This window comes from Patella vulgata, chromosome 6 (genome assembly GCF_932274485.2).
Source record: "Patella vulgata chromosome 6, xgPatVulg1.2, whole genome shotgun sequence".
Classification (NCBI taxonomy): domain Eukaryota; kingdom Metazoa; phylum Mollusca; class Gastropoda; family Patellidae; genus Patella; species Patella vulgata.
Genome location: NC_065884.2, coordinates 61,723,164 through 61,852,994, shown reverse-complemented (window position 1 = coordinate 61,852,994; position 129,831 = coordinate 61,723,164). Strand labels below are relative to the sequence as shown.

At 34.3% G+C, this 129,831-nt stretch overlaps 5 protein-coding genes across 10 annotated transcripts; 3 read left to right on the top strand and 2 right to left on the bottom strand.

Annotated features, from left to right (window-relative positions):
* Positions 1-10,847: 10,847 nt before the first annotated feature.
* Positions 10,848-37,390, bottom strand: LOC126825628 (transmembrane protein 117). 3 transcript variants are annotated; one of them, XM_050555344.2, is made up of 6 exons: positions 37,268-37,390; positions 18,135-18,719; positions 15,743-15,978; positions 14,654-14,911; positions 13,596-13,725; positions 10,848-12,300 (listed from the first exon to the last, which is right to left on the bottom strand). In XM_050555344.2, the coding sequence occupies exons 2-6, from the start codon at positions 18,679-18,681 to the stop codon at positions 11,711-11,713; spliced, it is 1,761 nt and encodes a 586-aa protein (XP_050411301.1). In that variant the 5' UTR covers positions 18,682-18,719; positions 37,268-37,390; the 3' UTR covers positions 10,848-11,710. The 3 variants fall into 3 exon arrangements, with proteins under 3 accessions (XP_050411301.1, XP_050411303.1, XP_050411302.2); XM_050555346.2 differs by lacking the exon at positions 37,268-37,390 and adding an exon at positions 20,850-20,967; XM_050555345.2 differs by lacking the exon at positions 37,268-37,390 and having other exon boundaries at positions 18,135-18,769.
* Positions 37,391-37,812: 422 nt separating this feature from the next.
* On the top strand, positions 37,813-56,908 carry LOC126825639 (endoplasmic reticulum-Golgi intermediate compartment protein 2). 2 transcript variants are annotated; one of them, XM_050555368.2, is made up of 11 exons: positions 37,813-37,921; positions 38,822-38,939; positions 39,500-39,608; positions 40,576-40,622; positions 43,504-43,720; positions 44,522-44,617; positions 46,720-46,781; positions 48,409-48,507; positions 50,065-50,162; positions 51,537-51,699; positions 52,877-56,908. In XM_050555368.2, exons 2-11 carry the CDS (start codon positions 38,825-38,827, stop codon positions 53,065-53,067), a joined length of 1,197 nt encoding a protein of 398 aa, XP_050411325.1. In that variant the 5' UTR covers positions 37,813-37,921; positions 38,822-38,824; the 3' UTR covers positions 53,068-56,908. The 2 variants fall into 2 exon arrangements, with proteins under 2 accessions (XP_050411325.1, XP_050411326.1); XM_050555369.2 differs by lacking the exon at positions 46,720-46,781 and adding an exon at positions 46,030-46,088.
* A 170-nt stretch (positions 56,909-57,078) lies between these two features.
* Positions 57,079-64,326, bottom strand: LOC126825633 (probable methyltransferase-like protein 15 homolog). Of its 3 annotated transcripts, none has more exons than XM_050555359.2 (6): positions 63,950-64,326; positions 62,057-62,652; positions 61,297-61,433; positions 60,033-60,227; positions 58,805-58,999; positions 57,079-57,998 (listed from the first exon to the last, which is right to left on the bottom strand). In XM_050555359.2, the coding sequence occupies exons 2-6, from the start codon at positions 62,390-62,392 to the stop codon at positions 57,572-57,574; spliced, it is 1,290 nt and encodes a 429-aa protein (XP_050411316.1). In that variant the 5' UTR covers positions 62,393-62,652; positions 63,950-64,326; the 3' UTR covers positions 57,079-57,571. The 3 variants fall into 3 exon arrangements, with proteins under 3 accessions (XP_050411316.1, XP_050411317.1, XP_050411315.1); XM_050555360.2 differs by having other exon boundaries at positions 64,078-64,326; XM_050555358.2 differs by lacking the exon at positions 63,950-64,326 and adding an exon at positions 63,245-63,346.
* A 128-nt stretch (positions 64,327-64,454) lies between these two features.
* Positions 64,455-95,830, top strand: LOC126825646 (tetraspanin-18). The gene is made up of 7 exons (XM_050555392.2): positions 64,455-64,609; positions 82,693-82,893; positions 83,772-83,846; positions 84,584-84,682; positions 85,246-85,458; positions 86,643-86,726; positions 88,284-95,830. The coding sequence occupies exons 1-7, from the start codon at positions 64,544-64,546 to the stop codon at positions 88,440-88,442; spliced, it is 897 nt and encodes a 298-aa protein (XP_050411349.1). The 5' UTR covers positions 64,455-64,543; the 3' UTR covers positions 88,443-95,830.
* Positions 95,831-100,330: 4,500 nt separating this feature from the next.
* LOC126824431 (tyrosine-protein phosphatase non-receptor type 5) lies at positions 100,331-119,275 on the top strand. The gene is made up of 13 exons (XM_056101767.1): positions 100,331-100,596; positions 108,244-108,366; positions 109,185-109,352; positions 110,256-110,363; positions 112,720-112,925; positions 114,379-114,465; positions 115,892-115,991; positions 116,385-116,463; positions 117,232-117,314; positions 117,690-117,827; positions 118,185-118,298; positions 118,520-118,686; positions 119,200-119,275. Exons 4-13 carry the CDS (start codon positions 110,334-110,336, stop codon positions 119,273-119,275), a joined length of 1,080 nt encoding a protein of 359 aa, XP_055957742.1. The 5' UTR covers positions 100,331-100,596; positions 108,244-108,366; positions 109,185-109,352; positions 110,256-110,333.
* The last annotated feature ends 10,556 nt before the right edge of the window (positions 119,276-129,831 follow it).

The window sequence follows — 129,831 nt, the reverse complement described above, 5'->3', positions numbered from 1 at the left end:
GGTAAGTGAAAGTCGCGATTATGAATTTATCTAAATTATTAATCAGACATTAATTAACTTATCGTGACCATAATCTACTCTCGATGCCATCGTTAGCCTGTGATATATAGTGGATTTGAATGCGTTTTGTGAAATGTGATGGATGATTTAACGTAAAAATGGATAATCGATACTTTGTTTATCATCGTACCAACGGTAGTAATGACGATCGAGGCTAGCCAAAAATTGAATCGCTAATATCTCGGTTCTTTATCTAATCTCCCATAATGCCCCTTTAATGTTTTCATTTATTTACCGTTTTGAAAATTTAAATGGGGAATTCAACTTTAAATACTAGGACCGCTTGTTCATCTTTTATATGACCACGTCATGCTTTGTTTTCAAATTTGGTATGAACCATTGCTCGCCCATTTTAATTAATGATTCATTGTATTGTTTTACAGTTAAATGAAATGAAGTTATTGATATTTCGTCAACGTTTACTACTAGAAGAAGTGGAAGAGAAGAATTTTCTACTTCTACAAGAATTAGACGACAGAAGCATGAGTAAACATTAATTAAAGTTATACTGCCTTGGTTCTGGGGAAGAAATAACAAAAGTGCAATTTTATTTAACTTCAATGTTAAAAAAAAATGAAATGGAGTCTAACCGGTCTAATGAAGACGGACACGCGTTATGCAGTGTGCTTTGGGGGCACTTTTGCCCAAATAGCGGTGCTACATATTGTTATATCGATTTTCAACCACCAGGGGATCTTTAGCGTTCTGACAGTATAGAGTCGTTGTTTATTATCCCAACCGAACAACCAGACACGTTAGTTTCCAGACCCTCCGTCCTGCAAAGTAAACCAGGTTCGAAGATCCCGCGGGGAACTTTCTTGTCACTGTAAAATCTCAAAATATATATTTTGTCGCTAAAAACCCTAATTACAAGAAATCCTAAGTCACCGGATGGATACCCATTAAAATGTATATTATTGCTATAATACCTCATGTTTTCAGAGCGCATGCCTCAAGAAACAGTGACAACTGCAGACATCAATAATCATAATACATCAAGTATTTGTGACGTCATGTATTGTGATCGTCAACTCTATCTTCCTCGTCATTCGACCCAACCAGAGTTGGCCTCATTACAAGTGTTTAATGTCGGAGGTATGTATATGGTACTGTGTTCTATTTAAAGTAGCGTTGGTGGAATGGTGTGTATTCTGACAAATACAAAAAGAAATAATAATTTCTATCCGATAAGCTATTTATTCCCACTTGTAGGAATGGTATGGATGGAACGAAATTATTTAGGTCCCGTGTCCCTTGACATTTTGAATAAGGGGGAACTTAATGCCGCAATCTAAGCAGGGCGTATGGCCGTCTTCATTAACCAAGTCCGAGCAGAACAGTAGGGCGTTAAAGCCCATTTCATTTCCGATAAGCTATATTTTCGTCTAGCGATAGCGCACCCAATCCCACCCAACTACCTTTACCTTCACCATCCCCAGGAGGGTGAACGATTCTATGGCCGACAAGTTCGGATTTAATGGAATTGCAATCGAATCAAGTGACACGGAACTGAACCCTGTAACACGTCTGTCAATCCCGATAACAGATGTGATGTGCGCAGAATCATAATTTAACGTTTCGGATAGTACCTAATATTCTGTCGGAAGAAGCCATGTCGCCCAAACTTCTCGTGTTTACTGGATTGGCACTAATATGGAATTGCGAAAATTCATTTGTGGAAAGTTTAATCTAGCATTCCGATAATGTCCAGCGTAAGCCCCCCCCCCCCTTGTCTACATTGTCATGATAGTACATTCTGGCACTGTCGGTTGCTTCGGCAGGCGGGATAAACTTAGCCTGCAATCATCCGTATATTAGCATTTATTGCGGTGTTTTATATTCATTGATACACAAAACCTTTAATAAATTGTGAGGACATTATTATCAAAGGCGGATCCAGAGACCATGGAAATGGGAGGCGAACGGGCGGCTAAGCTGCACATTGCGAGCGACGTTGGCGGAACGAAGCGCGCAACGGGGATTTCAGGTGGCCTCCCCCGGAAAATTTTGAAAACTAAAATCCCGGAAACGCCATTTCCAGTGATCTGAGACAAGAATCCGGCTCTGAAATAATATATTATAATTTGACTTTTACAGTCAGAAATCCAGCTTTGTGGGGTGGGAGGCGTGCGCCGGATGCGCAACCACTAGATCCGCCCATGATTATCTATATTATGTATTATATATACAGGTAGGCATCCCTGTGTGAGATCAGCAGTAGAGGAAATATTCCAACCAGACTGTCTTCCACACAGCTTGAAAGAAAAACGGGAAACAGTTGCCGATGATGGACTGGCGGAAGATATGTTAAGAGAACTGACTGTGAACGGCCCGGGGAGTCCCGGTTTTACATTAGACGATTAGACAAGACAAAACGGAGAGTTATCTTATATCAGACAATTTTAGGGTTGTATTTCTCATCACTGATGAGGTCTAAATCAGTAATTAAAATAATCGCCCTTTAAAATAAAATGTATATTCAGCAAGGGTGTTTAAAGGAGTCCGGCAGATTATGGAAGCTCATGCGGCTGCAGCCACAATTTGGTCTGTCAAAAAATCGATGGTGTTTGAAATTGTTGATCGTAGTCGAATATTGACTCTCTGGTTGCAGGGGGTTGGATAAAGTGGTGGTCGACCAGCCAATTAATACGTCGATCACGATCAAAAGTTGCCAATCTTGAAATAACGCGGACCGATCCGTCTTATCATCTGTGTGCACAGTTCTGACGTAGCTCCAGTATAGCGTATACCGACCGTCAAATTTTGAACATTTCTTGGGGGAGGACCGACAGACCCTGCTTCACGCCTGTGGGGAAAAGGAACATCTTGGGCAGTGCCCCCATCCGAAATCTCCAGAAATTGGTTCGGTTGAGTTCAGATCATTGGCATTTCGAGGTACTATTATGTTTGGGGAGCTGAAGGATTAATATGCCTAGTCTAGTCTACACTAAGATTCTACAAGACTCCACAGTTCCGCTGTATAAATAAAACAACTATAGTATCCACAAGATTTTTCAAAGTGTTTAAGGGTTATAACTATACTTATCAGTAATCGTTGCAAATCTATAATGTTCTTTGATTCATGACCGTAAATTTTACTTTAGCCTCTAGAGCGCCCACAAGCAATATGTGGACGACGGATGGACGGACGGAGATGTCGGTCCACCGGCAGGGGTGACGATATACGACCACACATCAGCGTGGGCCTATAAAAAAGGATGAATTATTATGTTGTAAACAGCAGTTTATTGGATTTGTTTAATAACTGATCATAAAATGATATAATTTATACATTTAGCAAAAATATACCTGGACTATTTAAGAATATTAATTTTCTTTCTTATAGCCTAATATCTATTAACAACAAATACAATATTACAGTTTCTTTCAACCAGATGCATGTTTCAAAAATAGAAATTGAACGTGGGCGATCAGTTTGGTCCGGAAGTATCTATTCCTAACATGACACTTTTTCATCACTGATTTTCTGTTCTTTAGGAACGGAACACCTGTTAAAGTACATTGCTGCGCTGTTCAAAAGCTTTTAGTTCCAATTTTTTAAGTTTTAAAATTTTAAAATAGACATCTGTGATTCAAGTGGCCATATATTTATCAAGAACTCGAAGAACTCAAAATAACATTGGTTTGGCCTTTAATATGTGTTTTTAAATCTATGGATTGAACATGTATTTACCCTGTTTTTCCGTTAAATTCTTTGAAATATCTAATTTCTAGTGAACGCACCTGTAGGTAGACCCAATGGATTTATTCTTTCCACATACCTTGAACACCCAGTTTCAAAACCAAAGAGTCACAACTACTCGTCGTGTATTATAATTATTTCCTAGCATCTACGTCTGGTGTTGTCAACATATGGCAGAATGGACTATTTCACGCGGCAAATGGCACCTAATAATTCTCTAATATTAAAAATACCAGCAGGGTGATTTTCTTTCATTGTGGATATCAAATTTGACTCAACAGATCGTGAAAATAAATAATTTAATTTTTGAAGCTATATGCCACATCTAAAAGGTTGGCCACTCTTCAAGCATGTGTCGTCTAGCTATCATAATATTCCTACTCCCTTGATATAAGAATATATGGCTAACCTATGCATATTATAAATCATTAAAGCTAAAGTCGGCTTTGGACAGCTTTTAAAAAAGATAAGATTTTTCATATCAGTCCGATACATGAGGCGGAAATGGCGAGTTGCGTTTTTGTTTTTGAGGTACAAAGTATTCTGCATGTTGAGGTTAGCTCCCCTTCCTCACATTCCCCCCCCATCCCCATCTCAACTTTCACCCAAGGTGGGAATTTTATAGAAATTTTGCGGACAATTACCAGGCTATACAGCGTATATTCTCTTCCAAATGGCCATGACTGCGCAATATCGCAAGCTGTATGCTCTTCGGAAAATATTTTAGCATCAATCTGTTGAAAGAGACTGTAATAACAGTTCTTAATTTTAACAATATCAACTATATAACACTTTAACAAATACAATACCTAACATACTATTATAAATATATCTTCAGTAACAATATCTACATGTACCAATCAAGAATATTGTGAAATTTTATATCTAGACAGCCACTAGAGTAACAATTTTACAAAATATAATCTTACTTCAATAACAAATTTAAAATTTATTATGTGAAACTAACAATAAATTATACATTTATAGGTATAATATTACACTAATCTGAGATGATAACAATAACACTTTTTTTTTTTTTTTTCATATAAACATTATTTTATTGAATTTTGGGATTTGGAAAACAGCCAAAGCCTATAAAATCCCACTCCTTGATGCTTAAATTAGGCTCCAATGCTTATTGAAGACTGAATTATCTGAATTGTACAATATTAAAGTTTTCAAACAAGGGTATTATTGACACACATATACATATAGATAAAAATATACATCAACAATATCTTATACCAATGCTAAAGCTATGTTTACACTGTACAATATTAGAATAATCCACAACTGAACATCTATGAATAAGAATTGTATTATCATGATTGTATATGTTTGGACTCCATTTTATAAACACTAAATAAACTATCCAAAGTGGGATAACTTTCTCTTGAGGCTGTTGTCCTCTTAAATGCTTTCGAGTAGACCTAACATAAAGTGTTTGCTATGGTGGATGTACATTAAAGGAGCATTATACAAGAGCTAAAGCTGCCTATGACAATCGAGGCTTCAGTGTTTTTGAAATGAGGTTTTCTCAGGCACAAAGTGAAGTAATTTGACCGACACTTTCGGCATATTCCCTTTACATTATCCATTTTTTAACTATTATAGCGAGAACTGTCAGATTTTTATCTAATCTTCCATAATGTCTCTTTAAGTTAGTTAGATGCAGTTAGGCTCAATGGAAATTAAAGGGAAATGTTTGGGTGTAGGAATCATCCTAATTTGCAACAGTAAATATTTTGCCTTCAATATTTAACCATCCAGCCATAGCAACAGAAAATCTGATTTTTGATAATTTCCTGTTTGCAAGTTTAAAAGTTTGCAAAATGGAGTCGAAAATAACACAGTGGCGTAATCACAGAAGCAAACACAGAAAAAACGAAATAACACATATTAATTTATTTCTACAGGGAGGTTAATGGAATAAAGTATTGAGTCCAGAAAGTTATTACAAGGCCATTTAATTTGAGTTGTATGCACAAGTGTTCCAAATAGTTAAACCATTGTTGAAAAGGGGCCTTGTTGTTCCCCTGTCTACGCCACTGAAATAACATTACTTTATAAACTATATGTGAAATAGAAATATATGTAATATTCCTAGTATATAACGATAAAAAAAACGGTGGGCTTATCTGATAATATTTGGCCATACTGAATAAGACACACAGTGGTTATAGAATATTTAGCAAGATCAGTGCTGGAGGGATAGGATGAGAATATATTGTGAGGAGGGATAGGATGAGAATATATTGTGACGAAGGATAGGATGGGAACATATTGTGAGGAATGACAGGATGAGAATATATTGTGAGGAGGGATAGGATGAGAATATATTGTGAGGAGGGACAGGATGAGAATATATTGTGAGGAGGGATAGGATGAGAATATATTGTGAGGAGGGACAGGATGAGAATATATTGTGAGGGGGGACAGGATGTGAATATATTGTGAGGAGGGACATGATGAGAATATATTGTGAGGAGGGATAGGATGTGAATATATTGTGAGGAGGAACAGGATGTGAATATATTGTGAGGAGGACATATATCAGGTATAAAAAGCATTAAAAAAATGTTGAGCAGCTTGGGATAACAGAAGTGATGAGTAGAATAACAAATAATGTGGTTGCCAATGATACATAATGAGAGTAAGAATGGTTGTAAAATATAAATACCACAAATGGTGAAAAATATATACAAGTTAAGTGGTTGTCAAGACAACATAAAAGCAAATTTGGTCAAAGCTCAAGGATTTTTCAAGGAGACAAAGTGACTAGCAATACTAGATAACAACTGGGAAATATAGTTAGATTTTAAATGATTTGTGCAGAGGTATAGCAAATATCAAGTTGTTGTCATAGAGATAAAACAACAAATAATCAGAATGTCAAGGATATATAAGTAACATGGTTGTCAAGGAGATATCATGGTCGTCAAGGAGATATTATAAGTAACATGGTTGTCAAGGAGATATAGTAAGTCACACTGTTGTCAAGGAAGAATAACAATTCAATTGTTCTCAAGAATATTTGACATATCAAGTTGTCATCAGACAGATTTAACATATCATCAAGTTGTCAAGGAGATGCTAAAAGTCAAGCTGCTGTCAAGGAGATATGAAGTTGTCAGGGAGATGTTACAACAAAGTCAAGCTGTTGTCAAGGAGAAACAATACAAGGATCATCAGGTTTCAAATTGACTAGTACTAACAAGGATAAAGAAAGAGTAACCACAACATCAGATCCATGGAATAAACTGCATGGGTTTAGGAAATGCAATAGAAATGAATAAATATTATGCGTTCAAAAAAAAAAAAAAAAAATGGGTAGAAATAAAGGATTACTTTTAATTCAAGTAAGATGAACCTAAATTTTATTTAAATAATGATAAATAATACTTTAAAACAATAGTCTATGACAAAATATAATATTAATTCTTTCTATCATAATAATTTAAAAATCACTGTCTTCACTTTTTAAAAAAAAAATCTTTACTAAATTCTATCCTTGAGCAGAAGAAAACCCAAAACAAATCAAGAAATTTAATGAGTGGTCTTTTAAATGGTACTGTATACACTATATATTATATATTTCAGACTACCTTATACATCAACTATATACAAATAACATTTCTAAATATACATCATATTCTGGAACACAGTCTTCAGCCAAAATATATATAAAATTACAACTGAATAAATAATCCAGTAACATATATCCATTTTGTAAACTATAAGACCGAAAATTAAAAACCTTAATATAAATACTATAATAATCATGGCACATTTTCTTTTAAATCTGTAGTAAATCTTATAAACGAGAATTCAAATTTTTTTTTATAAAATATACTGGCATTTCTAAGAATCACGTCACATGTAGACTACATTATAATAATCATGGCACAATTTCTTTTCAATCTGTAGAAAATTTTATAAATGAGAATTGGAATTTTTTTTATAAAATATACCGGCATATCCAAGAATCACATCACATGTAGGCTACTACTGAATAAAACAACTTAAAATAACATCTATATATTAGATATCTATTTCCTAACATTACATTAATTTTACAAACATCAACTATAAATGATCATGGATGTTCTAAAAGATATCCCTTCAATGCTAGTACTGTATTCTTCAGTGGATTAGGTGCACTTTATTTACCAAATATATAAAGCTTGATAGATAAACATCTGTAAGAAGTATTATAACAATAAAAGTTTGAGCTTGACCCAGTTACAGGAGCTGGTAGGTGGATTTAAGATAAACATTGGGGTTTGACCTGGTTACTGGAGAGATAAGACTTGTATGACATGTTTCACAAGGTGCTGTAGAAAGGTGCCCCTAAGTCCTAAACCATGCAATTTTTATTTTTCTTGGAACACCTCTACCAACCTGAGCATGTGCCTTATCTATCTATGCGCCTAATCCACCGACAAATACAGTAACTCAATTCTGAGAATTACTAAATCATAGCCACCCAACTAAACAGCCTACCAGTATATAAATTGAAAACCTGGTGAATCATGTCTTTTAGGGAATAGTTAATTTCTGGTAGTCAAACGACAGTTCTCATAGTTATCGCTATGCAAAGGATACCAAAATAGAAATCAGACTAAACTGTCTTCAATACGCAGCAGATCATTTGACAGACTTTGAATCTTTTGCAAACTACATTGTTGCGAAAGTTGAATATCTAAAAAACAATGTTGAATTTATAATAGGAATATTAGTCCAAAAATGGTTCAAATCCTTTCAGATATCTGATGTATAGAACATTTTGCAACATTCGTTATTGTTGTTTTCTTTTGTTAATCAAAATTTCAACACAAAAAAATTGTTTATGGCATCAAACTGATGGACCGGGTACATTTGAGCAAAAATAATAATGTACAAATCTCTTACCAAAAATAACTTTAAAAAGAATGAAAAAAAAAAATATATAATCATTTTGCTTACCGGTACTTAAATCTACATGTATTTACAAATATACCAAAAATAAGGTTTGACAGAAAAAAAATAATATTCATTTATAATATATAGGAAATTATTGCGTCTTAAATATTTGATTCTTACGCTGCAAGACTATGAATATACACCGCCAGCAGCTTTGCAAAGCTGGGTAAATGTCGTTCCAATATATCAAATATAGGTTTCAATGGCACAGGCAAATACTTTAAGAAAAATTATTTATCCTTCTGTATTTAACAAACAAATTATCCAAGTAAATCCATAAGAATATATGTGAAAGGGGCAATAACCCTGTTTAAAAGGCTCCCCTTCATGACCATCTGAAAAAATCCCATAAAATACCAAAAAATAAAATCTCAAAAACTTTGACCTGTAGATTGTTTACATAATGCAGGTTCTAGACAGACGGACTGGGAGGATAACAATAAACACCCAGATAAATTGTTGGCATATAAAAATGTTTCTTTACTAAACTTCATAACCTCTTTTAATGGGAACAGTTTTCTACCAATATCTGGAACTTGGTAAATGGTTTACAAGAATATAGATCTATTATTTACCAATCTCCATTTCTTGGTTTGTGTAACATCACAACATACCTACAATCTTTAAATTTTGAATCAACCTTCTTTTTCATCATTTATTCTTCTTGACCCATGTCTTGCCAAGACTGAAGGTAAGGATTCTGATTAAAGCCAATACAAGTAGAGGAAATTTTAATCGATTTCTTTTTTTTTTACATTCATTTCTCTCGAGTCTTGCCCCACGTCTTGCCTAGATTGAATGTGTGGATTCCGACTAAAGCCAATACAAGGCAAAGTAAAGATCTGCTATTTTAGTAAAATCTTGAGCGTAATCCACAGGTTAAATATATCACAAATGTCATATCAAAATAATATAACCTAATTCTATTTAAAATATAAAATATCACCACAGAAATATACATGAAAATTTTTTTTTTATTTGTTTTTCACTTGTAATAGATCTTAAAGAAAAAACACGCTAAAAAATAAAATATCACCATGGAAATATACACCCCAAAAAAAAAATATTTGTTTTTTACTTGTAATAGATCTTACAGAAAACAAACACGCTAAAAAATAAAAAGCCACCATGGAAATCTACACCGAATAAAAAATACAAGAAAAGAAATATCAGGTAGAAATTAATGGCTTAAATGAAATATAGTACCTTAGGTTGATATGTAAATCTACTATGCTCTCAGATCAATAATTAGATAGTAAAAAGACTAAATTCTTTTCATGCGTATTGTCTTCTTATTTGGTTGAGTTTGAAAATATCAAATTGAATTGCAATCTAATTAAAATATAGATCTATATTTCGTTTCGTTTTTTATACTTTCGATGACCTACTTACAAGTAGATGTAACAAGTTATAGTGGGAGTTCACGTTCTATGACATCAGGTACCAAGCAAGCGACATTTGACCCGATTATGTCAGTCATTCGATTAACCAATTAGCGACCGCCATGTATTTTTTTATCTACTTTTGCTTTGTTTTGATTTCTATTGCCACTAATGTCTACCCACAGTTCCGTGCAAAAAAGGTCAAACGCTCGATTTGACAGACCATTTGATTGGCTGACACCTCATTTCAAGCAGAACACGAGTTAAATAACAACACTTCCAGATCCAAGTGTAGTAAAGACAACACTGTAACCCAGGTATCGTTTAATCTTGTGTATCTAGCACTAATTTCTTTCACATACGTTTAATATTCAATCTTTGTTTAAAAATTTGTAAAAACTGTTTAAAATCACCATAAATCGTTTAATTTGTACTTCTGTTCAGTTAAAAGATGACCATTCAATTTTGTTAATAAGTGTCCAATTTACAAGTGTTTAATTTCTCAATCATTGTTAAAAAATAAATGATCCAATTGATTAATGATGTATAATGATTAATTTTTCAACAGTGATCAGGAAATTAAATGCTTGTAAATTGGACACTCATTATCAAAATTAATCAGTCAGCTTTAAACTGGACACATGTACAAATTAGATGATTTTTGCTGATTTTAAACAATTTTTACGAATTTTTAAACAAAGATTTGATATTAAACGAATGTGAAAGAAATAGGTGCTAGATACACAAGATTAAACGATACTTGGGTTACAGTGCAAGTAAAATCAAAATTTTGAACTATAAAAACGAAACGAAATTGGATCTGTGTTTTAACCAGATTGATTAAATTGTATACATGTATATCATATATAGAAGGACTTCAACAAATATTGTTGGTAGCCATGATGACTAATCACTTTATTCTGAAATCTGCCTTAAAGTCAAAGTAAAGTCATAGAGTTTCTCAACAACTCTTTAGTTTAATTTGCTATCCAGTGCTTTATAAATAGATTAATATTAGTGCAGGTGACCAACCTACATGTTAGTGCTGGGTATTATCACTGCAGTCACGATAGGATACATATTGCGATACAGGTGCTACAATATGATTCACATCACGATTTCATAACCAGGTCAATATTTACCAAGAAAACAACAGGATAAATGAATAATTGATGAATATCTTTAGTCCTGTTGATGTCGAAGAAATTAAACTATTTTATATCGCGATATAGATGTGGATCATTTCAACGATATAATTATCGTGCCATCACTACTACATGTAGGCACAGATTGTACCAAAAATGGCACAATGGACCATTCCAAGTGACAATATACACCTTATCATAATACTGATCTAATATAACTGAACAAAGCGATAAGTACATTTCGGCCGTAGAGGTTATATTATATGGAATGGAAAAGTTTGGCCACCCCTGTCCTAGTGTATTTCCCATTTTCTTCAATAGCAATTACAGAGAATAATTTGTTCTAGTTAATTACGAATTAGCTTTGGCCTCAACTAATCTCAACGAATGTAAGAGTATTACATACATGTATAGTTGTCATGGTTACCAGAAGCAGCAGATCACTTCGTCTGTCTGATTTATGGTTGTATTTCAGTATTTGTTGGAGTTGGTTCTTGTGGCGGAGGGAGTTCATTATTTTCAGAAGATTTAGTAATTGACTCATTGGCTTGTGTTCGTTTAAAATATGTCAGAATTGGTGGTGCTGCTCGGATTCGATTTCTGAAGCGAGTCCAGGTTTTACTGGCACTGAATCTTCTCCATCCCTTTTTGCGTTTCTTCAGACGCCCAGCATACGGATCTTCTTTGGTCGGCTTTTCACGTCCATAAATCATGATGAGGACACCCAAGGTGACGAAAGCAGCTAAACCAGGAATAAAGGCAGTGCCCTTGGCCGCTAATGGGAAATTCTTAAAGTTCGAAAACATGAAGCTGTCTCCCATTATAAATGTTAGGTTCGTATTCGGGTTGATTGTTGTATTACGGAAATCATACGTTATCTGTGACTCATTGTAGATATCGAGACTATATTGATCAAGAACAGTGTAGATGTTGTCATCAGGACCGACGTACTGTCCATAGGCATAGGGTTCATAAAATATTTGGTTCTTCCACATGTTCAAATCGAGTAGAATGACGATAAACAGTATACCATAATTAAACCATTTACCTGTCAAATAAACCAATTACATGTAGAGAGAGAGAAATAGGGTTTAATGTCCTCTCGACACAAACTAGGTTATTTTGGGACTGATACATAGTTCAATTTTATTTCAATAATTTGCTTGTGCAGTCGGAGAACACAGAGAAAACCCATGAGGTTGGACAGCCGACCCTTCTCCCTGTCACATACAAGCAGGGAATCGAAACCATGCCACTTGATTCAATGACAGACCTTCTGATCTAACACCACCCTGCCCCCACTCATTACATGTAGTGTAGGGGTATCACGTGGCTAAGTGGGTAAGACGCTGGCTCGCTAGCCTGGAGGTCGGGTGTTCGATCCCTGCATTGGCAGAGAAAGTTCATCCAGTGATGCAGGACGGAGGGCCTGACAAGGACAGCTGTCTAGTCGTTCTGATGGGACCGAAAACCGAGGTCCCGTGTACATATTGGCGTGCACGTAAATTATCCCTTGGCAGTTGGAATTCGGTAGGCCATAGTGCCGCTGCCCGGGCAAAATTTCCCTCATAGCACACTGTATGGCGTTGCCCGTCTTCATTAGCCCAGTTTAGAAACAGAACAGTAGGACGTTAAACCCCATTTCATTTCATTTCATTTCACTCATTACATTTATACTCTCATGCAAGCCGGGACATAAAGCACCAGACTTAAAGCACCTGGCGTCACAGACATTGTAAGACCAAACTTATCATACAACTTACAATATATACATTGTGTGGTAATTTGCCTCCGACAAAGTCTGCGACAGGTGCTCTATGTCCAGAAATGTATATATACATTGTGTAATAACTTGCCTCAGACAGTCTATGACTGGTGCCTTATATCCACGCCTGTATACATTATGGAATAATTTGTACTTGACAAAGTCTGTGACAGGTTCCCTATGTCTAGGCTTGCTCTCATTTTACAATAAATAGGAGTTGTAAGGAGTAAAGGTGGCACGGTAAGTATGACGATGACTCAGTCACAGACTCGACAGTACATTGAGATCTTCCAGCCTGGTTTTTCCACCTTGCAAGATGGAAGGCCTGAGAGACCGTGCTCCCATTGTATACCATTGCCATGCAAGATAAAGATCCTCTGACCGTAGCCTCGCTGTCTGGGTATGCCTGTCTTCATTAGACCAATTTTTGTAAAAATGTAAGACGCTATACTTCACTTTTAAGCAGGGAATCGAAACCATGCCATTTGACTCAATGACAGACCTTGTAATTTCATGCACATGCTTTAAACCACTAGAACACCTAACTCCCCCTTATAAATATAAACAATTTTACTAACCTGTGATATGTACGAGAACGATCTCTTTCCTGAGGAATTCTGGTATAGGTATTTGAAACTTGATATGAGGTGTGTTTAAACCGGGTAGTTTGATATCTAATACACTCATGAAATGGGGGAAATCCCAATCCTAAAATACAATATATATAATCACTCAGTCTAATTACATAAAACTATATGATTACAACAATCACTGGTTTATTATACACAGGCACTTGAATACCAGAAGCCATCAATTTTCCCCAATTAAATTGCATTTCACATGCATTTTGTCTTCGTGATGCTGGTGCTGTGTTCAAATTATTGTTTAACTTTCGGAGGAATTTTCTTTCGACTATGCCGCCCCATGTCCAGTAGTATTACGCTGGGTGAAGTTAAGATCAAAAAACCACCTGCATCTTTATCGATCAAAAGAGTGGGACCATTTCGGTTTCTCGTTACCAATAAACAATATAATTTTGAAACATTGTGTATTCTTTTCATTATTTCTAGCAAAATTTGGTTAATATCACAGTAAAACATGTTTATCGTGATGCACAGTGCACACGTATCGTTGGGCTAGGATATGATACTGTATCATATCATGGCACAGCGTATCGTTTCAGCCCTACCGAAGACAGCTGTAAAAGGAGAAAAGGAGCAATACCAAATAAACAAGCATCGATGCCAGATATAAAAGAAGCAATGCCAGATGTAAAAGGAGCAATGCCAGGTGTAAAAGGAACTATGACTGTTAAAAAAGAAGCAATACCAGATGTATTAGGAGAAATGCCATATTTAAAAGGAGAAATGCCAGATATATTATAAACTAATGCTAGGTTCCCACTGTCGTGCGATACGTTACGATAGGATTGTCCCTATTGAGTCCACGATCTGTTACGTGCAGATACGTTTCAATACTATCAACATGAAAGCTACAACTGACCTAAATATATAAGACTTGATAGGATCACCACGATTACTCCAAGATTAAAACTACGATTTCAATCGCAGCATGAATCATGATAGTGGGAACCTAGCATCAGTAAATTTAACTAGACGGTTATAACTTTACATACCTGCATGACAATAATTATGTCGAAAACAAGAATAAACGAGGCAAGAAAAGCTCTTGACAATTCATTCGTCGGCAAGAACCCTCGATTTAACTTGTCCCATTCAATATAATCTGTTGTTATAACAAAAATCACAATAAAAGACATCAATAGCACAATTATCCAGAACGCAATAACTCTTCGATATCCAGTTTTCCACCATTTTCTAAATCCCACTGCCCAATTTGGATATAGCTTTTCTTGTAACATCATATCTGTTACCTGAAAATAAACAAAATGTTGTTTGAATGCCTCTGATCTTCATTTGGAGCCACAGTGGCTAAGTGGATAAGCCGCTGGCTCGCAAGTCTGGAGGTTGCGTGTTCGAACCCTGCATTGGCCGAGAAAGTTCATTGAGATTTTCCCACATGGTTTCCCCTTGTCAGCATATCCTATAAATGTTGGGTAAAGTCTTTTGATGGTCCTCTTTTAATATGAATGAATCTATGCCAAGAGATTATCTACTGCCAATAGTTGGGTTTGGTTTATTTAAATAATGAACTTAGTACGTTATAGCATGGATTAACGCACTAGCATTAACTATTTTACGAAAAATACATAATTTGGCTTGGCGATCTTAAACCTTTTGTCATCCAGCCACTGTCTTTGAAGTAGACTACAGTAATTGTTGGCAATATTCACTGACACAATACTAACAGAACACAGTTTTTATGGGGTACAATCACTCATTTATTCTAAAAGCACAACGTTTCGACAAGTATCCTCTTATCGTTATCAATTTTATTTCAATAATTCGCTTGCGCGTAGGGCTTTTTAGCAGTTGGAGGAAACCGGAGAATCCGAAGAAAACCCACGAGGTTGGACAGATGACCCTACTCCTTGTCACGTACAACCGAGGAATTGAAAACCATGTCAGCTGACTCAATGACAGACCTTAAGATACAACGTGCATGCACTAAGCATTCAGCCATCCACCCCCCCACCCCATCATGAAATACAACAAAGCAGAGTAGTCCCTGCAGAACAGAACTACACATACATGTAGACTTATATAGAATAAAGTGTTATACAATATAAAATGTAATTTGTTACCATCCAGGCTGTGAAGAAATCACCACACCATGTTCCACAAGCAGCCGCTTTCATAAAGAAAGAATTGGACACGCCCATGAGATCACTGATATGAAACGGTACGGTATAATCTCCACCAATCAGAAGGAAGGCATTATACAGGAAGGAGAGGATAAATACGCATAAAACAACACACAGGAACATCACCATCCATGATCCCTGATCCTGTTGAAACATTTTTATACGGAATACTCGATCTGAAATATAAAATAACTAGTAATTACAATAATTCAGATGGGAGTTATACATACAGGCTAAGGATGAGAGTTATACATATTGTACATGTAGGCTAAGATAGGAGTTATATACATGTAGGCTAAGATGGGAGTTATACATAGGATAAGACGGGAGTTTATATAGGCTAAGGATGGGAGTTATACATACATGTCATCTCTGGTATCCCCGGTGTTTTCATTCCGTTCTACTCCACTATACCCTGGGTTAATCCATAGGGTTTCCACGATTTTAATTATCTGCCCTGGCCTTGATTGTAGATAAGGTCTACGAACCAATCAAAGAACAGTTTACAAACCAGTCGTTTCGCCTTTGATTTTATAAGGATAATTAACCAAATTCATGTCCATTTACTGAATGATTTATGTAAATAATGTATATATGTCTAATTCATTTATAATTAATTGTATTATCAAAATATGTACATGTAGTATGTTTCGCTGATTTCAAATGAAATATGTATAACATCTATATGTTTGACTTTTGTTATTATTATTACTATTCATTCTTTATCTGAAATGTTTCATTCTTTTATGTTTATTATTATTAAACTTATACTTGGCAATTTCGTCCGGTCTTCATTAATTTCATATTATATAATTTGTTGTTAGTAAGTATGCATTTAGAAAAATTTGAACTTTTCTCATTTAGGCTAACTCCTAAACTTGTCCGATGAGAGTTACTTCCCTTTGCCAACTTCCTTTTCAATTAACGATGCATGGGATTGGTCGATAAAAATAGCACAATCATCAAGGGTGAATAATTTGAAAACGTGTCTCCCCCGTAGATTAACCCAGGGGTTAGTGGAGTAGAACGGAATGAAACCACTGGGGATACCGAGGATGACATACATGTAGGCGAAGATAGTCGCTAGGTTAAGATGGGAGTTATACATAGGCTAAGACGGGAGTTATATATAGGCTAAGCATGGGAGTTATACATAGGCTAAGGATGGGAGTTATATATGCTACGGATGGGAGTTATACATAAGCTAAGATGTGTTATACATAGGCTAAGGATGGGAGTTATACATAGATTAAGAGGGGTTTTACATAGGCTAAGAAGGGTTATACATAACATAGGCTAAGGATTGGAGTTATACATAGTGTAAAGATGGGGGTTATACATAGGCTAAGGATGGGAGTTATACATAGGCTAAGAGGGGTTTTACATAGGCTAAGCCTGTTCTCCAATCATATTCTGACATCCTGAATAAAGATAGGTTGCCAGGCAACAAAACATACGCCTGGGGAGTCAACAAGAGTTGTCACATATTTTTACTTTTTTCGGTAATTAAACTTTAGCCTCTAGAGCGTCACAAGATTTTTCAAAGTGATCAAGGACCATAACTTGGGCAGTAATTATCGGAAATCGTTGAAAATCAATATGATTCTTCATCTCATGACCTCAAACACTGTGTATAAATTTAACTGTAGCCTCTAGAGCATTTACAAGATTTTTTGAAGTGATCAAGGGCCATAACTCTGGCAGTAATTATCGAAAATCGTTGAAAATCAATATAATTCTTCGTCTCATGACCTCAAACACTGTGTAGAAATTTAAAGTAAATCGGATATTAACTTTAGCCTCTAGAGCGTCCACAAATTTTTTGAAGTGATCAAGGGCCATAACTCTGGCAGTAATTATCGGAAATTGCTGAAAATCAATAGGCTTCTTCGTCTCATGACCTTAAACACTGTGTATAAATTTAAAGTCAATCGGATATTTACTTTAGCCTCTAGAGCTGTGGACGCCGGACGGACGGCTGGACGGACGGACGGGGGTGACGACAATATACGACCACATTTCAATGTGGGCGTATCAAAATATTGTTTTTGACAGAATAGCGATGTTTATCCTATAACTTTTCTGCACTGGTTTTTCGTCCCATAGGGACAACTAGACAATGTTCCATGTACCATGCCAGAAAATCCTGAGGAACTTTCTCAGTCAACACTGGTACTAAACTGGGAGCGAAATTATAGTAGGCTGTACCACATTGCTTGGTGTATGTCCAAATAAAGTTGAGCATACATGTACGTCATACAGTATGTGCGTGCTACGAGGGGAATTTTCAGAATAAATCTCTTGAATATAAAAGAAAGAAAACAAAACTTACTAAAGAGCAGGCTATGAAACACTATCTTTCCAATCAACATTCCGATAATTATTCCAACCAACCACAGAAATACTTTTAATAAACTCCAAGCATCAGGTGGATAGCGGGTACAAACAAATGCAAAATCATTCCCAATAACCGGTATTGTACATTCCTTAAGACTGTGTGCCACTGGATCTTCCGCGTAGATTAAAAAATTACAAAAGGTAACAAAATAAGCAACGAATATTCGAAACCATGGATGTTGAAAATAATATCTGAAGTCTTTTTCCATGAAAAGCGAAAACACACTAGCGGCATCAACATCGTCCTTCTTGGGTTCAAGATCTGGGCCGTCAATACTTGCTTGAGGTGCCAAAGAGTTATTGGCCTTGTTTTTCGGTGTTTCAGGAATATCAACTTTCACAATTCCATCTGCATCATCTATATAAGGAAAGGCCTCTGGAACAGTGTCCGTGTCATCCAAGTCTTTTGCCTTGGCACTTCCATTTGTCGAAGCGTCTGCACTTTTATCTCTTTCAGGATCCTCTCTGCCTTTGTCCTCCATTTTTTGGTTTCCAGTCAATGGTTCACTTTGCTCCCGATCTTGAATGGAAATATCATTAATAGAAGCCATAGGGGAATGAAATATATAATTTTTGAGGAGTATTAAAAAAGTTAAAAGATCAAAAATGGTTGTAAAATATAGTTGTGATGTAATGGCAAAAGATGACTGACGCGTTGAGATTCAAGCTGTTAGTTAAGCGTTAAAAAAACAGATCACTGAGTTCGATAAACCAAACACATGCCATGATCCGTATTCGTGGATTAAAATTCATGCTGAGTCTTGCAAACAAGAACAAAGGTAAAACCAGAAAACTATTTCTATATCTGAAAAAACAAAGAGATAGAAAAAAAAATCTATAATCTATAATCTATGGTGCTAGTGTAAATAAAATGTAATTATAAAAACTACTAAAACATCATTCATAGTTCTTCTAGTTTATTTATTAATTAATTTGGCCTTGTGATTAAAATCTATATTCTATAATGGTACTAGAATAATAAAATGAAAATAGAAAAACTATTACAAACAGTAAAAGATGCATTATGTAAGAGCTAAATCTGTTTATTAGAGATCTTTCTTTTGGGCTCAAGTATTATATAAATTATTAATTAGACATGTATTAACAAGACAAGACCATAATTCTCTAGATCACTGTATGGTTATGATTTTGAATGGATTGAAACTATTACATGTAATTAGACATGTATAAACAAGAAAAGTCTATAATTCTCTAGACCATCGGATGGTTTTGATTTTGAATGGATTGAAACACTATTTCACCATGTAATAATTTAATTAAAAAATGGATTATCGAAACATTGTTTATTATCGTAACAATGGTAGCAATGAAATAGTCATTTCACTGAAAGTTTCCTATATATTCCTTTTTCATTATCTTTGTTAACAGCTCTTTATCTAAATCTTACATAATGCATCTTTAACAACAAAATATTATTCATTCTACAGCCTTACTCCATTTATTAAATTTTAACTCCTGAACAAAGTCTTAGTCCATTCTAATTGTGTTATATGATATATATTATAAAATAAAATGAAATGAAATGGTGTTTAACATCCTACTGTTCTGCTCCGACTGGGCTCATGAAAACGGGCAGTGTGCTTTGAGGGAAATTTTGCACTGACAGTGGAGCTACAGCCTACCCTTATATCAAATTCCAATTGTCAAGGGATCTTTAACATGCACATCAATGTGTTTCATCCCCTCCGAACAACTTTACGTTGTCCCTTGCCAGGCCCTTGGTCCTGCACCACTGACAAGGAGAATCCACACTGAAAATTCCTGATAAACTTTCTCAGCCAATGCAGGGATCAAACACAGGACCTCTAGGTAAGCGAGCAAACGTCTTACCCACTGAGTCACCATGGCTCCATATATATTATGTATATGCTTTCAAAAGAAACCAAAGAAAAAGGAAGAAAGTTATATTATCAAAATAACAAAACAAAAAACAGACTGTACACAGAAAACAATTTTTATGGGAAACAATCACTGGTTTTATTCTAAAGGCAAGATGTTTCGATACAGTATCCTCTTATCATTTCCCAAAAACATTGATTCTGTTAATGTGTTATACATTCACTATAAATGCCACATAAAGATCATTATATAGTTGATTAGCAAAAAAAGCATGCAATTAATCTTGGAATTGGACTCCGAAAAAAAAAGAACAACATAAAACATATCTAACTTTAGCTTTTAAATGAAATATATAATGCGTAGCCACAGCCCTACCTGCTAATATCTACCATTAAACTCTACAGAAATAATTTCTCCTACACAGCAGTATATCAAATACAAATAGTAACAATATATTATTGTCGGAATTCTGTACTATACAAAAATGTCTCTACTCTATTAAGGATAGAACTCCTGAGGGAAAAAGAATGCGTTTAATAGCTGTTAGCTTGAAACATTGAAACTTGTCCAAAGGGAGATCCTATTTCACTCACTTGAGTATTAGTATAATTGATGATACATCTCCAGTTTAAACATCCTGACACAAACTGATGACACGCAACACAATAATATCTGTCATATATATATAAAGTCTTATAGATAACGGAACTTGCTAAAAAAAACAGCTAATGTACTGCTGTACACACACATATATATACATATATATATATAACTGCATTGATGCAATTACCTGATTAGGCCTACTAATAATGATCCTTTGATATTTGCTAACTAATCGTATTAACCAATAATAAATTGATGACTATGTTATCCAGTAACTACCACGTGTATATAAACACAGTAATAATTGAGTCTATTTACTTCACTTAGCTACATGTACCTACATGTGATGATGTGGGTGTGACAGTTAAAGCTACATGTACTGGTTATGCTTGACTACATTCACAATTACTTTCTATGCCCTTAATGGATAAATAAGTCATCATGATTTATGTACATGGCGGTCACAATTAGGTCAACATATAATTAAAGGGGGTTAAACCTCTAACTCAATATTTTCCATGAAATTTAAAAAAAGAAATAAAATTCAATATTGGTCTATTTCATTCAATATTGATGTTAATTATCTTGCTTTGAAAATAAGAGATCCTAATATCTAATATTTAAGACATAGTGAACATTTTAAAATCAGTACACGAGTCGTGTATTTCTAAGGTTTCGGCATCATTTGTAATGAACAAAGAAATAACAAGCCTACAAGACAATGCAGAAGTAATAAATAATGGCTGTTTCACAACCAAGAAAGTTATAATAAAAAATGTGTACAACAATGGACTCAGCAGCCGTAAACGAGTGTCGTTCAATTTGGACTGTTCACATATTTCACTGAATATAACTGATTAGAAATTACAATAAAAAGTTTAAAAATTAAATATTATATCACTTATATATTAATATGTGCTTTTAGAACGGTTTTCATCTATTTTAAAGTTCCAAAAATAAAAATCAAATACAATTAAAAATTGTAAATGGCCCCCTTATCAACAGTATTATAAGTTTTAATTGTATTTGATTGTTATTTTTGTTGCATATTCTGTATATATTTGTCTACTCTATTCATATATTTGTATCATTTGTTTGATAAAGACGAGAGTATCATCATTGACATGTCACATATATAGTATTAAACTCAGTAATTAGTGTTATGAAGAGACAATAAACTAAATTCCATTGTTGTATAATGTTTGTTAAACAAAAGTAGACTGCAGACTTAGAAAAGCTTAATACTTTTTTAATATAATATACAATCACATTTCAATGTGAGGCATTTCAAAATTAAACTAACTTTAGCTACACGAAAGATAGATCTTCCAAATTCCAATAAATAATGAAAATCCACTTACAAAGCGTGCTGCAGTGTTTATTAGCTACTCCAGTGTGCACTGTTTATAAATCCACTAAGTTTAAAACACCAAACAAGATGGTTTAAAAGGCAATTTTTACACTTAGCTCAACTATTATTACTACTGATAGCAGATATAGAAGCATGCTCTTATTATTTTACTTCTGGATAAAGTAGGAGATTATTACGTCCACACCTATAATCCCAAGATAATAGCTGACAATGATCAAAACTTGCTTCAAACTTTCAGTCAGGTTAAGTAATTTAATAACTAGAGAGGTGTGGGTGTGACAGAAATTACAAAACTGACTATAGCTCACATCTATTTATTTAAATGAATCATCACGGATGTATTTCGACAAAATTTATTATTATGCCATAAATAACACCTGTCTTTCCATTCCTCAGAACAAACAAAATGGAAAACAGAGAGAGAAATGGGATTTAACAGCCACTCAACACAAACTAGGTCATTTCGGGACTAACATATGGTTCAATTTTATTTCAATAATTACCTGGCTCAAGGGGGTCTTAAAGATACATTATGTAAGATTTAGATAAAAAGCTGGTCATTGTTGCTACAATAGCTCAAAAATAGATAATGTAAAATGAAAATGTTTAAAATTTTATTCAAATTATTTCACTCTGAGCCAAGTTATCACATGTTGGTAGTTTTGACAAGATGTGTGCACAGTGGTAACCAGGGCACTGGTATATTCGAGACTTAGCCAAGAGTTGATTACAGTATGGTCTTGTTTTGTTAATAAATGTCTAATTGGTAGTTTATATAACATTTCAGGCCTAAAGAAAGACCTGCAATAGACAGATGTAGCTCTTGCATAATATATGTTTAAGTATTGATAGGAAACCCGAGGACCTGCAAAAAAAAAAATCCACATACAAGCCAGGTCCAGGAATCGTAACCATGTCACTTGACTCAATGATAGACCATTCGACCACCCAATCCCCTAAATAAAAGAAAGAATGATGTACAATATGTCATTTATTAATGACTATAGGCAGATGAAATATGATCATAACAATATACCAAAGAATTTAACATTATATTAATTATATACATCTAGGAATGGAATGGAATGGAGTTTTATTGCATATCAGCTCCAATCGGGCTATATTGTGTCAAACATATGCTGAATATACATCTAAGAATAAAGTCATAAACTATTAGACATACTTATGGAAGAACAATTACTGATTTATTTAGGCGAAATTTCGAAGAGTATTCTCTCAATGTTTTCAAGCAATTACAGTAACAAATGTATAGGGCAATTATATATAGACAAGCAATAACAACAAATCATAAACCACGCATGACAACAACAAGATCAAAGGCAAGACCGTGTATTTATAAAGTCATATTTCAGTCTTAAATCTGTGGTTGGGCTTCACAATATAATAAATAAATAGCCAAACACATCACTTTTTGTTATGTTGTGTCCCTGTTTATATTCTTTTTTTAAAACAAAACTCTAATTGAGCAATTAAATATAAATTCCTTGGAGCAACTGGATCATTCATATTATTTGATGGTATGATATTTTTAATGCACAAGAAAAGGCAAATAATTGCCTAATAAACTCACAATACACTAAACAAGTTTATTATCAAAGAATGTCAACCATTGCATCTAATGTTGTCATCCTAGTGTGTATGTGCATCAAAAGGCATGCCAACACTTGTCCATTTGTAATATTGCATGCCCAGCAATCTGATTAAAACCCAGATCCTATTTGGTTACGTTTTTTATAGTTCAAAATTTCATTTTACTTGTCTGGAAGAGAGAGAGAGAGAGAGAGAAATGGGGTTTACTGTCCACACGACACAAAACTAGGTCATTTCGGGACTAACACATGGTTCAATTTTATTTCAATAATTTGCATGCATGTAGGGGTCTTTAGCAGTGGGAGGAAACCGGAGGACCCGGAGAAAACCCACGAGGTTGGACAGGCGAGTGGGTTTTCTCAGGGTCCTCCGGATCTGGAAGAGTTGTTATCATTGATGTGTTCTGTATGATGTGATGGATTAGCCATTGAAACCGTCTGTTACGGTGCACAGAACTGTGGGTATTCCAGTAGAAACATCAATGCTGATTAGTAAATCAAAAGCCTGACGTCATAGGGTCTAAAACAGCTCGTATGACCCCTGACACGACCTCCCACTACAAGTCGTCAGATCTTCATGTAGTTGAGCCTATCGAAAGTACATGTATAAAAACCTATTTTTCTCTATTCAAATCAAAGAGTAAAGATTGTGTACTGATAAGACAAGTTTCCCTCAGCAAACCCACAGAAGCTTGGGTGGCCGGATGCTTTGTCACTGAGTCAAGAAGCGTGGTTTTGATTCCCCGCTTGTACATGATTAGTAGTAGGGTAGCCAGTCCAACCTTGTGGGTTTTCTCTGTGTACTCCGGTATCCTTCCACTACTAAAGACCCTTGCGCGTCAGTGAATAATTGAAGTAAAATGGTACCAATGTTAGTCCCAAAATGACATTGTTTGTGTTGAGTGGACATGAAACCCCATTTCTTTCTCTGCAAATCCAATAAAAAAAAAACATCTGAAGATAGTGGTGGTCTGTCCTGCAATGTGTATAAATAAAATGGTACCATTGAAATAAAATGGTGCCATATGTTAGTCCCAAAATGACCTTGTTTGTGTTGAGTGGACATGAAACCCCATTTCTCTCTCTACAAATCTGACAAAAAACAAAGTGGTGGTCCTGCAATCTGTCTAAAAGACCAATTAATTTAATTTATACATGAATATTCTGATGATGAGAAGTCAGACAGATAATTATAAGTCTCAAGTTGTCATGCACTGTAACCATAGCCTATTGTGTCTCCATTTGACATTTACTACCTGATCTGACCAAGCTTTTTTCTATTTATAAATAAACAGTATAAGAAATCAATAAGAAGACTTTATGTGTTGTGTTTAATTCTGACAGCTGCGAGTGAAGATATGACAGAGAAAGTAAAGGAGATGGATAAATGCCCTTTTAACATTTATTCAGGTCTATAAAAAGCTAAGAGAAGCTTGCCAAGTATACTTAATATAGTTCTGACAATCCAAACATCATCTAATTCTAACCTAAAACCACATCAGAAGTCAAGAAGCTCTGCGGAAGTAGCAAAATTGTATATTAAATCATAAAGCTTTAACATTTCTGATAAATTTGTAATCTATAGAAGTAAAACAGGCCTATGAAAGCATCAAAATGTTATATTATTTCATAAAGCTTTATCATTTCTGATAAATTTGTAATCTATAGAAGTGAAGCAGCTCTGCTGAAGTATCAAAAATATATATTAATTCATAAAGCTTTAACATTTCTATAAATCTGTAATGTATAGAAGTGAAGCAGCCCTACGGAAATGTCAAAATTTTATATTAATTCATAAAGTTCGTCACTGTGCCTCTCCCCCACATATGTGGTCTCAAATTAACCAGCATGACCCCCTGAATCATTTAAGCCATCAAATTTGGGCTCCGGTCAAAATTGATCCTTGGGCAAATTTGGACCCGAGGCGAAACCACGCCACTTGACTCAATGACATTGACAGACCTTCTGATACAACACGCATGCATTAACCATTCACTCCCCCCCTCTCAACCCCCACACAAAATACACTGGACAATGTTCTATGGAATACAATTATTGTAATATTACTTGGGGACTCATCATTATTTATATCAACAACTAGAGAAGCCATAGTCGAAACATGGCTCAGTAATAAGCAGCAATCAATTGTATACCATAGAAATCTACACTAGAAATGACCAAATCCAAATCTTACCTTCTCAACAAACATTACAGCACACTTCTTGGATTTTTTCAATTTCACGCAAAACATGTCCAAGATTGGTCACACAGCATCTGTGACAATATACTGCTTTAAAATATGTCTAAGACTGTTCACACAGCATCTGTGACAACAAACTGCCTTAGAATCAAGATTTCTATTAAACCATACCAAAATAAGTACAAGAGGTTCGGCTTAAAGACAAGAACATCCAAATAACTTGATAATTCTTGGTAAAGACACAGAGAATCAAGGTCGTTTGAGTCTTAGAGCATATTATCGGTATTACATTATAAGACTAGATCAAGTCATTATGTAGAACACTGTCTGTGATCAAAGGGACAAGATGGCCAATAGCAATAATTTATTGAACTTATATAGCGCCAAAATCCAGCTTGTTAAAGCTGTTCTGTGGCGCTTGTACAAAAGGAAACTATATGATTATACGTATAGAATGTAAAATAGCTGGTAAATATTTGGTAAAACAAGATCAAAATTTTTTAAAAAGTGAAATAAATATAGCAGGGTACAGGCTACCGAAAAGAGGTACTGGGCAAGGATTGTTTTATATTTTGGTATTTCAGATGAGATGATTATTAGGAAGATCTTTGAAATTATAATATACTAGCAATTCAGGATAATTCATTGATAGATATGTAATAGGCACAAATTTTTAAAATTGATTTGAGAAAAAAAAAAAGATGGTCAGAAATATTTGACTCACAAGATCATTTCACAGAACTGAATGTGTGGGATAGTGCATCTGTATTTTAACTTATTTTAATATCTCGAGCAGGAAGCCCTCATGCAGTATCAATACATTACTTAATGGCTCACTCTCTACTTTTTAACCACACATATATCTGCCTTACATTAAAAGGGAGTCGCAGTGGCCAGTGAAGACGCTGGATCATTAAAGGACGATATTGGTGTCAGTCATTATCACATATGTGATAGAACTAATTAAACACGTTCCAAATATAATTTTAACACAGAGATCATTGCTACAATAGCTGAGTAATACAGGTTTCCTGAATCGGACAGTCCCGTATAACAACTTTTGGTCTTCGAAGGAATTATTAGCGAGCAGAAATTCGTCTGTGTATCTGTTATCACTCGTCACATCAGTCAGTTATATAGAGGCATGACTTGTGTTTTCCTTTGGTGTTCGTCACTACCGATTCAGGAAACCTGTATTACTCAGCTATCGTAGCAATGATCTCTGTGTTAAAATTATATTTGGAATGTGTTTAACCAGCTCTATCACATATGTGATAATGACTGGCACCAATATTGTCCTTTAAGCAGGAGGTCTCAGAATTGCTGGCCAAGAACATTCCTCCGAATTTTCTTGTGTCGTTTCCCCTTGTCAGTGGTACAAGACAGGGGGCCTTACAAGTCATTCGGATTGGACAAAAAACTGAGGTCCATTTTGCACATTGGCGTGCACATTACAGTTGGAATTCAAAATAAGAGTAGACCATAGTGCTGCTGTATGTTCGGACAAAATTTCCGTCATAGCACACTGTATAGCGTATACCCTTCTTCATGAGCCCAGTCATTGCAAAAAAGTAAGACTTTACACCCTATTTCCTTTTATTCTGTCTTCATGTCCCTTTAAGTTGAAAAAGTCCTTTGAAATGGACAAAAAAATGAGGTCCATTGTGCACATTGGCATGCACGTGAAAGAACCTTTGACAGTTGGAATTCAACATAAGAGTTGGCCATAGTGCTGCTGTCCCGGTAAAATTTTCATCATAGCACGTACACGGTGGTGTATATCCTCTTTTATATTAACCCAGTCTGTGCAGACAAGTAAGACTTTATTATTATTACTACTACCATTATTCATTGCTATAGCGCTTCATTATATCCGGTGATAGTTTTATGCACTTAACAAATGTTACATCACAGTTTGTAATAATATTTAAACAAGTGTGTTTTTAACTCCGATTTAAATTTAACAAAAGTTGAACTTTCTCTAATTGTTTTCGGTAGCTTATTCCACGAAATATGGCCACCATAAGAAAAGTTAATTTTCATCTAAGTCTCTTGTAAGCAGGCACAGATAATAGAGTTGTATCTGTGAATGAACGAAGATTTGGTCTTTCCTGTTTGAGTATGTGAATAATTGTTTCATGTAGGAGGGAGCAGTATCCGAAAACAAAGTTTTATACACATTTGATAGCACTATATAAAGTCGATCCGGGATTTAAACCCCATTTCTTTCTATTCTGTCTTCATGTCCCTTTAAGATGTTGCAATGTTACTGTCATGTTATTATATAATGATAAAAACAGTGATGATGTGAAGAGATTATTAGTTTAATGAAGTAGAAGAAAAATATAATGAAGTCTAAGAAGAAGTACGAAACTGAGATAATAAGACTATAACATGTATAATGGCCTTTATGTTCAAGCACCACATGGAACTATTTCTGACATTTTTTTTTTCATCTGGCTACAAAATGAAAATTGACTGGGGTTCATCTAATGTGCATGGCAAACTCTGTATGTATTTAGACCTGCTAATGACAGCATTTATCAAATTTTTCAGAAATGGGGTTTAACGTCCTACTGTTCTGCTCTGAACTGGGCTAATGAAGACTGGTGTACGCCATACAGTATGCTATAAGGCCTACTCTTATATCAACTTCCAACTGCCAAGGGATCTTTTATGTGCACGCCAATATGTACATGGGACCTCTGTTTTTCGTACCATCCAAATAACTAGACAGCTGTCCTTGTCAGACCCTCCGTCCTGCATCATTGACAAGGGGAAAGCACCCCGGAAAATCTGGATGAACTTTCTCGGTCAATGCAGGGATCGAACACCCGGCAAGGGACAACGTGCAGTATAGTCATTTGGATGGGATAATATCAGAGTAGGTCGTAGTGCCGCTGTCCGGGCAAATTTTCTTCATAGCACACTGTATGGTGTATGCAAGTCTTCATTAGCCCAGTCAGAGCAGAACAGTAGAATTTAAAACCCCATTTCATTTCTCTAAAACATATTCAAATTGATTATAAAACATCTTATTTAGAAAAGAATGCAAAAAAGTTGGTTTACCCACAGGGGGGGGGGGGGGGTAGCCAAATTGTTAAAGCATGTGCGTTGGATCCTAAGGTCTGTCATTGAGTCAAGTGGAATGGTTTTGATTCCCGGGTTGGACGTGACAAGGACGAATAGGATCGCCTGTCCAATCTCATGAGTTTTCTTCCGGTTCTCCGGTTTCCTCCCACTGCTAAAGCAAGTGAATTATTAAAATAAAACTGACCCATACATGTATGTTAATCCCAAAATGACCTAGTTTGTGTCAGTGGATGTCTCTCTCTCTGTGACTTGTGTATTTAAGTTCTATTATAACGAAATGCCATTGACACACCTCATCCTAGTGGTAACATATATTATAAGCTTACAGTATAAGAACACATGAAAATTACATTCTGACATTGTCAATTAACTATTAGAACAGAATGATATATCCTTATATGTTATACATGTATTTCCCTCCAACAATCTAACTGATTATACTCTAATATATCCCTATATGTTATACATGTATTTCCCTCTAACAATCTAAACTGATTATACTCTAATATATCCCTATATGTTATACATGTATTTCCCTCCAACAATCTCAACTAATAATACTCTTATATATCCCTATATGTTATACATGTATTTCCCTCTAACAATCTCAACTGATTTTACTCTGATTATACTCTACTAAGACTTAGACTTGTGGAGATAAATAGAAACACTACCATCTACATGACATGATTACGTTATATTGATCTAAGATCTAGATTGGCATCAATAACTAAGTTAACACCTGTAATTTATACAAGTGAGGCTTACTGAGCTTATATTAAATCACATCTTAAGACAAACTGACATTATAGCACTGACCAGACTTGAGATCTGTCATGGTGACTAAATCTGATGTGAGCTGTCAATACATGTACTCTGTATATATAGCACGTTGAAGAATGGTATTTCTAGGTTTATCAACTTTATTTCTACCAACACAATTAGCACATTCTTTGTTAGGCCCAGTGACTGGTTAACTGAGGTAACTTTACTAACTCTATAAAATACCATAAACTGTACAGAATAGCCCAATATTTCAACTTTCAAGAAACCTTTAAAAATATAATATTTTTGATTTAATTAGCAAAACTAATAAATTTATGTTATATTTTCTGTATGAAACGCGTCAAGTTTGTGTATATCTGATAATTTTGTTTTACTTGTGCTTGTTGTCTATGTTATATTTCTTTGTAAACTGACTGAATGTTCAGCGCTCTAGAAAATGATCATTATTATTATACATATAGAGCTTATTATCCAGGTAATATTACTTTTCAAAAATGGCTGCCAGACAGAGTTAGTGTCAAGTTTTCACTAACTGATTCTTTTGAGGATAAGTTTTCCTACTGGTAATAATTTTAAATAAACAAAACAGTTCTATGGAAACATAACGATGAATTAGGGATAGCCATTATCACAAGTTTTTCTCTTATTCTATCGTTGACATGTAGTAGAATTCAGAATATTACCATGTCTCAATTATTTTCATTTGATAGTTCCCCGTGTTGTCATGATAAATTTGCTATACAACATGTAAATAAAAGGTACCCGAGGTTAGTAAGATATAATATAACAAAGTGACAGCACAATCACTATATTCAAATTTTTCTGGATTATCATATACTGAATATTGTTTTTTTTTTTTTCAAAAGAGATATTTTATTCAAGTATTATAGATGAATGGGAGATTGGTGATGAGGCAAATTGCCTACATAAATGTCAAACCCCTATCCCTGAATATCTATTCATGGACATACATCAAGATGCAAACTTATAACAGGTAGAAATTTACTGCAAAACAAGAATTTAGTGCGAGCTAGAAATGAATGCATTAAACACAACCAGTTTCATTAACTTTAGTAAGCTAGCACATTTTCATTTACTAAAATAAAATAAGATACAGAGTATATAATACCCAGTAAATCAGTGGTATAATCAAACACACCCACTCTTCCTAAAAACAATAATCAACAATGATCAGATAATAGCGTAATACAATACCAGGATATGGTGATTAATGACATGTATCTGTAGATAACAGCTTATAATAAGCTATATGCGATAATCAACACAGATCAATTAGGTAATAGGCTAGCCAATAATCAAAGATGATCAATAGAATGATAGACTATAGTATAGAACACAGATATGTAATCAGTCGTGAATAATCATACTAGGCATACCATTGTAACCGGCTTAGGGTGTTAATCTTATTGCTGTTGACAGTTTATCATACTGGTTTCTTCTTATTCACAATTCATAAACACTTGATTTAGCTAATTATAGAACTTTATGTAGATACAGGAAAAGACAATTATAACAGACAATATCCAGAATCTATATATAAATAATACAGAATTATGATCAACTAAAAAAGTATAAAATCAAGAGTTGGCATAAGTATAAGTGTAGCCTCTTATGTGTGTCTAGCTAACTTGTTTTCCTCATGGGTCCACCTTCATATTTATACTCTTGAAGGTGTTAACCCTTAGATAGAGAGAGAGAAATGGGGTTTAACGGCCACTCGACACAAACTAGGTCATTTTGGGACTAACATATGGTTTGATTTTATTTCAATAATTCGCTTGCGTGTAGGGGTCTTTAGCCGTGGGAGGAAACCTGAGAAAACCCACGAGGTTGGACGGGCGACCCTAATCCTTGTCACGTACAACCAGGCATAAGAAACCACGCCAGTTGACTCAATAACAGGCCTTATGATATAACCCTTAGATACATGTACATACATTACAATAAACACAACAATTTAGAGATCGATCAAAAATATTAAAAGCATACAAAGAAGATTATAGACATAGAAAATAGGCTTATAATATTACAAACTATATACATGGATTAAAATATTACAATTACGTAACACACACTATCCCCTTCTTATTAGACTTCTTATTTAGAGGACTTCAAGATGTCATATCAATAATATAACCCATAATTAATTAAACCATGGAAAGTTAATTATAAGGTCTTGACAGACCATGGTGACACCATCATCAACATGGTAATTAGATAATTGGCCAATCTATGTCATTGATAACAGTATTTCGTCGATCATAACTTAAAGGTCTTTATTAAATATTGAATCTTATTAATTGAAGCAGATTTCATATCTCGAGTATTAGACGATGAGGATCCAAAAATTCTCAACAATTCTGGGCATTAAAAGGAGAAGTATATGTGACTTCTGTCCGGACTTGCTTTAAATTTTATACGGATGTGTTTGAAATCAACTTCCGTTAAATAAAATCAATTGTATAATTAAATATTCCAGCGAATAAAAAAAGTTATCTCTTGAAAAATTGAACGCCTTACAAACTTTGACATCGACAAATACCAAAATGGAAGCTAAATATGTGACTTATCGGGTTACGGTAGATCATTTCATACAAGGGGGTGGCAGCAAGATGTGTCTATCGAAAGGGTGTGTGACTCTTTTAAGACAATTGAAATTTTGTGTAGGAATAAGCTATTATTTTCGGCCCCAGTAATGAGTTTGGTCATTTACACAAATAAATATATGCCCGTAGTACTTTATTTTGTTTCCGTCTTTTTTTCATTATTTGATTAGAGAGTTGGGTGGGATGATTTTCTTTTGAACACAGTTGCAGAACAAAAATATCTGTAATATTAATTTCTTGATGAACTACATGTAAAGCAGTCCTGTTAATTAGTTTAAACATATTTTATTGACAAATATCAAAAGGATTGAGCACAAGTTTCAAAAACTTAGAAAAGCCCTTTCCATACATAGAAATGATAGACATTATTTAATACTAACAAGATTTCGAAATAGTATATACAATAATAAATAATTTATAAGTAATATAAGTAAAGTCAGATGAATTATATCTCAAAGCTCTATATAAAATAAGTGAAGAGGTGATAAAGAGAATGTAAAATTATATTTAAAACATTGAAAAATAAAGTTTAATAAATGGGATATAAATGAACTGATGCATGTATAAAATGATAAAAAGAAATAATAAAAAAAAAAAATAAAAAAAATGGGGGGTGGGGGGTGCGGGGAAAAAAAAAAAAAAAAAAAAAAAAAAAAAAAAGTTATCCACCAAAAAAGCTAAAGCTAATAATTTATTCTAAGATGTAACTACTAACAATAACTTTTATTTAAATTTAAATCGTTTTGAAAGTTTGATATATTTGTGAACTTCAAGGAAAAGGTTTGTATTCATCTCAATTGACAATTCTGAATTGCCGCACAATAGGATATCTATATTTATCACAGAATAACTTGACAATGTATTTAATAGTTCAGCACGAATTACATCATATAAGTGACATTGCAGGAAATAGTGTTCGGCATTTTCTATAAATTTGCCACAAGAACATGTGGGATCATTCACAACGTTTATTTCATACAAATCATTTTGCAACGAACTACACCCATGCCGTATTCTAGTGTGAATAATATTTTCATGTCTATTACCTTTACAGTAGTAGATTGGCGCTTTATGTATTAAGGAACGTAATTTTTGTTTGTATAGATATTTGAAGGATTTAAGAGTGGTTGATTGCTTTATGGGGTCCTCTAATAATTCCCAATCTCGAATTGTTGTGGGGAAGTACGAAGTTTGGTGTAATGCTGTTCTACAATAAGGATATCTATATTCGCTAATGTTTCTTAAATTGTATTTTTGTGGTGTTTGTTGATAATATTCTAGAATGTCATATAAGTATGCTGGGTTTCTCTGATTTTTAATTTGAAAAAATGTGGTTAGTCGCTTTTGTGTACGTCTGTCTGACAATTTATTCCATCCGGTTTCAAAATAAAGCGCTTCACGAGAACAAGTTTTAGTTAGTCCAGTCACAATCCTGGCAGCTTCTAGCTGTACCTTTTCAAGTTTTTCGGTATTGGAAACGTTACACCCATCCCACACTTCACATGCGTATTCCAATTTTGGCCTTATGAATATCAAATATACGTTATTTAGAGTTTGTCTATTAAAGGTGAATTTTAGTTTACGCAAAATATTTAATAATTTTGAGGTGGACGAGATAATAGTTTCTATATGGATGGTCCATTTGGCGTCATTTGAAAGAGTAATGCCCAAGTGTTTGTGACATTTAACCACTTCAAGTGCTTGATTATCGAATATCAGACTCGGATAATTTTCTGTTTTTTTGGAGCTAAATAAAATAGCTTTTGTTTTGTTTGGATTAAAGTTTATAAGCCAATTATTCGCCCAAATGTTGAGATTTGTCAGATCGTAGTTTAGGGACTGTTCTATCTCTGAAACTGACTGTTTGCTACACCCAAGTGCCGTGTCGTCTGCAAATAATCTAGCCACATTATGGAGTACATCTTGTACATCATTGATGTAAGTCAAAAACAAAAAGGGGCCCAAAACTGATCCCTGGGGAACTCCTGATTGAAGAGTAATTTCTGATGACACAGAGCCATTTACGAATACCCGTTGAGTCCGGTCTTGGACATAACTAGACAACCACGTAATTAGCATGCCTGAAACCCCATATTGACTTAATTTGTGTATCAAACCAGGTAAATATACGCGGTCAAACGCTTTAGATATATCGCAAAAAACATAGCAGGAATATAGTTGCTTATCTATTGCAGATGAGATATCATGATACACTTCTAAAAGTTGATGAACAGTAGAGTAGTTCGGTCGAAACCCTGATTGGTATTTGTACAAGAGATTGTTTTCATGAAAATAGTTAAACAGGTGTTTGAAAACTACCTTTTCTAATAATTTGCTCAAAGAACTTAATAGGCTTATAGGTCGGTAGTTTGAAACTAGAGAGCTGTCTCCTTTTTTATAGAAAGGTAGGACATTTGCTTTTTTCCAAATTGTTGGAAAAACGCCTGATTCTAGTGATTTGTTAAATATATATTTTAATGGTACACATATTGAGGTTTTGGTATATTTTAGTAACTTGTTACTAATATTATCAAATCCATTGGCTTTTTTCAATTTCAGTGTACTTATAAGATCTGCGATTTCCTTTTCTTCGACTAAAGGAATATCAAGTTGACAATTTGTTCGCTTATTGAATTTTGGTAATTCTCCTTGCTGAGTGTTATTTGAAATTGATCCGAAATAGTTGTTAAGTAATTCAGCTTTATCAAAATTTGAATGAGCAATTCTTCCATTGGGGTCTAAAAGTGGAGGAATATCATTTGATACATTTTGGCCTAATACTTTCCTTAAATTATTCCAGTAATTCTGGCTATTTGTATCGTTAGAATTCAAGAAATTTGTGATTTCTTCTTTGTATTTTGTTTTTAACGCTTTTTTAAAATTATTTACTTTATTTCTTTGAACTTTGTATTTTCTTAAATCGCATTCATGTTGTGTTTTCAAAGCTTTTTTGTGTAACCTGTTTCTGATTCTTATCGCTCTACGTATTTCTGTATTGAACCACGGTTTGTCAGTTAGTCTTATAGTTATTGATTTCTTTGGTATGCACAATGTAATATAGCTATTTAAAATTTCATAAAATTTTGAACATACTAAGTTAATATCAGAATTTGCAAAGGTACTCTCCCAATCGTGTTCTTTGATAAGAGTATTTAACCTATTATAATTACCATCCTTATATACAAATATCTCCCGTTTAAAATTCCTGGGACTTGAAACTGGAAAATCTAATAATGCATAAACACCCTTATGATCGGATATGTCAGGAGTGACATTAATCGTTTCACTGGAACTAATCTGAATTTCATCATTTACTAAAATTACGTCTAATAAGGTTGATGACGTCCCAGTAACGCGTGTAGGTTCATCAATAACATTTCTGAGATTATTTAAAGATAAAATATCCCGTAGCTTGCAGCGTTGTGCTAGCAAGTCATCATTTAGATCACCTAAAATTACAACCTTAAGCGTGGTTTGATAGGCTAGTTCAATGGATCTTTCGAACAATGACCAGAATTCAATTGTGCTGTTTGGCGGGCGGTAAAATAAGGCAACAAGTAATACGGTGTTTGGAAATTTGCATTCCACCCAAATACTCTCTATACCTGTAACCTCAAGATCATCCTGTTAATTAACCTCGCCATTCTTCTATAGCCAAGGTAAATGCCGATGTATTTTACATTTTCCTCTGCAAAAAAAGCTGTGACCACTGGATACATATATACCATTCTTTAGAGTCTATTTTGTTTTTAGAAATTCATTCATTGATAAATACCAAAATATATCAACCAATCAGATACCTCCACCACCCATCGGTTTATTATCGACTGATGGTTTAATTTCTATTCTCTTGGTATATTTCCATTGTGCAAGAACTGTTTAGAATTTTATAATCGGTGTCTCCATAACAAGTACGGAGGGGGGGGGGGGGGATGGCCGAATGGTTAGCACACACGCGCTGTATCATACGGTCTGTCATTGAGTCAACTGGCGGGGTTTCGAATCCCCGGTTGTACATGACAAGGAGTAGGGTCGCCTGGTCCAACCTTGTGGGTTTTCTCCGGGTCCTCCGGTTTCCTCCCACTGCTAAAGACCCCTACGCGCAAGCGAATGATTGAAATAAAATTAAACCATGTGTTAGTCCCGAAATGACCTAGTTTGTGTCGAGTGGACGTTAAACCCCATTTCTCTCTCTCTCTCTCCATAACAAGTACAAAAATCCTGGTTTTGTTTTGAAATCCACAGGGCAATATATCCTTACAATTGCACTCTCAATTATTAACTATTAATCACTCGCTAAGTTAACTTTCCATACTTGACTTTTGCCATGAGTACGACTCCATTTTTATGAGTATCCGTTTTTAATTGGTTATGATTAAAAAAATTTAGTAGTCTGGCAATGAATTGCTTCAAAATTCAAAATCAAAGTTGATATTTTTTGTTGCCCAAACGCCAACGATCAAAAGGATCGCATTTTTTTTTGACTGTCAACCTTTATCCCCCTTCAACATCTTACGATGGTTTCGCTCATCACATGACATGTGCAATGTTCTGATGAACTGTCGAAAATACAAGCAAAAATATAGACATTTCAAGAGATAACCTTTTTATTGGTTGGAATATCTAATTGTACAAGGTAATTTCAAACACACAGGTAAGTTTATAATAACTATAATTATATATATAATTATCCGTTTAAAATTCAGGCCAGTTCAAGCAGTAAATATCATTTAACTATCATATTTAGATCTAGTTACCATCATAACATTCAGAATACAATTCATTCGTTTTGTTGACATTTTTTTTTTTTTTTTACTCAAGCAAAATCAAAATGTCCAACCTGTCCATTGCCATTGGCAGTACGGCAATTGCATTGACAGTCACGATGTAAAATCTTAAATATAGTGACATACCAACCTCTGGAATCTAAACCTGTTATAATCAATTGGCTCCTGACATATCTAGGGTAGTTCTATAATCTCTGATCCAAGCCGACAGGCAAAACAATTATCGGTAAACTCTGTTGACATTTCATTCTTTCATGTCAATTGGCCATGTGTAGTTTCAAATTCATTTCTTCACGAAACGAAAGATAAAGCAAAAATGTAAATTATTATTATCATAACAAGTACATATAACGAAAACATATGATAGCATCACATTTTGATATTTTCAATACATTTGGTCATATCTGTACAAATACACAATATAAATTATTAATGATATTCCGTTTTATATTTGCAATCAAAATTTGGATTAATCGAATTACGAAACCTTATTGATAAAATTATGCTAGCAATGGTATCTTTATTTTTCTCGGAAATGAAAGAAAACTATTGTTTTCGTCTATATCATACAGGAAACGTAATCAAAAGAATAATTTCGAGAAAATATGTATTTCTAAAATGTAGATTCGAAATCAAACATGGTAACTTTACTTGACAGCCTGTTTCCGGTAGATCTACCGGTTGATTTGTTTTCATCTTCAGTGACTTCAGTGATGTGGTGACTTTTCATTACAGTCGAGTTACATGTACACTGTACATAGGTTTATTTCGAGGAAATTGACAGGTGTGCATCACTCTTTTCCCATCGCTTTTTTTGCTAATTTGATGGTTGACGCCTAGGGGACAAAATGAGACATAAGCCATTGCATTAGGCCATCTGTGCTTTTTATTGTCAGTTTTTTTTTCTGAGTCGAAAGTTAACAAAACAACAGTCGACTCTATCCTGGCTGCGACATAACCATATTTTGCCATTTAAATCTTCCTACCAAAATACTGTACAGGACAAAGCTCTTGTCTTGATGACACTTTGCAAAACTTAATCTGTCCTGTTCTTTGTTAGTAGGATTGGATTAATCTGTGGGAATAAACAGGTGATTTTTAATCTAGCCCTAATAGACATAGTTATAGATATCTAATTACATTTTATAATATGTAACAGGCATTGCCTGAGTAGAGCGAAGCTGATTATTGTCAAATATAAAACCTTCATAATTAATTTTCTCAAGTGATACAAAAAATGTTAAATAATTTTGTTTTTCAAAAGTGATTTTTATTTAGATCTAAATTTTATACATTAATTTTGTTTTTAAAAAAAGAACAAAGAGGTGTGAGAATTATTTTCATTGACGTAAAAAATATATGACGTCATTGATTAGACGCGTCATAGAAATAGTTCTATGAGGCGCGTAATCTCGCTTGGGCGAGATTTGGTGTGTAGAATTATTTTTGTTAGTTACTTAATCTCGCTTGGGCGAGATTTGGTAAGTTGACATGCGCATTGCCTGTTTTGCCCAGTGTATCCGGTTCCTGTCTGAATTTTTTTTTAATCAACAGTCTGTGGGTGACTTTTTCAATTACGCTCCTGTGTTACCGGAAAAGAGCTTTGCTCAAGCACCGCGCTTCGCGCGGTGCTTTAGAGCTTCGCTCTATATTAATGATATTCCATTTGTAATATTTTTTTTAGAAAATGAGACGATTAAATGTTGCAAATAGTAACAAGGCCTTAAAGGTGGTAAAAGAGTTTGATGCCTTTCCTAAAGTACCAGACGATTATAAGAAAACGACAGTCTCGGGTGGAGGGTGTAAGTTAAATTGAAATGTTTAGTGCACAAGCTCCAAAACCATGGATTAACCTTTCTTTTAATTTGCACAATAACCAATTATAGCTTTTTTCTTGAAGAAAAATAAAAAAGTATTAGCTTAGCCCATTTATTTTCATAGGCTTTCTAAATTTCTATCGATATTCATGTTGTGTACAATGTACATATTAATATTATACGGTATGTATTTTATATAATTTGTATTTATAATTCATCTTTAAAAATTATATGTTTAATTGATTTTATCATTCATCTTGTATATAAAATGCTCTGAAGCACAACGCCAACAGTGAAGACACTATTTATAGAAGTGTTATATGATAATGATTAATATATCTGATTTTTTTTTCGTTTTGCTTTGAATTTTCCTTTTTCTGCAGTCTTTTTTGTATAACTTTTTCGTTCAAGATACCAGTCGTCTCTTTTCAATTTTAATTTGTAAACTGCAGTTAAGGTACCAGTATTTAGAGAGTTGTTAGATTATATGAGAGTTGTTATATTATATGTGACATTTGTGTCTATCTACTGTTTTTGTTTTCCAGTATCTATTTTAACATTTGTTATAATTGGTTTATTGGTGATATCAGAGTATCAGTATTACAGTTCTACAGAGCTCAAGTTTGATTATCAAGTTGATACACAGTATTCGGGGTATGTTAAATTGTTACATGCTTTCCTACTGCAGGAATAAATGTTGTTATGCTTATTAAATACTATCGATTGACCTGGCGTAGCACAGGTATAGTCATGAACTGGAAGTAGCATAACTCTGGAAGTGGTAGGCCTATTTTACTTCGGGGGCTGGGGGGTGGCCGAAGGGTATCATAAGGTCTGTCATTGAGTCAGCTGGCGTGGGTTTAATTCCCCGGTTATATGTGACAAGGAGTAGGGTCGCCTGTCCAACCTCGTGGGTTTCTTCAGGTTCTCTGGTTTCCTCCTACTGTGAAATACCCCGGCATGCAAGCAAATTATTGAAATAAAATTGAACCGTGTCCAGAAATGGCCTAGTTTGTCTTGAGTGGACGTAAACCCCATTTCTCTCTCTTTCTCCCTATATTACTCCCTGGTCCGAGGTACCCAAGTTGGATCCCAGTGTTGGTTGAAAAGGTTTCTTGAGATTTCCACCTGCTTTCCACTTGTCAAGGGTTGTATGATAGAAGACTTGGCATGGTAAAACACCTAGTCATTCGAATGGTACAAAAAACCAAGGTTTTGTGTTATATACCATTAGCAGCATATTAAAGATTCCTGGTAGTTGTAAATCAAAATACGTATGTACATGCAGTGCAACTGTCCGGGTTAAATGTCCCTCATGGTACACTGGAATTAAAGTGTATACAGGCCAGAATGAGTTGTCATCATTAATCAGCCTTTAACCATACTAATTGTTCAAAATGCACATTAAAATTGAGCAATTCTAACAGTTTAAACTACGGTTCTTGCGATATTTTTGAATTATTGTTACATCATTAAGTTGAGAAGAATGTGTATTGTTCAATGAGAATTTGTGTTTTGCATAATTACACATAATTTTCAATCATATGATTTATACTTTTTATCAGCTGATTTCATTACGTCCATATTATATTGGATCACATTTTTTTTTTTTTAATTACAGGAAATTACAAGTTAATGTAGACATGACGGTAGCCATGAAATGTGATTGTAAGTAGATTGTTTTCAAATAATGGGGATTGTGGGTAGGGGCCAGTGCTTCCACTTCAAAATTTTTACTGTCGCACAAAAACTTTGCAAATTAAATTCAGATTTCATGTTTTTAATTTATGGTAGGGTATCATGAATTCACGTGTCTTTACCATTTTGTCAGCATAGTGTACACAAAAATTTATATATTGTCTATTGAAATATTAGTAGGGCTTTAGTGATAATTTATTAAAGATACATTATGGGAGATTAGATAAAGAAATGAAATGAAAATGAAATGGGGTTTAACGTCCTACTGTTCTGCTCTGAACTGGGCTAATGAAGATGGGGATTAGATAAAGAGCTGACAGTTCTCGCTATAATAGTTAGAAATAGATAACATAAAGAGAATATGCTGAAAATTTCAGTCAAATTGATCCACTCTAAACCGGGATAGTAGCGATTGAATTTTAGGCCTAGCCTCGATCAGCATTACTATAGTCGGTACGATAAAAACAACGTCTCGATTATCCATTTTGACATTAAATCATCCATTGCAAAATGTACTCAAATCCAGTAAATATCACAGGCTAGCGATGACATCGAGAGTTGATTATGGTCTGGATAAGTTATAGTTAATTAATGTCTAATTAATAATTTAGATAACATTTCACTCCTCTAGAAAGACCTGCAATAGGCAGATGTAGCTCTTGCATAATGTATGTTTTATGAAATTTTCTCTTTTGGCTATTTAAATAGCTTTTATTATCAAAATTTCTTACTTGGTTAAAGACAAATAAAGAGCTGAATTGGCCATGGAAAAATCATTCCAGTAGCTCAGTAGCTCATTACAGGTTGCAGAATTGTGACATAAGTTCAAATAATGAATAGCTAATACATGTATCAGACTAATTTCACAGCGCCTCCTAGAAGTAGAATATCATCGTGCATAATAAGAGTAAAATATGCACAATATTTTAGTGACATGTGAATTATCAAAATAATTATAAAATAGCACTGGAATACATAATTTCCTTAATTTTTCGGTAAGCAAGTTTACTAATCTTTAGCTTTTATATCTACAATGTCAATAGCCACCAGAATAATAATGATGTAAAAAAATTTGAATGCACTTTGGAAATTGGCTTTTTTAAAAAAATACGCTATGGGTCATATCATTTTTCATAGCCCTCGGTCTCAACCGGCATATACAGCTGACATGGAACCCATGGTGTGGGACCATATGAGAGTCAAATGAGTGGGATGGGGGTAAATTTACATCATATGACAGGGCGTACGTAACTAACGTACGAAAATTAATTGGTGGCTAGCTTTTTTTTCGCACATATACAGTGAATGGCCATTTTGCTCAGTAATCCCAGCCAGAATTTGGCTATTTTCTAAATTTGGGTTAAAGTTTAAAATATTTGTTTTAGAACTGAAACACATTAACTATTAGTCAATCCCAACGCTAAAAACATCAACAGAATTGATTGTGTATATCTGAAATAGACCCGACCGACGCACAAAATAGTGCAATATGGCGGCCTCTATGAACAACCCTCGCAGACGCTGTCATTGAAGACAACGTCAATTCTATGAGTTGTAGATGTTATTTTTGTGAAAAATCATTGGAAGAAGAGAGAACATGTTGGGACTGTACGAATTATATAGTCTTTATGGGTGCAACGGACACAATGCTGAAGATAAACCTATTGTTTACAATGTTGACCTCATGACCCATTGACGCCAATGTCATGACCTGTGATGTGTCGATCACGTGATATGGATATCATGGCTACTGACTGTGTCTGAGATACTTCTCCGCAGGTAGCGTGTCTCAGATGTTCAGAATGATTACAGGGAAATGGAATGAAATGGAGTTTAACGTCCTACTGTTTTGCTTCTAAACTGGGCTAATGAAGACGGGCATACGCCATACAGTGTGCTATGAGGGAAAGTTTGCCCGGCTAGCGGCGCTATGGCCTACTCTTACATCGAATTCCAACTGCCAAGGGATCTTTTACGTGCACGCCAATTTGTATACGGGACCTCGGTTTTTCATCCCATCCGAATGACTAGACAGCTGTTCTTGTCAGGCCCTCCGTTCTGCATCACTGACAAGGCAAAACCACGCCGGAAAATCTGGATGAACTTTCTCGGTCAATGCAGGGATCGAACACCCTACCTCCAGGCTAGCGAGCCAGCGTCTTACCCACTTAGCCACATGATCCCCTAATGGGAAACAGAAGCTTATCTATACATCAACTGGGTGGGAGGAGGTTACATGTATATCAAATTGTTTTTAGTGGTTCTTCACTGTATTGTTTTTCACTGTATTGTTTTCAATTCATGGCCGGTTGTACGTGACAAGGAGTAGGGTCGCCTGTCCAACCATGTGGGTTTTCTCCGGGTCCTCCAGTTTCCTCCCACTGCTAAAGACCCCTACGCGTAAGCGAATTATTGAAAAAAAAAAATTAAACCATATGTTAGTCCTGAAATGACCTAGTTTGTGTCAAGTGGTCTAAAAGTTAAACCCCATTTCTCTCTCTCTCTCTCTCTCTCTCTCTCTCTCTCTCTCTCTCTTTCTCTCTTTCAATTCATTGGAGCCACAGTCTAAAATGTTGACTCACTAACATGTGGGGGTCTTACATGGGACGATTACATGAAAAACTGAGGTCCAGTATACACATTGACGTGCACAGTTAGAATTCGATAAAAGAGAAGGCTGTAGTGCCGCTGTCATAGAACACAGTATGCCCGTCATCATTAAGTCAGTTGGAGCAGAACAGTAAGACGTTAAACCCCCATTTTATTTCATTTTTCAATTCATATTTCAAAGTGACCTGTGAATATGTTGTATAGCCCGTTATTTAATTTTTGTGTTTTAATATTATTTTAGTTATAGGAGCTGACATCCTGGATGTAACAGGTCAAGATACACACAGTTTTGGTCAATTAACTCTTGATCCAGCTTACTTTGACCTTTCACCTAAACAGAAAAAATATCAAAACTTTATTCAGGAAGTGAACAGATATTTACAAACAGAATACCACGCAGTACAGGAATTACTGTGGAAAACGGGAGGACCTAATTTCCGTGGTGGCATGCCTCCGAGGTAGGATTTTAATAATGTGCGCATCAAAATTACATGAATGAAGCAATGTGAATAACAGGGTTGGAATAATGACATGCTGATAGATTCTCATTTAGAAACTTTCTCTGTTTATGTTGGGTGGTAAACGCGTGCATGTTAGATCATAAGGTCTGTATTTCAGTCAAGTGGCATGGTTTTAATTCCCTGCATGTACGTGAGAAGAAGTGGTGTCACTTGTTTAACCTCATTGTTTTTCTCCGGGTACTTCGGTTTCCTCCCGCTGCTAAAAGCCACTACACGCAAGCACATTATTGAAATAAAATTAAAACATATGTTAGTCCCGAAATGATCTTGTTAAAGCCTCCTCTCTCCAACTGGCCTGATCTCCTTGACTCAGTACTCTAATAATTTCGAGTCTGTCAATGCTTTTTTTATGTGCACAACCATGTGTACACAGATAGATGTCTGTTTTTTGTCTTATCTAAACTGCTAGGTACAGACCATGATTGAAAATAGCTAGTTCTTATTTTGATAATTCACTTGCGTAGAGGCGTCTTTGACAGTGAGAGGAAACCAGAAGAACCTGAGAAACCATCAAGGCTTGGCAATAAACCCTTCTTGTAGTATCCAAGTTTGGAGTTGAAACCATGCCAATGACAGACCTTTTGATCTAAAGTGCATTCATTAGCTGCCCCGGCCACCCAACCCCTGATCAAACTAAAGCTTCCAAAACACAAGACATGAATATTATAAACCAACCTGTCAAGCCAAGAGAATAAATTGTAAAAGTATGTTTGGTTTTTTTTTTATATGTTTTATCAGAGAAGATAAACCAGATCATGAACCGGATTCTTGTCGAGTTCATGGTACATTAGAGGTCAACAAGGTCGCTGGTAATTTTCATATTACAGCCGGGAAGTAAGTAGAAATTTTCATGTAAAGATAGTTCGTTTGGGACGAAAAACCGAGGTTCTGTGTACACATTGGCGTACACTTAAAAGATTCCTTGGCATTTGGTATTCGATATAAGAGTAGGCCATAGTGCCGCTGTCCAGGCAAATTTTCACTTAAAGCACACTGAATGGCATATGCCTGTCTTCATTAGCCCAATTGGAGCAGAATAGTAGGACGTTAAACCCATTTCATTCCATTCATATAAAGAAACAACAATCCATGTATATAATATATGTGACCTGTGATAGCAAAATGACTCAAATGTTAAAATAGACTAAAATATCTATTTATTATTAACGATGTAACACGAAAGGTAGAAGTTTAGATTTAAAAAATAAAGCAAACTAAACTTATTTTATATTTTTAGACTATTTTTACATATAATTACTTTTAATTGTGTATATTTAAACTCTATTCTGGTGTAGTTGGGTGTGAAAATATTATTTACTTTTATTAAAGTCAGTGATTGTCATTAACATTTTTCACACAATATCTCATTTTTTTTTTTAATAGTCCACCCTAAAATGTACTCAGATTGATTGATTTAACATTTAATTAAGAAAAAAAAAATATCAAGCTTTGATTATCTCCTGGATTGGATTTTATGAGATAAAAAAGAGGCCCATCCAAAGAATTTTAACCAATATTTTAGTTGGTGCTAGCTGGTTTTGACCCAGATGCCATTTATTTAACTTGCATCAAATGCTGAATGTTTTCAAATTTTCAATTCATCATATCTTTGTAAATACTGAATAGGATGGAACCACATTTGGACTGATATTGATCGATTTGAATAATCGATTGGAGTAAAATGTTTTGTAATAAAAGTATTCTTGATGGTGTATAATCTTAAACTCTATATTTAATGTCTCGGATCATTATATAACGTCCCGGACAACTGCCACTGTGTGTAGGGCATAATATAACGCCTTGGAGGTATTTTCCCCAACCTATTCTTAGAACATAGTACATAGTTCTTTGTTACTTCGTCAAATTAATTACACAATAGGAGGTAGTTAACGTTTTAAAAACGTCACGCTTAACGGGTTAATCACTTGCAAATTACAATATTGGGAAAAGTGAATATCAGTCCAGATATGTTTACAAAGATATGTTGAATTTCACTAAATCAATAGGGTCAAAACCAGCTAGGCCGACCATATTTTGATGAACCGTTTTTAAATTCCAGCCAGAGATTATGGATTGTTGATATTTTGATTTGTTTTCTTGATGTTAAACAATCAATTTGAGTACATTATATCTTGGCTCAAGCCTTCAAAAATCAAAATATTGTTCGAAAAATGCAAATGACGATCAACTATTTTAACATATATATGTCATTGTTGGGGCTTTAAAAGAAAATAATTTTTATTTAGATCTATACCAGTAATACCTCGTGGTCACGCCCATTTATCAATGATGTTAAGTGACAGTGGTGAGATATAGTAATATTAGCATGTTAGCTTGTATAAATGTTTAACATGAGTATAACCATGCATGTAGCTAATATATAGGATACTAATAAGCTGGCTTGTTTTATATTGTCAGTGGCGACACCAGAGAACTTATCTCAATGGACTTAAAAAATTCAGAAATGAATGTACCTGTGTGTATCTTTCCATCGAAGCCTTTCCGTATCCAAGCTCCATAGGCCATTTTCCCCTTTCTGAACGATGCTAAGAAACAGTTTATCCTGTTGATTGAGTATCTTATCCTGGTCATACTCTTACTTCATTGGGAGTTTTGAAAATTTCAGTCCAAAGCCCCCGACCCCCCTGGAAATTCCTGGTACCGCTACTGATTATGTATTATGTATACTTTATTTACTAATTTTTATTGACTAACCCTTCCCATTATTAGACTTATTCACAGTTATTCACTTTAACAGATTTTCATACGAAGAAAGGAAGCCAGTGTGCTTTGTCATGCAACACAGTCACGTATTTTAAAATTGCTCAGTTTGGAATCCCTAAATAAAACCTAGGTCCACCTAGATTAACAGTTACAATCCACGTCAATTACTGTCATAATCCAAATATTTATGTGTAGTTTTGTTTCCTTATCAGAGTTTTCCGTCATGCTGGAATGCGAGGGCACAAACATATGACACCTATGTTACCGCCCTCTGGTGAGTTATGCCTTCAAACCCTAAATAATTTGCCTACACTTCTTATTGCCGATCTGTAGTTTGTACCCAGATAAAGCAATGCCTTTAACTATTACACAATTTGCCTACTTCTTACTGCCACTCTGTAGCCAGGTAAAACAATACCTTCAAATCCTTCTTACTCTCACCTGACACCCAGCTAAAGCAACCCTTAGTAGAATGATGATATTTTAAAATTTGTTTGTTTACTATTTCGGATTTTTACACATCATTATTCTAACCCTCCTATTGTAAATCAACCAGTCATACTACTGTTTAACCCAAAACCCACCAAATCACTATTTATGTATATTTGGGTTTTAAAATTCCCTGTAGTCATAAATAGATTTTTGCTTTGTTCTTATTAGATTAGTGTCTTTCTTGCACATCAGAAAACATGAGTTTATTTCCAAACTGCAATAAATATAAAATTTAGATTTAAGTTTGTTTGTTTACTATTTCGGATTTTTACACATCATTATTCTAACCCTCCTATTGTAAATCAACCAGTCATACTACTGTTTAACCCAAAACCCACCAAATCACTATTTATGTATATTTGGGTTTTAAAATTCCCTGTAGTCATAAATAGATTTTTGCTTTGTTCTTATTAGATTAGTGTCTTTCTTGCACATCAGAAAACATGAGTTTATTTCCAAACTGCAATAAATATAAAATTTAGATTTAAGTTTTTATATGTCCATATTGAAAGGTGATTGTGTAATGTTCTCATCCCTGTCAGTCTGTTTGACATAGACACTCTAGATGTAATAAATATCAAATTTGGATTAAAGCATTTGGAAATAAAGTCATATTTAATTCTAAGTTTTTATACATCCATATTGAAAGGTGATTGTATAATGTTCTCACCCCTGTCTGTCTGTTCGATGTAGTCACTCTAGAGGCTAAAGCTATGATCCGATTGACTGAAATTTACTTCACAGTATGTATGTATGTTCATGTGAAGATTACGGAGGAGCAGGGCCCTCACATAGGGGTGGGGCATGTGCCAAGGGGTGATATAAAAGATATACAATTCTATTTCCATATCAGTTTATATACAGATATAAAAGGTATACAATTCTATTTCCATATCAGTTTATACAGTAATATATACAAGAGTACATTTTCTAGTTGGGGGTTAAGATTTCATGTGATATTCTATAGATCGGACAACTGACAATTTATATAGAAGAAATTTGTTAATCAAACATTAATGTCTTCAGATTGTCCCACAAAAATGACCAATCTTTCTGATTAATAACGTTTCAAGATTTGATCCTGGACAATATCTTGTTTAACAACCCTATGGTCTCTCCCTTTGTTTATTGGTCACCTGTCCAGCCTCTTGGGTTTTCTCTGGGTCCTCCATTTTCCTCCCATAGCTAAAGACCCCTACACGAAAGCAAAGGATTGAAATAAAATTGAACCATGTTAGTCCCGAAATGACCTATTTTGTGCCAAATGGAAGTTAAACCCCATTTCTTTCTCTTCCCGCATTGTTTATTGAAAATAATCCTAATCTACATGTATATTTAGTTAACCTCTTTCATTTTGTAGAATTGTTCATTTTCCATTTTATGCAAATCAATTACTCTTCCTTTTGCAGATTATAATTTTAGTCATAGAATTGATCACCTTTCATTCGGTGAGCCGATAGCTGGTGTTGTTTATCCTTTAGATGGAGAGGAACTTGTTACTATTAATAGTAAGTTTAAACTTTTATACTTATAGGCGCCACTGTGGCTCAATGAGTAAGACATTGGTTCACTGACCTGGAGGTCCTGTGTTCAATCCTTGTGTTGACCGAGATAGTTCATCAAGATTTTCCAGCGTGGTTCTCCCTTGTCAGTGGTGTCGGACGAAGGGCCTGGCAAGGGAAAATGCATAGTCGTTCCGAGGAGCCACTGTGGCTCAATGGTGTAGGACCGAGGATCTGACAAGGGACAATGTATAGTCAGTTGGATGGGATGAAAACAGAGGTCCCGTGTACACATTGATGTGTCTGAAAAAGAACCCTTGACAGTTGGAATTTGATATAAGAGTAGGCTGTAGTGCCGCTGTCCAGGCAAAATGTCCCTCATATAACACTGAATGGCGTATGCTCATCTTCATTAGCCCAATCGGTCACAAGAATACCAATCATAATAGCATTATCTTTGGAATTTTTGAGCTTACACAATCAACATCAAATCAAGATCAGGCCTTTCTGGGGCACAATCTATTTAATGCATGTAAATCCACTTGCTTGTTTCGGACAATAACTCATCTTTCACAGTTTGATACACACTAAAATATACTCCAATTAATTTTTAATGTTTAGTTAAGAAAACAAAACAATCAACGGTACATAATTGCCCAGCTTTGATGCAATCAGATTAAACCTAAGACTATGACGAATGCTGCAAACTTTTTGGTTCGTTATATGTTTGTACTATATACTGAACAAAACTGTACAATATTTGGATTGATAATTTAGGAATCCAACTTTCACAATATTGTTGGTTTCAAGGGATTCAAAATCCCCAAAATGACAAAAAGCAGTTTAAGGAAGGGAATAAGTTAACGAAAGGAAAATTGATAGGAAGATTTTTTATTTTTTATTCATACTAGCAGGATACCCTACATTGCCCAGGGCCCAAAATGCCCGGGGCGATACCACATAATTTGATACCACATATTATGTGGGGATGGATCGTCGCAACGAAGCATGATGGGCGAACACACACCCATTCACACAGACATTTTTGATTTTATTTTATTTGTATAGAAGATAGGTAACAAAAAGGGTACAGGTACTTCCTTTAGTATTCCTAGATTCAGATATGTTTTCATGTTTAAACATACATTATGCAAGAGCTAAATCTACCTATTGCAGGTCTTTCTTTAGGCCTGAAATCTTATCTAAATTATTAATTACACATTAATTAACTTATCCAGACCATAATCAACTCTCGATGTCAAGGCTAGCCTTCAATATCGACTGGATTAGAATCCTATATGCTGCTAAAGCTCATTGATAATTAAATCAAAACAATGGATAATCGCGACTATACTTTTTAACGTACTAACTTTACTAATGATGAATGAGGCTAGGTGGATCTTGGTTCATAGTGGATCAATTTGACTGAAATTTTCAACAAATTACCTTTACATTATCTAGTTTTTAACTATTATAGCGAGAACTGTCAGCTCTTTATCTAATCTCCCATAATGTATCTTTAAGTAACTTTTAAATTTCTCCTATTTATTTTTGTATTTTCAGATTATCACATGTTTCAGTATTTTATGAAAGTCGTTCCTACAGCTGTGAGAACGTATTCTGCAAACGTTGACACATATCAGTTTGCTGTCACAGAAAGGGTAAATACATGTATAGATTTTGTCAATGTTTATCATACAGGGGGATGGGGGGGGCTGGGAAGAATCTGTCATTGAGTCAAGTGCCGTGGTTTTGATTCCCTGTTTTTATGTAACAAGGAGTAGGGTTGCCTGTCAAACCTCCGTCGTGGGTTTTCTCCAGGTCCTCCCATAGCTAAAGATCCCTACGTGCAAGCAAATTATTGAAATAGAACCGAACCAATGTTAATCCCAAAATGAACTATTTTATGTTCAAGTGGAGATTAAACTCTCTCTCTCTCTCTTTTCATTGATCAGCTTAGAACTGATATGCATTGTTAAATTAGTGTAAAGTTATTGCCTTTATCACTGAAGCCCTATCGTTTAAATTTTGTGGGAATTTGTGATGCATATATACATTAGAACTCTAATTTATAGATTGCAACCCTACCTGCCTTTATCACTGAAGCCTTAGCGTTTATATTTTGAGGGAATTTGTTTTGCATATATACGGTAGAACTCTTAATTTATAGGTTGTAACCCTACCTGCCTTTATCGCTGAAGCCTTAACGTTTTTCAATTTTATGAGAATTTGTGTTACATTTATATACGGAAGAACTCTAATTTATAGGTTGCAACCATATCTGCCTTTATCGCTGAAGCCTTATCGTTTAAATTTTTGGGAATTTGTGTTACATATATATACAGTAGAACTCTAATTTATAGGTTGCAACCCTACCTGCCTTTATCGCTGAAGCCTTATCGTTTAAATTTTTTTTGAATTTGGTTTGCATATATATGCAGCTACGGCAGAATGCTAATTTGTAACTTACAACCCTACCTCATTTCTGAAAGCTACTGATTGATGAGTTTATATTCGGTTGTCTGTCATAATGCTATATGTTATGGGGGAGCCACGATGGTTCAGTGAGTAAGACATCGGCCTGGAACTTTGTATTGTCTTTCGGAGGGGACGAAAAACCAGTAAGCCAGGAGGTCCTGTGTTTGAGAAAGTTCATCGGGATATTCCGACCCTTTGTCAGTGGTGCAGGACATATAGTCGTTTGGATGGTACAAAAACCTAGGTGCCATGTACACATTGGTGTGCACATTAAAGATCCAATGACAGATGGAATTTGATATAAGAGGAGGCTGTAGTGCCGCTGTCCATGCAAAATTTCCACCATGGCACACTGTATGACATATGCCCGTCTTCATAAGCCCAGTCGGAGCAAAACCGAAGTATGTTGAGTTAAACCCCATTTCATTCATTCTGTTTTTTTAAATAGTATAGTTTATTTACAAATACATACGTATAAGTATATGCGTACATACAAACGGGATCAGAAAAAATTATACATATTATATATTATGGATATACATTAAATACATTTACAGAATCGTAGTATTAATCACCATGAAGGTAGCCATGGAGTACCTGGTATATTTGTTAAATATGATCTGAATTCTTTAAAAATACAAGTACGTGAAGAACATCAACCATTCTGGCAGTTTATTGTCAGGATGTGTGGTATTGTAGGCGGTATATTTTCAGTCTCAGGTGAGTACTCACTCTAAACTCATATAAAATGAATAAACTTGAATGTTCATGTATTAAGGACAGATATTTGGAATAAATTTCCAGTGCAGAAGGTTGCGATAGAATCTAGCAATTTATTTTATTTTGTCAATATTCAGAGACTAAATTAATGGATTTCAATTTCTGATGATGTGTTACCATCTGTTTTAGGGGGGTTGGATGGCCGAATGGTAAGCATGTGCGCGATGTATCATAAAGCCTGTCACTGAGTCAACTGGCGTGGTTTTGAATCCCCGGTTGTACGTGACAAGGAGTAGGGTCGCCTGTCCAACCTCGTGGGTTTTCTCCGGGTCCTCCCGTTTCCTCCCACTGCTAAAGACCCCTACGCTCAAGCGAATTATTGAAATAAAATTAAACCATATGTTAGTCCAGAAATGACCTAGTTTGTGTCAAATGTTAAACCCCATTTCTCTCTCTCTCTCTCCATCTGTTTTAATTGTGTCATCGGAAATACACAATTTTATGAAATACAATTATTATGGGATTTTCCTGTCCATAGTATTATGTCCAGCATATTTCCAGTAGATTTACTTGTATATGCAGATATAAGTGTGTGGATTAATGGTACTATTATGGTAATTGGAACCACTGGACTGTCTGTCACCAAGAAATTATCCATTTTTATTCCCAGCTTCATCTTTATTAGAGAAAATTCTGTTTATTACTAATTAGTGGGAGCCACAGTTGCTACGGTGGCGTGTTCGGTCCTTGCATTGGTCGAGAAAGTTCTTCGGGATTTTCCGACGTGGTTTCCGCATGTTAGTGATCCAGGACAGTTGACAAGGACAGCTGTTTAGTCATTCTGATGGGACAAAAAATCAAGGTCCCCTGTACACATTGGCATTCACATAAAAGATCCCTTGGCAGTTGGAATTCAATATAAGAGTAGGCCAGAATGCCCCTCATAGCGTATGCCCGTCAGCATTAGACCAGTCGGAGCAGACCAGTTGGACGTTAAACCCCTCTTCATTTCATTTCTTTTAATTAGTGAGTGATGTATCATGGCTAGAGTATCTTAGTTGAAACGTTGCTCAATAATAGACAGTAATTGTTTCCTGTGTATTTTGAAATATATATAGATAGTATTGTTATGTATTCTTACCCACCATATATTAAAATTGTAATGTATATTTTTCAGGGATGCTACATGATATCTGTGGATTTATAGTTGATATTATATGTTGTCGATTTAAAATCGCAGAAGAAAAAAATAGGAAAAATACAGATTTAGTTAATTCTGTTTCACAACCTCTCAATTCTTTAGTTGATCAGTTTCCATCTCATAATATAGAAAATAATCCATTACTTTCTACACAGGTTCAAACATAGTAGAAAATTAGAAAATAGACCTTAGTTTATTTATTAATGTGCGGGGTGCCCCACACTGAAATGGGATCTGATAAAGATAACTTACTTCATTGAATGTTCAGCCACAATTTTTACAAAACAGCTTCAATGTATATATACATTGTCAGCAGTAGCTTGTATTCACCTTTTAATATCCATCACACATGATAAACTATAACACGTACTTATGGAAGAACAATTACTTATTTATTTAGGTGACGTTTCGAAGAGTATTCTCTCAACATTTTCAAGCAAGTACAGTAACAAATGTTACCACACATCTTTCATAAGTATGTGTTATAGTTTATTGCTCTATCCAGTTACTCAATGCCTCTAAAAGATCACCACATATGATATTCTTTAAATATGCCTATCAAATAATAAAGAACCATCAAAAATTTATGTTAATGAGTCTGAATTACAGTAATATTTAAATTGTCAGTTAGGTTTATTTATCAATTTGTTATTTTATTAATTATGTCATTTAGAGCTCATAGTAGAATGTTAGTCATACTTTTCTTGAAATCTTCACAGACTTTCTGAATTCAGATTCTTTTCCTAGCTGTTTATATTTCTATATAAAATATTCTTGATATTCCAGGCCCGTTAATCAGCCAGGTATTGGCTAATAATAGACTGGTTTAGTGAGATTAATATAACTTATTAAACATATGTAAGAGTTAAATCCGCCTATTTGCAGGTCTTTCTTTAGGTCTTTAATGTTATATAAACTAATTAGACATTTATTAACAAAACTAGACCATAATCAACTATTGATGGCATCGGATACTCAAGATTTTAACTAGATTAGATACGGTTTGCTATTTAAAAATTTAGTTTAAAAATGGGAAAGTGAGGTTAAGTCTTGACTATACCTGTACACTGGTTACCATAATGCAAACATCTTGTCAAAACTACAAACAGTGATAACTTGGCTCAGAATGAAGAAATTTGAATGAAATTTTCAAAATTTTCATTTTACATTTTTGAGCCATTGTATAGCAACAATGGTCAGCTCTTTATCTAAATCTTACATAATGTATCTTTAAATACAACATGACTGTGTGTTTAGAGATGATAAATGGAGGAAACGTAGGTAAGGCTTGTTATATATATGAATATAGAGGCATACTTGTGGATACATTTGGAGATATTTTATATATCACGGGGCACCCTATAATTGGTTGTAACATGTCCCGCCTCAATCGGGGCTATCTTTTATAATGATGAACTTACAACAAACCAGTTAGTTGTGTACTGTCTAAAAAATGGTATTCCTGTAAAGTTCATAATCTATAACATTCTGTTGTTTTTATTGAAAGTTTTTCTAGTAAAACAATTATTTGTATCGATTTGGGGTAAATTTGACTTGCAGAACTCCATCTATAATATTGTATGTGCTATTTGAACACTTCAATTTCCAATATTATTTACCAACCTCGTGGGTTTTCTCCAGGTCCTCCGGTTTCCTCCCACTGCTAAAGACCCCTACGCGCAAGCAAATTATTAAAATAAAATTAAACCATATGTTAGTCGAGATGTTAAACCCCATTTCTCTCTCTCTCTCTCCAATATTATTTTATTATTCCTTTCACTTATCTTAGGTAAATTAATTACTGATTTAATGATGTGCCAATATTAAGATAACTTGATGAGTTAAAATTTGTTTAAAAGTACACCAAAATGACTTACAATGGTTCTTATCCAAAAAAGATCTATTGAAAGCCCCCCAAAAAAGAAGAAATAAAACAGATCCCTTCGGGTCGTGAGGCGCAAAGCAGTAGCATGTTTAGTTGTGCCTAAATTTATTTATTTTGCATTTGGTGTTTTAATGGAAAACTTATAATTCTTTTTCCGAAAAAATCATTTTGGTATAAAGAACTCTTAATATTCAGATACATAGACTAATAAGACAAACTTATTTCTTACTAAAATAATATTATAACTTATTGTTTTGTAATACCAACATAACGTGCATAAAATCATGGACACTGTAAGAGCTATAAAAAAAAATTAGTGATGAGATTTGTAGATTTTCATTGGGAGAACTACTGCTATCTTGTTCGCATATATGTGGTATATATACATGAATGTTTTTACTTTTTAATCTGAAGAATAGATTGTCTATTCACTTGTTTTTATTTGCCCACATTTTATATGGAGTATATTCGAACTGCCATGGTTCATCCATCTATTCACATGTAAATTCTGAACAAGTTAGTTTTTTTTTTACATTTTTTCAAACTTACTGGAACTGCTTGCAGAAAGAAATCCTATCGAAATTCAGTGTCGTACATTGATTTTGTTTAATCTTGTTCTATCCAATATACTGTCTCATATCACTTTCACCCATTACACATCAATTACTGTCCACATTCTTCTTCGTATCAATGAACAACCGACAGCTCGCGCCTCTAGCAGGGGGGTTGGATGGCCGAACGGTTAGCATGAGCGCTGTATCATAAGGTCTGTCATTGAGTCAACTGGTGTGGTTTCGATTCTCAGGTTGAACGTGATAAGGAGTAGAGTTGCCTGTCCAACATTGTGGGTTTTCTCCGGGTCCTCCTATTGCTAAAAACCCCTACGCGCAAGCAAATTATTGAAATAAAATTGAACCATGTTAGTCCCGAAATGACATAGTTTGTGTCAAGTGGAAGTTAAACCATATTTCTCTCTCTCCCTCTGTAATGACTCTGACTAGTCAAAGTTTTAATTAAGCATGTGCAAGATTTTTTTGGCTAGTCATTAGAAGGAAAGAGTATGCTTTGATTTTATGTGCATATATAGTTCCTCTCACCGTGTGCACATTCCAAATTGCAGTTTTTAAAACCCATTTATTGCTTCTTTCACTGACCAACATCCTGTAGGGTATGTCCATACTACCTTTTACAATGAAGTTGCTTCCAGATTTTCATCAATGCACATGTTTCGACATAATTTTCTATTGTGTTCTCATTGTTGTTTTTATGTTTCAATATACTTGATACAAAACTGCCGACTTCCATGCAAGCCTGTATATAACGGTTTTAGTTGTACTCGACAAAATGTCAGACACTCTTAATGAACTAGTTCGTGATATATTCAACTTAGTGCTGGTCTGCCGGATATGTATTAAACATACATTATGCAAGAGCTAAATTTGCCTATTGCAGGTCTTTCTTTAGGCCTGAAATTTTTTTCTCAATTGTTAATTAGACATTAATTAACTTCTCCAGGCCATAATCAGCTCTTGATGGCATGTGATTTCTCCAATATTAAATAGATTAGAACAGTTCAGCCATATTTTGATTTGAGCTAAAAATGGAGGAGCGATACTTAGCTTCACACAACCAGTACGGTGGTTGAAATTATTGCACACTTTCTTGTCAAACCCTCAAAGGCTAATATCTTCGCTCACAATAGAGTAATTTGAATGAAATTTTCAAATTATTCATTTTACATTTTCTATTTTTGGACTATTATAACCAGAATGGCTGTCTCTTTATCTAAATCTTACATAATGTATCTTTAATAATATCGATAAAAACACAAATTTGTGCCGGTAAATTGACAGGCCCCGGAGGGATTGTGTCTGACAATGTCTGTTATATCTAGGCTTGCTTTCATCTAGGTTAAACTGCTGATTTGTTTGGTTGCAGTATTTCATTTACAGATGTTCTGAAATTACATGTAGCTACTACATACGAAAATTATTATTATGTAAATCAATTTAGATTTTCTACTACATGTATAATATTATTTCTGTTATAATTACTGTTTAAAAACAGCAATTAATTGACGTTAAATTTATGAAATTAGGGGTAAATAAAAATTGATTGGTTTTGTTATTTGTGTTGTATTATTCTCAGCTATGATCATCGTGTGATCCCTCATGCTAAATGTCAAAAACAGTCGTTCTACACACATGTACACCTGGTAGTGTGGGGTATACTACATGAGAACGAAAGATTCAGAAACATTTAGATTCACAATAACACCAGTGTCGAGCAGCTGTATTCAGTTTATAGATTTGCAAACTTCTTAATAAATTTAAAATCAGTGGTAAATGCCATTTGAGAGATTGAGGAATCCCTTGCAAGCTACACCATTGTGAAAATTTGTCAACCTTTGGCATCCCCTACAGATCCTTGAGTGGCATTTAACGATAGAGTACAATAAAAAAACACAATTTATATGAAAAACAATCACTGATTTATACACATATAGAACGTTTTGTACTTAAAAACGATAAGAGAATACTTGTCAAAACATTGTGCTATATGTGTACAAACTATTAACTGTTTTCCATATAAATTGCGTTGTGTGGTTTTTTTTTTAAAGACAAATGTAGTTGATTTACATGCATGTCTACAACAAATGACTACATGTTTAAAACTAGATCAGAAACTATACTCTTTTAATTCTGAAAACATCCCCACCACTATAATATACCACAAACATTTGGATCACAACACCCCTGCTAATCAAGTCTACAATAGAACACACATCAAGTCTCTTTCTTATCATCTAATTTAAAGGCTGCACGTAATTTGGCTGATCTTGCCCTTGGATTCTCTAGACAATCAATATACCTCGGTGCCATCAATTTCTTTGATAATGGCTGCCAACGTTTCTGCATAACCTTTTCCACTTCCTCTTTTGAATGAATGTAATGAGAGTTACGGAAATGGTCTTTTATGGACATATTTGGTTTGTCGTCCAATGAAATTCCGTGAAAATGTCTTTTGACTATTCGATCCTCCAATGAATGGAAAGTTAAAACAACACACACGCCACCTGGTTTGAGAAATTTGTGAACTATTTCTATCCCATTGTTTAATTCATTTAATTCGTTGTTAACGAATATTCGTAGAGCTTGAAATGTTTTTGTGGCAACGTGGGAATGCCGCATCAGTTTATCTTTTCTGTGATCTCTGAAAAGATATTTATTTGACAAGAATTAGTTTTACTTACAATCAAACAATTTTCAGACAACAGATACATTTAAGAAATGATATCCCACAAGGAAAACGTGCTACTGGCTAACCCATATTATGGTTGGGCGATAATGAAAAAATAATATTGTGATAATTTATTAAATATCACGATAAAGATATTATCGTGATAATTTATACATGAGTTTTAAGTAATAAAATTTTAAATATTTGGGCCGAAAATCGTCGCTTGATGTCAAATTATTGTTGCTAACGTCGTCGGTAGATGCCATGATGAAGATTTACCCTAGACAAGCTGGTACTTAATAATGCTATTTCTACTGATGAATTTAATTCTATCAATAGAATGTCATAGGTGATCATGTTGGGACACGATAATTGTCATATCGTGATAATTTTGGTTTTCACGATACACTGTTTTTTCGATATATTTTAAAAAGTTTGATATGATAAAATTGCTAATGATTTTATCATGATATACCGAAAAACCGGGTATATCGCCCAACCCTAACCCATGTGTATACTGACTACCTCAGTCCCATGAAAACTGAGAGAAAAGTGATGTTCGGTTTTGCATTTTTTTAAACCAACTGAAACTACATACACCTTCCTAAACCCCTTCGAACCACCTAAGCCTCAGAACTAACAGTGCTGGCATAATGTCTTTTCATTAAATTTGTGTGCGGCACGCTAGAATAACAAATACTTGGCATTTTTGGTTTTATAAATTTGGTCTGTTTTTGTAGGTACCTAGTACAGTGTAGATGTAAAGGGGGATAACTCACCCAGTAAAGACACTGCTGATAATATTGGCCAACTGTTTGGTTGTCGTAATTTTACCAAAAGCATAGCGAGACTCCACAATAATATTAGCTATTTTCCTGGCCAGACGTTCTTCACCGTATTTTTTTATTATATGGTATAACTCTGGTTCACTCATCATATTGATGACATCGGATGCTGATGGCTGATCTGGTAATCTGCAATATGAGGGAAATATTGATAACTGTAGAGTAAAAATGAAATGGGGTTTAACATCCTACTTTTCTGCACTGACTGGGCTAATGAAGATGGGCTATAGCCCATACAGTGTACTAAGAGGGGAATTTTGCCAGGACAGATAACTACACAGGGGTGGATCCAGGAATTTTTGCAGGAGGGCGTTTGCCAGGTTCCTGTTAAGGAAATTTGACAGTAGTTGGCTATGCATGATGCCATCATTGTCACCACATTACGTAGGGATACATACATACACGGTGAGCTTTTTAAATAGAGAAATCCAACAAATCAATTTTTATTATGAATTAATAGGACCACATTGTGATTCAATTTCATTGAAGCAAAGCATTAATTGAGATACGGTCATATCATGTATGTCTATATCATTATCACGCGCTTTGAATGCCCATCCCATCCCATCATTTGATGATAAAGGATAAAGCACATGACCATGACACTCTTTTCATAAAAGTGTTGTTTTACAAATTTTTTTCATATAGCTGAGCAGGGAGGGGTTTGGTTGGACACTCCAAACTGCCTCTCTGGTTCTGCCCCTGCTACAGTAAATATAGGTATTGTGATTCATGTTTGCTTAAACAGCAGATGTTACTGTCTTATCGGACCGTGTCAACAAGCATGTCCGCGAGACAAATCTCATCGCCTATAATTCAGTTGCATTGGCTGAGAAAGTTCATTGAGATTTTCCAACGAGGTTGCCCCATGTCAGTGGTGCAAGATGGAGGGCCTGACTAGGACAGCTGTCTAGTCGTTTGGATGGGACAGAAAACCAAGGTCCCATGTATACATTGGCGTGCACATAAAAGATCCCTTGGCATTTGGAATTTGATATAAGAGTAGGTTGTAGTGTCGCTGCCTGGGCAAAATTTCTCTCATAGCACATTATATGGCATATGCCAGTCTTCATTAGCTCAGCCGGAGCAAAACAGTAGGACGTTAAACCCCATTTCATTTCATTTCTATAATTAAGTTTAACATGATGTGCCTATAACTAACCTGTTTCCATCCATTCTCATGTCTAATGGTCCATCTTTACTGAGAGCAAATCCTCTATCAGGTCTATCAAACTGCATAGATGAGACACCGACATCAAACAAAACACTATCTAAACTACCTGCTTTAATACCTTTCCTTGTCAACAGCCATTCAAGCTCAGAAAAACGTCCTAACAATGGTATCAGTTGATCATTGCTAAAATACGAAACATAATTTAAAGGAGCTAAATCTCTATTCTCTGGCACCCAGAAATGAACACAAATGGGTCACTACATGTAATATGAATGTATATAAACTGATTTACATTAAATCGTTTCTGTTTTTACTGTAATTTCTAATTGGTTATGTTCAGCGAAATACATGAATGGCAGTCTTTGGTGTCCGTTTTTTCCAGTCTACACCGGTGGTATTCTTCTGAGGGTATGTTTAGCCTCATTCATCGAGTTGCTTCACTACAAATGGCGCTTGAAAGCATTCTGGCATGCGCTTTATGTGTCAATTTTAAATTTTGTATTTAGTCTTAAATATTGGATATCAGAAGCCCATCTTTTCATGGTAAGATTACAACATCAATGTTGATTTAAATTGACCAATAAGTCGTGTTTGCAATGTCAAAGACTGTGGATGATATTGAGTTAAAGACTTGCCTCCTTTAAAACAGTTAAAATAACATATACCTCATTTTTAATGAGAGCATGACTGAATGAAGAATGGATAAGCCATCTAACATCGACCTAATAAACACGGACATACGCCATATGCAGTGTAGCAGCGTACGGTATGAGGTAAATTTTGCATGAACACTGGACAACCAAGCTACAGCCTATTCTTATTTCTACTTCCAAGTTTCAGGGGATATTTAATGTACTACCAATGGTATACACAGGACCACAGCTCTTCGTGCCATCCTAATAACTAGACATTTTTCCTTCCCAGACTCTCCCGTCTGCGAGTATTTAAAACACACAACTTGCAAGTCCACAAGATTTGTTTATATAGATCAAAGGTTGAAATCGTCAAAAATCAATAGGATTCTTCATCCCATGAAGATAAACAGTGTGTATAAATTTCAAAACAATCAGATGATAACTTTAATAGCCTCTAGACTCTTCATAAGCAAAAGTGGACGCCAGACAGATCGGCGGGGGAGATGACAATAAATTCACTGTCAAAATTAAGATGGCTTGCTACCTCCCCAAATAGTGGCTGCGACAACTATATATACATGTATATACAACAACAGTATTGGCCCATTCATGTTTACCTGTATTTTTCTTGTAACTCCAAGGCATAATGGTAAGCAGTTGGATCTCTATCAAGGGCAAGAACTCTTGTATTTGGGGAGACGGCTAAAACTTCACTTGAATGACCTCCAGCACCAAATGTCATATCAAGAAAAGTCTGGAATAAAAGACATTCTATAAGTATAAGCTGCATTCACCACTTTCACCAAGAAAATATGTAATTAATATCAGACAATATCATTTATATAATTGTTCCTTGGCCTCATCTAATTAGGATAAATTTACACAATTGACAGTAAAAAAGGTCTATGTCTACAAGTACGTTTCAACTTACAACAGTCATGGGGGGGTGGATGGCTGAATGGTTAGCATGTGCGCGCTGTATCATAAGGCCTGTCATTGAGTCAACTGGCGTGATTTCGAATCACCGGTTGTACGTAACAAGGTTTAGGGTCGCCTGTCCAACCTCGTGGGTTTTCTCCAGGCCCTCCCACTGCCCTGTCGCACAAGCGAATTATTGAAATAAAATTAAAACCATATGTTAGTCCCAAAATTACCTAGTTTGTGTCATGTGGATGTTACACCCCATTTCTCTCTCTACAACAGTCCTAACTTCGCTCAGAATAAAATAGCCTACATGTATTTGTAATTTAAATGAAATTTTCAATATGTTCATTTTTCATTTTCTATTTTGGAACTAATATAGCAAAAATGGCCAGCTGAGCTCTTTATCTAAATGTTACATAATGCATCTTTAAATATAAGAAGATGTTACCATACCTGTCCAGGTAATGGATTTAGTAACTTCAAAACCTGATCCAACATAACAGGTGTGTGGGGTAAATTTCGCTTTGTGTAATTAGTAGATTTTGGCTTTTCATCATGAACACTTCTTACTGGTGATGATGCAAATACTTTACAATCTTGTACACTGGTACAGTTATTATAACTAAGAAAGGCAAGATCTCTTATATTACTGGCACGGTCTATCTCTGTCCTAAATATATTGAAAGCTCTCCTCTGAGTAATATTTCCACAGATCCCTGGCAGTAATGTTATTAATGTATTACTAAGTTTTTTATGGAAGTTACAGCATGGTATTCTTAAAGTAGCCATTTCTGGAGACAATTATATTCAGTTTAGAAATAATTTCATTCACTTTGTCCTGAAACAGAATAACACTACTCTACTATACAATGAAGACGGTTGAAGTTTGCTTGTTTTAAATATGGGTACCGGTTACTATATATTCAGTTTATTGTATGGTGTAACAAGAATAAAATAGACCCAATCTTTGGGGCACTGCTTGGTTAAGAATATGTCCCCTCTTCATTTGTATACTATTTCTACATTTCTACGTCTATTTCCTACCACACCTGTAAAAAGAAAACAATTTATTAAAGTCTTAACATCATGTCAGAATTACCATTACAAAATGAAATGAAATGATGTTTAACGTCCTACATTTCTGTACCAATTGGGCTAATTAAGCAGGGTATATCCAGCCATGCAGTATGCTATACTGTACATGTAGAACTATAGTGTTTCCACCTACACTTCAACAAATCCAAACTGTCAAGGATCCTTTTAGCAAATATTTCATGCAATCTGATTAAAACACAGATCCTATTTTGTTTCGTTATTTATAGTTCAAAATTTTGTTTTATTTCTCTGTACTACACTAGGATCTGGAAGAGTTGTTATATAATGTTTTGAATGAAGTGAGGGATTTGCCAATGAAACCATCTGTTACGGCGACTTCTTTGCGCGATGCACGGAACTGTGGGTAAACCACTAGAAATGTCTACGCTGATTGATTAATCAATGTCTGACGTCATGCATATGTTCAAAAACCGCTCATACAACTTGTCAGATCCTCATGTAGTGTAGGCCATCGAAAGTATAAAAAAACGAAACGAAATATAGATTTATATTATTATCAGATTGATGTTCATGCCATGTTTTTACCTACATGAACCAAGACGTGACTTCCCACACTAACTGATCAGATCTACATGTACGCATGTATGGAGTTGAAGACATCCAACATATAAGTTTTACTAAAGAAACAAAACACAATCCATCAGATTGGGTGTTACTAGTAAAACAACTTGTAATATCAAATTAGGTTAGAAGTATTATTTGTATGTTTTTTGTTAGTACTGTTGATTGGAATCCTGCAAATTGACTGGCATCAGAGGGATTGAGCTTTTTTCTGACTATTTCCAGGCTTGAAACTAGAGATGATTCATCTCTGCCCTACACATGTATTAAAATGATAACACTAACAGAGAGGGTAGTGATATGAATCTATTTCAAGACACTGGCATAGCCGATGTGAATCGCTCCAGGTGTAAAATGCTTCGGAAAAACTTCAAAGTATCAGTCACATGATCCAAAAAGTTGAAATCTGACTTATTCAATGGACATGATTTGAGATATTGCTGAAGATTTAAAACTTTTTAAGTGAGTTAAGTTTAATTTATTGGTAATGTATTGTACAGTCTCAATTTCCAAGAAGCTGAATGTTTGGGACGCTTACAGCTAGCCTCTGAATCCATTCACTTAATCACTTAATCTGAAATGTGTGTTTGTTTGTGATTTCTGCATATTGTGTCTTGTCCGTAGATTTGTTTTGTTTAATTATGTGTGGTGCAGTCCCCATGCACTTACTATAACGCTATATTACTAATAATAGTATTAGTAACTCATGGTAAATGAAATGCTGAATGAAATGATATTGAAATAGCAAACAACAAATCCATCCTGTTTTGGCAAGCTCTCCTAACCAAAACATTTACCATTCATAATTAAGAGTATACCGGTACAATTTATTTCCTTGTTTAACACACATGGTAAGGGTGAAGCTATTATTGTCGTGTCAACAAACGTCGTCTGCTCTCACGATGTGTGTTATTACTAATCTCTACTTTCAATTTCTATTCATTTTTTAGGGTCGACTTTCCAAATACGCAATTCAATAATTCCTAGTTCAATCAGGAACCCGTATCAGTGTTTCATAAACTACAAAATAATGCCAGGAATCATGGTTTCCAATTGGTAACTAAGTAGTAGTCATATAATGAGAAAAAACTTAACTTTTACAGTAGTTTTTTTAACCGGTAACAATTTTGTGACTCACAGGAAATAAAAGCCCGCCACCTACCGGCAGATTTAGGTCAGCCGGAAGTCGTCAAAACACAAAAAGTGTCAAATGAAATAAAATCCACTAAATGAAACATTAGATTGTGCTGGTAGCTAGCCAAAATGCGGACGGATCAAAAATTATTTTGCTTGAAGCTGTCGCTGGTTTTATTTATTGTGCTATTATTGGTAAGTAATTATTTCTTTGTGGAAATTTATTTACAGCCACTTGGCAGATTGCTGCCATCGCCGACGACTGTTCACAACAAGGCAGTGCCATTCAGAACAGTGTCATTTTCTTCAGACATCACATTCTGAAGACGTCTAGGTTTGACTGTCCTGTTTCCTTTTCTGAAAGCCATTACAAAAGAGACTGTAAAGTTGTTAAAGTATAATATCAGGCTAAAAGTTATTGTTTATAATAATCCAGACTGTTAGTGTTGTTAATGTTAAAAATATTGCCCCCACTAACTTAGTCACTATAGTCAGTATAGATTTAGTTCTAGTAGGGAGTGTAAATGGATTATGTTTATAATGAAATTTATAAAGGACTAATCTGTATTTACAAATGATTATCTGTCAGTTTTTATTTTCGTTTCATCGTGTCTTGACCTACATGACATGTACCTAACATTAAATCATTTTATTTGTACCGGACCGATATGTTTTTTTAATGTACGTACATGTTGGCCAAACAAATGTATAGAAATTGAGAAATAGAAATAAATAATCCTTCAGGAAATTGAGATCTATTATTAATTATGTGTCATGTTTTGCACTTTTCAATATTTGTAAAATTGACAAAATGTGAGTGTTTATGAATTAAATAATATGAATAGGCTAGCATGCCTAACAATAAACTATAACATAATAAACAAACTATAGAAATATCTTACAGAATAAATAGAAGTTAAAGATCATTTGGCTCTATTGTTATGAACCTTAAAATAGAATAAAATGTGCTAAAAACACATATGTGTATTAACGTGATATGAATATAATACCGATATGATTATATTTAATTTTTGAATTTTGTATTGTAATTTCTAATTAATTGTGAATCGGTCATTCCTAATTACTTTTGTGAGATAGGGTGGTTGAGTGCCCGAATGGTTAACATGTGCACGTGGGATCAGGTCTGCCCAACCTCTGATTTCCTCCGACTGCCAAAGACCCCCTATACGCAATTGAATTTTTGAAATAGAATTAAACCATATATTATGAGTCCCAAAATGACTGTGTTTGTGTCGAGTGAACATTAAACCCCATTTCTCTCTCTCTTTCCGATTTTTCGACGTGGTTTCCCCTTGTCAGTGGTGCAGAACGGAGGGCCTGACAAGGACAGCTGTCTAGTCCTTCGGATGATACAAAAAATCGAGGTCCCGTGTATACATTAGAATGCAATTAAAAGATCCCTTGTCAGTTGGAATTCGATATAAGAGTAGGCGATAGTGCCGCTGCCCGTCTTCATTAGCCCAGTATAGGAGCAGAACAGTAGGACGTTAAACTCCATTTCATTTCTTTCTTTCGTAGGATATATTTTTCTTTGTTCATTACAAATGTCTCCCAAAACCATAGAAATACCCAACTACCCACTCCACTGATTATAAAATTTCATTACTGTATGTCTTAAATATTGGATGTTAGGATCTCATATTTTCACGGCAAGATAACAAGATCAACATACATGTATTGAATTTTAATTTGTGTTTAACTTCGAGTGTTACAGAAAATATTGAGTTAGAGGATAAGCTCCTTTACCACATTTCATTTTTTTTAGCCTTTTATGTAATGTACATTTATGGTAAATGTGTAGATTACCGGTATATATTGTACTTTGTAGTACATACTTGTACATGGGTCTTTTGGGAGGAGATTAATAAAGAAATTGCTTGTAATAATAGGCAAGTTATTCAACATACCCAAGACAGTGTCTGTGAAGCTTATCTAATTAGCAAGAATCCTGTATTATATTTTCTTGATCGTTTTGATAAAACAGTAAACAAGTTTTATTAATGAGAGGAAGACCCACTTAAGTTTAATTTGTTTTCTTTTGTCATTTACCGGAACTTAGAATGTTTCATTTTGACACTTGACTTCATTATGATTGTTCTTTTTAAGAATTTTATTGTAATTTCAACTAGAGTAAGCTAATACAATGAAGAACAGTTAGATTGTTAAGTGGATACTACTTAGATTATTCGGATAGGCTCACTTTTATAACATTTAGCTTCCATTCCTCTAGTGGCCGAGTCTAAAGCTAAAAGCTACATGCTGTATGTAGTGTTCAACATCATGTAGTAGTACATGTCATTTCTTTGCTAGTGGAAAATATTAGCCAAATTAAATAATGTATACAAATGTATAACACAAAAATACCATATCCCAATTTATTTAAGTGGTGAAAACACAATTGTACCGTATCAGTCTACATATGTGGATTCTATTTGATGCAAAGATATAAAAAGAATATATTATACAAATTAAAGAATATATACAAAAATATCATAAAAATAATGGATGTTGGTACTTGTATAATAAGTGATGAAACACAATGGATTTTAAGCCAATATAGATTGATTCCTATGGAAATTTTGTAAAAAGCAGAATATGGTGTGGACCTCATGTTGGTACAAATGATGGTGATTACTTAATTACCCGTTGATTAATTGATAGTTAATGTGTATTACACGTAGATTTATATAGCTTAAGTAGTAAATTACACAAACATAAATCACACGCTTAATTAACAACATAACATCCACTATTATAAGCTTACATGCTTGATCGGATTATTCCACTAACGAAATTTCAAAATCATTTAATTGTTTAGTCATTCACATCAAACCAAATTGAATATCCCATGTGCATTTTCTTGGTTGGTGCACAAAAGTAAGTTGTTGAATCTCTCAGGTTGGTTAGAACAAATTAGAACTTTTATTATTTAAAGACAGTTTGGTTAGAACAGATTATATATAGAATTTTTTTATTAAAGACAGTTTGAACCTCAATAAACTTTAGTAATACTAATTGCTCCTTTGTCCTAGACTGAGATAAACATGTACCGGTTGCTCACTTAAACAAACAGAGGGACGTGGGGGGAGGGAGTTAACATCCTCTCAACACAGAAACAACACTGTAGGTCATTTGGTGACTATTAGGGTAGATTTTTATTTAAATAACTGTAGGACCCAGAGAAAACCAACCAGGTTAGGTAGTCCACTCAACTCCTTGTTTCACAAACTTGTGATAGAAACCATATATAACTTGACGAAAGAAAAAAAAACTTAAAAAATCCTAAATCTAGTGCAATCGACCATTTGCTAACCAAACTCCCCTCTTGAAACATTATGCCTGTTGCAGTTTATTTGGGTGACTTGTCATAATCCTTATCAATCAATTTTACTCCAACTTTATTTAGAATCCATAAAATCACACGGTACAGTATTGAATTATTTTCTGTACAAATTTATTCTTGAATTTAAATTTCTTTATTGATTGCTTTTTCGGAACAAACATAATGCCTTCGTTATTTGAATAAAAAGATTTCCTAGTGAATCCAACAACACACTTTATGTAGGCTGACATGGTGTGTCCGCAAGTATTTTGTTGACATATTGAGAAAGACCAAAAGAATTCGACGGTGGGTAGTAAATTTGTCACAATAGTGTGGGATCTAATCTTTGTTTATATTAGTGATTAAGGAATGGGTTAGGATGTGTGACTTTAGAGTTGATTAATTCTATTGATTGTGGAAGGGCGAGATCATTCAGTTCATAACTATAGACTTAGTTTGTTGTTGGCCAAGCTGATACGCATCGTTGATTTTATATTATCAATGACGACATAAGTCGGTGATGCAAGAAGATTTATATCTTGAAAGCTTATATTTATTGTCTATTGTGTGTATCAGTGGATTGTAAATGATCTGTAGGCAGAGGAAATTCTTGTCAGTATTCATCAAAGAAATTTAGATAACTTTCAAATGTACCTTATTAATGATGACAAGAGATAGGGTCTAGGGATAGTCCTTAATAAAGTTCTTATTGATAAAGCAAGTGGATGATGTCAGTACATGTATATCCACATAGAGAATGTGTAGTAACCCAAGATGGACACAGAAATAGGCCTACACCCCTACATAAATTTCTTTTTCCTACTAAAGGTGGCTTGGAGCATTATGTTCACACATTACATAAAGAGAGATTAATTGATTAAAATAGCACACCTACCTTATCTTAAAAATAAAATTTACTAATTAATAATTTTTTTTATTATTTAACATGTGTATTTAATGTTATCATATTAGATCATTGAAGTGACATTTTAAAGTCTTTGAACATCATTTGAGGGATTGTTACCTTACAAACTACAATATTGTCAAAGCTAAATTTCTAAAAAGATCATTCCAAAAATTCTTTTCAATAATTAGTCAACACAAGCTAATCACCACCATTGATTTTCGCCAAAATCTTTTGATCCAAGTAAATTCTTGAATTATATTCTGCCAACTTGTTTTACTGCCGTTAAACGTTTAAACCCCTCAAGAAATAACAACCAATCCCTAAGTCAATCTGGCAGACAATACGTCATGTTGCCAGTTAGTGATACCCTTACATTTTTGCCCAGTGCTTGCCTCGGGGCTTTTTTTTTCAGGTAATCCGGTATTTTTCAAGTAAGATTGGGCGTCTATACTTTCCATACCAAATTTGACATACTTTTAATTGAAATAACCACCCGATACATACTTTTGTGGGAATGTATGTTTAAACTATGTTTGTTTGGATAGTTATTCACATGAAAAAGCCTATAATCAACGTGATAGAACATTAGATGGCTGAGATTTAAATGGATTATAACAGCTGTGACATTTTAAAATTTAATGGCAGACTGGATAATCAAGACTTAGCCTGGATTGTCAAGTACCATTGCCAAGATAATAAACAGTCTTCGCTCAGAATAAAGTAATTTGAATGAAATTTTCAATATATTCCTTTCGCATTATCTAGATATGTATTTTTGAACTAAGTATAACAGGAACGGTCAACTCTTTATCTAAATTTTAGTAATGCATCATTTATAAGCCATGCAAAATTTGATATTTTCCCAAAAATGCAAATGACGCAAAATAGACTTTAAGTACATACCCTACACAGTAATTATAATGCTACGAAAATTAGTTGCTATTTTTTGTTTCAAGAAATGAGTGCAATTTATTTTTTTGTTTCAAAAAATGAGTACAATTTATTTTTTTGTTTCAAAAAATGAGTACAATTTATTTTTATGTTAACTTACATACCTAATAATAAATTGATTTTTTATCTTTAAAAAAATTGATTTCCTTTCTTTAGAATTTCATTATTCACATGGGCGTGAGGGCTTAAAAAAATCAGTTGCTTTTTTTTGTACCAAGATATGAGTACAACATATTTTGCACTTAAAACGTCTAAAAAAAAATTCATTGTTTAAATGCAAGATGACTGACATATCTCAGTAGTGAAAATGTGAAAAACTGTTACTATTTACAACTAAATTTAATTATCCTCATTTTTAAAAAACAAACAGAGAGCTTCGGTGATCCAGTGGAAGATGCTGGCTGGGTGGCTGGCTGGCTAACCAAAAGCTCAGACAGGGTTCGATCTTGGTGTTGGCCCAAAAAGATCCTAAGTATTTTCCGATGAAGTTTTCCCCTTGCCATTGATATAGGATGGAGGGTCTGGCAAGGACTGTCTAGAAGTTATATTTGAAATGTACAAAAAAACGGGGATTTGTGTGCATGGATGGTAAACGATCCCTTGACAGTTGGAATTTGATATAAGAGTAGGCCGTAGCACACTGCATGGCATAATGTTTTGTTGATCTGCTGAAAGGAGCAGGTTCGCAATGACATCAAGGGGGCACAAATGGTTAGCGTTTGCGCGCAGTATCATAAGGTCTGTCATTGAGTCAACTGGTGTGGTTTCAATTCCCCACTTGTACTTAACAAGGAGTAGTGTCGTCTGTCCAAACTTATGAGTTTTCTCCAGGTCCTCTGGTCCTGCTAAAGACCCTTATGCGCAAGAGAATTATTGAAAAAAAATTGAACCATATGTTAGTCCTGAAATGACCTAGTTTGTGCCAAGTGGATGTTAAACCCCACCCCTCTCTCTCTCTCTTTATATAAAAATACATTATTTTAATCCCAAATAACACAACTAATATTAAACTTGAGTAGCATTATTAACTGCATGAGCACATTTAAATACAAGTTGTACTAACATTTATATGGAATACAATACTAATTTGAGCTAAATAACGATTTGTAAATTGAGTTAGAAATTAGAATTTATGGGATTTTAATTTCGGAACAGAACTGTATAAGCTTTATTAAGTACTGTATGTATGGCATTACATATATACGGTACATTGGAAGTTGGAATTTAAAGAAGCAGTCTCAAATATAGGAAATATAATTGGTTTAATCTGTGTGAACAGCTCTGTTTAGAAACCTATAGTCCTAATATATGCAACTGTCTGAAGTACTGTTCGCCTTTCACAGAACAAAAGTAGGGCATTATTTCATTTCCTTTTCGCAATTCCATGTGGGGTTGGTGACTAGCAATTGCCCAAATTCACACTGTGTAAGTGTATGGATATGCAGTGATTGCTCGGATTATCAATTGACTCATTCAATAGAACTATGCTATTCTGTATTGCTCAATATTTTGATTTGATATATTGATGTACACAAATTCACGCTTTGTCACTTGTCAGGCATAATCAGTGTTTTTATTGATATTTTTAATACATGTCTGGCACTAAGTTCACAATGTCAGGAACTAGTTTATTTTGTCCGCTACAACTAATGCTGTTATTTCCAGACCTGCTAAAACCCTACTTTAATCAAAGGACATCCTGTAAATTGCAAGTCTTCTCCTTTAATACTTGGTACACATTTTTCATGTATTCGTTATTTTATATGATTCACAAGAACATTTGTTAGAAATAGACAGCCAGTGAGACTTTAGCCGGTCTGGTTTTTATTTTAAACACACTACATCCTGTAGAATTCAGCCCACGATGACATAAAGATTTAACTGGTGTACATATCACCAGTCTATCACACCATACATGTCAATATCACATGTTTTCTTTAATTTCTACTTCTATATCAAGTAATATTCATCAGTTTCTGGGTTGAATGAATATAAATAAAATATTTTTAATTAAATGGCAACACATTTCCGCGATATGTGATATCACACATTATTAGTGTATATCTTCTATATACATGTTTGTTTATTTGCTACATGTACTTCATAATAACTATCATTTTTACGAGAAATTGCGTAGTGCTAATGCTATTTATTTTGTGTTTGGTAGCCATGGTGGTGCAGTGGCGCAGTGAGTAGGACTTTGGCCCGATCCCTGCATTGGCCGAAAAAGGTCATCAGAATTTTCTGACGTGGTTCCCCCTTGTCAGTAGTGTAGGACAGGGGGCCTGGCAAGGGGCAATGTATAGTCAATCGGAAGGGATGAAAAACTGAGGTACTGTGTACGTACACATTGGTGTGCATGTAAAAGAACCCTTGACAGTTGGAATTCGAAATAAGAGTAGGCCATAGTGCCGGTGCGCGGAAAAAAAGTCACAGGAAAAAAGTCACAAATTTGCCTAGGTAAAAAAAACACAGGAAAAAAAGTCACAGTTTTTTTTATTACATCTCAAATTCAATAACAATATAAACAATAACACATATTTAACCTTTCATTACACATATGTTCATTACACAGATGTAACCAGACTGTTTTAGTCTTTAGAAATCAGCACATTTTGATATCATAGCACATTTGACGTATTAGCACATATGGCATATCAGCACATCTGACATTTTAATACATTATAGCACATTTGTCTGCATCTTTACAAACTTCTTCTTGACCTTCCTGACAGATGGATTTCCGATGGCATCCTGGGCGACGACAGCCTGGACTGTCAAAGACAAATAACTTAAAAGATCAAAGATATATCATATACTCACCCTACAATACAATATATAAGTTGTGACTTTTTTACCTGTGTTTTTTTTACTGTGACTTTTTTACCTGTGACTTTTTTTCCTAGATTCATAGTGCCGCTGTCAGGGCAATATTTCCCACATGGCACACGGCATGACGTATGCCCATCTTCATTAGCCCAGTAGTCACAGACAGCAGAATGTTATACTCCATTTCATTTCTATTTTGTGTAGTATTTAATGATGAAATTGACAATTATCAATTATTTGTCCCTAATTCAGTGGCAGGTAAAATAACAAATCAATGATGGAAATGTTAATGAAGCGAAATTCTACAAAAATTGGACCAAATTTCTTAATTTGATTACAATCAAATTTCATTGTGTATTTACTCTTGAGATCTTATACAATTTACACAGTACTAAGTAAACAAACGAGTAAATAAGGCATCTGTTACATTGTCAGGCACGAATTCAGGTCTTTTCAACCACAAACATTCTGCTACATTGTACCTGTCTTTTTTTTTATTTGGGTGTGTGTGTGTGTGGGGGGGGGGGGTACAGGTTTGTCCTTTTATCATTGTTATTAATGATATTTATTTCACAAAGTTCAAAAAGTCTGGCATTAATTCATTAGTGGCTGACATTTTGTTAGGATACGGTATACAACTTATGTAAGTCATTATTTCTATGCTTATTTTAGATTTGAGTCATAGACAGGGTAGTTTAGTGGTGAAATCACAAGGTCTATCTGTCATTGAGTCCAGTGGCATGGCTTCGACTCCCTGCTTGTATGTGACAAAGAGTAGGGTTGCCTGTCCAACCTTCTGGGTTTTTCTCTGGATCCTCTGGTTTCCTCCCACTGCTAAAGACCCTATTCTCAAGCAAATTGTTGAAATAAAATTGAACTATGTTAGTCCTGAAATGACCTAGTTTGTGTCAAGTGGATGTTAAACCCCATTTCTCTCTCTTTAAAAATAACTTAATTACATGTACATAATAGTCTGTCAATATATTTTCATTTGGTTAGTAAATGGAATCCAAAAATTGTATTATGTAAGATTCAGATAAAGAGCTGACAGTTATAGTAGCTTAAAAATAGATAATAAAAAGGGAATATATTGAAAATTTGAGTCAAATTACTTTATTCTGAGCAAAGTTATCATGTTTTGCAGAATATTGTAGTCTCAATTTTCAATACTACCATTGATACAATAATAAACAAACAAAATCTCCATTATCCATATTTAAATTGAATTATTGAATGGTGAGTGTGTTTCAATCCATTAAACATTACGACCACCCTACAGTCTAGAGAGTTGATTATGGATTTGTCATGTAAATAAATCCATTAATAATTTATATAACACTTGAGGCCAAAAAAAAGATTTATATGTAGCTCTCACATAATGCCTCTTTGATTTATAAAAACTGCATAAATCTGTGTGTTACTAAAAGTGTTTTATAAATATCACTATGGTGGATATACCTAATGAAAATAAGTTGACCAGTTGTTTTATGGTTATTTTTCTTTGTTGAACTGTGTTTTGTCTGCATTATTATTCTTTTGTTCATATCAGTTCATTCATTGATAGCTAACATTAAACTATTTTTCATTGTTGTACATTAAACGAGCAGTCTTTATAATTTATTCTTTTGTCTTGTATAATATGAAAAGATGTGATTTGGCTGTGTTATTCAAATTGCTTTGTTGTCAGCTTAGAAATTATTTTATTATTTGTAATGAGAGAGTGAAAAGTTGGGTTTAACATCCAATCAACACTAAACTAGGTCATTTCTGGACTAACATGCTACATTTTATTTCAATCAATTCCATCTTTCATGTACATATAGGTGTCTTTAGAAGTGAAACTTGACAAATAGTTGAGATACATACATATATAAGTTAAACATATAAGTAAAATCAGAAATTTGAGAAAAATGGCCTGACGATTCGTTTGATAGCGATGAAAGTACCAGCCAAAAATTTGATTTTTAGTGTTTTTTCTCTAATACTTGAATTTTACTTATATACATACATATACATTATATATATATAGTCAATTTAAATATCAGGATCAGTATACTTGCCAAGAAATTTTGAATACAGTATCTAACACACAAATACATTTATATATCCAATGTTTGATCTTCTCTTTAATTTATAAGAAAGCTCAACAAACAAACTTTTATGTTCATTTTTATTCTCCCATATTTCACTTTGGTGTATATTGACAGCATACCTACATGTACGCAAATCGCGAGACGGTGAATCGCGAGAAACTGAATCAATTTTTTTACCATTCTTTTTTTGATGGTTATATTTTTATGTTGCTTCAGTAAATAATTCTGTCATTCTTAATTAAACACCTATAAATTGTTTTGTCCTTATTTTGATCCATATGAATATCGTGATATAAAACATTTTTATTTCTTTGACTTTGACAGTACTAAAAATTCTCGCCATAAAAATCTCAATTATTCATTTATCCTGTTGTTGTCTTTTTAAATATTGACCTGGTTATGAATTGCAATATGAATCGCATCATAGTACCTGAATCGCAATACGTATCAGAGCGTGACTGCAGTCGCAATACCCAGCACTAACATGTTTGTCATTCCGTCTTTTCACCATTCTTATAACTTTTGTAGATTTAAAAATCTTTCTTCCAAACTGATTTTTCTTTTCACCTGCCAGCCAGGTCCAGAAAGTGTGACTGCAATAACAGCAATGCCAATGCCACCTAGCCTATATTACTCCCAGGTCCGAGCTACTATACACTAAATTTCAGTCCCGGGACAGCCCTAGTTTAGCCGTCAACTCTGAACAGACAGACAAATGACAGCACATATTAGTACAGTAAAATAGTATATTCTCGATTGTCATTGCTACGATCATGAACAAAGTCTCGATTACCCAATCTTTACATTAGATCATTAAATCATAAATGGCGATTGTGTTTTTATCCATTCAAAATCACTGCCATCTGATGGTCTAGAGAGTTGGTTATGGGTTTGCAATGTCTGAGTAATAATTTTAAAAAACATTTGAAACCGAAAAAAAGATTTTCAATAGGAAGATTTAATTAGCTCTTATTACGTCTGTAAACAAATAATTTATAAGGTTCTTTGATTATATCGTCATAAGTGTAAGTGTCCCATAATACCGAGTTGATCGTTAAGCGACATTTCACTGTATTGTCAAATTGGCACATTGTCTCTCAAATGCAATTTTGATTTTCTCCTTGTCAACAGATCAGGACATTTGGTTTACAATTGACATTTTCTTCAAACTTGAACATCCAGACACCTGGTGATTATCGGAATTTATTACCGGGTATGCAGTTACAGAATATGAGAAAAATGTTACTAGAATAGAAAACCAGAATGTTTTACCAACTCTTCAAATATCTTTTATTATTAGTATCATGATTTTTGCATGTGACAATATTCTGACCAAGACTACTAAAGCCTCTAATAATCAGTAATAGTTTTATTTGAGAACAAACAACACTTCAAGAGGAGGCAATGTTTACTTTGGCACCGACTCTTGTCTCAAGAATGCCGCCAGTTTTTCACATGTCAACATCGGAAGCTGTGATCAAATGTTACCGTCGACTTGATCGCCTTATAAAGACGCACTTGGTACAATGGCTTAACCGTTTAATTTGTGATGGTTATTGACGGACTTAAAGTAGAGATAAAAATGTGTTGACTATTGTGTATCTCTTATTTATTTTAAGATGAAATGATCGTTATTATTTGAACCTCTGCATTGAAACATTATGATGAGATGTTGGAATGATACAAATAGAAAGTAATAAAAAAAATAATGTAAAATATTTAGTTACACAGACATATAAAGATGGCTGATGGAAATCAATATTAAACATTGGTAAAGTATGATTAAATGGTTGAATGGACCAGATAGAAATTAAAGATCAAAATCAAATCAAATGTTGTTATAGACACATACAGATTTAAATCATTAGGCGCAAATGTAAACTTCAAATGGCCATAACTTATGTTAAAGGTGCAACAAGCCAATTTGTAATGACTTGTCATTAGGTGGTTGTGTTAGCCAAGTTATAGGGCACACTGGCCTCTTGATGGAACATTCTGGGTTCAAATCTTAAAGTGTCCAACTGTTCTGCTCTGACTAGGCTAATCAAGACAGGCTTATGCCATACAGTGTGCTATGAGGGAGAAATGAAATGGGGTTTAATGTCCTACTGTTCTGCTCCTAAACTGGGCTAATGAAGACGGGCATACGCCATACAGTGTACTATGAGGGAAATTTTGCCCGGGCAGCGGAACTACGGCCTACTTTTATATCGAATTCCAACTGCCAAGGGATCTTTTACATGCACGCCAATGTGTACCTCGGTTTTCCGTCCCATCCGAATGACTAGACAGCTGTCCTTGTCAGGCCCTCCGTCCTGCATCACTGACAAGGGGGAATCACGCCGGAAAATCTGGATCGAACACCCAACCTCCAGGCTAGCGAGCCAGCGTCTTACCCACTTAGCCACGTGATCCCCGCTATGAGGGAAATTTTGTCCAGACAACGACGCTACAGGGAAATTTTGGCCAGACAACGACGCTACAGCCTACTCTTATATCGAATTCCAACTGTCAAGGGATCTTTTACTTGCATGCCAATGTGTACACAGGGCCTGTTTTTTGTCCCATCTGAATGACTAGACAGCTATCCTTGTCAGGCCCTCCATCCTGCACCATTGACATGGTGAAACCATGCCACGAAGAACCGTTAGCACTTATGGGGTTGACAGGGAAAGTGTTCCCTTGAGAGTGTAAAATAAAACTTCATGAGGAGTAAGCTGGTTTGCTCAGAATTATATTACTGTTTAAACTTATTCATTTAAGAACAATGCAAGTTTGAAAACAGTAGAAACCATTGTAAACTTTAATTGATCATAACTATAGTTGGAATTTATTATAGAATTTATTAGTTTGAATAATACATGGTTGGATCAAAACGTGTATAGTTTTAAAGTGTATATTAACTTTTATTCCGGCTAGCTTGCATGGGCTTTAACATATTACTTTCCTATAATAGCCAGTCAAATGAAGAAGAGATTACGCCATGCAGTGTGTTTCATCCAATTCCATCTGTGAAGGGTTTTTAAGTGTATGCCGACATGTACACCTAAGTTTTTTGTTCCATCTAAACGATTAGACATACTTCCCTAGGTCCTTCTTCCAGTACCACAAATCCAGAGGAACTATCTCGACAAACACTTACTCTCATCAGAGCCACCATGGCACCCTAGGGCTTTACCATTGATCGTTTTGGTGAGAGTACAATGTACTTCTGATTATGTACATGTACGGTTGGTGATTTTCCGTTGAAAGCTCGGAATTGGCCTCCAGTATAGAAATTTACTTTTTGAAACAGAACATCACAGAAACACACATCTCACTTATTTTTTCTTCAAATATCAGTAAAAACTCGAAAATATCGATCAAGTTTCCTGTCTGTTGTGTATTTATCACTCGATTATTGCTGTAATATCAGAATGTCAATCAATGGATCATTATAAGGTAAACCAGGTGTACTTTTTTGTTTTCGGACCATGATATCATTCTGTTGTTGACTAGAATATATTTACCTGCATTCTGCCAATAAAGTTTTATTCCACACTTTTATTTTAACAGTTTTTTTCTCACACAAACTAAAGACGGTGTAAGTAAAGGGAAATGTTGATTGTGTGACATCTCACAGAGTACGTTACCTTGTGACTGATGTCTTCTATAAATAGGGATCGTGAAGAGAGAGACCACTCAACACAAACTAGGTCATTTCGGGACTAACACATGTTCAATTTCAATTTTATTTCTATAATTCGCTTGCGGGTAGGGGTCTTTGGCAGTGGGAGGAAACTGGAGGACCCTGACAAAACCCACGAGGTTGTACAGGTGACCCTACTCCTTGTCACGTACAACCCGGGATTCAAAACCATACCACCAGTTGACTCAATGATACAGCATGCACGTGCTAACCATTCGACCATCCACCCTCCCCAGGGATCGTGAAACTCAATCTGATCCCAACCACTAAACGTATTGGTTTTATAGAGATTTAGATTTATATTAAAAAGATATTTTGGAATAATCATTTAATTTTAAATGTCATATAAAACAGGATTTACCTTCTCCTGAAACAGAAAAAAATAATTCTCCTAAATAATAAGCCATAATTATATTTGTAAACTCATGCTGTGGAGCCACAGTTCCTCAGAATTTTCCAGCCTGGTTTCCTCTGACTATATGATTTGTGAATCAGATAATAAATATTTAATGATAAAAGTGCGATCACTTCACAATGATACTCTTGTATTTGTAGGCTGTAGGTGGCACATTTACATGCTGATTCTAGAGACTAGATGACAAAATGCAAGAAATTTGATGTACATGACACAACTGTTTAGCTTAATGCTCTTTGAATATATTTTATATCATGGAAATAAGGCACCTTACTACTATAACAGAGATTATCAGGCACAAATTCAGACAATGTCAGGCACAATCCCTCTGGTGCCTGTCAATGTATCTAGCGAAGTTTTGTATTTTTTTTCAGTGTCTATTTATAATATTTATATAGAACAAAATGCTCATCACAATTAACCTTCCTTAAGGTGCCTGACATTTTTGTTGAGCACGACTAAGTTAGATTAATAACCAGGCCTGACCGTATTATAAATAAAAATAATAATAAAAAGGAAAGTTTAGTCTTTTTTGGAAACCGAGGAGTCAATTGAATATAAATATACATTATTAGTCATAACCTAACCCTCAAACTTTATGCCACTGCCTTGCAAGCCCTTAACACATGTAAAGGTATCACTTCTCTTTGGTTCTTTCAGATGAATATTTCATCAGCTCTATGAAAATCTGATTTGCATTTCTGGTTTCTCTGGAGATCTATACAGAATAAACTTACTGGTATAACACAATCAGTGTATAGACAACTAATAGTTCAATTGTATGTCAAAACATTTTTAGATTTTCATAATGGCAATAAATCATATAAAAATCCATAATATAACGCCTTGATTGCAATACATGTATGTATTATCGTGGTCTAAATCTAAGCCAGAATACTTTAAAAATAATGAACATTTTGGTAATCACCTTAGATTATAATCTCTCTTGTTTCTAGTATCAATGTAGGTTAATGTAGGGATAAATCATCATGGAAATAAACAAATTATCTCTCGGTGCTCCGGGGGGGGGGGGGGGTAAAAAACGTTGTAAATACATCAGGAAAAATTGAAATTTTTCTCAGTTTTCCGAGGCATCCCGATGGTTCTACATGGCTCGTGACGCTCCCGAAACTTCCCTAGGACACGGGAGAACATGTTCCCGACGCCTCCCGAGGCTCATCAGTTTCCATCGGTAGTACATGTACATCCCCGAGGCCAAAAATGCCCAGTGGGGCCTAGGCATGACTTATATCCGATACCTTCAGGCCTGGAAATAACGGTTTTAGATGTACCTGACAAAATGTCAGGCACTAATGAAATAATACCTGACATTTTCAACTTAGTGTTGGACATGTATTAATAATATCAATAAAAAAAGACGAATCAGTGCCGGACAAAATGACAAGCACCAGAGGTTTTGTACCTGACAAAGCCTGAATCTGTGCCTGACATTGTCTGTGACAGGTGCCTTATTTCCAGATCAGTTTAAAAATCAATCCTCATCATATTGAAAATGTAGATGTATTGTTTTAACCACAGACATGTTAGATTTAAGTTAGCTTAACAGAATATATTCTTTCATGTTCCGGGAATAGTGAAAGCTCAATTACAAATGGACTGTGATATACATTGTGTAATCTATTTTAAATGGAAAGAAATAGACTTGTTGAAGTATACCACCTGAGAGTATGCCGTTGAGTGATTTAAACACGTCTACATATCGTAGACTAAGAAAATGTAATTACGGAAATTGTCTATAAGACAGACTCATCCTATTTATATTTGGTTGGTAAATTCAAATCAATGTAAATCTATCGTATGTTAGTGGTCACATTGCATGCTGGTTTTACTAATTAAATTACCTATAAGTAAGTTATTCGAATGTTGTTTGAATATTGAATTCAATTGAAATGATCGATTTTTGGATTCATTTTGAGGTCAATATGATTGTTAATATTAGTACATGTATATTATTTAGTAAATATTTCATAGGCGACAAATAACACTAAAAATTCAGTGCGAATATATAGACTTGAAAAACTACTTGAATTTGAATATTTTGTGTCTGCTGTTGTATAACTGATAAATTTCACTATTTACAGTCTTTGTGAAAAACATTACCTGGTAAGACAGTACATGTATATGTATGATATAGGATTACCACCAGTTAGTTTTTATTAGGATCATCCTAACTCAACCCATATAACTGTACTACACATAGGTTACCTATAACCTCTTGCTTTACAATAAGGGTGGTGGGTGGCCGAATGGTTATAGCGCGAATGGTTATAGCGCGTGCTTGTTGGATCATAAGGTCTGTCATTGAGGCAAGTGTTCTGGTTTCGATTCCCTGCTTGTGTATGTGACAAGGAGTGGGGTCTGTCTAACCTTGTGTGTTTTCTTTGGGTCCTCCAGTTTCTTCCCACTCCGAAATGAACCCTACATGTATGTGCAAGGGAGTAGAGTTAAACCTCTCTCTCTCTCTCTCTCTCTCTCTCTCTCGATTAAACAGGACACCATGTACAAATATAAGCTGATACAGTAAAAATACACACAAGTTTACAAATGTCAGTTTATCTAAGAACAATGTCACAGTGATTCCAAGCAACCCTACATTAGATCAAATCATTGTTTTTATTGATATTTATCGTAATACTTGGAGAAAGGTTGAAGCAGAAGAAGACAGAATATTGATCAGATGTTGTGAGATGTTCCTTGTCTGGTTAACCTTTGTTAATCATTAATGGCCAACAGCATGCAGAAAGAAATATCAAAGGAAACTGCATTTTTAGAATAGATGTATTTCCTTGACAGCCGAGATTCTAAATACAGATGCATTGATTGGACAATATTTTCAAACTACTTAGAAAATATCTATCACTGTAACCCAAATATCATTTAATCTAGTGTATTTAGTGCCGATTTCTTTCACGTTCATTCAATATCAAATCTTTGTTTAAAAATTCACAAAAATCATTTAAAATCACCAAAAATCATCTAATTTGTACTTGTGTGTCCAGTTTAAAGTTGACCATTCAATTTTGATAATGAGTGTCCAATTTACAAGCGTTTAATTTCTCGATCACTGTTAAAAGATAAACAACCCAATTGATTATTGATGCGCTTAGAAACACTTCACGTGTAATGAAGCGCTATATAAATCGAACAATAATAATAATAATAATGTATAATTGTTTGATTAAAAGAATGTGAAAGAAATTAGTGTTAAATACACAAGATTAATTGATACCCGGGTTACAGTGTTTTTGCTAATATAAAAACATTGTATCAAGTGGATATTTCAAACCAAGTTTTAGCAATCTGTCAATATTAGCACAAGTCACCATTTTATTGACACATAATTACTGAATTTATTACTATACATCATTTCAACATCATTGTCAAGCAAATGATACATGTACCTGTATGGGGAGATAATATCTTTAATGGGATCACAGGCCAGACTGCACACGCTCGCCATCGTTCCTATGGTCTCCTCTGCCATACCCTATTACTTGTACCGGGAGCAACTCCTTTGTCACTACCCCTCAAAGGCATTGTGTTTTTACCCAAAGGAAAGGGAATGGAATAAGTTGCCTAACCAGTCTCTTGTCTCCGCCTATGCGAGACTAGCCTATCATTTGACTCATCTTGCTAGTTTCCCTGGAAGTGGACGTTAGTATTCAAGGAACAAACGAATATTAAATATGTACAGAATATGCAACAACAATTACAACTTTGGGAATCATGTACACTTAAACCTGGACAAAGGTTAATATTATTAATAATAGTTATTATGTTCCAATTACTAAATCCGGTTTTACTTGACAAGGAGCAGGATCGCCTGTCCAACCTCGTGGGTTTTCTCCGGGTCCTCTGGTTTCCTCCCACTGCTAAAGACCCTTACGCGCAAGCAAGTTATTTAAATAAAATTAAACCATATGTTAGTCCCGAAATGACCTAGTTTGTGTCAAGTGGGCGTTAAACCCCATTTCTCCCTCTCTGATTACTATCAAAGAAAACTTATCAATATATTTCTGTTATTATTTCAGTTATTTGGTGCAGTATTATTCGGTGTACCGTTATGGCTGCTGTTAGATTATTGGTCAAATGAATACCTGGATATCAACGTCGAGTTCCAGAGATATTTAATAGTTCTTTATGTTCTGATTGTTGTTGGTGGCATCATACTTTTATTTGGTTTTCTGGGAATTGTAGGAGCAATCAGAACCAATAAATGGATTCTTTTAATGGTAAGTACATGTAGACCAGGGTTCATCATTCAGTTGTATTTACCAGTCTGGCTCGCTAACCAGGAGTGGGTGGGATGGTGGATGGCTGAATGTGTAATATTGTGTAATCTGCAATCTGTTTAAAACTGCAACTACGTGTATATGCAGCCGTCATTCCATTGTCGAAACAGTAGAATGGACGTCAAACCCCATTTCTCTCTCCCTGGGTGGTAAACCTAGAAGACCCTCTATCAGTTTATCTGCGAATATTCATCTGGCCATATATAGTTGGTCATCTGGTACATGTATGTGATTTTAAATGATCTACAATCTATTTCTTTATTCAGACAAAAGTCAATAATTTCCATTATAGTGTTATTTTGTGATTCGTAATAGCTATTTAGCTTTATGTTGCTGTTGGAGGCAGAACAGTTCAATTCGAGAAAACTACTACTACTACTACTAATTATGTGGGGTAACTTCCAGTGATGTTTCAAACAAGAAAACATACCAGATTGTGCTTACATGGCATACCATCATGAAATCAAAGATCCAAATTAAAAGGGTACATTTTTGGGGCTATTACAACCCCCGATATGTATAGCAGCAGGCATGACTGCACTGTTATGATATTTTGTGGACCAGAAACTGGTCGCTAACTGCTACTCATCTTCTTGTTGTTCTTCTTCTTGGGTTCACGCTCTTCCAAAATGCTTAAAGCTACGTCAATTCAAGTCAGATCGACATGACCATTACCATGCTTGTTCTTTGAACAATTCTGCATCGATTTGGTGAAGTAAATTTTTGAATTTCATCCAACAACATGGTATTGGTTAGTTCCTGGTCCATAGTACGATCGTACAGATATTTCTGATATTGTTTATTTTATGTTGTTTCAGTTGGTAATAATGGTAAGTATAGCAGCAGCCATGACAGCAGGTGGATGTGTTTTTGGTTTTCTTTACAAGGAAGAGGTTAGTTGGTTTAAATAAGTATTACTATAAATAAGATACGTATATGAGAGGGTAGATGTATTCAGTTATTATGTGACAAGGTGTAGGGTCATCTGTCCAAATTTGGGATTTTCTCAGGGTCCTCTGGTTTCCTCCCACTGCTAAGGACCCCTATAAATAAGATACTCATGAGAGGGTAGATGTATTCAGTTATTATGTGACAAGTAGTAGGGTAGCCTGTCCAAATTCGTGGATTTTGCTCGGGGTCCTCCTGTGTCCTCCCACCATAGGCGTACGGGGAAATTTTTGACTGGGGGGGGGGCGGTGGTGGTTGGTGCCTAAAAAATTTAGTTAGGTTCTTAGTATGTTACATAATAATAATAAATTCGCTGTTAAATTGGACACATTCAAGAAGACAATATTTTTTGTATACAACTTTTACAAAGTACAATTGTGTGCCCAAATTTTCACAGCATTTGGTGCCCCCAACCCCCCAGCTCTATGCCTCCCACTGCTAAGGACCCCGACGCGCAAGCGAATTATTGAAATGAAAAATTCAACCATATGTTAGTCCCAAAATGACCTAGTTTGTGTCGAGTGCACATTAAACCTCATCTCTCTCTCTCTCTCTCCCTCCCTCTCTCTCTCTCTCTCTCTCTCTCTCTCTCTCTCTCCATTGCAGTTACTAAATGTCATTGAAACAGTTTAGTTTAGTGTTGTGAAATATTACATAGTTTGGTTGGTTTTTTTTTTTACAGTTGAGGAATACTGGCACTATAGTAGCTGATTATATCCAACAAAAATACACGGGGTTCCAAGACAGACCAACACAGATTATAGATCTCATGCAGTCAGAGGTAATTATACAATATTCAATCAAATCCTGAATTACCTGTACCATGAAATCAAGACATCTCGCTGATCAGATATAATTGATGTCAATTAGGATGGTTTTTTTTCCCATTTATAGACAATATTGCTACTGGATTGAGTGATTCAGATCATCGGATCTGTCGATTCCAGGCTCATACAGGACAGGGAGTAGAGTCACCAGCTTATCCTCATTGTTTTCTGCGGCTAAGTGAGTAAGACGGCTCGCTAGCCTGGAGGTCGCTGGTTTGCCCGAGAAAGTTCATCAGGATTTTCAATCGTGGTTTTCCCTTTTCAAAGATGCAGCACAGAGAACCTGACAAGGACAGCTGTCTAGTCATTAGGATGCCCGTAAAAGATCCCTTGTCTGTTTCAATTCGATATAAGAGTAGGCCGTAGTGTGCTGTCCGGGCAAAATTTCCCTCATAGCACACTGTATAGCGTATGCCCGTCTTATTAACCCACTCGGAGCAGAACATTGGGACATTAAACCCCATTTCATTTCATTCCATTCCATTTGGAATGTGTACTGTAATTATTTTTTTTTCAGTTGAATTGCTGTGGAGGTGAGAATTTTTTAGACTATGATAAATCGTACTGGCAAAAAAACGATGTAAAGCGTGACCATCAAACGCCGCTGTCTTGTTGCCAAGACTACGAGAGATATCAAAATGCTCAAGGTGTGGCGTACACATGTTCCATGTACGAAGGAAGAGATGTAGTGGCACAATCACGAACACCAAACCCGAAAATACATAAAACGGTAGGTATTGAATTAGAGTATAACCTTGAATTCATTGAATGATCTGGTATGAAGATTTTAACTCACAAAACCTAAATTAGATTAAATATTAGGAGATTTGTTCCTGGACACGAGTTGTATTTTCACAACTTCATTCTGTAGCCTATTATAAAGATATTTCAAAGTTATTTAGGGATATGTTTATTATCAGATGTAGTCAAAAAATATCCTGCAAGATTAACATGTGTATGTGTAATGACTTGCACCTTCTAACAAGGTCCGGAGTGAAGTAATTTGACTGAAATATTCAACATAATCCCCTTTTCATTTTCTATTTTTAAACTATTATAGTGAGAACTGTCAGCTCTTTATCTAATCTTACATAATGCTCCTTTAAAGATACATTATGTACGATTTAGATTAAGAGATAGCCATTCTTCCTATATTAGTTCAAAAATAGATTATGCAAAATGAATACATTGAAAATTTCATTCAAATTACTTTATTCTGAGCAAAGATATTAGCCTTTGAAGGTTGGACAAGATGTGTGCATTGATTGTAAGGCCCATACAGGTTGTTCGAAGCTTGGCTCTGCTTCACCATTTTAATATGAAATCAATCAATTAATATCGGAACCATCTCGTGACCAAGAGAGTTGATTATGGTCTTATGTTAATAAATGTCTAATTCATAGTTTAGGTAAGATTTAAGGCCTACAAAAAGATCTGCATATTTAGCTCTTCATAATGCCTGTTTAAGTTTACATTGGTTTACATGTACATGTATATTGATTTCACACAGCCATCTGTCTGTATCTAAGAAATATATATGTTAATGATTTTTCTGCTCAGTATTTTACAAGAGATGTAAACATGGTTATATTAACACTAATTTAAATATTAAATTTATAATAATTGTACGTGTTTCTCAAAAATGAAAATCGAGCTAGATTTTGACAAAATAAAGACAAAAAAAAAAAAACAACCTCCCGCATCATGTATACTGTACATGTGTAATATTATGTTTATATTAACTGTGATGTAACCAGGTATAATATTTTATTTATATTAACAGTGATGTATACATGTATAATATTATGTTTATACTGTGATGTAAACATATATAATATTATATTTATATTAACAGTGATGTATTATATTTATGTTTTTATGAACAGTGATGTATAATTATGTTTATATTTACAGGGATGTAAACAGGCGTTATCTGAATTTTTTACTAAATATGTTGGTGTGGTTGTGGGTGTAGCTATAGCATTATTTGTCATAGAGGTTAGTACCCATATTTCACAACTTCAAGGGGTCCATGGTAGTCAAGCAGTAACCGGTAAGCAGGGATCAAAATAACTTTCGACAGTTGGATAGCAGTGTGAAACAGTTTTAATAAATTTTGGTGCAGTTACAGTCTATCATGAATACTAAATATTAATTAAATGTAACAGTTTACTTTTTATTTACTATAAATAAATAGCCTATAAATTACAGTAAGGTAAAGTTTGGCAGTTATTTTAGAAAATAGTAATTTTTTAATTCATATTTTGTGCACAGCTTGGGAGATACTGATGTCACAATTGCGATTCACAAGGGGTGCTAAACACCTTCGTGTTGATGTTATGTTGTTTGAATTACCCCCACGGCAATGAATTTCGAAGACTTTGGTGAAATTTTGTCCACCTTGGTTACATCGCTGTCATGAGTTTAAAATTATGCATAATTAATTAAAAATGCATGTAAATAAAGCATTATTCATTCAACCTGCTCTGAACATTCACAATAGTATTTTATTATGTTTTATCGTGCAGAAATTGCTGTGAATAGGAGACTGACAGAAGCGCGCGTTGTCAAAATTTAAGTGTCACAAATCGACATCTTCGGACTAGTTACGTAAAATATGTCAAACTTCAAGCATTATTTTGATCATTGGAAAAGTTATTTAACATCGAAAATCATGTATATTTTACGATCAGACAATTATATAGAGACAAGAGTGAAGACATGCGGCATGACCAATATTTTCATACATTTATTATATCTGGATAAGCGTGATGGAAAACAGACTGAATCCCAAATTGAACGCTGTGTTGTAAAATGTAGTATAGAAAGGATAGGTTCACTCTTTTGGAGTAACTGTGAAAGGTTTTCTTATTGCCAATTGAATTTTGAGGCAATAATACTTAAAATTTAAGGTACTATATCTGATAAAAACGATTCACTAATCAATTTTTGCATTGACTCACAGTAACATAGGAAATGGAGCGCAAACTGCGCTGCGAATCTGGTTATTTTGTTCCCTGCCGGTAAGATTACTGTCCCAGAGGAATCCGGGGTACTTTTCAGGCCTGATTTCCACTTTTCAGGGTACTGGACTCATTATTATAATATCTTAGCTTTGAATCCTTTCAGGGTCCCAGACGTATCTCAGTTTTTTTTTAAGCCTGATTCCCCCTTAGACTGACAAGTACTTAAAGTGTTGTGTAGTCGTTCACATGTACGTAAAACTGAGGTCCACCTTTGAACCTGTTAATGTGCATGTAATTTTGTAAAAGATCCCTTGGCAGTTAGAATTCGATATAAGAGTAGGCCATAGCGCTGCTTCTGGACAAAATTTCCCTCATAGCACACTGTGTGTCGTATGCACGTCTTCACTAGCCCAGTCCGAGCAGAACAGTAGGAAGTTAAACCCTGTTTCATTTCCTCCCGAGCAGCTTTGTGAAGCTTATATGGTGTATTATTTTATGATTCAGTTGGACGTTAAACCCCATTTCATTTCATTTCATTTATTTTATGATTGATTTCTTATTAATTGTATTATTGCCCTTTGTCTTTCAGCTGACCTGTGTAATTATTGGATCAGTATTAATTCATATTTTACGGAACTTGTTCGTACCCCAACCAGATGATATAGTTTATGATATGGCGAGAAAACAAGAAAAATCACCCTACCCTTCACGTGGTGGATATAGTGGAGGTGGTAATTATTACCAGTAAAATATCGAAAAACTTTTTATAAAATGTTAAGAACAAATTTAACTGCTGGATAAATTTACTAGACAAGAAAAACAATGGAATGTCTTGTGACGAAGAGAGACAAGATGTACATGTCTACTTCCTGCTACAGTACCAGAGAGATTGTAATATTCCATTGATATGCAGTTTTTTTTAACTGTTAATGGGTTGTCTTGTTGTGACCTAGATAAGAATGGATGTAGAATTTGAAATATTATGATTTGTCTGATGATCAAAGAGTATTTATAGTCAATTGAGGTATGAAGAGACAAAAACTTTTGTATAAATTAGAAATTAATAAGAACTTGCACTTTATACTCAAGTTTTATAAGAGAGATATTTAAGGTGATTTTTGACTTGTATTTTAGCCATGAAATGAACTTATAACTTTAAAAAGATCTTTACACCAATCAGGCCAATATAATTTACTTTTTAGTTCTTCATGGTATTGAATAGCCTCTTGTGAGCAAGGATTTTTTGTTTTATATTTCAAAACATAAAAACTTGATCTATATGCTATTCAGAAAAACCAAAATTTATTTTTGTTTTCTAAATTTTATTGTTTTTAAGAAATCTGAAGTAAAATTTTAACTGGTATTCCATTCCTGAAGAACTAAAAGTTAATTGGTTTGGCCTTAATGTAAAACATTGACATTTAAATAGATTTAATTCCACGACGAGCTGTTGATTCAGAATGAAGAATATTGTTTATTGATTTCGTAAATGAGAGCTATTTTTTCTGCAGCTAGTTTTGATTAAACAACAAATTAAGCAGTATTCTTATTCAGTTAAAAAGAAATAATGTTTTGTATTTATTATTAGAGTTCTAGAATCTTAATGGTTTTTGATGTAAATTTGGACCAAACGACTTACTGGTACCATTTATCGTTGTTGAGAGTAAATTAATTTGTGAAAAAAGGTACGCCACATTTATTATTTGTAATGTTTCATAATGTGGCATTAAAATTGTAGATTTTGCATGTTGCAAACGGATCCTCAGAAATTAAAGTTTTTAAAAAATATATTTGAAACTAAGATATGGTTATTTTATATGTATATTTATTAGTAGTAGCCTTCTGCACATGTGGAACTTTTTATATGTCAATCTTATGGGCAAACTACGGTCTTTATATGGATTATGTGAATGCCTGATGAATAAATTTTTGCTATAAATGGGACAAATGTGGAGAATGTTTTGCGTTCGGTGCCATTACTTTGTTTATTTCCAAGACTCACAGCTTTACTTTATTTTCTTTTCGATGAATTTGAATCATGCTTTAACTGAACTGTGCTTTTATGGATTTATGTTTTTATGACCTAGTCAAAACATGTGTCTTTACAAATATGATATAATGTATTAAGATAAGTCTTTTTTAAAAAAAATAATAAAGTGAGTTTTTATTCAAATTTTACATTTTTATTAAGTACCTTAAAAGACCTCAAAATAATAATCTAAATGGTATCAATCTCTTGTGTAATTTTAATATGACATAGACAACATATACATACATTATGCCAGTGGTACACAAACCAAATGGGTGTATTTTTTATGAGATAATTATATAATTGTTTAAAGATATATTCCCTCAAGTATAATTAGGTCATCTTTTTGATCCTCTAAACTGATTAAATACAGATCTATGTTTGAATATGTATCCTATAAGTTTTATTGGGTCAAATTGGTGTATTTTTTTCTGAGAGAATTACCCAGTATATGATTGTTTAAAACTGTTGCCTATTAATCAGACCATCTATTGATTTTTTACACGGATTAAAAACAGTTTTATTAGGTCAGCGATTCTAAACTTTTTTTACCCGTAAGTATGTTATTTGTAATGACCTGGAAAAGTTGAATTGTAGATCTAAATTGCTTGACAAGCTCACCACAAATTAACCAAGTTAATTATTACAAATAATCAACCATTGAGTCTGACATTGCTTATTAACAGTAGTGCAGATTTGTAGATTGCCAAACCATTTTCTATATATTATTGTGAAATATATAACATTGTAAGTAGCAAATATTTATCCTGATAATTTGGATATCATTAAAGGGCCAATCCCGATAATATTTTGGAGAATAAAACTGCTTAATTTTGTGTTGAAGCTCCTAATTCAATATTTGTGAGCAACTAATTCAATATTTGTGATATGTTTTCAAACAACTTACACCCGTCAGTCTTCATCTGGAAATGGAGACGGGTGTCCCAAGCTGTATTATGCTGTGTCTGGATAAACCAGACTTTTATTTTATAAAAACAATGTGTTGGTGAAATTTACCTTTCGGTATCCAGTAAGGCACATGGGTCATTCACTGTATAGACCTCTAAAGGAACGGCGATAGATTATCAGGTCACCTAACGAAAAAATTGAACAGAAATCTTAAAAGAGTTACGTGTCCGAATAAGCATTTTTGACGTTCAAGTCCAAACAACTCATTATTTTGAGCTGAAATTTTGAGGCAGGGTGAATACACCATTCCTCTATATTTTGGCGCTTAAATTTCATACGAACTCAGACTTTTATTTTTGAAACATTGTTCAAATCGGGATAGTCCCTTTAAGTATGTAGGATCACAAATACTGAGGAAATATATCTTTATTTACTAAACCTATTTGTAACAAGTATTAACATGTGCATGATGAAGCCACTGTAGAGGCAAATCTTCCATTCAATGTTATTTTTTATTAATTCCATCATTTTATACTAAAAACTTGTTATTATTGATTATTAGAATAGGATTTATGACGGATGATTATTATTTTCATAACATGGCTTAAAATTCACCACTAAAATAATTAACTCTTCTCTTAGTGCATCTCGCTGTGTGATTGTTTCGTGGACACTAATCATCATGAAATCATCAGAATTAATACTGTCTTGTATGTTTCTAATCTAAATAAAGAATTAAAGATAATATTTAGTGGTATTTAGCGATTGAGAAATACATTAATCGAACACAAATTTTATGGGAAACAGTCACTGGTTTTATTTTAAAAGCAAGATGTTGCGACAAGTATCCTCTGATTGTTATCATTTAAACATACATTATGCAAGAGCTAAATCTGCCTATTGCAGGTCTTTCTTTAGGCCTGAAATGTTATCTAAGCTATTAGATATTAATTAACTTATAAAGACCATAATCAACTCTTGATATCATCGCTAGCCTGCATTATCTACTGGATTAGAATCCGATTTGCTGCTCAACTTTCATTCATGATTTAATCATAAAATGGATAATTGAGACTATGTTTTTTATCGTACCGGCCTTTGTAATGATGATCGTGGCTAGGCCAAAAATTCAAATGCTATATTCTCGGTTCAGAGTGGATCAATTTGACTGAAATTTTCAGCAAATTCCATTTACATTATCTAGTTTTTTACTAATATAGTGAGAACTGCCAGCTCTTTGTCTAATCTCCCATAATGTATCTTTAACCAATAAAAGGATACTTGTCAAAACATTGTGCTTTTAGAATAAAACCCGTAATTGTTTCCAGTAAAAATTGTGATTTGTTAATGAATTAAAGATGTTTTGAGATTTTAATTTTTTTTAAATATTAATTTTGAATATTTACGTGAATTTTAATTAATGTTATGATGATAATTATTATATATATTCAATGTTGTCAGTTGATAATTGCTCATTTTTTCTATATACCATATATTATATATTTCATCATATCATCTGATGTTTAACCATACACGGTACTCGAAGCCAGTTTTACCATTTATCTTATTCATGGAGACGCAGAAATTAACATGCAAACCACTTTCATTAGTTTTTTTTTCATTATTAGCCTCTGTTACCCAGACCATCATTTCGTCCTAATTGTCAATCTTGACTGACTGGCAGTTCAGTTGACCGACTGGAGAATTTATGTCAATCAGTATACATTAAGTAAATTCAGAATTTTAAAGCATTTAACCTTAAAACAAAATAACTACATTGGAGCTACTAAAATCCTGCTAATCCCAGACAAACACAATACAGTCAAAAATGAACTGGCTGGCACAATTGAAAACTGAATATTTTATGCTGCACAAATCAAAATTTTATTTTCACCCAGAGTTCCTGGGATACCAATATACAGATTATTGGTATCTTGTCACTATGGGTTACAGAGGCTGTATCTTTATCATTGAAATCGTTAATTGGTGTCAAACTCAAAGTTATTTCCCTTTATTTCCCACACTGTCATAAGAATAAAGCAGCAATTGATTGTAGAGGAAATTGTTTGGTTTTTTTAATTATGAATCATATTTTTTATTGTTCTAAAGAATATATTTTGAAATATTTTTCAAAGTTTCAAATTTTAGGATCAAAGTTTTGTGTCGTGATAATTATTTAGGATCCCATACTCTGATGTTTACTAGTAGGCTAATACTCAATGTGTATGTTTAATAAAGAATTCCCTTTAATGTAATTTTGTGCTACATTTCAAACAAATTTCCTTGAATATGTGAACTACTTGAATACATGCCAGATCATTACCGTTACCAGGTGACTACGGAACTCAAAATGCTCTGGAGTCTGGACTGATTATATTTTTTTCCGATTCTAATTCAATGACAATATTAACTTATTAAAAGTTTCAGCTTTAAATGTTTCCTTGTGACCTGTAAATAAAATGTTAGGTTTGTGGCAAACGCTACCAGTTGCCCCCCTTGGTTTCAAATGTGTAGGGGTTAGCCCACTTTAAGAAGTGGTGGTGGATGATGTCTAATTTTAGAAGTTTTGTATATTTTGGAACCTGATGGTAGTCTGTTTTATTATATGATATTATTGTCAAAATACTGTCTCCTGATCTAAATTATAACCATTGTGATCTGTAAGTTCCGTTTATCAGGCAGGCTCTTGTATCAACCATATTGCCAATCCTGCAATGACAAATCTGACTGGCAAAGATATAAAGGGAGGCTATTAGTTTCATACACTGTTCATTTAGTATTTGCAGTAGAATAAAATTTGATTTTCTCTATGGTTGAGAATAAATAGCAACAAATAACCAAAGAGATTTCACACTACACTATAAAAATATTTTATAAGTGTGGAAAAAATCATCACTGAGTGACCTTTTTTCTCAGACATATTTTTAAGATACTGTTATTTATTGGCCAATAAAATGAGAGGATTTGCCAGTGAAAACATAGTATTGGCCAATGAAAACAGAGTATTTTGCCAGTGAATCTTTAAAATATCTCTGTTTAATTAATTATATGAGCATTCAGTCTCAAATCATTTTGTAAATTCCTTTGAATCTGCTCAGATTTTTTGTATACGTCTCATAATTAAATAAATGTCAGAAATTTGTATGTTTGTTGTAAGCAAGAGAGTAGATAACTTTTCTGTTGGCCTTTAGTGTAGAACTGTTTTAATTCTGTGTATCATGGTATAATAAATCAGTATTACCAACAATCTCATTAAAACACAGATCCTATTTCGTTTCATTTTTATAGTTCAAAATTTTGTTTTACTTGTCTTTACTACACTAGGATCTGGAAGAGTTGTTACCATTGACGTGTTCTGAATAGTGTGAGTTATTAGCCAATGAACCGGTCTGTTACGGCGAGCTTTAGGTGTGTTTTGCACGAAACTGTGGGTAATCCACTAGTAACACTAATGCCGATTGGTTAATCAAATGTCTGACGTCATAGGCTCACTTGCCGCTCGTATGACCTCTGACGTGACCTATCACAACAACCGGTCAGATCTTCATGTAGTGGCGTGGCTTCGAATCCCCGGTTGTACGTGACAAGGAGTAGGGTCGCCTGTCCAACTTCGTGGGTTTTCTCCGGGTCCTCCGGTTTCCTCCCACTGCTAAAGACCCCTACGCGCAAGCGAATTATTGAAAGAAAATTAAACCATATGTGAGTCCTGAAATGACCTAGTTTGTGTCGTGTGGCCAACAAAAGTATAAAATAACGAAACGGAATATAGATCTGTATGTTAATCAGATTGTATTACCAATACAGTGTGTTCTGTAAAAAGGTGTGTTTAGGTATTGAATGTCTTTTCAAAGAGACCAATTCTCCTCTATAGGAAACTGTTTTGGCTAACAGTCGGCATCAAAATCGCTTGTTATATCTGCTGTTGCACCACTCAGAATTGGCTTTTTTTTGTGGGGGTGAGAGGGGAACTGGAAAAGCAGTGATCAGTTCCTGGTGGCAAAGACATGATTTTGCTGTTAGTAGCAAGAGAGTGACTTGGTCTCCTAAAAGAATTTCCACACTTTCACACTCATAAACTACAATGGAGGCACAATACCAGTAAAAATACCGTTTTTTAAAACCTTATTAGCTGTTGTAGAATTTTAAGAAACTTTTATATTTACATATATCATATTTTATTTTAGTTTTATTAAATCATTTCATTACAAACTGTTTTATAAAAACTTGCTAGCTGTTGTGTAGAATTTTATAAATGTACATTTAGTGGTTTCTTGTAACAAATTTATTTAAAACTAATTCATTTAATCAACATTTCTTGTTTTAAAATAATATGATGAATTAATTGTCAGTTTATATAATTTTTAAAAATTATTCTTTCAACTATTGCCTAGAACAAAAACAAGACAATACCCATAGGTCTACTTGCATCAAATGAAATTTTGGTGTATTTGGGTATACCATTATCAGTTATTTGCAACTTTCTAAGAACAGGGCTCAATGTTTGTTTGGTCTGGACGCTAAATGCCCCGGATCAAATCATGGCATTGGCCAAGAAGAATCTTAGGGATTTTTGTAGGCCGGGTTCCCACTTGTCAGAGGTTGCACCTATGTAGCTGACCAGGAAAGTGTCTGGTTCTGTGTATGGTATAAGCAAGACCCTGTGTACAAATTGGCAGTAGAAAGTCCAAGAAGACGGGTAGGCAAAAATACCTGGTGCATTTCCCACATGACTATAGATATTAAAATTAACAGTTGTTAGTCTCAAAATAACTGAGGTATTGTTTTAATAAGACATTGAATCCCATTCCTTTCCTTGTCTTTCTTTGACCATTTAAATAAGAAGTCCCTGGACTCCAACAACTGTTAGAGGCCAATATTGGTGAATTCTAGTCATAGCTCTACAGCAATATTCCCCTCTTTATTTTCTAGCTGATTTAACACATTGCAATATACATTTTATTATTCCCCTTTATTTGTATGGAAAAAAAATTAAATGTAGTATTTTTGTGCCTATGGTTATTTTGTAATGTATTTTATTAATGTAATTTTATCCAAGAGTTGTAAATGATATGTCTTTATTACTTGTCTAATGCTTATGTATTTTTATGTACATGTATTTCTGTAACATTTTTTTAATTATTATTATATTATTATAAAAATATTTCGTATAGAATTCGCTAATAAATGGTGTCATTGTATGGTATTATAGTGCTTGATAATTTATGGTGCTGGCTCATGATCATGGTTTGATCCTAATGTTGGCTGAGAAAGTTCCTCTGGATAATTCAGACTAGTTTCCCCTGGTCATTAATACAGGATGGAGGGTTTAGTTGTTTGAATGGGACAGAAAACCAATGTCCTGTGTATGTATACCATTGGCAGTATGTTAAAAGATTTAATAATCCAGTTGTGTAAAACAGTTACAGTTCGTTAAACAACTGAAAACTGACACTTAATAGTTTAATCGACTATAACCAGACATCTCATCAATCCAAAGATGTAGAAACTGAGAAATCTGACTTTTAAAATACTGATATTCGCAAGTTTTACCATTTTCCAACGTTTCATTTTCAAAGTCCACAAGTTTCAAATATCGCAATTCTCAGTTATAGTTCCTTAGTTCAAAACATCACAATTCTCACAGTCCATTACATTCAAATTTTACAATCTATTCTCACATTAGGGGATTGACAGTTCCCTACTACAAGACTTCAAAAGTATGAAAGTCCATTAGTTCAAAATATCACAATTCTCACAGCCCATTAGATTCAAATATCACAATTCTCACAAGATTTACAGTTCCCTACTACAAGACTTCAAAAGTATGAAAGTCCATTAGTTCAAAATATCACAATTCTCACAGTCCATTAGTTTCAAATATCCCAACTGTCACAGTCCATTAGCTCAAAATATCACAATTTTCACAGTAGATCAGTTTGAAATATCACAAGTCACAGTCCATTAGTTCAATATATCACAACTCTCAGTCACAGCCCATTAGTTCAAAATATCACAATCCACACAGTCCATTAGATTCAAATATCACAATTATCATAGTAGATTAGTTTAAAATATCAATTCTCATAGTCCATTGGTTGACGATAACAATCTCTGAGTCCATTTAGTAGCCACAAAACTATCAAAATTCTCTGCATCTAAAATAGCGAAAGTTTATGGCTAAATCATCAAAAGAATGAATAGACGATTAATCCATATCGTAGTAGCTCAGTCGAGTTTGTGAGACTTCTTTTTCTTCGATTTCTACTTAAATCTGGATATGGAACACAATAAACAAATTACATTTTAGCATCGACCAGAAAGGTGGAAAGAGATTGGTGTAAACTCTGTTGGATGTGGGTGGGGGTTTCCGGCAGCATATTTTCCCGACAAATATATTTCTTTAGGTTCCGTGGAGCTGCGGGTGGCGAAGATGTCCGCCCGCGAGCGCCGGAGGCGCGAAGCGTCCGACGGGGGGTCTGGGGGGTCTCCCGCAGAAAATTTTGAAAACCAGACGGCCGTAGACGCGATTTCCAGGCATTTCGAATACTTTCTAGTAATTTGGAGTGGGTAGTAAATTTTGTCAGTTGCAGCATAAAAACTGGTAAAAAGTCATCTTTAAAATACAAGCTCTATTACTACGAAAACAAGAACAGGTCGAACGATTTACTTTTGCCACATTTTTCATTTTATTTCCAGATCTCAGATGTATAGAAGACTTGTATATACTTTATCTACTTTTAATATATTAATGACCATTTTAAAAGAGTTCAAATTTACAATCTATATATTCCGTATTACGATTTACTTTTGCCACGTTTTTCATTATATGACAGTTCACATTTTTTATCCATATCTAAGATAGATAGATCTAGAATCAAGATAGAAGACTTTTTGAACTTGTAAAATTTATATACTTTTAATATATGAATGACCAATTTATTATCAGTGGTATCTATCAATATCTATATCTCCTCCTCTGGCATCGACAGGTAGCATATGAAGTGTATGTATGGATAGGGAAGGCATAAACAGAGGGTTTATACTGCTTTTCAACTGCTCACTTCTATCACTGGGCTCGTCCGGTGCATGGAGTTGGATGCCAGTATACAGGAACACAGTACTCAAGAACTGAGAAAGGCCATGTGTACGTGCTAGTTCTATTCAGATGGCGAACGTGTTCATCATTGACTGGACTGCTTTCTTTCCGCTTCCATATTATTAAAACTATTCAAAACCCGACAGACGGCGCGACGCTTCCCGACAAACTGAGCATTCATTCCCGACAAGACCATAGCCTTCCCCGACAAGGCCATAACCCTACCCCCACCCCATTTTCAAAAACTCCTCGGCTAATGACCGATCTCACAATTCTGAGATCTTTTCAGATTTCTATTTTTTTTTCATGAAAATGGTCAGCACCATTGACCAGGAGTCCCCATTGGTAACCCTATCCACCAACTACGCTGGTGTCGAGAAAAACCAGTTAGACCCAGTGGATTCATATTAATCCTTATCCTAACACTAATCTAAAATGATGCCCCTGGGATTTTTCTGATTTACTACGAAACATCAAAATTCCCAAATTGGTTTATATTTTTTTTTTTTTTTTTTTTTTTCTAGTTCTTCTAAACATCAAAATTCTAGATTACAAGACTTACATCTACCCAAAATCCACCATTATTGTCTTTATTTGAAATGCGTAATTTTGAATGATGTTGCCCTATTGAATTTAACATGTTTTATTTTCTAGACATTATTACCGAGAAAAGAGCAGACGCTCTAATTTTATAATTGGAAACGACAGATGCGGAAGCAGGCAATTTAAGAAAGAGCAATTTGATGAAACACTACTTGGTTGCAATTGAAATATCGATATTCAATATTTCAGTTCCGTATCATACACACATTATCCTATTCTACATGGCCTACATTGGTTTTTGACTCAGTAATAAGAGTTTATTGTATCAAAACATCCATTAAGAACATCATACGATATATATACATAAATAACGATCAATAACAATATATTACATGTTTTATTGCATCAAGACGTCCATTAAGAACAGCATAGTCGTCTTATCTTGGTATGGGCGAATTGGGTTGGGGATCGGTTTGACCCTTTGACACTTGAGGGCTGCTCTTTTGGTCTTTTACATTGAATAAGATGCCTTCTCTGTCCAGACTTCGAAGGGCGCATGTATTAATTATCAATGAAATTCTGATTTTGATTCAACAGTTCAATATCAATCTCGGTTTGAAAATTCGTAAAAATCGTCTAAAGTCATCTTATTTGTGTTTAGTTCAAAGCTGGCGGTTTAATTTTGATAGTGAGTGTCCAATTTTCAAGCATTTATTTTTCCGATCACTATTCCAAAGTAACCTCAGAATATGTAGTCACCAAATCAATTGGGTTGTTTAATTTTGAATAGCGATCAGGAAAGTAAATTGGACGTTCGTTATCTAAACAGTCAACTTTAATCTGTACACAGTACATATTAGATGATTTGGGGTGATTTTCGAAGATTGTTACGAATTTTCAAACAAAGATTTAATATTGAATGAATATGAAAAAAAATTGGGCTAAATACGCAAGATTTTGGTACCCGAGTTACGGTCAGGTACATTAAGGAAGAATAACATGTACCTAATTAAATGCTTTAGATAAAATACACATAAAACTTACAGATCTAATTGGCTTTATTAAAATTATAGACCATGGCATTTTGTCGGGTTTCTCTTTATGGTTGTTTTGAAATGAAATGAAATGTTATTTTATGGCACGTCAGCTCCAACTGGGCTATATTGCGCCAAACATATGGTGATTATTTCGAGACAGGCTAAATTATATCACAGAAAAAAATATAGCCTATGTATAAATAAAAATAGTATCACAGTAAGTAGGTTGTTTTGACGGATGAATGTCATCCTTTAGTTTCAAGTATTTATTTAGGGTTTGGAAAAGGGAATTTGTCAAGATCACATTTTACACAATTAAAAGGCCGAGAGATATTGCTTTGTATCTGCGTGTTTTTCCATCACGTAATGAATGTGCAGTAACGTCGCCACCAAAATAACCCACCCGAAGGACTAAGAAAGGCTGAGTGTATTAAGATTCAATCAATGGGGGGTAAATCCAGTTTTACCCTGAAAATTACCTCCCTTCTATATTTACTTTCTATTTGTTTACATGTGATGTCACGAATATACTAAAGCGGAATAATATATTTCTGGTAAATAACAAAATTTCGTTTATACTAATTGTAATTCTGTTTTAAAATATTCGTTCTCGATCTAAAATTATTGATACTATATATGTCATGATCATTATGCACAGCAAAGTATAGTTTAGGCAATGCACTATTTTGTTTGTCGGAGTAGGTTCTAGCGCGTGGCGATGAGATGCGCATGGCTAAATATGGTGGAAATGTTAACCAACAAGCGGTTTATGGCTTGTTGTCATTTTTTATTGACAATATCCTGCTATTCTATTTTTCTGGGTAAGTCCTTTATATCTCTGGGCGGTTAAACCATCTTATATTTAAATTTACATTTAATATGAATATTTGCCGTTACATTTCAGCAATGCGCTTTGAAAGCGCGATGTTTCATGCGCGTAAATTCTCTTACCGCAAATTATGAAAACAAATGTTACGACAATCCCACGCATTTTATAATTTACTATTTTTCAGGAAATAGAATAGATGCTAAGGCTGTAAACCTGGTGTATAGCCTCCAATATCATGACAAAACACCAGTGACTGACTTACTTACGTCGCATGTTATTTCTAAAAGATTTCAAGATGGATTTTATCGTGAGAAAAGACAGCTCGGGTTGAAAGATCACGTGACACATGTCACTAGAGGGGATAGAAAGAAGGAAGAAGAAATAAAGCTAAGGAAGAAAAGAGGGCTACCCCAGGAAGAATTAACCACCACAATTCCACCGGAATATGTTGTTGTTGTGGTAAGTGCATTATGAATAATTGTTTATTCTAATAATATTAATAAGCTTTATATATTCTGGAGTACCAAACTACCATCCATAGGCTACATTTTTGTCAAATTGTAGCCTATGTATTATCTTTTTATACACTTTCCAGTGGGGAGTCTAGTAGTTTAACCTCTGTGCATGAAATCACAAGGTCTGTCATTGAGTCAAGTGGCATGGTTTTTATTCCCCATTTGAACATGACAAGTAGGGTCGCTATGCGGCCTATCCAACCTCATGGGTTTTCTCTGGGTCCTCTGGTTTCCTCCAACTGCTAAAGACCCCTACGGCTACGCGCAGGAAAATTATTGAAATAAAATTGAACCATATATGTTAGTCTTGAAATGACATAATTTATGTCGAATGGACATTAAACTCCATTTCTCTCTTTCTAAAACCTCAGCCCAGTTTCTCTATCTAAACAGTTTATTTCACCCATTTATCCATCCTAACCTATAATACAGACTCATTTCAACCTCACCAACCTCGGTATAAGCTTTTACACATATTAGTAGCCTAAAATCAGGTTGATCTACTTAAACTTTAACAGATATAACAAGTTAAAAATAGCTGGTCCATATGCGGAACTCTTCAATCTCAACCATTCTCCTCTTCAATCTCACCATTCTCCTCTTCAATCTCACCATTCTACTCTACAATCTCACCATTCTCCTCTTCAATCCCACCATTCTACTCTACAATCTCACCAGATATAACAAGTTAAAAATAGCTGGTCCATATGCGGAACTCTTCAATCTCAACCATTCTCCTCTTCAATCTCACCATTCTCCTCTTCAATCTCACCATTCTACTCTACAATCTCACCATTCTCCTCTTCAATCCCACCATTCTACTCTACAATCTCACCATTCTCCTCTTCAATCTCACCATTCTACTCTACAATCTCGCCATTCTCCTCTTCAATCTCACCATTCTACTCTACAATCTCACCATTCTACTCTTTAATCTCACCATTCTACTCTACAATCTCACCATTCTACTCTTCAATCTCACCATTCTACTCTACTCATCCAGATTTTCCGGCGTGGTTCTCCCTTGTCAGTGATGCAGGACGGAGGGGCTGACAAGGAAAGCTGTCTAGTCGTTCGGATGGGACGAAAAACCGAGGTCCCGTGTACACATTGGCGTGCACGTAAAAGATCCCTTGGCAGTTGGAATTCGATATAAGAGTAGGCCGTAGTGCCGCTGTCCAGGCAAAATTTCCCTCAAAGCACACTGTATGGCGTATGCCCGTCTTCATTAGCCCAGGTTAGGAGCAGAACAGTAGGACGTTAAACTCCATTTTATTTCATTTCATTTCCATTTCTCTCTCACACATGTTTGCCGAGAAAGTTCATCATGATTTTCTGGCATGCTTACCCCTTGTCAGTAGTGCAAGATAAAAGGCCTGGCAAGGGACATCATATAATCGTTTCGTTTCACCCAGATGAAAAACATGGTCCCATGTACACATTGGCATGCATGTAAAAGAATCCCGACAGTTGGACAGAGATAAGAGTGAACTGTAGCATTGCTGACTGGGTAAAATTTCCCTCATACATGTAGCACACTGTCTGCCGTAGGACCAATTGACCATCTTCATAAGCCTAGTCGGATATTAAACCCCATTTATTTAATTTTAATTATGAGACAAATTTGGCAATCCATGTTAAGCAGTCAGTTGGAGTAAGCTTACATTTTAGGCTGGAATGGCAGGATATCCGACTTTGCCCATGGCCCAAATTTGTCCAGGGAACTAATTTGAAGGCCTAAAACCTTTAAGGGGTCATGAAGTTACTTTGATACATGGGGATGGAGTGATCCGTCCGGGGCCCAAATTCGATGGCCTAAAACATCCACAGGGTTAGCTGGTTTATTTGATACCACATACATGTATGTGGCGGCGGCGATGAAGCGTGATGGGTGAGCCTACACACATACATGTACATACACACTTTTGATTTTATATCTAGAAGATTAAGAAGTGAAAAATTAGATAATGTCCAAATAATGCAAATGTCTATCAGCTGTTTTCAGTTAAATGTAATTTTGAGAATTTGATTATTTATAAGCTTACCAAAATGTCTAAATCTATACTGGTATATTTATTTACCTGTATTTTTTAGTACTAAAGTCAGGTTTCAGTGGCATTTACTAATGGAGCTGGAATATACAGGTCACATTCTATGGACTACAAATAATACTGCTTATTTACTGAGCGACGTTTCTACTAGATTTCTCTAGTCATTATTGCTTGAGAAGCCTAGTTGATACGTCGCTCAGTAATATAGACATGCTGTACTCTAAGCATACTTGATTATGATACTTCGTTTATGTTACCGGTACATAAATAAAAAATGGTAACCATGCCATCAAGTAGAGTTAATTTAATTATGCTCAACAAGTAAACTCTACAGAGAAGAAGATCAACTTGTGTGACTGTTGTTCAATGATTCCCTTGTGTGTCATTTTTTTCTCATAGATTGTCTGTCGTGAAACTCTTCAAAATGTAGTTGTAAAAACAATCAATATCAGAATGCAGGAATGCTGTCAGTACCAATAGATGTTATGTCATGAATATATGTACCCGTACATACTATGTAATTGTCAACTTTCATTCAGTTGTATACATGTACATGTACACATGTAGGACAACGATAAGTCTTCTACTAATACATGTAGCTTTTCCATCAGAACTGATTATAATTAGTTACATGTATAAGCTCATAATTGATCTTTGGCAGGGGGCCACATTGGCTAAGCGGGTAAGACACTGGCTCGTTAGCCTGGAGGTTGAGTATTCAATCCCTGCATTGGCCGAGAAAGTTCATCCAGATTTTCGGGCATTGACGCAGGACAGAGGGCCTGACAAGGACAGCTGTCTGGTTGTTCGGATGGAAAGAAAACCGAGGTCCCATGTACAGATTAGCGTGTACGTAAAAGATCCTTCAATGGCAGTTGGAATTCAATATAAGAGTAGCCCGTAGCGTCGCTGTCCGGGCAAAATTTCCCTCATAGCACACTGTATGGCTTAAGCAGAACAGTAGGACGTTAAACCCCATTTCATTTCATTTGTCACCCCCACACCATACTTCAGCGGTGGTGGTTGGAAACCCAAAAGATCTAATGCATGTGCTTTATATCGTAAGGTTAGTCATTGGGTCAGGTGGTGTGGTTTCAACCCCAAACATATATGTGACAGAAGTAGTGTCTCCTAACCTTGTGGGTTTTTTCAGCGTCCTTTGGTTTTCTGTTTCCTCCCTCTGCTATGCACATGCAAATTAATGAAATAAAATTGTACCATACCTTTGTTATTTAAATGCAATTGATAAAAATTCATCAAAATAATAAACTAAAGGGAATTTTGTAAGATATTGGTAATTTTAAACATTTATTTCATTGCCCTATCTTACACTAGAAAGAAACCTCATAATCTCTAAGAGCAAAAAGTTCAGATTTTCAAGATTTTGTTTTTGGAACAAGGCTTGTGATTAGGATTTCGGAAAGAATCGGTGGATAGCTTCTGAAATCTCTGACAGTAAATGTTTACTAGTAAAACAAAATGTAATGAAAACAACCATAAAATAAAAAAAACAATGACAAACAAATGTTCAAGATGAAAAAAGTCTGTTAAAGAATGTTTATTTCGGAGTTCTTTGCCCCAGAAAAACATTCAGACAGACGTACCAAGTAACAGTTTTAGCATCCATTCTCCTTGGTGCCTTTCAATAAAAAAAAAAGTGCTTTCATTCCATTGAAGGAAAAATAAATCAATGGAAGAAAAGGAATTATATCTTGAGCGGCAAGAAATTTATTTACATTCCCTAATTTGATCAATCTTATCATTAAAAAGAGTTTTTTGTGCTTGTGTGAAATTGTTGGTGTGTGGATGATTTTTTTTAAGGTATGGAAGGAGATTTGATTGATTTCTTTTTGTACTTGCTAATTCAAATACTGAATTTTATAAGAGTCTACTCCTTTTGCCAGTCCTACTGAGTTGTTGATAAGGCTTCATATGGCGACCAAAATCATCCAATTCCAGGCAAAATGTTTGATTACATGAGCTGCCAGTAAGATTAGTGTTGCACATTTCTGGACTTCTAAAAAAGTAATTATTGAAATCATATATGAATTTTAATTAATATTGTAAATGGGAAATTCAATACGTGTGCAGTCAATAAATGGTTAAAATCTCCAAATCTTTAAAAAGTTATTGTTTTGATCATGAATTTTTATCAATTGTTTGTAAATTAAAAAAAACCCTTAGAATCAGCTGTCATTATGCACAAAACTTATGTGAGTTTTTGAAAACATCAGTCAACACTGTCTTGGTTCTTTTAGAAGAGCTACATGTACAACTTAAGATCGATTAAGCCCCCCACCCCACCCCCTCATAAAAAAAATCATCCAGAAATTAAAATGTTGGTATTTCTAACACTTTGATCTCAATCCTGTTCTATTATAATCTCTTTTATTATTTCCCTTTGTCTCATTTAACCGGGAGAATTTTCGTTGATTTGCATTCTCTTTTAAATACTATAGCCAAGTTTCAATTTTTAGACATTTTGGGGGGTTGGATGGCCGAATGGTTAGCATGTGCGCGCTGTATCATATGGTTTGTCATTGAATCAACTGGCAGGGTTTCGATTCCCTGGTTTTCTCTGGGTCCTCCGGTTTCCTCCCACTACTAAAGACCCCTATGCGCAAGCTATTTATTGAAATAAAATTGAACCATGTGTTAGTCCCAAAATGACCTAGTTTGTGTCGATTGGACGTTAAACCCCATTTCGCTCTCTCTCTCTTTCTCTCTCTCTCTCTCTCTAGACATTTTGTTTTTAATCCACTTGAGCAGTGTACACATGTAAACAAATAATTTGCTTGTTTTTGTCTGAGAATTGTAAATACATGTACCTTTGCTGTATATAAACCCCATTTCATTTCATTTCATTTCCTTTGCTGTATTTGTTTTGTTAAATACCATTGTCTTGTTAGAGTCTTATTCCATGATCAGTCTCTTTTATGTACACACAAGTTGATTTGATTAAACAACTAAATGTTATTGGTATACAAGAATCTATAGGCTTATTATATCCTACCCTCCGGACAATCATACAACTTAATTATTAGTTTGCGTATCCAGTGCTCTTATAATTTAATTACCGATACCCAATAAGTCTGGGTATATCCTAAGCTATCTTGCTGTACGACCAATTATAATTATTTGATCAAATTACAACTCTTCCCCTCCAGTTACAGTAATAACATACAACTACTTTCAATTTGACCTTGTGTAGAGGTCGTTTTCTAAGCTTATTTTACACAGTTATATTACAGCTACCAATTTACCTACATGTAAGCTTAGCAGACTCTGTAATTTATTTCAGAGTTTTATTAAGAAAAAAAAAGATTACCGTACCTAAAAAGGATAGAATATGCTGTATTATCGATATTAATGATAGGTGTACTGTACATATTAATCAATGTTTCGCCTTTTGACATTCAAGTATAAAATTGTGAATTGGTCTAATTTTTGGTTTTTCGAGAAAATCTCGAAATCTTGTAGTGTATAATGCAGAAATTGGCAAGTGGAAATCAAAGTAGATTATGGAAAAAATATTTAATGAATGTATTCAGTATTCAGCATGGTGACTAAATTTGATTGAGGGTATGTGACACAGGTTCAGGTGCCCAAATTTTAATGTTTTTGTCCAAAAATCACCAGACATCGATTTATCTAAATATAACAAAAAGAGACTTTCATAGTTTTTTCAAAGGATATGAATATTTTAATAATATTAGTGATATTCTTGAATAGATTGGAATAATAGTCTTGAAGATTCTTGTTAGAATTTGACCAAAGAGTGTTCAGTGCCTTGATAGCATTTGCCCAAAAATTTGGGGGAGCACTGTGACCAACCGGACTCTGACCCATACCTCACTTGTATGCATTAAACATTGAAAAACAACTTCAAAACCATATTCAAAATTGATCTGTTTGACTGTCAACCAGTATTTATTGAAATCCACAGTTTGAGGAGGGCATTGGATGGCCAAATGGTAAGCGTGTGTGCGTTGTATTAAAAGGTCTGCCATTGAGTCAACTGGCGTGGTTTCAATTCCCTGGTTCTACGTGAAATGAAATGGGGTTTAACGTCCTACTGTTCTGCTCCTATACTGGGCTAATGAAGACGGGCATACACCATACAGTGTGCTATGAGGGAAATTTTGCCCGGACAGCGGCACTATCGCCTACTCTTATATCGAATTCCAACTGCCAAGGGATCTTTTACGTGCATTCCAATGTTTACACGGGACCTCGGTTTTTCGTCTCATCCAGGTGCATGTCCAACCTTGTGGGTTTTCTCTGGGTCCTCCAGTTCCCCCGCATTGCTAAATACCCCTACACGGAAGCAAATTAATGAAATAAAATTGAACCATATGTTAGTCTCGAATGGAGGTTAACCCTATTTGTCTCTCTCTCTCTCTCGCTTTCCACAATTTGAGCATTTTATTGAAATATGGGTTACTGCCATAAATACATGTACATACTGCTAGGTTATTAACTTGCATGCACTCACTGATTATCCAATATCCATCACACAAATAAATTGACATAATAATATTGATGATAAAAAGGCCAGTTATTGCCTATGCCTCAGGAGAATTGAGGCATCAATATCTGCTCAATGTCTAAAACTACTTCTCCCATCCAGTTCTCGTGTATCAATAGATCACATTAATATAATTATATAATTTTATAACCCTGATAATAATAAGGTGATACAATGTCACATATTGTCCCTTATTGAAACAATGAAGTTCTATGGTATTTAATGTCTATGCAGTGTGCTATGATGAGGGATATTTTTATCAGATATATGTAGCAGTGTTTGCGTCTACTCTTTATCCAGTGCCAACTGTCTTATGTTCTTTTGTGTGTATGCCAACAGGCACGCAGAACCATGGTTTTTCGTCTGATCTCAAAAATGCAGAGAAACTTTCTTAGCCAACAAAGGGATAGAACCTTCGATATCCTGGTTAATTAGCAAGTTCCATACTCACTGAGCCATGGGGGCTCCCTCTATAAATAAAGTGCCATTTGACATGCTTAAGTATAGCTGTGTTGACTTCGGAGCAGAACAGTAGGACGTTGGCAAGAAATTAAACCCCATTCCATTGACAAAATCAATAATAAAACATAAGATAATTTTAATCAGGTTGTAATTTGTAACAGTAAAATGATAAGCGATTAAGAAAGGCTATTAAGACCTGGTTATCTAGAGTATCAGTGAATAGTTTCCTTTGTTCATATTGTCTCACCTCGGTCCAAAAAAGAGAGACACATACAGTACCAGTCGCCTCCCACATTTTTGTCCAAATCTTGGCTGTCATAGAAGGATTTTACATAGGCTAAGACAAGCCTGTTCCCCAATCCCCTTAAGACAACCTGAATAAAAATTGCGTTAATAAAAAAACCCCACACTATTGATACTAACTTGTACTTAGATATATTAGTACATCATGGAATCAACAACAAACCTACGCTTGAGCACCCCAGGCCTTGTTCACTTTGTAACAGTACAATTATGTAATATTTTTACACAAAATTATCTCTTTTTGTAGACTTTAGGAGCTGGTGTCAACAATCCTAACAGAACAATAGACAGTGCTATCCAGTCTTTACGTGATTCATTCTCCAAAGTACTAAATCGTACACTGGATAAAATACGTGTAGACAGGATTAGTGTAAGTATAGGATTGTTGTATTTTGAATATTATTGATTATATTATATATTGCATGCATCACCTTATAGAGAGGTCTTCTTCAAGTACAGTGTCAATTATACATGTACATGGTAAATCAGACATTAAAGATGCATTATGTCAAAGCTAAATTTGCCTATTGCATGTCTTTCTTTTGGCCTCAAATGTTATATACCTGTAAATTATTAATTAGACATTTATTAACATGACAAGCTCCTAATCAACTCTCTAGGTCATTTAATAATTTATTTTAAAAATGGATAATCAAGAGGTTGTTTATTGTCGTAACAGTGGACTATGCATGCTATTCTTATCAAAACTTTCAAAGTTCTTAATTTCACAAAGAATGAAGTAATTTGACTGAATTTTTCAATATATTTCTTTTCCATTATCTATTTTTAAACTATGATAGCGAGAACTGCCAGCTCTATCTAAATCTTACATAATGCATCTTTAAATGATGTTCTACACTGTCATGTCAGCCATTTTGCTATGTATACAGCATGTTATAATATAAATTAAGAAACTGTAAAAAATGTATTGAAATTTCTTTCAAAAAATCTTGAGATCTGAATTATAATCTGTAAAATAATGATTAAAAATTTGTAATGTATAGAAACTTGGTATAGTTCATACACATATTGATAGTAAATTTTTGAGTTATTGATTCAAAATGGCTTATACAATTACTAAAAAATGTCTGAAAATGTTTTACTTTTGCATTCTGAAGAATTCACCTGTTCGTTTTGTTGAAGTATAATGTGATTACTATTTATATACCGTACATTATTGTTTTATAGTTAGCTGGAAATGTTGTTGGTTTGTATTTCTTGCGCCATGCTCCAATAGATGATGATATTCTACTAGCATCAGATCTCATTCCAGCAAAAGATATTCTGGTACCAGGTCTTATATCAAAACTCCAAAAGAAATTACCAGATTTAAATATTACTGCCATATCATTAGATGTAAGTTTATTAATTTATTACTTATAGTCTTGGGTCAATTAAAAAGTATTATTCAATATATACAATGTATTGGTTGATCCTATCAAAGACCATAAATATACATGTACTTCTAGTGATCAGATATTCTCTGAGCTTTGAATATTTTTCACAATTGTCCTTCTCCTCAAACATCAATGCATTCTGAACATCTGAGACACGCTACCTGCGGAGAAGTATCTCAGACACAGTCAGTAGCCATGATATCCATATCACGTGATCTACACATCACAGATCATGACATTGGCGTCAATGGGCCAAGAGGTCAACATTGTAAACAATAGGTTTATCTTCAGCATTGTGTCCATTGCACCCATAAAGACTATATAATTCGTACAGTCCCAACATGTTCTCTCTTCTTCCAATGATTTTTCACAAAAATAACATCTACAACTCATAGAATTGACTTTGTCTTCAATGACAGCGTCTGCGAGGGTTGTTCATAGAGGCCGCCATATTGCACTATTTTGTGCGTCGGTCGGGTCTATTTCAGATATACACAATCAATTCTGTTGATGTTTTTAGCGTTGGGATTGACTAATAGTTAATGTGTTTCAGTTCTAAAACAAATATTTTAAACTTTAACGCAAATTTAGAAAATAGCCAAATTCTGGCTGGGATTACTGAGCAAAATGCCCATTCACTGTATATTTGCGAAAAAAAAGCTAGCCACCAATTAATTTTCGTACGTTAGTTACGTACAACATCAATGCTATCTGCATATATTTTAATGTGATTAGTCAATCCTTTGAAATGATATAACTATTAACTTACAACAGATTATCAACTAAACAGCATACTCCATGTTTAGTGTCACTTTGAAACTTTTTATTACATCACAATTTAAAAACAATGAATTTATTTCAGCATCAAATATCATTAACCAACTATGAAACACCATTCTGGACAAAACCATTCTTCCCTTATGTTACTGCAGCTTTATGTATGGCAGTGATTACCTTGGTTACTGTTGTTGTAAGTATTTTCTATCTCTTGATTAATTAATATCCACTGGAAGTCCCACAGACTGTGTTTAACATTTCAAAGCAAATCAAATTAAAATTTGGTTCATTGGGATGTTGATCAATAAATAAGTTTTGGAAGACTTTTTGTTTGCAATCTCAAAACTGAAAGGGAAGGGGAATACAGCAAGCAAGAAATAAGCAAATTGTTAATGTATGTGAATTCAAGGAACAAAAGTTCAAATTCATGTTACCTCAATCATCAGCTGTTAATGTAAGGCCTACCTATTTCCCATCAGAACCAACTACTTGAGGTCATATACCCACAATATAATATCTGTTATTGTTATTTTCACCCCCCCCCCCCCCCAAAAAAAAAAAAAAAAACTAAACTAAAAAAGGGATTTATTTTCTAATAATTTAATTTTTTGTACTATTAAATGAAAATTTTATAATTTACTACCAGTACTTTCTTTCTACTTGGGGGGTTGGATGGCTGAATGGTTAGCGTGCGCGCGCTGTATCATAAAGTCTGTCATTGAGTCGACTGGCGTGGTTTCGAATCCCCGGTTGTACGTTGTCCAACCTCGTGGGTTTTCTCCAGGTCCTCCGGTTTCTTCCCACTGCTAAAGACCCCTACGCGCAAGCGAATTATTGAAATAAAATTAAACCATATGTTGGTCCCGAGATGACCTAGTTTGTGTTTAGTGGACGTTAAACCCCATTTCTCTCTCTCTCTTTCTTTCTACTTGAATTGAAATCTGATTCAGAAACACTCACCTTTCCACTTGAATTGAAATCTTGTTCAAAAAACCTCACCTTCTCCCTGTCTGTACAGTTAATACTTAAATATAATTTCCCAGAAAAGTATTTGTCGGGTGGTTATATCCAAAAAAGTATGTCGAATTTGGTATATATGGAAAGTATAGACACCCAATCTTACTAGAAAAATACTGGATTACCCAAAAAAACACCCATGGGGCAAGCACTGGGCAAAATTGTCAGGGTATCACTAACTGGCAACCTGACTGTTATCTGCCAGCTTATTGTGTACAAGCTTAAGAGAGGGAGCAGTTGTTATTTCTTGATCAAATGGTTAGGTGGTTTGGGAAACATTGAGGGGTGTCAACGTACAAAAGACTCTGCAAATAAACGGTGGAAAAAGAAGTTGACAACAGCTTACTTATAGCTATAGGTATCCTCGGCGAATACAAAGTTTTGAGAGGGAATTGAAGCAAATTTTTGATAGATTGGTTACAATAGGCTTTTTCTGTACATACCTTCAATTAAGCTAAAACAAAGATTACCTGAGTTGAAAACAGTCTCATTGATTATATTTTAAACATTAATGAGAAATATTCCAATAGAATGTGTCAATTTATTCAATTTTTCAAAAAGAATGCAATTGAGACTTGAAATAAAATCTCTGTGCTCTATTGGATTTGAAATTAAATGAAATATAAGAGCTGATGTGTGATTTACCACTATAGAAATCACATGTAAACTGCAATATACTAAAAGTTGAATCGGGAATATCAGTTCAAAAATGTTTAAATTCCGTTCAGTATTTACAAGGTTATGTTACATTGAAATTTCTGTGCTCTATTGGATTTGAAATTAAATGAAATATAAGAGCTGATGTGTGATTTACCGCTATGGAAATCACATGTAAACTACAATATACTAAAAGTTGAATCAGGAATATCAGTTCCAAAAATGGTTAAATTCCGTTCAGTATTTACAAGGTTATGTTACATTGAAATATCTTTGATCTATGCTGCTTGAGTGTAACAACCCACCTTCATCTTTTATTAGTACTGGAGAAACCTAATGGTCTTAGTTTAAATCTGGTTGTTTTCTTAATTAATTGTTAAATAGTCAACCTGAGTACATATTTAGCTTGCATTAAAGGCTCAATACCACTCTTGTTGTAACTGAATAATATGTTCTAATCTTTATTCTGGTCAATAAATTGTACTATTTTACAATATTCCAATTAATTGATGATACAAATTTCATCTTAACACACCTAATTTAAAAAATTGGAAAAATTCAACTAAATGATTTGAAAAGCCTGACATAAAGCTTTTCAAATGTGACTTGGATTTTAAAATATTTTTGAACCCTTTAAACAAGTAAAATAGGATTGAATGGATAATTTACACAACAGGTAGGACACTAACACATCTAGTACTTAGAATCAGGCTATTTTTTATTTCCTGGAGCTGTCAAGCCAGCAAGAGTGTTATTGTCCCTTTAAGCTGTAATAAAATGCTAATGAAGCATCTGTACTTTAAAAGGGGTTTAACGTTTTACTTTTCTACTAATGAAGACAATCGTAATCCAGCAATATTTTTGTTTATTTCCAGGTTTATGTTTGCTGCTGTATAAAAAATAAAAAGGCAAAATTTGAGGAGCCACTGTCTCATCTAGAGATTTTTTATCCCACAATAAAACCAGATGTTAAAGATCCATTAGGTATACAACCAGAAGGTTGTCCAGTTTATTTACCCAAAGGTTCCATTACACCACAGCCAACTCAACCTGTACTTGTTAAAAAAAAACTTTTAGAAAGGTGAGTAATCGTCAATATACTCAAGCTGGACTGAAGGCGTCAGTCACTGACCGGTGGGGTTGGATGGCTGAAAGGTTAGCGTGTACGCTGTGTATCATAAGGTCTGTCAGCAGGCATGGTTTTGATTCACCTGTTGTATGTGACAAGGAGTAGGGTTGCCTGTCCAATCTCGTGGGTTTTCTCTGGGTCCTCCAGTTTCCTCCCACTGCTAAGGACCCCTACTTGCGAGCGAATTATTGACATAAAAATGAACCATATGTTAGTCACGAAATGACCCCTCTCTCTCTTTCTCTCTCTCTCTCTCTCTCTCTCTCTCTCTCTCTCTCTCTCTCTCTCTCACAGACTTTGTCAGACACAAATTATCAGCTTATTTTTTAAAATTTGCAGCTGACAGGTGCTTTGTGTCCAGGCTTATATACATTTTTTGATAATTTCTAATTCACAATGTCTGTGTGACAGGCGCCTTTTGTCCAGGCTAGATCATAAGGTTTGTCATTAAGTCAAGTGGTGCAGTTTTGATCCATGTGTGTACATGACAAGGAGTAGGTCACATGTCTAAAGTTGTGGATCTCTGGTTTCCTACTCGCAAGCAAATTATTAGAATAAAATTACCATATGTTAGTCTCAAAATTTTGTGTTCTTCAGTGATATAAGGTAGCACATTGAGGGAGGCTAAACCAGTCTTCTAGAATCTTAAACTGTATCTGAAATAGACATATTCTTCAAACAAAAACAAAACTGTATAAACATAAAATTTGTTTTTGTTTGGGTTTTTTTTTGCGTCAGAGTTAAAACATGTAGAGCTGAGCTTTAATAAATACATGTATTCATATTGCTCAGCCTACAATGTATCTCAGGATTCAAACGCATGGAAGTGAGCCACTAAATTTTACAAGGAACATGATGTCTGAATGGCAGGAGATAGCACGAATTGTTTTCTTAATTTGAAAACTAGTTTTAGAATTTAATGTTATAGAAAACAAGCGGTTGCCTTGTAAGATACGCCCACATTTAGCAAGAGATGATCAAGCAAAGTAATAGCGAATTTTCGTACAGTCAGGGGCTATAATCCAGGAAGCTAAGATCAAATCTGTGCTAATATTCAAAGGAGCGAAGATATTTGAGATATAAACATATATTTTAAGTTTCATCAAAATCAGATAAAAATTGTGACCTCAGTATAGGGCCCACAATCTTGGTATTACATACTTTTACACTATTTGTGTGTAGGGAGTGGCCATTTTTGTCCGATTTGCACGACCATGAAGTTATGGTCTGATACATGCCAATATTTTACTGGCACAAAGATCTTATATTATAAACTGATAGATGTGTTTTATTTGATTCTGTATACAAACTAATAGATGTGTTTTGTTTCATCCTCTAATTTAAACTAAAAGATATGTTTTTGTATCCCATATTATGAACTAATAGATGTGTTTTGTTTGATCAGTAGGAGAGGATCAAATGCATCATTAACAATAGATTTAAATCCTTCACCAGAATTAACTAGATGGGATGGAACACCACCTAAAGAAAGGTAAACATTATATACCGTTTTATTTTATTGGTTTTGTCGAAAAATATATCAACACAATATTGCACAGTACACATTTGTATGGAATACTATTATTGTTTAACTAGGATTCAGGGGGGTTGGGTGGCCGAATGGTTAGCATGCGCTCTCTGTATCATAAGGCCTGTCATTGAGTCAACTGGCATGGTTTCGAATCCCTGGTTGTACGTGACAAGGAGTAGGGTCACCTGTCCAGCCTCGTGGGTTTTCTCCCGGTCCTCCGGTTTCCTCCCACTGCTAAAGACCCCTACGCACAAGCAAATTATTGAAATAAAATTAATACCATATGTTAGTCCCGAAATGACCTAGTTTGTGTCGAGTGGACGTTAAACCCCATTTCTCTCTCTCTCTCTTTTAACTAGGATTAACTAGTATTATCAATACATTTATTAACTAGGATTCACTAAGTATTTTGCAATACATTAGGGTTCACTAGAATTTACCATACAGCGATACACTAATAAAATATACAACTTAGTTAATGATAGCCCACCAGATACTACTCCATTACAAGATACCATTGAAATAATATGCATATTATTTTGTTGAACATAGATTTAAACACAGCACATTGTGAATCTGAAAAAATCTTACATCATAATAATAAATCTAGAGGGATTATAAAGGCTCAGATTGTTTCGAGATCCGAGTATGTCAATATAAGAAAAGATGGGAGAACCTGCATTGAAACAATGTGACACAGCCTCAGGGCTGAATTAAAGGAGGGTATGACCAGGCTGCAACCAGGGGCCCCCAGATTATCTCTATGAAAATTTGGTACCATAAATAAATGTCATAATTTACGGTAGGGGTTAACAAGAGGGCCATAAAATTTCCTAATTGCATCTGTTTGCATGCGATGGACAATGACCAGTATGTGCCCTGTTTTCACTGTTGATGCTGCAAGGACCCCAGGGACATTTTCAGCCAGGAGCTCCTTGTTAGTTTAATCCAGCCCTGATATTACCAAGTGTTACTAACTGACACACTAAACACTATTTATGGATAACAATTACTGGTATATTAACATGCAATGTTTCGACAATGATAAACTCGTCTTTATCAAGCAAATGATAACGTTGGTGCTTCAACGTCTGCTTCCACAGAAGTGATATCGCATGTATTTATATACAGTAAAAAGAAGCCATAAATATAGACATTATATATAACAAGCACTGATCAAAGCGCTGATGACATACCTTAAGTCGTAACAGTAAACCGAAGCCATAATTAATTACATACATGTATCTAAAGAACTAGAAGTAAGCATTAATTAATAATCCGTTTTGCTCAATGATTACTAAATGGGGCTGCATTTGTTCTAGATACTATATCTAACTTAGTTTTGTTGTATGGAATTATTAAATTGTAATGTTTTGTATTTTTATAGCAGTGGTATAGAATTTTTAATGTCAGCGGGAAACCGATTGAGTCGAAGAGATTTAAGAAATTCTTTAAATAATACCAGAGACATATATGAGGAATTTTGGGTAAGCAAGCAAGTCTTTTTAAACTCTCCTAAACAGATATCTTACTGGCATGGCAAGATAATGTTATTCTGTTTTTATACATTGCTAAGAAAATTGCTCTCCTAAAGTCCTGTTCGAACAGTCCATGTAAAAATTTAAAGCTGATTTAAATCACAACTTAGGCATTATAATGTAGTATTTATAAATATCTGCTTTAAAGTTTGTACATGATGCATTTGAACTTTATATTAAGAAAATCGGTTTAGTGATATTTTGCTTCGAGGTGAACAGCTAAGGCCCCATAAACAACTCCAATGCTGGTTGACGTATTGCAAAAGACATGGAAGATGATGATAAAATATCATGTTTCTTCATTTCAGTATTTAGATAAACTATTTCACTTGTTTTATTTAGGAAATTCCTATGAATCATACTGAAAAAGTATCAGTAGCTGGTTCGGGTATGAAGAACAGATATAAAACTATTATACCCAGTAAGTGCAATACTATTGATTCTATGTCACAATTCTCAAAATCCTTGACTTCACGTTGTGTTCAATATTTACTTCACTACAGACTTCAATGACTTCACGTTGTCTACTCACAGTCTCTTGCCCAGGGACGTCTAAATATAATAATGCACACTTGCTCTTTACCGCCCCCCCCACCCCCCCACAAATACATCATTCACTTATTTTGTTAAATATGCAAGGAATGCAATTTTAATGTCCTAATATGTAAACTATGTAAACATAATTGGAAACTGCTTACAAAACTATATCTGCTGACAGACGAGTTTACAAAACATCCTATTATTAGTGTATTTTGATAACAGATATTATTTTCGAAACAAGTCTTTGTTGTTTTTTTAGAAATGCCTATTACCGTATATATCAGCCTTCTTTTGCAGACCACCAAGTGCTTTCCCTATCTTGATTATCCATGAATATAATTACTCTCTTTCTCTTTCTCTCTCTCTTCACCGCCTTTGGCATAGTCAAAATTTGCATAGTCAGGCTTTGGAGCAAGAGCATGAATTAGTATTAAAGCAGTAGTCTGCCACCCAGTGGTCTTCTCCAATTAGATGGGGGTTATGTCCCTTGAACATTTTCACTTCCCACCAATTACCTTGCATTCTCTTTCTGTAAATAGATTTTAAATACTGTACTATAATATTATCAAGTTTATAGTAATTAATGAAAGATTTGAATTCTGATACCCAGCATAAAATCATTGCAGATATTTGTATATATTAATTTCAGATGAACATACACGAGTTATATTAGCAGATGGCGATGGTGATGGCGATCCACTTTCATCTTACATTAATGCAAACTATATACGGGTGAGTATTTATCAATTTAGAGCTTAACAAAAATAATAAAGTTAGGGTCAACCTCAAAGGCCCTTGTCATGTGTTTTATTATTTGGCCTTTAGAGTTTCACTTTTTTATATGCCCACATTTTCTGCTTAGACTAAGTAAAGATAATCAGTTTGATTGCTTGATACTTTTGAAAAAGATAAATGTGCAAATAGATTCGTGTGTCCTCTATTTAATTTGGGATTGTGGCTAGGGGCATCAACCCCACTGTTAGCTTGTTTTTCTCAATACTATTAAATCTGTTTCTTTTCCTTAATATTAATAATGCTTCGTCAGTTTTGATATCAATAGAAAATCTATATAGTTGTAGACGTGAATATGATATTTGTACATTACAGGGGTATGAAGCTGAATCTAGAGCGTATATAGCTACACAAGGTCCCATGGCTCATACTATTGTAGATTTTTGGAAGATGGTATGGTTTGAAAGATGTCCTATTATTGTTATGATCACAAAACTTAAAGAAAAAAGCAAGGTAAGGCAGTAAGAGTATAAACTATGGTTATACTAACAATAAAAGGTCCAACCATTGTGGGGGTTGTGGTAACAGTAAAATTTCAAGACTTGACACATAACATATTCCTAGATTATTGGGAATTTCTTGGCCTATCAGTCATGACTGGTGCCAAAAAAAAAAAAAAAAAAAAAATTTATTTATATGTATCATTATAAAAACTCAGATTCGGAATATTTGTCTGGATATTATTTGATTTTTAGTCTAGGATATTTCGGAATGAAAGATTAGTTACTTTTAGGTTTACAGCAGAAATTCATATCTATTGATTATATTGTCTTGCTTCTTTCTCATGTTTTTATTTTTTTTTATTTTTAGCCAAAATGTGAAAATTATTTACCAGACACAACAGCCATGTTTGGAGATATTGAGGTCACAGTTGACAGAGTTATAAATAGAAATGGTTTTGAAGTTCGTCATTTAACTTTACGTGTAAGTAAAATTATACTGATATATCATTTACTTACATAAAACGCGATATTTGCATTGTTTCGTTGAGCTGCAATGGCTCAGTGGGTATAAGGCGCTGGGTCGCTAATTAGGGTGTGAAACCTGATTTCATTTAATTTGTTATAGGTTAAATATACAATGTAATATAGCATTGACAATTCTGGATATGACTTTTTTTTCAATTAATATCTTTGTATTTTTAGTGCGGTGGTGAACATTTAACCGTCTTACACTATTGGTACCAAACATGGCCCGATCAACGACCATCAGAATCTCCAAAAATGCTGCTTCAACTTATAAAGGAAGTGGAATTACGCAGATATAAACCAGATTCTATGTTACCACGGGGACCAGTTATTGTTCATTGCAGGTAACAAAACAATAACTTTCTTCCAAAGTAAATAGTTTTGTATTTATAATTGGAGGGAAGAGCAGCAAATGCTTTTAGTTTTCTGTGCACTTGTCAATAACTTGTTAGCATTAGTTTGACTGAAGATTTTATAAAAGATGGACATTTAAAAATTCAGTTTGAAGTTGTTGGCACTCTAGCAATTAATTTCATTAGAAATTTCAGAGCTCCATTAATATGAATGACGATTATCTATAATATGCTGTGATGTACCATGCGTTTAATCAGAATGACTTTTAAAATGACCCTTGTCCTAAGTCCTAGCACCGCTGGCTATTCAGAGAAAAAGTAAATGTGGGAGTCTGCTGAGACATGTTAATGTCCAAAGACAGGTCTGTGAGGGTCTGGCAAAAGTTATTCTTGTAACACTGCCTAATGTATATTTGTTTTTGATCAGGCAGAAACATAGGACTTGAAAACTACAATTTATTGTCATAGCTTTTCTTAAATATCCTATATTTAATATAATTATAGTGCTGGTATAGGAAGAACTGGATGTTTTATATTTGTTACATATGCTATATTTAATATAATTTTAGTGCCGGTATAGGAAGAACTGGATGTTCTTATCTGTTACATATGCTATATTTAATGTAATTTTAGTGCTGGTATAGGAAGAACTGGATGTTTTATATTTGTTACATATGCTATATTTAATGTAATTTTAGTGCCGGTATAGGAAGAACTGGATGTTTTATATTTGTTACATGTCCTATATTTAATATAATTTTAGTGCTGGTATAAGAAGAACTGGATGTTCTTATCTGTTACATATGCTATATTTAATGTAATTTTAGTGCTGGTATAGGAAGAACTGGATGTTTTATATTTGTTACATGTCCGATATTTAATATAATTATAGTGCTGGTATAGGAAGAACTGGATGTTTTATATTTGTTACATATGCTATATTTAATGTAATTTTAGTGCTGGTATAGGAAGAACTGGATGTTTTATATTTGTTACATGTCCTATATTTAATATAATTATAGTGCTGGTATAGGAAGAACTGGATGTTTTATATTTGTTACATATGCTATATTTAATGTAATTTTAGTGCTGGTATAGGAAGAACTGGATGTTTTATATTTGTTACATATGCTATATTTAATGTAACTTTAGTGCTGGTATAGGAAAAACTGGATGTTTTATATTTGTTACATATGCTATATTTAATATAATTATAGTGCTGGTATAGGAAGAACTGGATGTTTTATAGCTGTCAGTGTTGGAATGAAACAACTAAGAGAAGAGCACTCTGTTGATATATTGGGAATAGTTTGTAGTATGAGATTAGACAGGTACGTGGCTTGTTTTAATCTGAAAATGTTGTAGAGTATGTGGCAACTTAATCAGCCTTTATACTAGAATGTCACAGGTCCGAGAAAAACCTTCAACCTGTCTTCACTCATCAGGTATGACGCCTGAGAGTCTGACAAGGAAAGTTTATCTAATCATTCAGATTGCTGAAAAGCTGTGCATAGATTGGTATGCATGTAAAAGACACCTGTATAGCTGGAAATTGTTTAAGAATCTAGGCATTAATCTCCTACCCTGCGTTTCACACATTAACATACAGCATGTTAGTCCCAATATGACCAAAGTATTGTGTTGACCAGACATTAAACTAAATTCCTTTCATCTACTTTTCTGTTTGAAGCCAATTTTATTATGGTCCAGGGACGCCCCCAGATGTATTCACTGGATTTGATATTTGTTTATTACTTGTAATGTCTGTGTAGTTTGTCTTGTCCGCAGGTTTGTCGTGTTGGTTTGTTTTGTGTGTAGTGCAACTGTCCTGCACTTACTATAATTTAAATTATTGAAGGAATATATAAATATATATTTTTTACAGAGGAGGAATGATACAAACTCATGAACAGTACGAGTTTATTCATCAAGCATTGTGTACATACGAACAGGAATTATCAGATCCAAATATGGCAGAATGATCTTACATCACTTTCTATTTATAGTTTGAATTATATCTCATCCAATCACAGGTGGTGATACAAACAGTTTTACAATTAATTTATTGATCAGATTTTTTTAGAATGATTTTATCATCCAATCATTGATGGTGTTACATATGATAAGATAATTATTCATGTTGTGTTTAATGAAATGGTATCATTGATGGTATTATAATAAGATAATTATTCATGTTTAAAGAAATGGTAACATCCAGTCATTCATGGTGTCACATATACTTATATGTAGTATCCAATCATTGATGGTGTTAGATATATTTGTGATTAGATAATTATTCATGTTTTGAAAAAAATAATAGCATCCAATCATAAATTGTGATACATGGTCCCCATTTTTAATTAGAAGAATCAAAGTTTTGTAATATAGGAAATTCGCAATATTAATTTGAAAGTGTTATTGGGTGCAGGTCGCCCAGATAATACTCCACCTGTTTTTTTACACTTGTTTTATTACAAAAAAATTCTTTCTCTTCTCTACTGGAAAAACAAGTCTTAATATATAAGACAAAAAAACATTTTTTTAGTACAAAGAATCTCCTTTATAATCACCAAGAATCTTTTTCATAATCATAATCTGTCAAAGATCATTCATTCTGTAAATATTCTTGATGGTTATTTCCTGATCCACGGTATGATTTTAAGTTGTACACATTAACATACTATGGTATTGTTGTACAAGTACTACTGTTTAGTAGTCTCAACCTTGAGGTCACCTACTGCCTTTCATTTTAACGAAAACTTTCGAAATCACAAGGTACTCTAAAAGTTCAAAGTTGTTAGCCTAACATCATAGCATTAACATAGATAAACTTGTCTAATTGTAAGGCCTTATTTGCCTCCCAAGACAAGATACTTCAAAGCAAGATCGATGGAGTGTTGCGATTCTTAGGCCTCGACAATTTGGTTGCTGGTTTTTTTACCAAATTGACCTTAGGAGTGTGACTTCCAGTCTATTTATCTTTCACAATACAAGTGTTTTGATAAACAGTTTAAATCATATTCAGGTCACAAATTGAACCCAGTGTAGAAACTTAATACATTAATATTATTTGTTGTTTATAAGATAATTAGAACTTGGATATTCTGGTAAACATGTGTCATGAGAGTTATTCCATGCCATCTTTAGTTGTTTTTGTACCAGAAATATGTCAAATTTTTAGAATTATTCATAATAAAATGGATCTGTTGTGAATCACAATTGAATACACTGTATTCGTGTTATGAAGATTCGGGATATATCATCCCATACATACATGTTAGTCCCAAATTCTTTAAGGTGGCTATAAATTTCCATTTTCTACCTTGTTTTTATTCTGAGTAGGAAGGTTGAATTATACCACTGTAATGATAGAGTTGTTCCCCCTTGATTTAATATAGAGTAGTCTTAACAAGTTAATTTAAATAAATGAATAACCGGTGTTATATAAATAGTTAGTGATAGAAACCTGTTCTCCCAATGATAAAACCCAGTCCATACTGTGTAATAGTTTGTTAATAACATTATAATTATTATCTAGTGGCCAATTTTGACAGAAAATGTCTGTGATGTGTCAGAAATAGTCTGCCGTTTAAAGATGCATTATGTAAGAGCTACATCTGTCTATTGCAGGTATATAATTTGGCTTTAATTCTTATATAAACTACCAATTAGACATTTATTAACATTGCAAACCTCTAATCAACTCGGATGGCTGAGATTTAAATAGATTAGAACGCTTGCAAGATTTAAAACTTTAATGAAAGTCTCGATTGTTAAGTACCATTGCTACAATAATAGACAATCTATGCTATATCTTGTCAAAACTTCAAACCTCGCTCAGAATAAAGCCATTTGAATGAAATTTTCAATATATTCATTTTTTATGATCTATTTTTGAACTATTATATCGAGAACGGCATCTCTTTATCTAAATCGTACATAATGCATCTTTAAGCAGTGTCTTTAAGTTAGTCTTTACACATCCCATATTTAACTGAACAAATGGCCATGCTTGAATTTCTGGGACATATGTTCATCTCCATAGATTAAACTATACTCTGGTGCATATGTATAATCGAAAGCCGTGCTGACTCGGTGAGTATAAAGCCGGGTCACGATCCTGGAGATTCAGGCTTTCATCCCAGTGTTGACGAAGAAAGTTCCTTAAGGATATCCAACCTGATTTGCCCTTGGTGGAAGATGGAATGAAAATCAGGATGTGAAACCTCATTTCATTTATATTTATATGTAGTTAGGTGTTAAAACCTAATTTATATTAGTTAAACCATGACATGGTATTATTTTACAGAGAGAATTGTTATGCTTATTGTAATGATTATTTGTCTTGAGATTCAGTAGTGGTTGGGTATTTATTTAGTGAACTATGGTATACAATATAACATGTTATGTACATAGAGATTCTTTATTCAGTCCTATACTCTTGTTTGAAAGGTTTTTAATTATTCATTTTGTATATATATTATTATTTTTATTAAATTAAATTATTCTGATTGTAGTCAGTCGAAAACAACTCAAAAACATACATTTTTCTTCTTTTTTTAAAAAAAAACAAAAACAAACCACCCCACCAAATTCTTTTCATTATTTATACATTTATTGTGTTAATTAATTTAAAGTGAAAAAAATACCTAAATATCGAACTAAGTCCAAGTTAAAATTAAAGATATTGTCTGAAATATGATCAGGGACTTAAGTGAATGTTAACAGAAATCATATTGGCTGGTATTGTATAATGCTCAAACAAACTAAAGTTATGTGCTCAATTTTCAATAACTTTAATATCCATTGTGTTCATACAAATAATTTAACATTACATCAATAGAATGTTCTACACTGCAAAAAGGTAGGACAAACTCCATTTCAGTGCATTTCTGTTCTGCATATGCATGAAGTATTAAATGCTCTTCAAATTTTTACATTTCAATCAAGTGATAAATCAATCTGATTGAAACACAGATTCTATTTGGTTTCGTTTTTTTTTATAGTTCAAAATTTCATTTTACTTGTCTTTACTACACTAGGATCTGGAAGAGTTGTTATATTACCAATAGAAATGTGAACGCTGATTGATTAATCAATGTCTGACGTCATAGGCTAGTGTAGGTCATCGAAAATAAAAAAAAAATGAAAGGAAATATAGATCTGTATTTTAATCAGATTGGTGATAAATTCTTCTCAAGTTCTATTATATCTCACTGTAAAATGAACCACGTCTTCTCATATTTACTCATATTTTATTACTATTTAAACATTATTATATGAATAACTTATTATTTTTTTTGTTATGTTTATGTGAACTTTTACGTTTCTGTCAAGTGATAAATATTGCCAATTTGTAATCTCACGAATCTCACTCACTGTAAAATGAAACACATCTACTCATGTTTAGTCGTATTATTTTATTATGATTCAAACCTTCTAAGCTTATTATATTAATAACTTAATATTATATTTTATTTAAAGATACATTATGGGAGATTCGGTAACAAGTTGGCAGTTCTCACTATAATAGTTAAAAACTATATAAGGTAGAAGGCAATTTGGTGAAAATTTTATTCAAATTGATCCACTATGAACCGAGAACTAAGCGACTGAAATTCTTATAAGCCTCGGTCATCATTACTAAAGTCAGTACGATAAACAGCATGGTCTCGATTATCCATTTAATCGTTTAATGAGAAGGAAAGTTATGCAGTAAATCGGCTTACAATCCACTAAAGATCGCAGACTAGCGCAGCCATCTAGAGTTGATTATGGCCTGGATAGGTTAATTAATGTCTAATTAATAATTTAGATAACATTTCAGGCCTAAAGAAAGACCTGAAATAGGCAGATTTAGCTCTTGCATAATGTATGTTTAAGTTAAAGGGGCATTATGTAAGATTCAGATAAACGAGCTGGCCATTCTTGCTATAGTATTTCAAAAATAGGTAATGCAAAATGAATATATTGAAAATTTTCATTCAAATTACTTTATCAATGGTTGTAGTCTTGGAAAAAATGTGTGCATTGATGGTAACCACTGCACTGGTCATTCAAGTCTTATACTTGCTTCTCGATTTTTAAATTACATCATTCAATGGCCGAATCGTTTTAATCTACATAAAATTGTAGCTATCTGATGGCATCGAGAGTTGATTATGGTCTTGTCATGTTAATAAATGTCTAAGTTATAATTTAGGTAACATTTAAGGCCCAAAGAAAGACCTGCCATAGGTAGATTTAGCTCTTACATAATACCTGTTTAAATAAGCTTCATCTTTATTATATTCAATGTTAATAATTATTATTCATTATTCAATATAAGGCCATACAGAAAAAATACTTTGCTTCTCTAATCTCAAACAACACCTTTAATAAACACATCAATCAACAGGGATATTTACTGCTGACCGGTTTGATGTCATATATCTAAAATTTACTGTTACTATACTCTAAGCTGAATGTAAGTTTATTTACAAACTGTAGGCCTAACCAATTGTCGTGTCGGTCTGCAGAAAATAGCACAGATACTAATATGAATGCTGCTGCTTTCATCTCCATGAAGTATAATTTCAGTCTTTTCTTCCTCATTACAAGACATAGTTCCAGGAGATTTATCATCCTTGAAGCAGAATATTTTTGTTATATGGCCTTAGGATTATGGCTATTGTATATACATGTTTCTTGTATTTAGACCTTTAACTTCATCTTCAAGTACTGGAATACATCAAAACTAGATGTATTGAACTTAAACTGTAGTAAAGAAAATTCTGGATAAAATTGAAAAAGAAAATCACATAAGTAGATAATTTTGTTATTAGTCTTAGATACCACCACAAACACAGGTTCCTAAACCATTTTTGTCTCAGACTATTATCAGTTGTTCTACATCAGGACTTGGTGATTGCATCTGGAACAAAATTGTTTTAACTCTTTAGTAACTGGTACATGGAAATATTGACTACACTAAAAAAAAAAATCTGAGAAATGTCATTGTAGCTGAATTTCAAAAATACTTTAAAACTGTTCTGTGGACCAGAGTCACATAACTAAATAGTCAACAGCTGTTCACTTGACTCCCCGGGACTCCCCGGTTTAAGATGCTAGATAGGGCCCTTATTCACGAAAACTTAAACTAAGATACAATCGAAATTTTAAGAAATACTGCAATTCGATTGGCTGACCAGTAAAATCAATTTGCATATATCCAATGAAGTTGCAGTATTTCTTAAAATTTCGGTTGTAACTTAGTTTAAGTTTTCGTGAATAAGGGCCCAGTTGTTTCGGTGAGCCAGGTACTAAAGTTTTAATAGATTGAGCCACTTTCACATAATAGTATGGTCACAAAAGTTGTATTATGTAAATCATGGTATACAATCATTTTGTCAGGTAAATTTATTTGATTTTATGTTTAATTCAGGTAATAGATATTGTTATGTATATATATATATTTATTATGATTTATATCTTAATATGTACAGTGCTATCATGTATTTATTATTATTGTTATTGATCAATGCACGAACGGTTACCTATATACATAGATATTTTAACAAATTAAGAGTTCCAAAATTGACTTCAAGCTTACAGGCGATTGTCCACTAGTTTGTAATATAAGATAGATAACAGCAACAGCTACTTGGATGAACTTTAATAATTATTCTTGATACCATCTTTAAGGGGTGGGGGGATAGCCGAATGGTTATCATAAGACCTGTCATTGAGTCAACTGGCCTGGTTTTGAATCCCCGACTGTACGTGACAAGGTGTAGGGTCGCCTGTCCAACCTCGTGGGTTTTCTCAAAGTCCTCCGGTTTTCTTACACTGCTATAGACCCCCCAACGTGCAAGCGAATTATTGAAATAAAATTAAACCATATGCTAGTCCCGAAATGACCTAGTTTGTGTTGAGTGGACCTTAAACCCCATTTCTTTCTCTCTCTCTCCATCTTTAAGGTGAGGGAGTGGTAATGGTTCTGTGAGTAAGACGCTGGCTCGCTAATCTTGAGGTCTTGAGTTCGCTCATAGTGTTAGCCTAGAAATTTCCTCACGATCTTCGGAAACGGTTTCCCTATGTAAGTAATGCAGGATTGACAACCTGGCATGATAGTGTCTAGTCATTCGGGTGTGTCAAAAAGTGAGGTCCCATGTACACATACAGTAGGCGGTATTATGTTAGCGTTGAAAGTTTTTAAAAGTTTATTCTAGAATCAGTAATCATCATGTTTTGTCTTGTTGCTAGGACATAGAAATAGGTGAACTATCTCCTTTAAATGGTATCAAGATATAACAGTCCCACCTGATTCTACATGTATTGTGTATCTTTAAATGGTATCAAGATATAACAGCCCCACCTGATTCTACATGTATTGTGTATCTTTAAATGGTATCAAGATATAACAGCCCCACCTGATTCTATTGTGTATCTTTAAATGGTATCAAGATATAACAGCCCCACCTGATTCTATTGTGTATCTTTAAATGGTATCAAGATATAACAGCCCCACCTGATTCTATTGTGTATCTTTAAATGAAATAAAGATATAACAGTCCCACCTGATTGTGTATCTTTAAATCGTATCAAGATATAACGTCCCACCTAATTCTATTGTGTATCTTTAAGAAATACAAACTGATTTGTTAGCTATGTAATTTTATCTAATCATGGTTTATATGTAACAAAAACTAGGGTCGCCTGACTAACCTCATGGAATTTCTCTGGCTTAATCTCATTTCTAAAGACTCGACTGCAAGTTCGCATGGGATTAATAACGGTATTAAAATTGGGGTGCAAATGAAATATGTTACACCCAATATTAAAATAGGTCACCACCCAATATTAAAATATATATCAACCTAGGACCCAGTATTAAAATATGTCACGACCCAATATTAAAATACATTTCGACCAAGGACCCAATATTAAAATATATTTCGACCTAGGACCCGATATTAAACTATCGTCTCGAGGCATGACCTAATATTAAAATATATCTCCACCCAAGACCCAATATTAAAATATGTCTCCACCCATGACCCAATATTAAAATTTGTCTCAACCCAATATTAAAATATATATCGACCCTGACCTAATAGTAAAATATATATGGACCCTCACCCAATTTTAAAATAATTCACAGCTTTTTTGTGAATACACCAAATCAGTGTATATTTAGCTGTATATGTTATTAATGTATTAACATTGGTTATTTTTGACATTTATATGATCCATGCAACCAAATAGAAAGCAGAGTTTTGTATTAATCGTGTTCTGTGATAATCTTGTATCGGTTGTATTTTGTGTCTTGATTAATTTTTTGTTTGTTTGGTTATTAAAAACCCTCTTGTTGTTAAATATCAACCACTCTTTGTTGAGTCAAGTGCAATAAATGTTTTCAATAATTTATTTTTTTGTTTTATTCAAATTAGAATGTAACCCTAACTTTTTCTTTAAAGAATCCTGGGCTGTGGTAGTGACCGGACTCTCTACTAGAAGGCGGGGGCCGTGGAAGTGACTGGATTCTCTACTAGAATGCTTCAATCTAGCACTGATGCGGGGGCATTGATAGTGAGTAGGTTATCTTCTAGAATTCTTCAATCCATCATTGATGCGGGGTCGTAGTAGTGACTGGATTCTCTACTAGAATGCCTTCAATCTAGCACTAAGGCGGGGGCATTGGTAGTGACTAGGCTCTACTAGAATATCCGGGATTTCAATCCAGCATTGCCTTTATTTTTCTGGGGTGCATCCCGCGAGGTTGACAGTACTGCCTTGTATAGATGGGGCGAAACACAGAATGGCGCACGCGTGAATCGAGAAGATCAGATGGAATAGATGATGTCCTATCAAAATTTGCATACACTGCACTCGTCATTGTAGAATTGGTCGTTTGGACGAAAAACCGAGGCCTCGTGTACACACTGGCGTGTACGTTAAAGAACCCTTGACAGACAGAATTCGATATAAGAGTAGACCGCATCGCCGCTGTCTGGGCAGTATTTAACCCGTAGCACACTACTTGTATAGGGCGCATGCCCGTCTTCATTAGCACAGTCCGACGTTAAACCTCATTCCATTTCATTACAGGAATATTGAACATATAAATAGCCATTCCATTCTTTTAAACAGGGCAGCTTCATCGATGGTAAGAAAATGGAAATTAGGGTTTGGGCGCGTGTCACCACTTTTCACATAAATCGTTGATGATACCCAACATGCCATTCTGATCACAAACAAGGTAAACCAACAACCAAAGCAAATTGATTGCTATTTAATATGAAGAAACATGTACAATTTTAATCAGGTCTCTGTAAAGAAATTAAGATACAATCGATTACCTAATTTCAAGGCTGAAACAGACTGTCCAAGCGGTTTTAGTCGAGAGAATGTTGTTAAAGACAAATACATTATGTTATTTGCTGGTTTAAAGTATTGTTAAATTGGTTACTCCAGATTTTGTAAATTGTAATTATCGTATGCGGTATATTGTTTGTTTTTATATCCAAAGTAAAAATGTAAGTAAAAGCTGGTGGAAACAATACAAACCGTCATGGGGCACTGGTGCCACCGACTATTACAACTGGCACCAGAATTTACCCAAAGAGAATCCCATCACTTTTTAAAATATTTACTCCACCAAGTACCAATTATATCAAACACATACGTACAATCTAATAGAACTAAAAATCCAAATTCCAAACCCAGAAAAATAATTCCGACTAGCCCGATCGATACAGCAGAAGGTCGATTGTCCGTTGTAGAAATTTTCTTCCTGATAGATGCCGACAACGCTGACTTTTGTACTGTTAAATTCTTTGTTAATTGTTTTAATTCATTCTGGATATCTTCTACAGTAGTTTCAACGATCGAACTTTGGGTTAGATTTCTACATATATATTTGTTGTTAATTATTTCTAAGTGAATAAATCCTGGTGATATTTGCTTCCATGTGTAGTTTTTGTCGTCCAGCTGTTCCGGGGTTTCAGAACACGCCACTGGCACCATCACTGTTGTGGTCGCCGTGTCAGGGATCGTCGTCTTCTCAGGAACAATTGTTTCGAACACGGTTGTTGATTCAGATGATATGTCAGTTACAGATAGAGTTGTTGCCTCAGCGCGGACGGATGTTGTCTC

What these genes read in the sequence shown, in the direction of transcription:
- LOC126825628 (XM_050555345.2), bottom strand. Translation starts at nt 18,750, where the DNA reads ATGGCTTCTATTAATGATATTTCCATTCAAGATCGGGAGCAAAGTGAA. An exon ending in GTTTCATAGCCTGCTCTTTA is followed by an intron (nt 15,979 to 18,134) that starts GTAAGTTTTGTT and finishes TTTATATTTCAG; the next exon opens with ATCGAGTATTCCGTATAAAA. An exon ending in ATTTCTTCACAGCCTGGATG is followed by an intron (nt 14,912 to 15,742) that starts GTAACAAATTAC and finishes GTTTATTTTCAG; the next exon opens with GTAACAGATATGATGTTACA.
- LOC126825639 (XM_050555368.2), top strand. Translation starts at nt 38,825, where the DNA reads ATGAGACGATTAAATGTTGCAAATAGTAACAAGGCCTTAAAGGTGGTA. An exon ending in GACAGTCTCGGGTGGAGGGT is followed by an intron (nt 38,940 to 39,499) that starts GTAAGTTAAATT and finishes TTTGTTTTCCAG; the next exon opens with TATCTATTTTAACATTTGTT. An exon ending in AGTTTGCTGTCACAGAAAGG is followed by an intron (nt 50,163 to 51,536) that starts GTAAATACATGT and finishes ATACATTTACAG; the next exon opens with AATCGTAGTATTAATCACCA.
- LOC126825633 (XM_050555359.2), bottom strand. Translation starts at nt 62,392, where the DNA reads ATGGCTACTTTAAGAATACCATGCTGTAACTTCCATAAAAAACTTAGT. An exon ending in TAAATCCATTACCTGGACAG is followed by an intron (nt 61,434 to 62,056) that starts GTATGGTAACAT and finishes CTTTTATTCCAG; the next exon opens with ACTTTTCTTGATATGACATT. An exon ending in ATGAGAATGGATGGAAACAG is followed by an intron (nt 59,000 to 60,032) that starts GTTAGTTATAGG and finishes CTCATATTGCAG; the next exon opens with ATTACCAGATCAGCCATCAG.
- LOC126825646 (XM_050555392.2), top strand. Translation starts at nt 64,544, where the DNA reads ATGCGGACGGATCAAAAATTATTTTGCTTGAAGCTGTCGCTGGTTTTA. An exon ending in TAGATCTCATGCAGTCAGAG is followed by an intron (nt 84,683 to 85,245) that starts GTAATTATACAA and finishes TTTTTTTTTCAG; the next exon opens with TTGAATTGCTGTGGAGGTGA. An exon ending in ACCCGAAAATACATAAAACG is followed by an intron (nt 85,459 to 86,642) that starts GTAGGTATTGAA and finishes TTATATTTACAG; the next exon opens with GGATGTAAACAGGCGTTATC.
- LOC126824431 (XM_056101767.1), top strand. Translation starts at nt 110,334, where the DNA reads ATGGCAGTGATTACCTTGGTTACTGTTGTT. An exon ending in TTACCTTGGTTACTGTTGTT is followed by an intron (nt 110,364 to 112,719) that starts GTAAGTATTTTC and finishes GTTTATTTCCAG; the next exon opens with GTTTATGTTTGCTGCTGTAT. An exon ending in GGAACACCACCTAAAGAAAG is followed by an intron (nt 114,466 to 115,891) that starts GTAAACATTATA and finishes GTATTTTTATAG; the next exon opens with CAGTGGTATAGAATTTTTAA.